Source organism: Protopterus annectens, chromosome 1.part1 (assembly GCF_019279795.1).
Source record: "Protopterus annectens isolate FY-2018-M chromosome 1.part1, PAN1.0, whole genome shotgun sequence".
Classification (NCBI taxonomy): Eukaryota; Metazoa; Chordata; order Ceratodontiformes; family Protopteridae; genus Protopterus; species Protopterus annectens.
This window is the reverse complement of record NC_056726.1, coordinates 1,534,519,362-1,534,663,540: the sequence shown is the minus strand read 5'-3', so window position 1 is coordinate 1,534,663,540 and position 144,179 is coordinate 1,534,519,362.

Genomic DNA, 144,179 nt, shown 5'->3' with positions numbered 1-144,179 from the left:
TACATATTGAGTAATGTTGCTATCTCACAAGGAACACATTGTTGTTACAGTTCCATATTGAGTAATGTTGCTATGTAACAAGGAAGTCGTTGTTGTTACAGTTCCATATTGAGTAATGTTGCTATCTAACAATGAACACATCGTTGTTACAGTTCCATATTGAGTAATGTTGCTATCTAACAAGGAACACATTGTTGTTACCGTTCCATTTTGAGTAATGTTGCTATCTAACAAAGAACATGTTGTTGTTGCAATTCCATTTTGAGTAATGTTGCTATCTAACAAAGAACACGTTGTTGTTACCGTTCCATATTGAGTAATGTTGGTATCTAACAAAAAACACATTGTTGTTACAGTTCCATATTGAGAAATGTTGCTATCTAACAAAGAACACGTTGTTGTTACCGTTCCATATTGAGTAATGTTGTTATCTAACAAAGAACACATTGTTGTTACGGTTCCATATTGAGTCATGTTGCTGTCTAACAAAGAACACGTTGCTGTTACTGTTCCATAATGAGTAATGTTACTATCTAACAAAGAACACGTGGTTGTTACCATTCCATATTGAGTAATGCTGCTATCTAACAAAGAACACATTTTTGTTACCATTCCATATTGAGTAATGTTGCTATCTAACAAAGAACACGTTGTTGTTACCATTCCATATTGAGTAATATGCCTATCTAACAAAGAACACATTGTTGTTACCGTTCCATATTGAGTAATGTGGCTATCTAACAAAGAACACATTGTTGTTACAGTTCCATATTGAGTAATCTGGCTATCTAACAAATGGCATGCTGTTGTTACCATTCCATATTGAGTATTGTTGCTATGTAACAAAGAACATATTGTTTTTACACTTCCATATTGAGTAATGTTGCTATCTAACAATGAATACATTGTTGCTACAGTTCCATATTGAGTAATGTTACTATCTAACAATGAACACGTTGTTGTTACTGTTTCATATTGAGTAATTTTGCTATTTAACAAAGAACACATTGTTGCTACAGTTCCATATTGAGTAATCAGCTATCTATTAAAGAAAAAATTGTTGCTACAGTTCCATATTGAGTAATGTTGCTATCTAACAAAGAACACGTTGTTGCTACAGTTCCATATTGAGTAATGTTGCTAACTAACAAAGAACACGTTGTTGCTTCAGTTCGATATTGAGTAATGTTGCTATCAAACAAAGAACACGTTGTTGCTACAGTTCCATATTGAGAAATGTTGCTATCAAACAAAGAATACATTGTTGCTACAGTTCCATATTGGGCATTGTTGCTGTCTAACAAAGAACACGTTGTTGCTACAGTTCCATATTGAGTAATGTTGCTATCAAACAAAGAACACGTTGTTGCTACAGTTCCATATTGAGTAATGTTGCTATCTAGCAAAGAACACGTTGTTGCTACAGTTCCATATTGAGTAATGTTGCTATCTAACAAAGAACACGTTGTTGCTACAGTTCCATATTGAGTAATGTTGTTATCTAACAAAGAACACATTGTTGCTACTGTTCCCCAGTGAGTAATGTTGCTATCTAACAAAGAACACATTGTTGCTACAGTTCCATATTAAGTAATGTTGCTATCTAACAAAGAACACATTGTTGCAACAGTTCCATACTGAGTAATCTTGCTATCTAACAAAGAAAATGTTGTTGCTTCAGTTCCATATTGAATAATGTTGCTATCTAACAAAGAACACGTTGTTGCTGCAGTTCCATATTGAGCATTGTTCCTATGTAACACAGAACACATTGTTGCTACAGTTCCATATAGAGTGATGTTGCCATTTAATAAAGAACTCATTGCTACAATTCCATATTGAGTAATGTTGCTATCTCACAAGGAACACATTGTTGTCAGTTCCATATTGAGTAATGTTGCTATCTCACAAGGAACATATTGTTACAGTTCCATATTGAGTAATGTTGCTATCTAACAAGGAACACATTGTTGTTACAGTTCCATATTGAGTAATGTTGCTATCTAAGAAGGAAGACGTTGTTGTTACAGTTCCATATTGAGTAATGTTGCTATCTAACAAGGAACACGTTTTTGTTACAGTTCCATATAGAGTAATGTTGCTATCTAACAAGAACACATTGTTGTTACCGTTCCATTTTGAGTAATGTTGCTATCTAACAAAGAACACGTTGTTGTTACCATTCCATATTGAGTAATGTTGGTATCTAACAAAAACGTTGTTGTTACAGTTCCATATTGAGTAATGTTGCTATCTAACAAGGAACATGTTGTTACAGTTCCATATTGAGTAATGTTGCTATCTAACAATGAATACATTGCTGTTACAGTTCAATATTGAGTAATGTTGCTATCTAACAAGGAACACGTTGTTGTTGCAGTTCCATATTGAGTAATGTTGCTAACAAGCAGCACGTTGTTGTTACAGTTCCATATTGAGTAATGTTGCTATCTAACAAAGAACACGTTGTTGTTACAGTTCCATATTGAGAAATGTTGCTATCTAACAAAGAACACGTTGTTGTTACAGTTCCATATTGAGTAATGTTGCTATCTAACAAAGAACACAATGTTGTTACAGTTCCATGTTGAGAAATGTTGCTGTCTAACAAAGAACACACTGTTGTTACAGTTCCATATTGAGTAATGTTGCTATCTAACAAAGAACACGTTGTTGGTACAGTTTCATACTGTGCACTTTGTTGTTACAGTTCCATATTGAGTAATGTCGCTATCTAACAAGGAACACATTGTTGTTACAGTTCCGTATTGAGTAATGTCACTATCTAACAAGGAACTCGTTGTTGTTACAGTTCCATATTGAGTAATGTTGCTATCTCACAAGGAACATATTGTTGTTACAGTTCCATATTGAGTTATTTTGCTATCTAACAAGGAACACATCGTTGTTACAGTTCCATATTGAGTAATGTTGCTATCTAACAAGGAACACATTGTTGTTACCGTTCCATTTTGAGTAATGTTGCTATCTAAAAAAGAACACATTGTTATTACCATTCCATTTTGAGTAATGTTGCTATCTAACAAAGAACACGTTGTTGTTACCATTCCATGTTGAGTAATGTTGGATTTTAACAAAAAACACATTGTTGTTACAGTTCCATATTGAGTAATGTTGCTATCTAACAAAGAACACGTTGTTGTTACAGTACCATACTGAGTAATGTTGCTATCTATCAAAGAACATATTGTTGTTACCGTTCCATATTGAGTAATGTTGCTGTCTAACAAACAATACGTTGTTGTTACAGTCCCAAATTGAGTAATGTTGCTGTCTAACAAAGAACACGTGGTTGTTACCATTCCATATTGAGTAATGCTGCTATCTAACAAAGAACACATTTTTGTTACCATTCCATATTGAGTAATGTTGCTATCTAACAAAGAACACGTTGTTGTTACCGTTCCATATTGAGTAATATGCCTATCTAACAAAGAACACATTGTTGTTACCGTTCCATATTGAGTAATGTAGCTATCTAACAAAGAACACATTGTTGTTACAGTTCCATATTGAGTAATCTGGCTATCTAACAAATGGCATGCTGTTGTTACCATTCCATATTGAGTATTGTTGCTATGTAACAAAGAACACATTGTTTTTACAGTTCCATATTGAGTAATGTTGCTATCTAACAATGAACCCGTTGTTGCTACAGTTCCATATTGAGTAATGTTACCATCTAACAATGAACACGTTGTTGTTACTGTTTCATATTGAGTAGTTTTGCTATTTAACAAAGAACACATTGTTGCTACAGTTCCATATTGAGTAATCTGCTATCTATTAAAGAAAACATTGTTGCTACAGTTTCATTTTGAGTAATGTTGCTATCTAACAAAGAACATGTTGTTGCTACAGTTCCATATTGTGTAATGTTGCTATCTAACAAAAAACACTTTATTGCTTCAGTTCGATATTGAGTAATGTTTCTATCAAACAAAGAATACATTGTTGCTACAGTTTCATATTGGGAATTGTTGCTGTCTAACAAAGAACACGTTGTTGCTACAGTTCCATATTGAGTAATGTTGCTATCTAACAAAGAACACGTTGTTGCTATAGTTCCATTTTGAGCGTTGTTGCTATCTAACAAAGAACACGTTGTTGCTACAGTTCCATATTGAGTAATGTTGCTATCTAGCAAAGAACACATTGTTGCTACAGTTCCATATTGAGCATTGTTGCTATCTAACAAAGAACACATTTTTGCTACAGTTCCATATTGAGTGATGTTGCTATTTAACAAAGAACAACTTGTTGCTACAGTTCCATATTGAGTAATGTTACTATCTATCAATGAACACGTTGTTGTTACCATTCCATATTGAGTAATTTTGCTATCTAACAAAGAACACGTTGTTGCTAGAGTTCCATATTGAGTAATTTTGGTATCAAAAAACATGTTGTTGCTAAAGTTCCATATTGATAAATGTTGCTATCAAACAAAGAATACATTGTTGCTACAGTTCCATATTGGGCATTGTTGCTGTCTAACAAAGAACACGTTGTTGCTACAGTTCCATATTGAGTAATGTTGCTATCTAGCAAAGAACACGTTGTTGCTACAGTTCCATATTGAGTAATGTTGCTATCTAGCAAAGAACACATTGTTGCTACAGTTCCATATTGAGTAATGTTGCTATCTAACAAAGAACACGTTGTTGCTACAATTCCGCATTGAGTAATGTTGCTATCTAACAAAGAACACATTGTTGCTACAGTTATCTAACAAAGAACATGTTGTTGCTACAGTTCCATATTGAGTAATGTTGCTATCTAACAAAGAACACATTGTTGCTACAGTTCCATATTGAGCATTGTTGCTATGTAACACAGAACACGTTGTTGCCATTTAACAAAGAACTCATTGCTACAGTTCCATATTGAGTAATTTTGTATCTCACAAGGAACACATTGTTGTCACAGTTCCATATTGAGTAATGTTGCTATCTCACAAGGAACATATTGTTGTTACAGTTCCATATTGGGTAATGTTGCTATCTAACAAGGAACACATTGTAGTTACAGTTCCATATTGAGTAATGTTGCTATGTAACAAGGAAGATGTTGTTGTTAGAGTTCCATATTGAGTAATGTTGCTATTTAACAAGGAACACATTGTTGTTGCAGTTCCATATTGAGTAATGTTGCTAACAAGCAACACGTTGTTGTTACAGTTCCATACTGAGTAATGTTGCTATCTATCAAGAACACATTGTTGTTACCGTTCCATTTTGAGTAATGTTGCTATCTAACAAAGAACACATTGTTGTTACCGTTCCATTTTGAGTAATGTTGCTATCTAACAAAGAACACATTGTTGTTACCGTTCCATATTCAGTAATGTTGGTATCTGACAAAAACGTTGTTGTTACAGTTCCATATTGAGTAATGTTGCTATCTAACAAGGAACACGTTGTTGTTACAGTTCCATATTGAGTAATGTTGCTATCTATCAATGAACACGTTGCTGTTACAGTTCAATATTAAGTAATGTTGCTATCTAACAAGGAACACATTGTTGTTGCAGTTCCATATTGAGTAATATTGCTAACAAGCAACACGTTGTTGTTACAGTTCCATACTGAGTAATGTTGCTATCTAACAAAGAACATGTTGTTAGAGTTCCATATTGAGAAATGTTGCTATCTAACAAAGAACAAGTTGTTGTTACAGTTCCATGTTGAGAAATGTTGCTGTCTAACAAAAAACATGCTGTTGTTACAGCTCGATATTGAGTAATGTTGCTGTCTGACAAAGAACACGTTGTTGTTACAGTTCCATATTGCGTAACGTCGCTATCTAACAAGGAACACAACAACATAACTCTCAAAATGGAACTATAGCAACAACGTGTTCTTTGTTAGATAGCAACATTACTCAATATGGAACTGTAGCAACAACGTGTTCTTTGTTAGATAGCAACATTACTCAATATGGAACTGTAGCAACAACGTGTTCTTTGTTAGATAGCAACATTACTCAATATGGAACTGTAGCAACAATGTTTTCTTTAACAGGTAGCAACATTACTCAATATGGAACTGTAACAACAACATGTTCATTGATAGATAGCAACATTACTCAATATGGATCTGTAACAACAATGTGTTCCTTGTAAGATAGAACATTACTCAATATGGAAATGTAACAACAACGTGTTCCTTGTTAGATAGCAACATTACTCAATATGGAACTGTAAAAAATATGTGTTCTTTGTTACATAGCAACAATACTCAATATGGAACGGTAACAACAGCATGTCATTTGTTAGATAGCCAGATTACTCAATATGGAACTGTAACAACAACGTGTTCTTTATTAGACAGTCACATTACTCAATATGAAACGATAACAACAACGTGTTCTTTGTTAGATAGGCATATTACTCAATATGGAACGGTAACAACAACATGTTCTTTGTTAGATAGCAACATTACTCAATATGGAATGGTAACAACAACGTGTTCTTTGTTAGATAGCAGCATTACTCAATATGGAATGGGAACAACCACATGTTCTTTGTTAGATAGCAACATTTCTCAATATGGAACAGTAACAACAACGTGTTCTTTGTTAGATAGCAACATTACTCAATATGGAACCGTAACAACAATGTGTTCTTTGTTAGATAGCAACATTACTCAATATGGAACAGTAACAACAGCGTTCTCTTTGTTAGATAGCAACATTTCTCAATATGGAACTGAAACAACAATGTGTTTTTTGTTAGATACCAACATTACTCAATATGGAATGGTAAGAACAACTTGTTCTTTGTTAGATAGCAACATTACTCAAAATGGAACAGTAACAACAACGTGTTCTTTGTTAGTAGCAACATTACTCAAAATGGAACGGTAACAACAATGTGTTCCTTGTTAGATAGCAACATTACTCAATATGGAACTGTAACAACAACGTGTTCCTTGTTAGATAGCAACATTGCTCAATATGGAACTGTAACAACAACTTGTTCCTTGTTAGATAGCAACATTACTCAATATGGAACTGTAACAACAACGTCTTCCTTGTTAGATAGCAACATTACTCAATATGGAACTGTAACAACAATGTGTTCCTTGTTAGATAGCAACATTACTCAATATGGAACTGTAACAACAATATGTTCCTTGTGAGATAGCAACATTACTCAATATGTAACTGTAACAACAATGTGTTCCTTGTGAGATAGCAACATTACTCAACATGGACTGTAACAACAACGTGTTCCTTGTTAGATAGCGACATTACTCAATATGGAACTTTAACAACAACGTGTCCTTTGTTAGATAGCAACATTACTCAATATGAAACTGTAACAACAACGTGTTCCTTGTTAGATAGCGACAATACTCAATATGGAACTGTAACAACAACGTGCTATTTGTTTGATAGCAACATTACTCAATATGGAACTGTAACAACAACATATTCTTTGTTAGATAGCAACATTACTCAATATGAATCTGTAACAACAATGTTTTCCTTGTTAGATAGCAACATTACTCAACATGGAAATGTGACAACAATGTGTTCCTTGTTAGATAGCAGCATTACTCAATATGGAACTGTAACAACAACATGTTCCTTGGTTGATAGCAACATTACTCAATATTGAGATGGAACAACGTGTTCCTTGTTAGATTGCAACATTACTCAATATGGAACTGTAACAACGTGTTCTTTGTTAGATAGCATCATTCCTCAATATGGAACTGTAACAACAATGTGTTCCTTGTTAGATAGCAACATTACTCAGTATGGAACAGTAACAACATGTTCTTTGTTAGATAGCAACTTTCCTCAATATGGATCTGTAACAACAATGTGTACCTTGTTAGATAGCAACATTACTCAGTATGGAACTGTAACAACAAAGTGTTCTTTATTTGATAGCAACATTACTCAATATGGAACTGTAACAACAACGTGTTTTTTGTTAGATAGCAACATTACTCAATATGGAAGTGTAACAACGTGTTCCTTCTTAGATAGCAACATTACTCAATATGGAACTGTAACAACAACATGTTCATTGTTAGATAGCAACATTACTCAAATATGGATCTGTAACAACAATGTGTTCCTTGTAAGATAGCAACATTACTCAATATGGAACTGTAACATCAATGTGTTCTTTGTTAGATGGCAACATTACTCAATATGGAACTGTAACAACAACGTGTTCTTTGTTAGATAGCGACATTACTCAATATGGAACTGTAACATCAATGTGTTCTTTGTGAGCTTGCAACATTTCTCAATATGGAACTGTAACAACAACATGTTCTTTGTTAGATAGAAACATTACTGAATATGGAACTGTAACAGCAACGTGTTCTTTGTTAGATAGCAATATTACTCAATATGGAACTGTAACAATAACGTGGTCTTTGATAGATAGCAACATTACTCAGTATGGAACTGTAAGAACAATGTGTTTTTTGATATATAGAAACATTACTCAATATGGAACTGTAACAACAATGTGTTCTTTGTTAGATAGCAACATTACTCAATATGGAACTGTAACAACAACGTGTTCTTTGTTAGATAGCAACATTACTCAATATGGAACTGTAACAACAATGTGTTCTTTGTTAGACAGCAACATTACTCAATATGGAACTGTAACAACAATGTGTTCTTTGTTAGACAGCAACATTATTCTATATGGAACTGTAAAAACGTGTTTTTTTTTAGACAGCAACATTATTCAATAAGGAACTGTAACAACAACATTTTCTTTTCACACAGATCCTACCCAGACTACCAAACACAGCTGCTTACTGTGTACAGTGCTGATATTTGACCGTGATGGAAAGTTTAAGAAATGATGGTCACCTTGTATCCCCAATACACACATGCATGTATATAAACATGAACCACAACAAAGAATGTTTATACACAGCATCTGCATGCAGATAAGAAATCCAGGTGGATCAGTAAACATTTTAGGGAACATCCCTCAGGAATCTGTAGGCTCTCAGAATGATTTGAAATACCTTTTAATTACTCACCATAACTGGATTTCCTGACATAGACCCTGATTTCAGGATTTCCTGATGCAGACCCTTATTTCCTGACAGGTGGAACCCTATGACACAGTCATAGTACATGTGGAAATAAATAACTCGAGACATGTCTGCCTGTACTATATGAAGACAGACATGATGGAGCTCTTGGAATCTGTCCAATGTAGGTATGAACCTAGCCTTAAGCAGCATTTTACATTTGTGAAGAATTATGCCGCAGTATAAACAAAAGATTATTAGCTTCAACAGCTAACATTGTTTCTGGTGTCATTCAAAGGGGGGGGGTCTAATATATAGCATCCTGGTGGTACACAGTCCTAACTGTTCTGCCAGGAATGGCCTGCACCTATACACCCCAAGGCTTTCATGTATAGACAAATACCTTGTTCCCTTCGTACTGCCTTTTTTGACATTGTCATTTTTCAAAAGCTCCCAACAGAACAAAGCAGAATTCTGATAACATAAAGATATTGTTGCTCAATGCTAGGAGCCTCAACCACAAAATGCACTCCCTACAGACACTATTTACTGTAGAATGCATCAATAGGTGCATTGTCACAGACACCTGTTCCCTAAAGACACTCTTTGCCCTAGAATGCATCTTTAGGTGTATCACAGAGACCTGCTCCCTACAGGCACTCTTTACCCTAGAATGCATCAATAGGTGCATTGTCACAGAGACCTGTTCCCTACAGACACTCTTTACCCTAGAATGCATCAATAGGTGCATTGTCACAGAGACCTGTTCCCTACAGACACTCTTTACCCTAGAATGCATCAATAGGTGCATTGTCACAGAGACCTGTTTCAAGACCATTGACAGCACCCCATCAGTTCAAGGTTTCAATGCTTACTAAGTGATCAGATGCACTGCACAAGGTGAAGGCACACAAAACAGAGGTGACTTTACCTTTGTAAAACAAAATTTCCCCTTCAGACTTGTTACACAGGATAATGACCTGAAATGCTTCTGGTTCCAATGTACCCTTAACAAAATCCTTTATCACATCATAGCTAACTCTAGGACCTCCCATGTCCCCCATTCTTCTAGAGAATCCATCATCTGGGAAACGTATCCATCCCCTAACATGTATGTCCACAGACTTCTGGACTTCATAAGTACAAACCCATTGGACCAGATAGACCACAGCTCAAAAAGGAGTGACAAGGTCCTGGACTTGATTATCACCAATATGAGACAGCTCTGTTCCCTACCAGTTATAACTCCTTCCCTAGTTAAATCTGTTTATAAATCAGCCACATTCATCATAAGAATGAAGCCAGAACCATCCTCAAATAGCTCAGTATTCAGAGGTTATCTATGAAAACTGAGTGATAACCTGTCTAAAGTCAGCATCTCCTTCCTACCCGATTACCCCTTTGTGTATGGTCAGCATCTCCTTCCTACCCAATGACCCCTCTGTATATGCAGAATCCTTAACCACCAAATTCTAAGCACATGAGAATAGCAGCCATGATTCATCTGCTCACCCTACAAAGTAGCTAATTTGCTAAAGTTAAAAATAAGTCCCTGTGGCAGGACCTATAATAAAATAAAGAAGCTCATTGCAAATACAAATAATTGCAACTCTGTTGTTATCAAAAACACTCTTGGTAAACTTAAGAAGGAACTGCAGTTTCTGATCAAATCAACAAAAGCAAGATATGGTACAAAAATAGGTACCCAGCCTAAACAGAACCACAAAGGCTAAGTATATTAGAAACATCAGTCACAATGCTCATTTATTTATTTATTTTTTTATTTATTTAACATTTGCTGACCGGGAAAGTCTGACTAGGTTCCACAGAGCCTGTTTTCAGTGGAGGCCTTGGGAGAAATGCTCCAGATGCATGTCCTTGGAATCTGGGAGGAAACCGGAGTACCCAGAGGAAACCCACGCGAACACAGGGAGAACATGTAAACTCCATACAGGAGGCACCCCAGCCGAGAATCTAACCGGAGAACCTCTATCACTTAACATATCTAATTGTAAATTATATGAAAACATAGCTGATCTATTAGCAGATAAATTTAGCTCTAACTTCACCCCTCCCCCCATACATTCCCAGATTATACATCAGCATAAGCCACGGTGGTACAGCGGTAGCATTGTTGCCTCACAGCAAGAGGTTCTCCTGTTTGATTCTCAGCTGGAGTGCCTTCTGTGTGGAGTCTGCATGTCCTCCCTGCAGTTGAGAGGCCTCCGAAAGACATGCATGAATGGGTGTGCCTTTGCTGAAGGTTGGGTGTCGGGCTGGCAACTCGGCACCATAAAAATCTATTGCCAATCATTAGCAAACCGGAGTTCCGCTGTGGGGACCCCTAACCAGGAAAAGCCAATAAGACAAACAAGCATCCACACTACCCCCACAAATATCCCACGAATGTCCTCAAAGCATTGTCTAAGACCAAGTCCTCTGCTTGTATGGGGCCAAATAACATGCCAAGATATCTGTTGGACATCCTGAATTAGGACTTGTCTAACCCCCTACAGATACTATTCGATATCATCCTCCAAACAAGCTTTGTGTCAGATGAGAAGAGGACAGCAACAGCCACTCCCCTGGACATAAAAGTAGGGCATCAACAAATTCAGGTAATTATAGACTCTTAGAGAATAGGCGATCCATAGATTGCACCCTGACTGGAGAATGAATGTCCTCTAGCGGGGTGTTAACATACAAGTAATCCCCACTAAAAATAAGTCCGATGATTCACAGCAGCATATCAAGCTGCCCGACTGAAAAAAAAAATGAACAGCCGCCATTATTTTGCTCTCGCTAAGCAGCACTTCTTTTGTTTAGAGAGCGTAAAATATATTTAAAAAAAAAGAAAACTATAAAAATAAAAGTGTGTGCATGTGTGTGTGTGTGTGTGTGTGTGTGTGTGTGTGTGTGTGTGTGTGTGTGTGTGTGTGTGTGTGTATGTGTGTTTGTGTGTCTGTATTTATGTCTGTGTGTGTATGAGTTTATGCATGCATGCGAGTGAAACCAAGATCAATTGAGCTATTTTACACTGGCTAAGCAGTGCTTTTGCCATTCAGCGAGTGCAAAAAATAAATATAACAGAAAAAAAGTCTGTATGTTTCTATTTGTCTGTGTGTGCATATGTGTGCTTGCATGCATGAAAGCAAGGTCTGAGTGAGTGAGAGTGTAGAGTGAGAGCATTGAACACTGGCAGCAGCAGAATTGAGGAGGTTTACATACCTCTCACTTCTTACATTATCTGGATAAGGCCTAAAATAAAGAGGGAGCAAAGGCTGAAAACAGGAACATATTCATGTTACAAAAATCATGAAGTTGCTTGAATAATGGGACTTGTGTTAGCATGCATTTTCTGAAGTGCAAGTGCGTGTATGTCTGAGAGAGGGAGAGACAGTGAGACTGATGGACCAGTGACAGGAGCACCTGTCAACCTTTTTGCTCAAGAAATCTGGATAAAGCCTATAATAAATGGGGAACAAAGGCTCAAAAATGGAAACAGATTTTCAGATTTCATTCTTATAAAAATTGCAAAGTAAGTTAAATAACAGGATCTGTGTTAACATGGAATTTCTGAAGGAAATAAATCCTGAAAGTCAAATGCATGTCATTATTTAGTGACTTCAGTCTCCAGTCACTGGTAAGAAACCACACATTTTAGCAGTAAGGGACCAAAAATAAAGCAAATATCTAGATATTTAAAAATGATATATTTTGGATGTAAAATATTTCCTCAAACACCATTTACATATACTACAGCAACTTTGAAACATTAGGTGGAAGAACTATTTACATCAAAAATATATAAAAAAAATAATAAAAAAAATATAAATTAAGTAAAACACAACAATTTGACAGACATCCCATTCTCGAAGTACAATAATACTCTCCAGGGTGTGTGTTATTTTGTAAGTAATGCCCTTCCAGGGGGGCAACCCCTGAGAGGGTGTTATTTACACAATGACACAGATCCTGTCAAGCATCATTGCTTGAGTAGGCTGACTAGAACCATCTGTAAGGCTATGAAAAAGATCATTATAATTTTAAAGATATAGGAAAAGTACAAACTGTTGACCTTAGCCAGTTCAGATTTGAGTTCTTCAAGAAGGTTACTGAAGCAATGGATGAGGGAAAATTGGTACGCACTGTGTATATTGACCTTACAAAGACATTCAATACCATCCTACATTTATTTAATATAACTGAATGTAGGATGGTATTGAATGTCTTTGTAAGGTCAATACCATCCTACATCCTACATTTATTTACTATAACTGAATGTAGGATGGTATTGACCTTACAAAGACATTCAATACCATCCTACATTCAGTTATAGTAAATAAATTCACCCAGCTAAATTTAAATCTGATCTAAGTTGTTTAATAACAAACTAGCTCACTAACAAAACACAAGAAATTAGGGTGTGTAGGAGGCTCTACTTCCTCCAAAAGATCTGTCACTAACAGTGTACTCCAGAGCTTAGTCTGCAGGCCACTCCTTGTTGTCCTTTAATTCTCTGAGGTCAAAGCTAATGTTAAGAGTTTATAGCTGGCCAAGTTTGCAGATGATTGTAAATTTGGTGCCATCATAACTCTCCAGAAGACTACAGGGTCCTCCAAAAGGACCTTCCCCAAACAAATAGCTAGTGTGAAAACCATGACGTAAAATGAAATACCAAAAATGTATAATATTATCCTTTGGCCAGCATGGCTTCCCCTGTAACTATCACACTGTCAACACATCCCTGAAAATTGATACACTAGTTAGGGATCTGGGAGCTTATGCAGACAATGAACTATCCTTTGGTCAACATGTATCCACTATTTTAACAAAGTCCTTCATTGTGCAGCTTATTAGTAAGGTTACTGTGTCCAGGTCTAGGGAAGTGACCATTCCACTGTACTCAGCAATTATTAGACTGATCATTGAGTATAATGTCTATTTCAATATGCACCTGTCCAAATACCTAACACAATTTGAGCAACCACAAGTCTTTCTCACTAAGAAAATCAAGGGGCTAAATCACAAAATATACACTGACTATATGAAAGCCCTGTACCTGTTATTGATATCTTACAGGCTACTGCAGGCAATCTCTGCCCTCATTTAGAGTGCCAGTACTGACCCAGTCCTTTCAGACCTACTACACATCTGCAAGTCCAATAGTGGCAGAAAAAAACACTTGAGATCTCAATCTGTTTTGCAACTTAAATAGAACATGCCGGAAGGATAGATGTGTCTCACAAAGACTGCAGTTTATCTGGACTCATCATCCACTCCATATAAAGTGAAGTAAATCTCTTACTATACGCACGCATAATCTGGACAAGAGGATGGGAAACCACAAGTATACTGCTGTATTAACACCCTTGTTCCTGATTGACAGGGGTAACATAAATGTGCACCTGCGCTTGGTTATTGATGGGCATAATACAAGTTGGGTTAATTGAAATAAACATACCAGATCTCAAAACTTAATTGGGAATGCATGGCTGGGCTTCTGAAGATCCTCAGCATTGTTAGCATAGTAAGTGTGTATGACCCTATGAACCTAAACCACATGAAGCACACCTGCATGTGATTCCATACATTTTTATAAATAACAACTCATTTTGGTTAACGTACCACAATTCATTTTTGGGTTTACATACTATACATCAGAGGTTGGATATTTTTTATTACAAGAAACTGAGTACAGTTTCAATCCCCAGCCTGCTTATTATACAAAACCTCTAGATAAGTTACAAAAGTTATGACGTACTGATCTTTGGGTCTAACATTAAAATTAAAACATACCTTCTGAATATATCCTAAGATAGTACAATCCTAATATACTACTATCCAGCTTTACAGGGTCAATAATAATAACAGCTACTTCTGTTATAATTAGCTTGCTGTCATAGGTAGTTTCATCAAATGCAGCTTCAGTGACAGTGTCTTGAGTCAAATTATTATATGAAAAGTAATCCTCTTGAAAGACGTCTAGTCCAATAAAACAGTATGGAGAACTGGGGGTCTGGGGCCTCGACCTTTCTCTCACTCACATGCACATGCACACACAAGCACACACACACGCGCACACACACACACACACACACACACACACACACACACACACACACACACACACACACACACACACACACACACACACACACACATATGGAAATGGTTACACAGGTATTCACTGTCAGTCTGAGTGCTATTCTTTGAACATGTTTTTATCTGCTTGTATTACTGCGAACATGAGACCATGGTTCATATAACTAATATGTTCTTCCTTGCAGGGTGTCTCCATTCCTTTGTAGTTGGGTCAATACTGGATTTAGTATATTTTAAGCAAAGATCCCTACATAAAGGACACAGGGGAGCTTCGCCCTATAAAATGTATTTTTTTATACTATTACCTGATTTTTATTTTTATGAACAAACACAAATGTATTTAAGGATGCTGATACAGGTTATTACAGAGAAAACAATGAAAATGCTGGGATATTTTTTTCCATGACTGCACTCAATGGATAAAGTATTAAATTCCCATATTTTACTGTAAATAGCCTCAAGGCAATAAGACATAACAGTCTTTGATAAAGTAAGATTTGGTAAATCTCATTTTAGCAAGATGACCCAGCTTTCTCAGTGAGATCTATAATTATTTTTTTTTATTATCATTTATGTTGCTTGGTGTATTTGCACATAAACATTTATTAACATAGCTTCAGTAGCATAACTGATTTTGTTATTGGTTGTCTTAGTTTGTTAAATTAGATAAGTAATAAGAACTGATTCAAAATGAGAAGGTGTTATCATATTTCATAAAAAAAATGTAAAGCTATTTCAGAGCTTGGTTCTGCCTTTGTCCAAGCACTTCAAAAAAATGGTAATATAACTTTTATAAATACACAAGGGCATACAGAAAAAAATGCAGGGATGGTGAGGCAGAAGAAAATGGAGTAGTGGTCAGAAATGGAATCTGACAATGCAATGGTGGTAACGCACGATGCATCGGAGACCATCCAGGTGCAATTAACCATAGGCAAGACTGCTCTGCAATTTGTAGCATGTTACAGGCCACCCTCTCAATCTCAGGAACCTCACATAGCTTTCCTGAAAACACTGGAGGGGATAATTGTATCTCCAAACACCATCATACTAGGTGACTTCAACTACCCAAATATAGACTGGGATCACTACTCAAGCCCCAACACTCTAGCCCAAAGGTTCCTAGAGTTCATAAACTCAAATGCCATGGAACAACTAGTCACCATCCCCACAAGAGGAGAAAACATACTAGATCTCATCATCACGAACATGGGGTCACAATGTTCAACACCGAAAGTATACCCCTCACTGGTGAGATCAGACCATAAACTAATCTCACTGGAAGTCCACATCCCGCCCCCACCTGAGATAAAAAAAGACCACAGTGAAGAACTTCTCAAAAGCCGACTTCACGCTTCTAAAGACTGGTGTGGTCTCTTTTAAGGCCCCCGAGCCTGCGGAAACCATTACTCAAGCCACTGAATCACTTACAAATGCCTTCTACCAGCACCTACAGGACTGCATGGATCAGGCAATCCCAAACAAAACAAAGACTCTTTGTACCAAAGGCAAGCATCCAGTCTGGTGGACCCCAGCCATAAACAAACTCTACAACAAAAGGAGGAAGCTACTACAAGATAGAGCAAAATCCTTAAAAGGGAAAACACCTTTGATCATTATAAGTAAAAAACTAAGAGCTCTCATAAAATCATCCAAGGCAAATTTTGAGAGAAAAGTCACTAAGGACTCAAAAGACAATCATAAGGCCTTTTTTAGCTATGTTAGAAACCTGGGAGGAAACTCCCAGATATGCTCAGAATTAGTTCAAAATGATGTAAAATTTACTGAACCTACAGACATTGCCAACATACTGGCTGACAGGTTCAGTGCAAACTCTCCCCTCCCCAAAAGGTGAGATATCTATACCAGAGGATTGTAACCCCCCAAACATCTCAAACGCTCAGGTGAGAACTGCTCTCTCCAAAGCAAAAAACACAGCATCCATGGGACCAGATGGTGTCCCCGGTTGTGTGCTCCACGAACTCAATGAGGAATTAAACCCACAGTTAGGGCAGCTGTTTAATCTTAGCCTCACCTCAGGATACGTGCCTAAGGAGTGGCGTACGGCAACTGTGGTCCCACTTCACAAAGGCGGTGCCTCCACCGATCCTGGAAATTACCATCCCATCAGCTTGACAAGCCTGATCTGCAAAGCTATGGAGAGGATCATAATGGAACTCATAAATAAAGACATAGGGGACTTGCAGACTTTGGATCTGACCCAGTTTGGCTTTGTCAAAGGCAGATCATGCCTTTTAAACTTGGTTGACTTTTTTGAAACATTCACCAAGGCCATTGATGAGGGAAAGGCAGTCCACACAGCCTACCTCGACCTGGCAAAGGCTTTCGACACAATACCCCACTCAGGTATCATTGAAAACTCATCAGCTTAAATGTAAACCCATACGTCACAAGATGGGTTGCAAACTGGCTAAGTGACAGAACCCACAGGGTCAGAGTTGCTGGCGCCATGTCAGACTCAAAGCCTGTCACAAGTGGTGTCCCACAGGGCTCAGTCCTGGGCCCACTCCTGTTCGGCATCTACTTTTCAGAAGTACAAGCAAACACAGGAGGATTATGGCTGACAAAATTTGCAGATGACTGCAAACTGGGTGCCATAGTTGAGAACACATCTGACACAGATATCCTTCAGAAGGGTCTTATAGAAATGGATAACTGGTGCCAGAGCCATGGCCTAAAATTAAACACCAAAAAATGCATAGTCATATCCTTTGGGAAAAACAAGGTTACCCCTAGCTACCATACAGGCGGCAACCCACTGAGCTCAGAAGAGGTTATCAGGGATCTGGGGACCCAGGTTGACAGTAACCTTTCATTTGACACTCACGTTGCCAAAGTAGTTAGGAAGACCTTCTACATTGCCCACCTGATCATGAAGGGATTCACATCTAGATCAAGGGAAGTCATCGTCCCCCTGTACTCATCACTCATCAGACCAATGATTGAGTACAATGCCCCATTCGGAATGTATCTGACACGACACCTGCAGCAACTGGAAAGGCCCCAAAAATTCCTCACCAAAAGGATAAAGGGTCTCAAAAATATGTCCTATGCTGCCCGACTGAAGGAACTCCAGCTCTATTCAGTCGCTTACCGTCTTCTCAGAGGTGACCTGTGCCTGACATACAAGGCCATGTCCAACCCAGAATTGATGAACATGCTTCACCTCAAAAAATCTAGATCCCTCAGAACTACAAGGGCGGGAGACTTAAACCTTGACACGGTTATTAATAGGACATGCTGGAGGGACAGATTCATCACCCAGAGACTCCCTATGCTGTGGAACAAAATCCCGATACATGTGAGGCAGAGCACCTCACTGGCTTTGTTCAAGAGAATCTTGACCAATGGATGGGAGATTGCAGATATACCCCAGGGATTATCTCAGTGTCACTGCTTGACAGAGGCACAGCAAAATAATGGGCATAGTATCCTCCAAACTAAAGGGGTGGCGAAAGCCACAAAACTCTGGGCTAGGCTTATAAATGCCCTTGGGCAGATAGCCTAGTATGAACCTATGAACCTATAAGATTGGTGAAGGACTACTTAGTTCAGTATTCATAAAGGCTGAGTGGGTTTGGGTTTGGCTTCAATGTTAAAGTATTTGCCTCATAGGCACAAAGTGTAGGGTTTGATTCTGACTTTGATTATCAGCTAGGCTTAAAATGGTCTTTCAGGGAGGTTGGCCTAGTATTTAGCTATGAGAGAGATGATTTCAAAAAATCTGGCTGTGGAAATGCTCTTGATGAAGGGAAATATAGCAATTTTTCACATCAGAAAGGAATATGAAATCAGTCTAAAATGAAAGACAAACAAGGCAAAACAGCCTAGTGTAATTTACCTCTGGATTTTTGCATAACACGAGACATAAAACTGTCAAGTGGCAGGTGAGGTCACATTCACAGGAATCCAAGGAAGACAGAGATGCTGCAATACTTCCCAGTCTAGTGGGAAAAATGGATCGGGAACAACAAGGATTCTTTGTTGGAAGGTCATTCCTGGGATTTATAGAAGTGATCACTGCTCATGATAATTGCCAGTGCAGGTTGGTGAATAGACAAGATGATAATAATTAAAGTTCAAAGAGAGGCATTGCTACAATGAGACATGCTTCATCATCATTTTATTAGCATGTCTCTGAATTGCTCACTAGTGCTGTCAGACCTGAATGCGTGGTTTCTAAGGGTTCTATTATTTCTAGGGGCAATATACACTTTACTTATAACGTTTACAGTATAATTACAGTCATGTAATCATGGAACCTGAGCATATTTTGCTTCTAGAGAAGGCTTTCACATTTGTTCTGTACAAGATGTTTGATTCAGCTGACAACCCTTTGGAACTTTGTTTATTCAATAGGAAATTAAATCCTACTATATACTTTTCCAATTATATCCAAGGCCCCCTGTTTACAAAGGACAGCGTGTTCAACCGGGTTATACATCCTTTAATTCAGATGTTTGAAAGGGCCTGTGATGCTGACCTTTGTAAGTTCGCAGAGATTAAATGTAAAGGTTCTTTTTACAATTTCTGAAAAAGAAAAGTTGGTTGTTATATGAAGTTACCATAGATAAATCTATTAGAATTATTAAGCCTGATAAAGGTGGTGAGGCAGTTTTATTTAATTTCTTGGTTTATTTTAGTATTATGTTGAGTTTCTTACAAGATATTGACTCCAATTTACAAGTGTCTTTAAATGTAATCAACATTGCTTATAGATGGATATATATTCATAGAAGACTGCCTTATGTAAGGTACTATTACATCAGGTTTGTTTAATTTTTTTACCTGTAGCCAATGCTTTGGTTCTGATTATCTTTAGCCTACCAAAGGTGCACAAATATATTATTAATCTACCTTTCAAACCCATTGTTGCAACACAAAATTCAAAAACATATCCATTGGCGGTTAATAGAAAATTAAAATCTGTATTTCAGATCCCCTTACATTTACTTAAAGATTCATGTAATTTTCATAGTAGATTGAAGGAGTATTTTTGGAGTACGGATTTAATTTTTGACAGTTCGTGTTCTGCACTTATTTACATGTATTCCCAGAAAGACGGCATCAATTTTTTTCAGGAAGTGATTATGATTATAAGTTTTCATTTTCTTTCTAATACTGAAATGAAATTAATTATGAACTCCCGGAATTTAGTTTTAGATAACAACTATATTTTTTGAGGGGAAATATTATAAACAAATCAAGGTGTGGCCATGGGTGCTTCTTGTGCCCCTATTTATGCCAACTTGGTCCTTAATGCTTAGGAATTGAAACATGTTTTTCAGTGTCCTTATTTTATAAATTGTAGGTTATGCCTTAGGTACCTGGATGATATATTCATCCGCTGGTCAAGTATGGAAGAAGAACTTAAAGACTTTATTGGATACCTCCACATTTTTGAGGTTTACTTACAATTTTAGTTCTGAACAGATTGAATAGTTAGATATGTCTTTTTTTAAGACTTAGATTGTGTTTGCCTCTAATATTTTTAAGAAACCTACTTTTAGCAACAGTTATTTACATTTTATTAGTCACCATCATTATTCTCAGAAAAAGGATTTGGTGAAAGGCCATTTTGTTAAACTGATCAGGATGGTGTCTACCTAGGAAACTTTTCAAGAAGAAAAAGTGAAATTGGAAACTATGTTTTTAAGTAGCGGCTATCCACCCAGACTAGTGAGGCACATTAGTTCACAGGTTACCTCAGTGTAAAATAATAAATGTATACCATTTCTGGGTTGTGGGATTACCAATGTGGATCCTTTGATGAATAAGTCTGATGTTAATTTTTTTCATAGAGAGCAATAGTGTGTTTGAAAAGGCCTTAGTTGTTCATTATAACTCTGATACAAATAAAGTTAAAGAAATCATTAAGATTAATGAGAGTGTTTTGAAACTGACAGGAGTCAAGCCCGTTTTTGTTAGTAAAATGGCCACTAACTTGAAACAGTATTTTAAGTCTGTCAAATGAATAAATAATTCATCTCAGCCACAATTAAAAGGTACCAAGAAATGTGGCTTTTGTAAACAATGTGGTTTTATTTATGATGAAGCTACTCTCATTTGAAAAAATACAACTGGTAGTAAAGTGACTGTTATGCATGGCAATTGAGAAACCTAAGGTTTGGTTTATTTAGCTGTCTGTTCAGCTTGTCCTGCCTTCTATGTTGGGAAAATGGAGAGAACTTTCAGAAAAAGGATTTATAAACATCTTTACAATATCCATAAGGCCAACACAAATAATGTGTTCCAGAAGCATTCCCTTAGCTGTGCCCTCTTTAAGGACTTTAAATTTAGAATTTTTGAAAAGATTATTCCAGATCTTGGAGGGAGCGCATTGGAAACTATTGTAGAATATAAAGAATTGCTCTGGCAACTTAAATGTCAGGCTACTATTAAGCCAGGGCTCAGTGAGTTTGTGCCAATTGTTCCATTGCTGAAGTTTAGATCAGCTAAATTATATAATGAATTGTTACATATGAACTATTTTTTCAGTATTAAATAATAAAACAAAGAAACTAGTGGTCTTAAAACTTCATTGATGAGCTCAGTCACAATAATTTCCAAAAACCATGAAACCCAGGTAGTGTCTTTGGAATACTACCTGGGTGTCATAATTTTGGAAATTACTGTGACTGAGCAAATCAACAAAGTTTTAAGATAACTAGTGTTGCTGTTTTTTTTTTCCTCAGCAGTCATGGTGGTGAGGTTGGAACTAGACAGATTCCTGTGCTTGTTCATTTTTTTTATTTTTTCAGTATTGCTAACAATTTTATTTACGTGCTTGGTCTGTCATTCATGATGAATTTTATGGTTCCAGGTTTTTATATATATATATATATATATATATATATATATATATATATATATATATATATATATATATATGTGTGTGTGTGTGTGTGTGTGTGTGTGTATTTAAGGATTAAATCACATTATGTTTAGATAGATTAATTAACCAAGGCTGGAAGGTATTTATATGTTTGTTGATATTACTTACTGTATTCTGATGAAGTCCTTATACTTTGAGGAGTGAAGGAAAGTGCTTAATTGTGTGATCTGAGGTTTTTCATGGTTTTGAGTTGTAATCATACCTCTCAACCTCTCAACCTCTTAGAGCAAGAAATCTGGACAAAGCCATAAATAAAAGTGGGACAAAGGCCCAAAAATAGGGGCAATTTTTAAATATTGCTCTTACAAACTTAGAAAGTTGATAGAGTCACAGGTTTTATATTAGCATGAATTTTCTGAATGATATGAAGTCTGTAACTCAAATGTCTGTCTTTATTTTTGATCTTGAATCTTTGACGATTTATAACTAATTTGCCAGAAAAACCACAATTTTATGAAAAATGGACCAAACATATGAGGCTAAAATCTGGACATTCTGCAAAAATCTGTATAGTTGAGAGGTATGGTTGTTGTGTCTTTCAGCTTTTCCCGGTTAGGGGTCGCCACAGCAGAACTCTGGTCCCTTAATGATTGGTAGTTGATTTTTACATGCCGAGTTACCAGCCCTGACACACAACCTTCAACAAAGGTACGCCCATTCATGCATGTCTCCACGCAGAAGATGGTCTAGCTGAGAATCGAACTGGACAGCGTCTGACTGTGAGTGACAACGCTGCTGCAGCACCACCACCATGTATTGAGAGGTATGGTTGTACTGGTGATATTAGTTTTCCATTATGTCATTTGGAAAATAAAGAATAATTTCGATATTTTCCATTCTGGTGGTTGCCTTCTTTTGTGTTACTTGTATAACATGCCTTTCAAGACTGAATAGTGTTTTTCAGTACATTTTGTATGCCTTACATTTGGTTTGTTTGTGTACAGCTAAGTTCCTATGACTCCTTATCTGAATCTATCAGATCATTACCCTCCCTCCCATCCATTAAAAACATTTTGAAAGACTTCCTAGGCAAAATCTGGTTCTGTTCTTGTTTCACACCAAGATAAATTATATCCCTGAATGTGAATCAATATGCATTCATACCATAAACCTCCTTTCTCTTCCTTCTTCACTCACTTCATTACTTGTATTAATTTCTCTCCTCTGGCTTTCTTTTTAAATACACCATGAGCCTTGCTTTTCATAGGATCATAGGAGGTTACTAGGCTAATGGCCCTAAGACCGTTACAAGCCTAGCAAAATTCAACCTGTGTTTCCAAGGGTGTCTGGTTCAAGCAGACACTAAAATAATCAGCTAATTACCCCTGTCCAAGAGGGACACAGGTGGAACCCCCAGAGTGAATTTCTGGTTACCCATCCAATCATCGAAATTGCACTTAAATAGGGCCAATGAGTGGCTTTGTTTAACATGAATAGGAAGCTTGTTCCAAAGGTGGGGCAATATCTGCAAGACAAATCTGTCTCTCCAGCAAATTCTGTTGATGTTACATACCAGGTTAAGGCACTTTGAGTTAGTGACCCGTGTGCCATTTGACTTGCAAATTTGCAGCATTTCCATTAAAGCTGGGTCAGAGATTGCTCTATGTGGAAGGCACAGGTCACCTCTAAGCAATCTGTATGACAGAGTAAAGTGACATTGATTTCAGTCTGTCTGCATAAGACAGATCTTGATGACCCTGCATTTTCTTTGTAAGGAACCTTTGTGGTCTTTCCAATTTCTGCAAGTGTTTGGAAAGGAACATACCAAAGGGAGAGTTGTACTCTATTATTGGCCTGATAATGGAAGAGTACAGGGTGGGGTTATAACTTCTTTTTCTCTGGAAGCAAAGCCCTTACTTATGAGATGAGCAATATAAAATGCCTTTCTTACCACTGAGGAGACATGGTGATTGAAGTTAAGGTTGCCCTCAACCTGTGTTCCCACATCTGTCAACACTGACAGTGTGCTTAGGGTATTGCTATTGATGTGGTAGTTTGCAGGAATATCACACTTGCTGAAGGGGATGATAATGCATTTTCTTGCATTAAGTTTAAGACCATGACTTTGGCACCAGTCATTAGTCTGCATAAGACCTTCTTGTAGGATGTTGACATTACTAGGAGTTTCAATGATCACTCCCAGTTTGCAGTCATCAACAAACTTTGCCAGCCACAGTCCTTTAGTCTTAGTCTCTACTTTAGGGAAGTAGATTCTGAACAGTAGGGATCCCAGAACCAATCTTTGTGGAACACCACTGGTTACGGGTCTGCTAGAGGAGGTAGAATCCCCTATTTTGACCATATGAGTTCTTTCAGTGAGCCAGTTTGCAACCTACCTGACAATACATGGGTTGATATGGTTGATATGGTGGATCACCAACTATTGATCCACTCCCTAAAATCACTCTGTCTAAATCTAAAATCACTTCAATGGTTTGAGTCCTACCTAAGTGAAAGACAACAAGCCGTACTCTGGCATTCTAAACTTTCCACCCTATTACCAAACAACCTGGGTGTTCCACAAGGGTCCATACTAGGTCCTCTGTTATTCTCCATCTTCATCAATGATCTTCACACTGCCATTCCTAAAGTTAACTGCATCCAATACGCAGATGACTCAACACTGATTTGCTCAGCTACATCCCCTACAGAGTTGCAGCTAAGTACCCAAACAACCTTCAACACGATAGAAAACTGGCTATCCAACCACCGCCTGATTCTAAACCCCAAAAAGACAAAAATGCTTATATTCCTACCAACACAAAAGTTCCTCCCCATTAACTTCACAATCAAATCCAAAGATGGCACAATCATCTCTCCTGACCCATCTACTAAACTTCTAGGTGTCACTATTGACAACCACTTAAAGTTTGACCTACATGTTAACCAATTGATCAAAACCATCAATAAAAAACTAGGTCCACTGTACAGATTAAAGAACTTTCTAACTCCCATAGCCAAGGTAGCCATTGCCCGTTCCCATCTTCTCTCTACTCTCCTGTACGCATCCCCTCTTCTTTTAAATAACAATAAGTCCAATCTAAACAAACTTACTACCTGTTACAATCACATTACCAGATTCGCCACTGGGCTCCCTTTTAGAACACATCACTGCATTAATCTAACTCAGCTTGGTTGGCTCGAACTTCCTAGTCTAGTGCGATACAACCAATTGATCATAGTCCACAAAATCATATACACCCCTGAAAACACCCCTTCACTCAAACACCTAGTCACCCTGTATAACAATCCATGACCACTACGTTCTTCCAACAAAGTCCTCATCCAGACTTACAAAACTAATAACCTAGCCGGTGACTCTCTCCTGTCCAACTCCCTAGGTAGAACCTGGAACCTTTTACCCCCTGAGATTACCTCAATTTCTTCCCTGAATCACTTCAAAGCCAAGCTCAAACTACACCTGGGGTCTAAAAGGTACTGCTACTGCACCAAGCCTGGCTAATCCTCACTCTACACAACGTATTTAGTCATAATTCTCTCCTTCTAACTAAAACATTCTCACTCTCATTTACTAACGATGTAAGCGCGTGGTTCCTATTACAATATTATTAATGTCAACTTCTGACTCCATGTTCTAAAATGTATTTTGTCGGTTCTTCAAGCAACCCTATACTTTTGTATATTATTTTTGAATTTTCTGTATGTTTTTGTTGCTTTTTGTTGGAGCTTTTCTCCCTGGGCCTCTGCTGAAAATGGACATATATCCAGTCGGACTATCCCGGTTAACAAATGTAAAATAAAAATAAAATAAATAAATAATACCTAGCTGGGTGAGTTTATCAATGATTGGCCTTGGATAAGTCTAGGTAGGCTGTATGTACAGATTTGTCCTCATCTAGAGATTTGGTGACTGTCTCGAAGAAGTCCACCAAGTTTAACAGGCATGATCTCCCATTGACAAAGCCAAACTGGGTGGGTCTAGCATTTGCAGCATTTGGAGATTTCCTTTAGTTTTGTTAATAAGGTCCATGATGATTCATTCTATGGTCTTGCAGATAAGGCTGGTTAGGCTAATGGGTCTGTAGTTCCTGGGGTTCCATGGATGCACCCCCTTTATGCAAAGAGGTGATGGTAGCTGTTTTCTATTCCTCTGAGATGAAGCTAGTGCTTAGACTGTGATTCAAAAACGTGCTCAATGGTGATGCTAATTCCTGTTTTAACCCATGTAGAACACAGCCTGGGATATTGTCTGGTCCCATAGAGGCTGTATTTTGGAACTTGGAGTAGGCATTTAAGACCTGTTCCTCTGAGATACTAGGTGGCAGATAGGTGTTAGGGATGGTATATGTGGCAGGGACAGGGGAGTGAAGTTTTCACTGAACCTGTCAGCCAGCAGGTTTGCTATATTTACAGGTTCTATAAATGTAGTACCATTAACTGCCATTAACTACGAGTTCAGGGTAAAATTGGGCCACACTTCATATTGCAACTCCTGTTTGTATTATATTAACTTACCTTTAATTTCTTTATAAACTGGTTAAAATTTCTCTAAATATTAAATCATTGTCATAAAACATGTATCTATTTTTAACCAATGTTTTCATATTATGTCTAATTTCATATAATTATTTAAACTGTACACATTTTTTATTATATTTGAAGATTGCAAAAATTATTGTTCTTAAAATATTTTGTAATACTTTCAAGCCTTTCTCCTCAGGCCTCTGCTGAAAATGGGTTCCTACCCAGTCAGACTTTCCCAGTAATCAAATGTCAATAAATATGTCTGTTTGCTTGTCTGTGTGTGTTTGTGTGTGTGGGTGGTGCTGCTCTTAATGCCTGCACAATCCAGTCTTCATGGTCAAACCCAGTAATCATGTTAGGACAGGACAGCATTGTGCTCCACTTGTTGGAGTCACACAGACTTAACAAGTATATTAATGAGCAGAAACATGGCTGACAATCATGTTCCAGCATGTACTGTCCTTGTATGCAGTGTGTCATACACTGCTTGATGAGATTTGCCACTTAAAACTTGTAGATTTGCTGTGTTATGATTTTACTCACTGATTAATTTTTAGACAGCATTTGCTCTGAGTCAGGTTATATGAGTCACTGGTATAGACCAACCTGCAGGAACACTAATGACGTGGTAAAGAAGGCTACAATCTGGTTACGATTTAAAATAATGCTCATTAAATACATAAAACCTCAGTACGACTGATGTTGATATAAGATGTCCTGCAGTCTTACAATTATAAATATATTTCTACACAAAACTGTGAACAATATCAGTGAGCAATGGTTATACTTAATTAAATATGATGATGATTTTCTGATAGTTTTTTTTTATTTTGAAGTTCTTGCTGCTGGTTTTGCCTTGAGGTAGAATTTTTCAGCAGTTTAAACATTATTGTGTAAGAACTGTAACTTGTTATGTACTCATAACAGTATACAGCTAGAATACAATTTATAACTCCACTACCACTCACTGACTGCAAAGATCTATACAAACTGCAATTACATTTATAATACAATTTCCATTTAAAGTCATGACAGTCAGTGAGGACAATTAATGTTTATGTAATCTGTGAATAATGTGACACTTTTGTTTGAAAGGCTTTCTACTTTTTATAGGTGCAATATGTTGCAGATATAGTTGTAGACTATGGGCTACATATGTGACCATATTATACTTAAAACTATTTTAAAATGTACTTTTTTTCATATTTTAAAGAAAATATTCAGTGCTAAATGCAACTTCTGTTTGATTATGTTATACAGAACTGGACAGCTAATGATGTCCTATTTGCCTTGCATTACTGTGAAGAAAGTTAACTTTAGCAAGACTATTATTCAATGTGCTACTTTGAAATTAATGAAAATCATGTTTAATCATTTAAGATAAATTTAAAATAAAACGTATTTGACATTTTGTAAAGTCTTTTATGTATTACTGACTTCCATTTCTTATGTTTTAAGATCTTTCTGAAAATCGCCAAGCTGATGATCCTGGCTTATAAGGGGGAATTTGTTTCCATTTAAAAATATGCAAATACTGCCATCTGCTGACTGTTTACAATACTACTGAAGTATATAAACATTTCTGTGCTCTTGACACTGCTATATATAATGATGGATGAAGTTACCGTGAGTCGGGAAATGAGGTAATCTAGGATCAGTGAGCTGACATGTAAACAGCAGAGTGTGTAGGAAATGTATTTAAAAGATAAATGTGTGTTTCTTTTCACTGCTACCATAAACTATAGTTACTGCTGTGATCATATGAACAACGGTGATCATGTAGGAAGGACATGGAAGATGTGATATGGATTTGAATGACATTTTTTCATAGATCTCAACAATTTGCACTGTAAATACACAACTTGCCTTGTACACTACCATTTGTTATTTACTACTGTTAATGTACGCTAGTCAACACTTTATAGCTACCTAAACATTTACAATTGCTGCCTATTTGTAATGTTGGCATCAAATATGGCCCTTACTACAATGATAATTAATAATATAATAATAATGTAATAATATGATAATATTAATTATTAATATAAAATAATAATATATTAGTATGAGTAACTTACAAAATCTGACCAGGCCCAGTGCTTTGCCATGAAAATTACGTATTAAATGAACAAATAAAGTCCAAATCAAATGTAAAAATCTGACTGCCAATTATGTACATAGATATATATATATATATATATATATATATATATATATATATATATATATATATATATATATATTGTTACAATCCCAATCACTACAATTTTTACACACACACATATATATATATATATATATATATATATATATATATATATATATATATGTACATACATAATTATGTTGCCTTTTTGCCATAATGGTACATTTCTAGTCCCATAAATTTATGTGATTTAACTTCAGGTTATATACTGACATAAAATGAGAGCAATCCATTTAACAGTTCAAACAGCTTGCATTTTGCCATCTATAAAATGTATCAGTCACATGACATTCCATGACCCCTGCATCTCTCTCACATGTCTTGATCCTTATCTCATCCTGTCATCCCTTATGTACTGATCCTCATGCATTCTACCTCCATCTTCTTTATTTTCCATCTATAAAATGTATCAGTCACATGACATTCCATGACCCCTGCATCTCTCTCACATGCCTTGATCCTTATCTCATCCTGTCATCCCTTAGGTACTGATCCTCATGCATTCTACCTCCATCTTCTTTATTTACCATCTATAAAATGCATCGTCACATGACATTCCATGACCCCTGCATCTCTCTCACATGTCTTGATCCTTATCTCATCCTGTCATCCCTTAGGTACTGATCCTCATGCATTCTACCTCCATCTTCTTTATTTACCATCTATAAAATGCATCGTCACATGACATTCCATGACCCCTGCATCTCTCTCACATGTCTTGATCCTTATCTCATCCTGTCATCCCTTAGGTACTGATCCTCATGCATTCTACCTCCATCTTCTTTATTTACCATCTATAAAATGTATCGTCACATGACATTTCATGACCCCTGCATCTCTCTCACATGTCTTGATCCTTATCTCATCCTGTCATCCCTTAGGTACTGATCCTCATGCATTCTACCTCCATCTTCTTTATTTACCATCTATAAAATGCATCGTCACATGACATTCCATGACCCCTGCATCTCTCTCACATGCCTTGATCCTTATCTCATCCTGTCATCCCTTAGGTACTGATCCTCATGCATTCTACCTCCATCTTCTTTATTTACCATCTATAAAATGCATCGTCACATGACATTCCATGACCCCTGCATCTCTCTCACATGCCTTGATCCTTATCTCATCCTGTCATCCCTTAGGTACTGATCCTCATGCATTCTACCTCCATCTTCTTTATTTACCATCTATAAAATGTATCGTCACATGACATTCCATGACCCCTGCATCTCTGTCACATGCCTTGATCCTTATCTCATCCTGTCATCCCTTAGGTACTGATCCTCATGCATTCTACCTCCATCTTCTTTATTTACCATCTATAAAATGTATCAGTCACATGACATTCCATGACCCCTGCATCTCTCTCACATGTCTTGATCCTTATCTCATCCTGTCATCCCTTAGGTACTGATCCTCATGCATTCTACCTCCATCTTCTTTATTTTCCATCTATAAAATGTATCGTCACATGACATTCCATGACCCCTGCATCTCTGTCACATGCCTTGATCCTTATCTCATCCTGTCATCCCTTATGTACTGATCCTCATGCATTCTACCTCAATCTTCTTTATTTTCCATCTATAAAATGTATCAGTCACATGACATTCCATGACCCCTGCATCTCTGTCACATGCCTTGATCCTTATCTCATCCTGTCATCCCTTAGGTACTGATCCTCATGCATTCTACCTCCATCTTCTTTTCGCATCTGCCACAGATCCTCCGTTCTACTTCACTTCTCTCTGCATACCTCTCTCACCGTTTCTCTGTTTTTTCTCCGTGGTATCCCTTCCTGTATATATTCTCACTTTCCTCTTCTCACGTCTTCATACCTCCCTAGACAATGATATGCTGCTATGTCTGTAGCATAATCTGTCTCAGTCGTTATGGCCAAATCTTCTCCAGAAAGATCTTCTAATAAAAGTTCCATTTTTCCAACCATGCCTCAACATTGTAAACTACTTCTTGACCTTAATATTGTAGAATATTCTTGCATCTGTAGACATGTACTTTATATAAGTTAATAGGTGTTTACTACACTAGGTTAAGGACCACAAGGGCCTTTTTAAGCCTAGCCATGCATCCCAAATGTCTGACAAGTTCTGCTACTCTTGCTAAGTCTAAGCAGAGGCTTGAGAAATGAAACATTTGCAAGCAGGAGCCTGGGAGATGAACCATTTACAGGCTGGCTTTGTCCATTAAAGATGTATGTATCAACCTAGGGATGAATTTCCTGTTCCCCTTCCAATAGTCCAAGTTACACTTGAATTGGGTTTGACAGGAACTCTGCTTCACATGGATGGGGAGCCTGTTCCAGAGAAAGGGCAGTATCTGGGATACATACCTGCCTCTTCAGCAGGCCCTATTTGTATCACAGGCAAGGTTTAAGTCTTTAGGGTGGGTAATTCTGGTGTTGTTTGTTTTGTGGATATGCAGAAGGTCTATCAGAGTGGGCACTGACAATTCCTTGTATGGCAGATATAGATCTCCCCTCAACAGTTTGTAGGAGATAGAATACAGGGATAGGAACTTGAGGTGGTCTGCATTGGGCATGTTACTCATGCCCTGTATTATTTTAGTGAGGAACCTCTGTGGACATTCCAGTTGTTGGATATGCCTGGCTAGGTACATAACAAAGGGGGCATTATACTCGGTAGATCTGATGAATGCCAAATACAGTGGAACCATGATTTCCTTGGACCTAGATGTCACATACCTTTGTTCATAAGTTATACAACATTGTATGATTTCCTCACTACTGTAGACATGTGATGATCAAAGGCTAGATTAATGTCTATGTGTATTCCCCAAGTCCCTGATTACTGGGTCAGCTCTTAGGGGTATGTTGTCAATATAATAGTTATCAGGGGTGGATGACTTCCTGAAGAATACAAGTATACATTTCCTTACATTTAGTTTTAGTTCATGGCTCTGACACCAGTTGTTTGCCTGTGTCAGCCTTTTCTGGAGAACATTTGTGTTAGTGGGTGATTCAATGACAGCTCCTAATTTGCAATCATCTGCAAATTTAGTCAGCCATTGGCCATTGACATTGGACTTGACTTCAGAGAAGTAAATGCTAAAAAGGAGAACTCCTGGGACTTATCCCGGAGGGACTCTGTTTCTGACTGTCCTCTTTGTAGAGGTGGACTCAACAATTCTAATTTCCAGGCTCCTGTTTGTGAGTCAGCTGGCCATCCACCTCATGACATAAGGGTTTGTACCTAACCTCTTAAGTTTGTCAACAATACCCAAGTGGAGTATTGTGTCAAATGCATTGGACATGTTAAGGTAGGCAGTGTGAACCATTTTGCCTTCATCTATTGCTTTGGTGACCTTCTCAAAGAAGTCTACCAGGTTGAGTAGACATGATCTGCCCTTGATGAAACCAGATTGGGTTGGATCCATTGTCTTGTGGTTTCCTATGTCATAGCTGATCATTTCCATGATAATTCTTTCCATGGCTTTGCAAATAAGACTAGTGAGACTTATGGGTCTGTAGTTTCCAGGGTCTGTAGATGGCCCACTTTTGTGCAGAGAAATGGCTGTTGCTGTTCTCCATTCATTAAGCATAAAGCCTGTTTGGAGGCTACAGTTAAATAGCAATTCTAGAATGTCTGAGAGGTCATCTTTCAAGCTATTTAAAAGGCATCCTGGGATGTTGTCTGGGCCCATTGATGCAGTGTCCTTGGACTTTAGAGAGAGCATTAAGGACCTGTTCCCTAGTGATAGCAAGAGCAGGAGTTATATTTGATGACATTTCCTGAGGGAAGGTTGAGAGGAAGGGAAGGGTAAAGTTGGAGCTGAATTTGTCAGCCATTAGGTTTGCTATATCTTCTGGCTCTGAATAGATGGCTACACTTGCAATCAGTTCTGCACTCAGTTGTGTATTGCCTTTGAGGTTGCAGACATAGCTAAAGAATGCCTTGTGGTTGTCCTTGGTCTGGGAGGCCAAATTTACATCATATGAATACGACTACTACTTCTGCTCCACCACAATAAAAACGACAATCACCCAGTGGACCAAAGAAAAGGTACATACAAAACTTTTATTTCTCTAGCGCTTTGGTGTGACCACCTTCCAGGAGTAACAAACAATATCATACATTTCTCTAACATTTATACTAAAAAATCTTCAATTAACAATCAATTAAACACTTAATAAAAAACTCATCCACATTTAAAGCAAACATTTCCAATTTAAATCATTATCGAGTCCATTTGGCATAAGTGTTTTATACTTTAAAATATAGATGCTTTCTTTATAACATAACTTATGCTTCAATATATTATCATCATCATAAAACCACTTAACAGTTTCTAAAATTGTTACTTTCAATTTAGTTACATCACCTCCATGGGACATATGAAAATGTGCAGCTATTATTTTATCTTTTTTTTTTTTTTTTTTTTTTTTTGGGTTGCCTTTGAGGTTGCAGACATAGCTAAAGAATGCCTTGTGGTTGTCCTTGGTCTGGGAGGCCAACTTTACATCAAAGTTGGCTTTTGTAGACTTTATTTGTCCCCTGAGTTGTTTGTTTAGTTTGATGAGAGAGCTTTTACCCTGTTGTGTTCAACACCTTCTAATTGTTGCAATGATTTTCTTTCTTCTGTTATGCAGCCTATTGATGTTGTGATCCCATTAGGGCCGCTTGTTTTTTGAGTTAGTTCTGTACTTCTTCCTGGTGGATACAGCTTCCTCTATGCAGCTATTAACATGCATGTATAGTGTTTCTATGAACAGTTCAGGGACTAAAGGTGTAGGTGTCCCAATTTACATTAAAATAAATATAACTCAAGGCTGGACAAATAGGACAATGTGCTTGAGCTTCCCCATATTCAAATCACCATAGTCAGAATCCAATACCACTTCCTTGCAAGCTATAGGGCCCCCTCCATGACCCAGGAAACCCATAACGTGTATTTAATCTTATTGGAAACACTCACCATGCAACCCAATGTCATATTCATGAATTACTTTAATTACCCCACTATTAATGTAATAAAACGTCCGTTCTCGCATATGTTAATGTAATTGTTACAAACCGAACACCCTGATATTGGGCGATTTCAATTACCCTACCATTAACTGGGAAAACTACTCAAGTACAAACTCCCAGGTCCAGCGCTTCCTGGAATATATCAACTCAAATGCCCTGGATCAGCTGGTAAACTCCCCTACAAGAGGTGAAAACATATTGGACCTGGTCATCACCAACATGGGCAACAGGTGTTCCACACCAGAGGTCAACCCATCACTGGTTAGATCAGACCATAAACTAATCACTCTGGATGTCCACACCCCACCACCACCCCCAACTAAGGAAACCACATTAAAAAACTTTTCTAAAGCAAACTTCAACTTACCTAAGACAGAGGTGGTAAGTTTCACAGCCCCCACACTAAAGGATAACGCTGCCCAAGATGCAGAAACCTTTACAAATGCACTCTATGAGCACCTACAAGAATGCAAGGATCATGCCATCCCTAGCAAAACCAAGACTCACTCCCCTAAGAGAAGGAAACCAGTCTGGTGGACCCTTGTCATAAACAAGCTTTACAATAGAAGGAAGAAACTAGTTCAGAAAAAAGAAAATCCCAAGAAGGAAAGACATCCCTGATTAGTATCAGTAAGAAACTAAAGTCCCTCATAAAATCCTCCAAGGCTAACTTTGAAAGAAAAATAGCCAAGGATTTGAAAGATAACCACAAAGCCTTCTTTAGCTATGTCAAGAATCTAAGTGGCAACTCGCAGATATCCTCTGAGCTAGTGCAAAATAGCACAAAATATACTGAACCCACTGATATTGCCAACTTCCTGGCAGATAGATTCAGTGCAAACATCACCCCCCTCTCACCCCCAAAAGGGCCCACAACAATACCGGAAAGTGTAGTGTCCCGGAAATCACAGACACACAGGTGAAAACCGCCCTTTCAAAAGCCAAAAGCACAGCGTCAATGGGGCCAGATGGTGTCCCAGGCTGCATCTTGCACGAACTACAGAACGAACTAACCCCCCGCCTAAACACACTGTTCAACCTCAGCCTCTCTACAGGCTACATGCCCATAGAATGGTGCACAGCAGCGGTTATTCTGCTCCACAAAGGAGGGGCCACAACTGTCCCTGGTAACTATCGCCCCATAAGCCTGACTAGCCTGGTCTGCAAGGCTATGGAGCGCATCATCATGGAACTCATTAACAAAGACATTGGGAACCTCCAAACACTTGACTCAACCCAGTTCGGCTTTGTTAAGGGCAGATCATGCCTACTAAACCTGGTTGACTTCTTCGAGACAGTCACCAAGGCCATAGATGAGGGGAAGGTAGTTCATACAGCCTACCTTGACCTCGCCAAGGCTTTTGACACCACTCCCCACTCGGGAATTATAGAAAATCTCACCAGCCTGAACATAAACCCCTACTTCATGAGATGGGTTGCCAACTGGCTTACAGACAGAACTCACACGGTAAGAATAGCGGGTTCCAGATCTGACTCTAAACCAGTCGCAAGTGATGCCCCACAAGGCTCGGTCCTGGGACCCCAACTGTTCGGCATATACTTCTCAGACATACAGGCAAACACAGGAGGACTATGGCTAAACAAGTTCACTGATGACTGCAAACTGGGAGCCATAATTGACTCTCCGTCCTGACACAGACATTCTCCAAAAGGGCCTTACTGAGACGGACACCTGGTGTTAAAGTCATGGTCTCAAGCTAAATGCCAAAAAATATTTAGTCATCCCATTTGGGAAAAACAAAACACCCATGAATTACCACATAGGTGGCAGCCCCCTTAATACAGAAGAGGTAATAAGAGATCTGGGGACCCAGGTAGATAGTAAACTCTCCTTTGACAATCATATTGCCAAAGTAGTTAGGAGATCCTTCTATGTAGCCCATCTAATTTCTAAAGGGTTTACATCTAGATATAGAGAGGTTATAGTGCCCCTCTACTCGTCACTCATCAGACCCATCATAGAGTACAATGCCCCATTTGGGATGTACCTCACAAGACACTTCCAACAGCTGGAAAGACCACAAAAGTACCTCACCAAGAGGATTACTGGTCTCAAACATATGTCCTATGCAGCCCGACTGGAAAAACTCCAGCTGTACTCAGTGGCATATCGCTTACTCAGAGGTGATCTCTGCTTGACTTACGAAGCCATGTCCAACTCAGAATTGATGGACATGCTCCACCTAAAGAAATCCAAGTCACTGCGAGCCACTCGCTCTAGTGAGCTAAACCTCACCACAACAATAAATAGAACATGCTGGAGGAACAGATTCCTGTCACAGAGACTCCCCATGCTTTGGAACAAAATTCCTAACTACATTTGGCAGAGCCCCTCACTAACACTCTTCAAGAGAAACCTTGACGAGTGGATGGGAAACAGAAAATACACCCCTGGGATCACTTCATTGGCTCTTCTTGACAGAGGCACAGTTAATTAATCAATGGGGCGGCGAAAGCTGACACACTCTGGCTAGGCTTATAAATGCCCGCCTAGTACCTACCTATGAACCTATGAACCTATGAACCTATTAACTGGGAATCATATAGGACACCAAATATACAGGCGCAGAGACTCATGGATTTTGTAAACACAAACTCCCCAGATTATCTATACACCAACCAGGGGTGCAATCAAAGCAGATCTGGTCCTCATTAATATGGTCCTCATTAATTGTGTAGTAGCTGCTCTATGTGTGTGGAAGGCATTATAATATTGTACTTTCTGTGTACTCTCTGCAGTTTTAAACCATGTCTCAGAGATTCCATAGACGTCAGCATCCTCTAGGGGTGATATCTTCTAGGGAGTGGAGTTTTTTTAGAGTCCTTTTTAACTTAGCACATCTTTCTATCTGTAAATATGTTTTGTTTATTTCTTATGTGATCCTATTTCACCTAGGCTGTGTCTGCAAATGATCCTTGAGATCAGTGCACTACCCCAGCAAACAAATATAAATAAATAAATAAATAATCAGTATGCATATATAATAAACTAAAAACTATACAAGAACAATTCTTTCAGTTTATGTAATCTTGTAATCTTCCTTTCTGAAATAATACCCATTCTTTAGGATGAGGCATTAAACTGTGGTTCAGTCTACTTCAGTTGCTGATTGCTCAAGTGGATGTGAAAAATCCTATGGAACATACAGAAAACAGAAGGTGAAGTTCTCCAGTGTCTGGTCAAATTTGGGGTCTACTTCAGTAGACTGAAATCCCACTTACCCAACTGTCAAATGACCAAGACGCTGTTTGCCTTTTCGGCTTTTCCCAGTTAGGGGTTGCCACAGCAGAACTCTGGTCTGCTAATGATTGGAAGTAGGTTTTTATGGTGCCAGGTTGCCAGCCCGATGCCCAACCTTCAGTGAAGGCACACCCATTCACGCATGTCTTTCAGAGGTCACTCGATCACAGGGAGGACATGCAGACTCCACACAGAAGGCACTCCAGCAGAGAATCGAACAGGAGAATCTCTTGCTGTGAGGCAACAATGCTACCACTGTACCACCGCAGCTCTATATCAAATGACTGAGACAAAAAACCTGAAAATCCAGAAGACTGACTGCTCGAAACACCGACAGATCACTACGGGTAATTAATCACTTGGCCAGCATGTTGACTTTTGCCCCTTACCACCTCAGTAGTGTGATCTCGTAGTTGGCATATTTAGTTTGGGGGGGGTGCAGCCCCCCACATAGGTGGGTTTTCTTTGTTTTGGTTTTAGTGTGTTTGCAGAGTTGGGAGAGGGGTTACTTACCTGTAGTGATCTATCGGTGTTCCGAGCAGTCGGTCTTCTGGAGTTTCAGGTTTTTCGTCTCGGTCATTTGAAAGTTGGGTAAGTGGGATTTCAGTCTACTGAAGTAGACTCCAAATTTCACATAGTAGTACAAATACAAAATCACATCTAGCCTAGCCTAGTGGAACTAACCTGATTAACAAATGATAGATAAAATGTACATGTTTCAATACACACATATATATATATATATATGCCAGCAGGTATAGGATAGAGGCAGGGCTTATATTTATTGCCTAGCACTATAGGCCATATTTGCATTTGCTTTACTCAGGAGAAAGAAAATAAATAGCGCAGGCCTGTACTGAGAAATGAATGCAGAATGAGAAATTGAGTGGTACACTGCATTTACACTTTAGTACATGACATTTACACTTTTTTTATCCAGCAATAATTATATTTAGTAAGATGTTAGTCTGCAATGTTTGCATTTTTATTATTATTTTGTCATTTCTTTTAGAATTTTTAATTCTTGTGTGAACTGCAGAAGATGAGGTCCATCAAGCACAGTTCTCCTTCTGTCTCAATGTAACTAGTAGGCTTGAGACCTGCAAAAACATTTAGAAGGAAGTTATTTTTTATGTACATCTCAGTAACTGTATGCTCAGAGGTAAAGCTGGAACTGTCTCTTCTAATACTAATGTCTGTCCCTGAGTTGACAGGAATGTCACTGCTAGACTCAGCTGATTTTGTTCTTTTAAAAGCCTCATCTTATAGTATGATAGCCTGGAAACTTGACAAACTGGAGCCTACATTTGTTAGAGTTTGCTGTTCTTTCCCTCATGCACTTTATAAACAGGTCCCAAGCTTAATGATCTGTGTGAGATTCAGTCCTAGTTCCAAAAACAGATAGAAGTATTTGTAAGCTCTTAACACCTTCTCCTTCATCACAGCCTATAAAAAGGTTATTAAGGAACAAAAATGCATCTTTTTCAAAGAAGCTACAAAAAAGCACTGCATCTGTGCCGTAAACTAAATTCAGAATTTTCTTTTCATTTTATTTACTAGGGATGTGTTTTTAAAAAAGTATAATAGTGACCTACTACCTGAGTTTGTAAGTGAATGGTGTGAATGACCTGAGACGTATCTCCCTGGACTACACGAAAAGAGACATGGAGGAGCTTTCTGATTTTGTAGCCCAGGCAGGTATGACCCTAGCCCTGAGCAGCATCCTGCCATCACCCAGAATGATACCACAGTACAAGGACAAAATTATTAACTTCAACAATTGGCTAAGCTTCTGGTGTCATTCTAAGGGGATCCAGTATCTGTCTGCCTGGGATGACATGATCGACAGACCATGATGCTTTGCCAGAGATGGCCTGCACCTGTCACCCTTGGGCTTTTGGATACTGGCTAAGTCTCTTGCCACCCCTAAAGTGCCTTTTTTTAGGCAATGTTCAAATGCCAAATTCACCACCATAACAGGTACAAGCAAGCAAAACCTGAGGGTAATGCTACTCAATGCTAGAAGTCTAAACCTCAAAATGCATTCACTCGAGGGACTCCTTAAAATGGGGAACATCGACATCTGTTCAGTGACAGAGACCTGGTTCAAGGGTCCAGAGAGCACCCCTGCATTACCAGGCTATAATTCATACCACACCTTTCGGCCACCTAACCTGGACCAAAACACTAAAGGCGGAGGCGTGTCCATATTCATTAAGGATATCCACACCTCCAGTCTGGTTGCGCAGCATAATGCATCTGAGATTATCCAATTGCAACTAACTCTGGGCAAGTCTGCAATCCAAATTGTAACTTTCTACAGATCCCCCACCATGCCCCAGGATTTCCACTCCTCATTTCTTGATACACTGGAAAATATTAGGGTACAACCCAACATCCTAATAATGGGAAATTTCAACGACCCCACCATTAACTGGGAAAACTACTCATGTACCAACTCTTTTGCTCAACGTTTTCTGGAATTCATAAATCCCAACACCTTAGATCAACTTATCCCCACCCCCACCAGGGGCAGCAATATCCTAGACCTGGTCATTACCAAGATGGGTGACCGGTGTTCCACACCAGAGGTCAATTCCTCATTGGTCAGATCTGACCACAAGCTAATCAGCCTAGACATGCGCATCCCTCCCCTACCCCCCATTAGGGAAACAACAGTAAAGAATTTCTCCAAAGCCAACTTCACGCTTCTTAAGACAGAAGTGGCAAACTTCACGACACCCATGCAGATGGGCAATAGAGGTATGACCGCTGAATCCTACACAAATGCACATTATAAGCACTTATACAAGTGCATGGATCGTGCTATCCCTAACAGAACCAAGATGCTATCCTCCAAAAAAAGAAAGCCAATCTGGTGGTCCTCTGCCATAAACAAACTCTACAACAGAAGAAAGAAACTGTTGCAAAAAAAGAGGAAAATCCCATGACTGAAGGATTTCCCTGGTCAGCCTCAGTAAGAAGCTGAGATCCCTCATAAAATCCTCCAAAGCTAGTTATGAAAACAAAATTGCCACTGATTCTAAAGACAACCCCAAAGCATTCTATACTTATGTCAAGAATCTCAATGGCAACACTCAGATCTGCTCTGAGTTACAGCACAATGACACTAAATATACAGAACCAACTGATATTTCCAACATCCTGGCAGATAGGTTCGCTGCTAACTTTATCCCCCTCTCACCCCCTAAAGGGCCCATCTCTATACCGGAAGAATGCAAAGTTCCTGTAATCATGGCTGCACAGGTAAAAACCACACTCTTCAAAGCCAAGAACATAGCATCCATGGGACCTGACAACATCCCAGGATGCATTATACATGAACTGCAGAATGAACTGGCACCCCAACTAAGCACTATGTTCAATCATAGCCTTACCTCAGGCTTTGTGCCCACTGAATGGCATACAGCGATGGTATCCCATTCCACAAAGGGGGAGCCACCATGGACCCCGAGAACTACCGCTCCATTAGCCTAACGAGCCTGGTCTGCAAGGCCATAAAAAGTATCATCATGTAACTTATAAACAAAGACATTGGTAATCTCCAAACTCTGGACCACACCCAGTTCAGGTTTGTAAAAGGCAGATCATGTCTCCTAAACCTGATTGACTATTTGAAACAGTTAACAAAGGTGTAGACAAGGGTAAGGTGGTTCACACAGCCTATCTAGATCTCGCCAAGGCATTTGACACCATCCCCCACTCCGGAATTATAGATAAACTCACTAAACTAGGTATAAATCCCTATATCACAAGATGGGTTGCTGACTGGTTCACTGACAGAACCCACACTGTGAAAGAAGCAGACTCCAAATCAGACTTCAGACCAGTGACAAGTGGAGTACCACAGGGTTCAGTCCTGGGTCCTCTCCTGTTTCATATCTACTTTTCTGAAGTACAGGCTAACACAGAAGGTCTTTGGTTAATGAAGTTCACAGATGACTGCAAACTAGGAGCCATAATTGAAACTCCTAACAATGTGGACATCCTACAAAAGGGGGCCTCACTGAGACAGATGCCTGGTGTCAAAGCCATGGCCTCAAGCTCAATGCCAAAAAGTGCATTGTCATCCCCTTTGGTAAAAACTCTGTACCCATGAGCTACCATATAGGTGGTAGTCTACTTAACACCAAAAGTGTGATAAGAGACCTGCAGACATAGGTGGACAGTAGTCACTCCTTTGACAATCACATCACCAATGTAGTCAGGAAATCCTTCCACGTGGCACACCTCATCACAAAAGGTTTGTCATTCAGAAAAAAAGAGGTCATTGTTCCCCTCTACTCATCACTCATTAGACCCATTATAGAGTACAACACCCCTTTTGGTATGTACCTCACAAGACATCTACAACAACTGGAAAGGCCACAGAAATACCTCACAAAGAGGATTACTGGCCTCAAACAGATGCCCTACGCAGACCGTCTCAAAAAACTCCAGCTTTACTCCGTCGCATATCGCCTACTCAGAGGGGATCTCTGCCTAACATACAAAGCTATGTCAAATCCAGAGCTGTTGGACATGCTCCACTTAAAGAAATCCCAATCCATCTGAGCTACATGCTCTAGGGACCTAAACCTTGTCAGCACAATAAAAAGAACATTATGGGGGGATAGATTCCTGTCCCAGAGACTTGCTATATTCTGGAACAAACTACCTATCTATATCAAGCAAAGCTCCTCATTAGCACTCTTCAAGAAAAATCTTGATGCTTGGATGGGAAATAGGAAATGCACCTTGGGGATCACCTCTGTGGCTCTGCTCGACAGGGGCACAGGAAAATAATTTTCTTGAGTGGCGAAAGCCAGTGTACCTTTTTGGCTAGGCTTATACAGGCCCTAAGGCCAATAGCCTAGTCCCTACCTATGAACATATGAAGCTATGAATACTTTTACGTTTACTCTGTAATGATCTTACCTACTTCTGTTGCTACTTGCTGTTAGCTTACAAAATGTCTCTGACAGTCCATGCTTGGGATTCTAAGACAAGCACTTGTCAGCCAAACAGCACTAAATTTCAAGAATCCCATGATGCACCATGGTCTGTAGCTGCTTAGTTATAAATGAGGGCTAACATAACACTGACAGTGAAACAGAGTACAAAGGAATTTAGTGGTGTCGCATTATGGGGACAAGTGACATTAGGCAGACATGATCACATAACTTGAGTGATCAGTGTCAGAGAAAATAAACCCAAGCTGGCAAGAGAGTATGGTATTCTGGCAGGCAATGAAGCACCTCATCGCTGCCACATGCACAGTAGCAAACAGGTCAGGAAGAGCCAACACAACAAAGAACAAAGTGCCAATCAATGTTTCCTCATACAAATATGGAGGAAAAGGGGAGATAGAAAAATAAGAAAAGGAGGAAACGTCAATAGAAGAAGAAAATGCACATGATTAACTATAAAGACAAACCATGGGAGGGGAGAATGGCACTTTTTTGTGGGAAAGGTTTCCATTTTTTGTCTAAGAAGAAGGCGTCTAGCTGACAAAAGGAATAAAGAATGGTAGTGGAATGCTAGAAGGGAAAGACGATGGTTGCAGGGGCACACAAGCTAACATGAAATGCAGATCTAGTCAAACAATGGCAGTACTGACATGAAATACTGCTTTGCTCCCTTTGTCCCTAATGTATGTTAATTACCATCCCTCTCCCCATTAATTGGCTCATTTTTTTACCCATCATTAGGCAAGAGCTGACCAAGGGGTGCCATCATTCTGACAGCAATCAAAAGTGATTCACAGGTTAATAAGTAAACACCAGTCTGTAGACTGTTATAAACCTAGCCAATAACCAAAAATCAGAATCAAACTCTGTACCTTATATCTGTGACCATAAGACCATAAGACTTTAACCACTATGCCAACCCTCCCACCAAGCCTTTGACAGTCTTTCTTCCCTTATCTCCTACACCCAGTAAAGCTCTGGGTAGGGACATGCAATAGACTAGCCATGAAGGATGTCTCCTTGCTGTTACAAGGGGAGATCATTCCAAGTAGTCCTGGCCCTCTGCTTGAAGCAGGAGGGATAGTTTCACTGGTCTCCACCAGGAGAAACTTCACTACATAATATACCGATAAATGCACCCAACCCTCCACACTCCATGGTGAGATGCAAGATGGACACAGTCCTTTACTCCCCCTACCTATTTGCTCCAGTGCCATGACTTTTTCTTTTGGCTGTCCCCATTACGGGTTGCCAAAGTGGATCATCTGTTTCCATTTTTTCTTGTCCTCTGCATCTTGCAGTGTCACACCAACCACCTGCATGTCCTCTCTCACCACATCCATAAACCTTATCGGTTTACTATTAAAACATCAAACATCAGAACATAAACCTATCAAAAATGTGGTTAACATGTTCAATGTTTGGAATACAATGTAGGGTGAAATATCGACACTAATGCAGGAGAAGTCGAATTCAATTTCTGTAGTCCGATGTCCCCTTTGCAGCAGTACATATGGACCAGATCCGTGCTGTACAGTGCTAACAGTCATCTCAGGCCTTCCTCTTTTTCTCTTAATTGGCAGCTCCATCCTTAGCATCCTTTTCCCAATATACCCAGCATCCCTCCTCAGCACATGTCCAAACCAATGCAATCTCACCTCTCGGGCTTTGTTTCCAAACTGTCTGACCTGAGCTGACCCTCTAATATACTGATTTCTAATCCTGTCCATCCTCATCACACCCAGTGCAAATCTTAACATCTCTCTCCTCCAGCTCTGATGCCTGTATTTTCATCAATGCCACTGTCTCCAACCCATATAACACAGTTGGTCTCACTACCCTCTTGTAGACCTTCCCTTTCACTCTTACCTGTATGCCACAAATCATAGTTCTCAACCTTCCATCTCCAAAATGAGGAACACAAGCCTTCATAATGTGGAACAAATGGGCAAAATGTGGAACAAGTACTAATGGCGTACTAACAACTTCATCTAGGAAGGTCATAGGATGGTTAAAATATGCTGGTTTTACTTATAAAGAAAATCTTTTAATGAATTAATATTATTTATTTCTATTTAACATGGATTTCACTTAAAAAAAATTCCCAACACTGAATGTCTTGATTATAGCAAGCTCAGATGCTCATAAGCCTAGTACTTATTATACAGCAGGAACTTCTCATTGTAACATTTGTTAATGTCTGTTATGTACTTCACAGATAAAGATTCTAGTTGTCTACTGATGTACTATGTTCTTCATCTGTAAATATGTTGTAAGTAATTGCTATGTTAAATTGTTAATCGCTATGTAATCCAATGTAACTACTATCTGTTTATTTTACTGTGGAGCTTTTCTCCCCGGGCCTCCGCTGAAAATGGACCTACATCCAGTCGGACACTCCCGGTCAACAAATTTAAATAAATAAATTAAATAAATAAATAAATAAATGTGTTATAGACCCCTTCAATGTGGAACTTCGTGTAACTTCGAGGAACATGAACTTTTTAAAACCCCAAATGAGGTACATTCCTTGTAATGAGGTACACTTGAGAGGTGTGCCACAAATCACTCCTGACACTCTTCTCCACCCATTTCACCCTGCCTGTACTCTCTTCCTCACCTCTCTTCCACACTCACCATTACTCTGAACTGCTGATACTAAGTATTTAAACTCATCCACCTTCGCCAACTCTACTCCCTACCTCCTCACCATTCCTCTATCCTCCCTCTCATTCACACACACACATTCTGCTGACCTTCGTTCCTCTCCTCTGTAGAGCATATCTCCACCTCTCAAGGGTCTCCTCAACCTGTTCCCTACTCTCACTAGAGATCACAATGTCATCTGCAAACATCATAGTCCATCAGGACTCCTGTCTGATCTCATCTGTCAACCTGTCCATCACCATTGCAAAAAGAATGGACTCAGAGCTGATCCTTGATGTAATTCCACCTCTATCTTGAATGCATCTGTCATTCCTACTGCAGACCTCACCACTGTCACACTACACTCGTACATATCCTGTTTCTCTGCCACTCCCGACTTCCTCATACAATACCACAACGCATCTCTAGGCACCCTGTCATATGCTTTCTGTAAGTCCAAAAAGACACAATGTAACTCCTTCTGACCTTCTGTATACTACTCCATCAACACCCTCAGAGCAAACATTGCATCTCTAGTGCTCTTTCCCAGCATGAACCCATACTGCTGCTCACTAATTACCATCTCCCATCTTAACCTAGCTTCCACTACTCTTTATCATAACTTCATGCTGTGACTGATCATTTTTATCCCTCTGTAGTTACTGCAGCTCTGCACATCACCCTTATTCTTAAAAATTGGTACCAAAACACTTATTCTCTCCTCAGGCATCCTCTCACTTTCCAAGATTTCATTAAACAATCTGGTTAAAAACTCCACTGTCATTTCTCCTAAACACCTCCATGCTTCCACAGGTATGTCATCTGGACCAACAGCCTTTCCATTCTTCATCCTCTTCATTGCTATCCTTACTTCCTCCTTGCTAATCCATTGTCCTTACTTATTCTCTATTCCCACATCATCCAGCCTTCTCTCCCTCTCATTCTCTTCATTCATCAGCCCCTCAAAGTACTCTTTCCATCTGTTCAACACATTCTTCTCACGAGTGAGTATATTTCCCTCATTATTCTTTATCACCTTTACCTGCTGCACATCTTTCCCAGCTCGGTCCCTCTGTCTAGTCAATCGGTATAGATCCTTTTCTCCCTCCTTAGTGTCCAGCCTATTATACAACTCTCCATACACCTTATCCTTAGCCTTCGCCACCTCTCTCTTCACCATACTCCTCATATCTTTATACTCTTGCCTACTTTCTTCATCTCTCTGACAATCTCACTTCTTCTTCACCAACTTCTTTCTCTGTATACTCTCCTGTACTTCCTCATTCCACCACCAGGTCTCCTTGTCCTCCTTCCTCTGTCCAGATCTCACACCAAGCACCTTTCTATCTGTCTTCCTAACCATCTCTGCTGTAGTTACCCAGTTTTTGGTAACTCTTCACTGCCAACCAGAGCCTGTCTTAACTCTTCCCTGAACTCCACCTCACAATCATCCTTTTTCAACTTCCACCATTTGATCCTTGGCACTGCTCTCACTCTCCTCCTCTTGATCACCAGTGTGATCCTATGGACCACCATCCTCTGCTGCCTAACTACGCTTTCCCCTGTCACCACTTTACAGTCTCCAATCTCCTTCAGACTGGCCCTTCTGCATTGGATATAATCCACCTGTGTGCATCTTCATTCACTCTTGTAAATCACCCTATGGTCCTCCCTCTTCTTAAAATACATATGTTCCAGTGCCATGACTGCTAACCAAAATTGCTAAAAGGGTCATGCATAAATGGACTGAGAGAGAGAGAGGACACTTGGTGATCAGAAGATTAGATGACAAACAAAATATGGGAAGTGACACACATGGTAGATTAAAACAGGGATGAGAGAAAGACAGGTTACAAGACAAATGCCATATTAGTCCAGAGGCTCAACCACACAGATGGTGTGCATCTGGTAGCCCAGTGGTCAGAGTTTGCCAGTTGTGTGACCCAGATTAGCCATGTTCATGAGGCAGGCATTCAGCTGCCAGTGCACTTCAGACATTACCATCTTATGCAACCAATGCTGGGTGAACACAGAGGACACATCAGGGCCACTATCAGATCAAAAGTACATTTGGTCTTCAGCTGATGTAGATTGTAGTGCAGTAAGCAGCTGTAACACTGTTACTTATTGCAGACCTGTGGTGCTTCAATTTTCACTGGTGTCATGCACTATTCTGACAGTCTGATATGATCAGGATAGAACAGCCTATGCTGATAGTGCAGTGCATTATGGTAGCGATTCAGAGACAGCTGTGATAAATTCCTTCATTATAATATCTGTCATGTGGTCAGGGCAGAATCAACATGTTAAAAAGTGTGAGACTAGACTAATATAAACAGCTGTGAAAGTATTACATTACTGCAGTAGGACAATGGATTTTGAAAAAGGTGAAGTACGTATAAAATGAGAAGATAAGAAACTTGGTTGGGTAACCTTGCACTGCACTAAACATCCATGGTGGATGGCAGTAACCAAGTCATACAGGAATTGCAGTACATGGGTGTGTGTCTCACTACAATGAAATTACACTGTCATACCAGACTATGGATGGGAAGGCATTCTAGCAGCAATCTGAGCAGAGAACAGGGCATGCCGCACAAAGTACAATGGTCTCAAAAGTTTGGGTGAGGATTAGTAATGCATTTGGGGAGGAGATAAGGGGAAGCACTATTTTACAAGGATTCAATGCACTGATGCAGGAAAGGTTGTCATAACTATATAGCTGCACTTGATATAGGAAAGATGGTAGGGGAGATATCACAACAACACAATACAACAGGGCACAAGAAAGTGGGCACTTTCTGGAGTTGGGACAGCATGCAGTCATGTGGGCATCCATATTAAGCCATAGGCACATACATTGATTGACATGTATAACCCAAAAGTATACATGACTTGTCATGAGCCCATCAAAGAGGCAATGACTAGGAATGTTCACTACCCAAAGGACCAAGGTATTAAGGCAGGTCCACTGAAAATATGATACATGCATCATAACCATATGTAACATGTACAAGCCTTTTCAGGAGCAGGTATAATAGGGTTCGTTATAGGACAGCAATACTGTGGGTGGCCATAGCAGGAATCTACAGAACAAGACACTGAACATTGTCATAGACATGCCCACCACAGCACATTGACCACCGACACAGAATAACCTCATAGAGGTGGATGACTTTTTGGTGTTGCTGTCTGTAGATGACAAGTAGAGCTTTATACCTACTAGTGACCTGCATGTGGGAGCTGGGCTAGTTATGACTGCACAACTGTCTGTCGGAGATGGACCAGGCTGGTATTATTCATCACACTGACTTATAGTACAATGTACTTCATAGGTTCATAGGTTCATAGGTTCATACTAGGCTATCTGCCCTGGGGCAATTATAAGCCTAGCCCGATTCTGTATGGCATACGCCACCCCTTGATTTGAGTATACTGTGCCCTTTTTAAGGTTTAGTTTACTGTGCCTCTGTCTAATAGTGACACGGGAGTAATCCCTGGGACAAACCTACGATCCCCCATCCACTTATCAAGATTCTTCTTGAAGAGATTCAGTGAGGTGCTCTGCCTCACATGAGCTGGAATTCTATTCCAGAGTGAAGGGAGCCTTTGGGTTATGAACCTGTCCCTCCAGCAAGTTCTATTTATTTCTGTGCTGAGGTTCAAGTCCCTCGAGAGTGTGGCTCTAAGGGATTTAGATTTACTGAGGTGGAGCATGTCCATTAATTCTGGATTTGACATAGCTTTGTATGTCAGGCATAGATCGCCTCGAAGTAGGCGGTATGCAACTGAGTAGAGCTGGAGTTTTTTAACCGAGCAGCATATGGCATCTGTTTGAGACCCTTGATCCTCTTGGTGAGATACTTTTGGGGTCTTTCTAATTGCTGCAGGTGTCAGGTAAGGTACATCCCAAAAGGGGCATTGTATTCTATGATGGGCCTGATGAGGGATGAATAAAGGGGCACGATTACCTCTCTTGATCTAGATGTGAAACCCTTCGTGATGAGGTGGGCTATGTAGAAGGTCTTTCAAACCACTTTGGCAATGTGGTTTTCAAAGGAGAGATTGCTATCAACTTGGGTCCCCAGGTCCCTAATAACTTTCTCTGTACTTAATGGGTTTCAGCCTATGTGGTAATTTGTTGGCACATTGTTTTTGCCAAAGGGTATGACTATACATTTTTTGGCATTTAGCTTTAAACCATGGCGCTGGCACCAGTTATCTGTCTCTGTGAGACCTTTTTGAAGGATGTTTGTGTCAGCTGGAGACTTGATTATGGCACCCAGTTTGCAGTCATCTGCAAACTTGGTGAGCCATAGTCCTCCCACGTTTGCCTGTACCTTGGAAAAGTATATACCGAACAAGAGTGGTCCCAGGACAGAACCCTGTGGGATGCCACTTGTGACCGGTTTCGAGTCTGACATGGCTCCAGCAACTCTCACTCTGTGGGTTCTGTCTTTGAGCCAGTTTGCGACCCATCTTGTAACATAGGGGTTTATATTTAAGCTGGATAGCTTATCTATGATGCCCGAGTGGGGTATTGTGTCAAATGCCTTTGCAAGGTCCAGATAGGCTGTGTGGACTACCTTCCCTTCATCTATGGCTTTGGTGACTGTTTCAAAGAAGTCAACCAGGTTCAAAAGGCAGGATCTGCCCTTGACAAAGCCGAACTGGGTAGGATCTAGTGTCTGTAGGTCCCCAATGTCTTTGTTTATGAGCTCCATGATGATCCTCTCCATAGCCTTGCAGACTAAGCTAGTCAGGCTTATGGGGCGATAGTTTCCAGGGTCCGTAGAGGCTCCACCTTTGTGGAGTGGGACCACTGTTGCTGTACGCCATTCTGTGGGCACATATCCTGTAGTGAGGCTGAGACTGTATAGCTGTTTTATTTGAGGGATTAGTTCCTCTTGTAGTTCATGTAGGATGCAACCTGGGACGCCATCTGGTCCCATGGAAGCAGAGGCAGGATTTATTCAGCAAGAGGCTGCTACATATCTGTAATACAGGAACCTATACTCTGTTTCTGCAAGACCCTGAACAACAAAGTCTGTAGGTAATCATGTGGTATCTGCAGATTCTGTCATGCTGGGGGGTGGGGGTTCCATTTATTACAGGGCTACCATAGATATATTGTTTTTATGTTTTCACAGATTCTACTGGTAGAAGGTCCACTACAGTGGGATAACACATGCCTGCACTCAGCAGGTAAAATGCAGATGATGATGCTGGAAGCATGAACATGGCACAGTCTAAGGACACAATGGTATTACCCACAGTACTAATAGTGGAGCTGTCACACACATTTCCCCCAAACAAGGAGCTTGAGCAGGGACAGGAGAGGACCATAGCCTCACCAGAATTTTATTGGAAGTCCTGTAGCTCTAAGTCTCACTCAGGCTTCAAAGGAGTCCCATAACCACATAGAACCTGTGAGCTGCATTGCCTGTGACATGCATGTATACTCCACAGGGAGCATTGTGATGATATGCAGGACAGTCACCATTGTAAATGCTGGGGCCCACTAGAGCAAGTCCAAAAACATGAGACTGAATGGCTGAAAAAACAAACTTGTATATACTAAGGCTGAGATGGCCATGTCTTGGGATATTCCCTTTTCTCTGAGGTGTGGCTATCTTGGAGTTGGTATACATATGTTCAAGAGGTGTAGGGGTCTTGCCCTCCTCATTGGGGGTTGCAAAAAAGAAGTTTAAAGGAGGAGACTGATGTTTAAGATTCACTCTTCTCCTGCAGTTTCAGTCTTTTGTTTGGCTTGCCAGCACTTGGCATTTTGAGTGCTAACATTTCAGTAAGGAGTTGTAAAGCACCCTTGTGAATCCAGGTCTGTCCTTGGCCTCTGTGCAACACTTGGTATTAATTACTGCATGTACAAGTCTATGATCCATGTACAGACAGCTGCATTCCTCACACTATTATAAGAATAATAAGTGTGTTGCATGGCTTGTGGGATGATCTGCAGCACATGCAAGGCTAAAAGAATGATATTTAGTGCTTGCATAATGACATTGAGAACAGGGACAGGGAACAATGTTGTTGCTCAGGTCACTCATGGCTACTGCAGAAGCTATTGTTGCATCTCTGTGGACGATGGATAACTTCTCTGATCTATGACTGCAGGTACTGCTGCCCATGGTTTTGGAAGGGTCCATATGTGAAGTAACTGGTCATAGCTCAGACATACCCAGATAACACAGGCCATTTCTAATTCAATGTCACTATCAGTTCTGAAAACAAAGGCTACCACATCTGGCTATGACCATTTTTACTTTTGCAGATAATGATATTCCTCTGGCTCCAGCCTGGGACATCTTACCAAGCTGCACACAGTTCATTGAACACTTTAGCACTATCAATATCACCTCTAGGCACATGAGGCACAATGTTTACATATGGCCATTGTGCTGGTCATGAGCACTGTCTGATGGCTTTCAACATGGAATGCCCTGTGTGTATATGCATGATTTTGTAGTTCTGCACCATGCATGCCATGGACCCCATAAAGCCAGGAGACCACAAGCCACTGCAGTACACATCACCAATGTTTGTGACATAGAAGCGCCACACCATCTCAGGGGGTGTTATCTCAAACCTCTCACAACCTGATACCAGAATGTGTGGCTATAACATCCACCTCCCATGAACCTGGTCCACATGATAGCTTTGCTGTCTTTTGCCACAGTTTCCCTCCTACATGTGCATATGATATCTGTTCCCCACCCACCCCCTGTCTTAAGTCATTCAAGTAATATCTGATATACAGTATTGCCCTTCATCCTCTCTTTTTCATAGCCTGGATTTGATATGTTGTCTGTGCCATGGCCCATCACTGTTTACCAGATACTGCCTTGTCTGAAGTAGTACGACTATGCATTGCACCTATCTCTGCCTCACATGGGTTGCCACTGCTTCTTATTCCTTTTCTGATTGGCTATGCAGCTCCTTGTCTGCAGGAGGTATGTTCAGTCTTGTGGACGTGGATCTCTGCTGCTGAAGCTTTTTTCATGCTACTGTTTTATATAACATGAATCATGCAACACATTTCTGATTGCAGGTCTTGTAAGAATATTGTTTTGTCTCACTGAATGCATCTAGGCAGCAGAAATATTTCTTAAGTTGATCAAACACCCATTCAACAATGTTCTTTGTATCTGCATGTGCAGTGTGGTATGTCATTTCTGCCATGGTCTGGGAGGTGCAGGTGGGGGTAATTGTCCATGGTTCCAAAGCATATTTAGCATTTCCTGCATACACACACACACACACACACTGGTAATGCCATTATATGTGGCCTGATATATGATTCCATGGTGACTGTATATACAGGGATAGGTACTTGGATACATGTGCATCTTCTAAGTGAATGACATTCTGGAAAGTCAGCCTGCATAAATCATTAGCATAGATAAAATATATGCCAGATATGAGAATAATTTAAAATGCCTGGATGTGACATAAATGTATTACAAATGATACCCTCTGCACTGCAAACCACCAGGGATGGAGTGGAAACCCTTTCTGTTGATGTATCTGACACGTCTTTGACCAGGTTAGGTCTTGACAGCAATGTGTATACGTACAATGACTTCTAGGACTTCAAAAAATATAAATGTTGTAAATGCCCACATAGTGATAGCGGCAGCATAGTGGTAGTGGCCCACATAGTGATAGTGGCAGAATATTGGTAGTTGCCTGCATAGTGGCAGTGGCCCACACAGTGATAGTGGAAGCATAGTGTAGTGGCCCACATAGTGGTAGTGACAGAATATTGGTAGTTGCCTGCATAGTGGTAGTGGTCCACACAGTGATAGTGACCTGCATATTGGTAGTGGCCTGTACAGGAGTCTTTGGGAACCATATATGCTGTGACACAAATACTGAGGAACTATAGGATGTAAGAGCCTGACGCCTGTGAAAATTCCTAGCATGTCCTCTGTAGGCCACTGGAAGGTACCTGTAGGTAGAATGCTTAAAGTTGCAAGTGCTGGTGTGTCCACTGTTATGGGCAGTCCACATATTTTGCTTAATTCCATGTTGGTGACACAGTTTGGCAACCTCACATATGGTATCCATTTCAACATGGAAGCAATCCACTGTCTGCTAGTCACACATCAATGGTATGTCAGGTGCTAGCAGTATTGCCTGTATTGGTGAGGAGGGCCACTCTATCACATATCATGAGACTGGCTTCTAGAGCAACCATTAACGTGTGCTAATCTGCTATTCCTTCTGCTATTGCATACCGTCTAGCTTTCAGTTCCCTGGTAATTCCCACAAATTATAAAAGGTAATCACCATGGCACTGCAATCCTGCTTTATACATTTCAGTCTTTGATACTGTTTTTTGCATATTCATGGTCTGTTATTTGGATCTGGGACCTTATTTTCTATCATTATGAAGTCATTTACATACCCTGAATACCATGCTGTTTTTACCCAAACATGACTGTGCTGCTTGTAACTCTAACTCCTAACACCAGTGTTGCTGTTATTAAATCAGACTACAGCAATATAATAAATATTTCAAGAAGAAAAAATGTTTGCAGTAAGGAACTAAAAGCTTAATACATTCTATCAGTGGTGCCCCCAGTAAACCCAGGTGACCCCTGCAGCTTGTTCATGCTGTTAAGTGAAAGGAAGCACAGATACATGCTCTGATAGATCAAAATCTCATATTTTCATTGCCTTCTAATTCACTTTCATTTATGTATTTTCCTTTCATACGCAGTTTGCTACTAAAATACAGGCAAGCAAGTATGATCTTTAGGGAAGTCTTGAAGGGCATCAGTATGGAACACATTGTCAGCCATCAAGGAAGCAGATTCTAAACACACAAAGGTTTACATGCAAAAGATCATACACTAGTGATGGAAACCAAGGCCTAAGAGCTAATGAAAGTCTCAAGGTGTCTACTAGCTCTGTACTGTAGAAAGATGAAGCCTTCTGACTATGACCCAGATTACCTGAGTTCATTTAGAGGCTCATATGCTGGAATAGCCAAGCAGGTAAGAGTGGTAGTAGTCCATATGAAATAAAGTGGCTCATGCTGGATCGATCATCCATGGGCAGGGAAAGAAATGGTGGCCTTGGCTGGTCTCGGGACTGGGGAGCATACAGATTTTTTACCTCATATGTTTAGTCTCTTCCTCATAAAATTTGTGTTTTTCTGGCAAATCATCAGGGATCAGTGTCACTAAATAATGAACTACATTTGAGTTTAAGACTTTGTATCCCTTAAAAATGCATGATAATGTGAAACCTTTTATTCTAAGAACTTTCTAAGCTTAAAAGAGCAACATTTAAAATTGTCCCTATTTTGGGGCCTTTGTCCCCATTATTTTTGGCTTTGTCCAGAATTCCTGTGCTAACAGGTTGAGAAGTATCCTGGGGAGCAAGGACTTACCATTTGCAAGTGGTGACAGCTGCACTTGTAGATGCATGTCTTGGAGCATGTGCATGCCATGGAAGCATATAGAATATTCCATGGTGATGCAGCCCTGGTAGATGCATGTGTGGGGTCATGCACATGGCAGGGAAGCAGACAGAATAACCCACAGTGATGGCAGCCCTTGTAGGTGCATGTGTGGGATCATGCACATGCCATAGAAACATATAGAATATCCTGTGGTGATGGCAGCCCTGGTAGGTGCATGTGTGGGATCATGTACATGCCAGGGAAGCACACAGAATAACCCAAAGTGATGGCAGCCCTGGTAGGTGCATGTGTGAGATCATGCACATGCCACAGAAGCATATAGAATACCCTGTGGTGATGGAAGCCCTGGTGGGTGCATGTTTGGGATCATGCATATGCCAGGAAAGAACATAGAATATCCCACAATGATGGCAGCCCTTGTAGGTGCATGTGTGGAATCATGCACATGCCAGAGAAGCACATAGAATACCCCATGGTGATGGCAGCCCTGGTAGGTGCATGTGTGGGATCATGCACATGCCAGGAAAGAACATAGAATACCCCACAGTAATGGCAGCCCTGGTCAGTGCATGTGTGACATCATGCACATGCCATAGAAGCATATAGAATACCCCATGGTGATGGCAGACTTGGTAGGTGCATGTGTGGGATCATGCACATGCCAGGAAATAACATAGAATACCCCACAGTAATGGCAGCCCTGGTAGGTGTATGTGTGAGATCATGCACATGCCATAGAAGCATATAGAATACCCCATGATGATGGCAGCCCTGGTAGGTGCATGTGTGGGATCATGTGTATGTCAGGGAAGCACAAAGAACACCCCACAGTGATGGTTGCCCTTGTAGGTGTGGGGGTGCATATGCATGCCAGGGAAGCACATAGAATGCCCTGTACTGATGTTGCTGACTAGTATTAATGTATACAGCTTTATTTATAGTGCATATAAGTGTAATAGTCCTCACACGTGTTGATAATGTGTTCCAGGTAATGTTGGATAACCACTTGAACCTTGGCTTAAGGCTTATGACTGCATTACACAACCTACAGATAGTGGTACAGCTACAGTATAATACCACATGCACAAATGTATATCATCATGGAAACAATGCTTGGAATGTTCAAAGCTGTTTTGGTTGTCTTACTATATCCGAAGGGCAGTGGCTACTAAAGCCTGCAGAATGTTCTTTGCATGTTGCATACTACCAAAATATGTTGGTGAGGAGACAAGCTAGTCAGCCCTATGATAGTGATACATTTATATAGTACATACACATAAGGATACACCAAACACACACACACACACACACACACACACACACACACACACACACACACACACACACACACACACACACACACACACACACACACACACACACACACACACACACACACACACTCAGACATTGCCAGTAAGGCAGGTACATCAGAAAAATCATCTGTTGAAAATGAAGTAAAGCAGCAGCAAACATTAGCCATACAGCTCTCCCAAACAATGATGAGCTCAGTATACAGTAGCACAGGAGAGGTAGTGATATCTAGTCCAGAACTCCAAGCCCTGAGAAGCATACCTTGATATTACAGTGTCAGACAAAACAAACATGATGCATACAGTGTTAATGTCAAGCTATGCTGATCAGTAAACGGCCAGGCTACACTTTGCCTTAAACATTCCTACAGATGCCAGACAGCAGGGAAGATGGAGTGGGTTGCAGTTATCAGTGCATACACAGCTGGTTAGAGACCAAATAACACATGTTTTTTATCAAACCCACTGAGAAGCAGAGGCAGGGGTCTTGACTAGTGTTAATGTATACAGCTGTATTTATAGTGCATATAAATGTAATAATCCTCACACATGTTGGGTGATGAGTACTCTGTTTCAAGGAGAGTTTCTTCCTGAATGGGATGGGAAGGTGCCACTACATGACCACTACCAGGGTCCAGTCCACTGGCTTGTTGCAGCAGGACTTGGGGTTACCTCTAACAAAGATAGTGTGTGACATGGATGGAGTCTGCTGCAGAGTGTCCTGCCAGTGGAGGATGGATGCTGTCACCAACTATGATAAGGACTTGTAGTGTGTCACACATTTCCATTCACAGGTGATTGCTGTCTTCCCTGCAAAGGCTCATCTACACAGCTATGCTGGGTACATAACCTAGTCTGACTTCGAACATCTCTACCAGTGTAGGCAGTGATATGGCACTGGCAATCCAACAGCTGGAGGTAAAGATGAAGGCAGTGTATGCCATAATAGACCATGCAAGACCAATAAGTACTGTGTCCCCAGACTCCATGTACTTACACAGCTGCTGAAAGAATTGAGTTATATCCTTATGAATCCAGTCAGCTTTGTGATGGATTGGGTTACAGCAAGTAGCACCTAGATCATCATCCACAACATCTACTGATTAATCCTGATTGCTAACAAAATGCCAGGCTCCAAATGTGTGCATGATGATATGTGGATCCCCTGCAAAGCAGAGCTATGGTGGGGGTACCTACATGAGATGCAATGCATTTGTATGTCATTACAGCTACAGAGTGGGCTTTACTGCTGCTGGAGCCCAGAGGGGAACTCATTCCGGTGGAGATTAAATGTGCTGAGACTATACAGCCTCAGGTTTATCTGGGAGTGAGGCCACACCTTCACCCTGTACTGTGTTAGTGTTCACCCAGTGTGGAGACAGTGCCACTGAGTTACCTGACTCAGGTATCTGCATCTTGTCATAAACATCGGTCCCTCCACAGATGCCAGCATCATCCTAATGCCCTGTCCCAGCATCTACTGCTGCCACTGTAGCAGTGGTCTACCTTGTAAATCCTACAGCAAAAGACATACTGGGGAGAACATGAGTACCTGTATTGCATCTGTGTCCCTATGGCACTAGGACCTGTACTACATATGTGTCTCTGTGGCACAAGTACCTGTTCAACATCTGTGTCCCTGTGACATGCATGCTAAAGGATTCCATGCAAGACATTCCATATAATCCCCACCTAACCTGACTGCATTCCTGAAATGGCTGGATGCCTGATGTTCTATAACAAAACATAAGAAATGTATGTTAATATCAGCCTCCAGTCTATATATGCAGTGTTGCTGTATAAATATCTGCTGTGCAAGGCACTAACATGGTGCAATGTGTGCGGGGTTGCGCCCATCCTGATGTAAGTGTCAACTTCTCTGGTGATAATACCAGTATTGCTGCCCCTCTTCAAGTATACCAAAAGCTTCTCTGACTCTGTTAAACTTGTAACCCTAGATACCCCCATCCCATGACCAACCTCTCAGCTTCAGTGGAATATACTTTTCCCGTGGTATAGCATAGCATTCTGGTGACATACTTAGAACACTGTTTTAAGATGATATTGTGGCTTTCTGTGATTCTTATATTATGTACCACTGCTGTTGTAACTGATCCCTTAAAGGCTGTTCACCCCCCCTGTCTCCAACAGGCTCTGTCCATACATCCTGCATACCTGTAGCAGAAGACCATTTGCAGTGGGGTGAAATTTGCAGACCTCTGCCATCCACTTCATCTTGCAGACATGCAGAGACCTAGAACAGATGACACTGGGAGATACAGACTGAATACTTTAGGGAGGTAAAATGGTGGCTAGTTGTATCATGATATACATAAAGGAATATCTAGTTACACCATGGTAAACTTAAAGGAACAACTATGGTGGTATGTCAAACTATAGCTGGAGACAGATATAGGAATATAAGCAGCAGGTGTATTTGCCACACACTGGCACATGTGCAGTCCTTGCAAGAGTCATTCTTTTTTGTTAGGACCTACAGGTATGTGGAGTGTAAGTAGTCACAGCTAAATGCCACATTAGGGATACCTAGGGAAGTACTAGTGCTATGGCTGTACTGTAGAAAGGTGGGGGATACAAAAGTGTATGTGCAGGAATGCCAACCCTAACAGATCAGGCCACCATATACATTACCTGAACCATGTCTGCACCATAATGAGTGACAGGTATGTAAAGGAGCAAGTTGTCCATCTGTCATGAGCCATCTGTTTACCAATATAGTCTCTGTAGAGTTAACACATGTAGGTGAGTATATTCATATGTCTAGACTTATACAAAGTGAAGTCCTGTTCAAGGATCACAGGCTTAGAAATGTAGATAAAAACACCTTAACACACACATGGAGTACTGTGTACCTTCTCAGAGCTGCTGATGGGTCCACAAATACTGCGATCTATCCTAATATCTCTGCTCAGATACCTAGTATAGCTTCCTAAATCTGCGTTACCTAGCACACATACTGATGGTGCACACTAAAGGAATGTAAATTTAAACAACTTTGTGCAGCATGTAGACAAATTAGTCTAGGCCACATGAATGTCTATAAATCTCTTAATGACTGTGCCATGCATCAATGACTTAAAGTGCAGCTCTTGCCTTGACGTCTCATGGTTATGAGCTCATGCTGGAGACCTGCATGAGTATGTGTGTCACATTAATTTGCAGATGCATACTGTACTAACCAAGACTCAACAATTGTGTTGTAAGTGGCAGTTAGAGCGTATGATTTTACCCCGTGCAAAGCTGTCAATATTTTCTGGGGATATTTGTATGGGCACATCATTCTCTACTAGTGCTTGGCAGAAAGTACCTACAAGATCATGCTATAGCTCTTATCTATTTAACAGCCAGTTCAGGAAGTAACTACTGAGCCTGTATGATAACCCATTCAAAAAAGTAGATGCTTACTATGATCTTTCTGAGGTGTGAACCTTGACCACTGACATTCCCAAGAAAGGGGCAACAGGTCATGTATCAATAAGATGACCTGCTACACCATAAAAATGATGGTTTTCATGCACAGGATGTAGAAATTAGGCAAACGTCACAAATGGTATTTTAAGCATATAGCACTGTAATTATTGCACATTATCTTGGGATGACTATATGCCCTAATGCTCTAAATCTGTTAAGGTCAACAAGGCAAATATGTGTGGGACAGTGACTGGTGCTTCTATATCAAATGAAGGTGGTACTGATGATTAAATTAATAAACCACAGTTATTTGAGGGATTGCAAGGAGCTGTTATGAACTGGGGGGTTGTGCTGACCCACCTCAGAGTGCCTGCACAATACAGAAGTATCCCCCTGTGTAACAGAGCCATAGCTATGTGTAAATATATTAATACATCTATGAGGTGCACATATTTCCCTGTTGCCTGTCACACAGCTAATAGGACAAAGGTAAGGAACTGTAGATTATATTTGCTATTCTGGCATCTTACTTTACACCTGCTACAGTTCTCTGATATTTGCCTTTTTATTTCAACCGGAGCAGAATTAAATATTTTTTGCTCCACATATCATGGGAGGCAAGAGAGACTGTTGGCTAGGCAGGATTAGTTCTAGTCACAAACATTGATGTGTGTTTTAAATAGTTACTTTATTGTCATCAGCCACACTTGGTGAAGCTATAACCGAGGAACATGATAGTAATGAGGCTGGGAGCATCTCAGTGGAAGAGGTCCTGGCCCCACAATGGCAGCTAACTCATCAGCATTGTCTGAGATGGACCAGCTGCAGCAGGAGCAGCTGGAGAAAGCTGCAGTAGTGAGAGCAATGAACAGATAATTGAACCAGACAGAAAGCCTCTTGGAGTTAAGCTGCAGATTCATTCAGTAACTGAGCCCAAACTTTGGTCTCCCAGGGAGAATGAAGTCCATACTAGCAGCCAGCCTAATATATCATCCCACGGAGGAAATTAGTAATATCTTACTTGGCCAAGCCAAACTATTGTTTGCACCCCACACTATCCACAGCCATCCATGCCCCTTTCCTCTTGTGTTGCTCCCCATACCTTATGTGTCATCCAGTCTTCCATACCATCATTTCCTATCCTCTGTTTGTCTGTATCCATCTCATGTCTCCCGCCTCTTAATGTGTGCATATCCATCCCCATTTGCCTATGCTGTTTATTTGCATATGTCTGGCCCCCGCTGATTGCCTTACCTCTCTTTTCTACCCTTATATTCCTTTCAGTCTTCTCCTTTCCTTTCTCTCTATACAGAAGAAAAATGGGACTCTATCCCCAACAAAAACTGTTGCTCTGCCTTATCTCCATCCTGCCCATCTTATAGGTTCATAGGTTCATAGGTTGGTACTAGGCTATTGGCTCTAGGGCCTATACAAGCCTAGCCTTAACAATTCCCTGGCTATTTCTTCCCACACTATTTACTTCCCTTGACCCCTGTCTAGCAAGGCGACTTACGTGATCCCCGGGGTGAATTTCCTTTCTCCCATCTAATCGTCAAGGTTCCTTTTGAAGAGGGCCAAAGAGGCGCTCTGCTTGACATCTATGGACAGTCTATTCAAGAGTCTGGGGAGTCTCTAGGTCAGGAACCTATCCCTCCAGCATGCTTTGTTTATTGTGATGACAAGGTTTAGATCCCTGGAGCATGTGGCTCTGAGGGATTGGGATTTCATTAAGTGTAGCATGTCCAACAGCTCAGGGTTTGACATGGCCTTGTATGTTAAGCAGAGATCACCTCTGAGTAGACGATATGTGACAAGAGTATAGCTGAAGTTTTTTAAGGCAGTCACCATAGGGCATCTGCTTTAGGCCTGTGATTCTTTTAGTGAGGTATTTCTGCAACCTTTCCAGCTGTTGCAGTTGTCTTGAGAGGTACATACCAAATGGGGCATTGCATTCTATAATGGGTCTAATGAGGGATGAGTACAGTGGGAGAATGACCTCCTTTTTTCTGGATGAAAAGCCATTAGTGATGAGGTGTGCCACATAGAAGGATTTCCTGACAGTTGTGGTGATGTGGTTATCGAAGGTGAGACCACTGTCACCTGTGTCCCTAAGTCTCTTATCACACTTTTCCCAAAGGGGATAACTATAAATTTCTTGGCATTGAGCTTGAGCCCATGGCTCTTGCACCAAGCATCTGTTTCTGTAAGACCCTTTTGTAGAGTATCCACATCATTTAGGGATTCAATAATGGGTCCCAGTTTGCAGTCATCTGTGAACTTTGTTAGCCAGAGTCCCTTGGTGTTGTTCTGTACTTCAGAGAAGTAGATGCCAAACAAGAGCGGCCCCAGGACTGAACCCTGAGGTACTCCACTTGTCACTTGTCTGCAGCTGGATTTGGAGTTGGCTACTTTTACAGTGTGGGTTCTGTCAGTAAGCCAGGTGGCAACCCATCGAGTGACGTAAGGATTAATGCCCAGCTTAGTAAGTCTATCTATGATTCCAGTGTGGGGGATGGTGTCAAATGCCTTGGCGAGGTCCAGATAGGCTGTGAGGACCACCTTACCTTCGCCCACAGCTCTGGAGACCGATTCGAAGAAGTCAATCAGGTTCAGGAGACAAGATCGGCCCTTCACAAACCCAAACTGGGTGGGGTCCAGTGTTTGAAGGTTACCAATGTCTTTGTTTATAAGTTTTATGATAATACATTCCATGGCCTTGCAGATCAGGCTCGTCAGACTGATAGGGCAGTAGTTCCCGGGATCCAAGGTACATCCCTCCTTGTGGAGTGGGATAACTGTAGCTGTGCACCACTCAGTGGCACGAAGCCTGAGGTGAGGCTATGATTAAAAATGACACTTAGTTGAGGTGCCAGTTCATTTTGTAGTTCATGTAATACTTAGCCCGGGATGTCATCTGGTCCCATGGATGCTGTATTCTTTGCTTTGGAGAGTGCGTTTTTTACCTGTGTGGCTGTTATTACCGGAGTTTGGCAATCTTCCAGTATTGAGATGGGCCATTTAGGGGGTGAGAGGGGGTGAAGTTGGCACTTAATTGATCTGCCAGGATATTGGCAATATCATTGGGATCAGTATATATAATGCCATTCTGTTGAAGCTCAGAGCAGATCTGAGCATTGCCATTTAGATTCTTGACATAGTTATAGAATGCCTTGTGGTTGTCTTTGGAATCTTTGGCAATTTTATTTTCATAACTAGCTTTGGAGGATTTTATGAGGGATCTCAGCTTCTTACTGATGCTGGTAAGGGAGTTTTTTGTATCCTGGGATTTTCCTCTTTTCTGCAACAGTTTCTTCCTTTTGTTGTAAAGTTTATTTATGGCAGGGGACCACCAGATTGGCTTCCTTTTTTTGGAGGAGAGCATCTTGGTTCTATTTAGATGGCACGATGCATGCATGAGTGGATGTGTTTGTACAGTGCCTTAGTGTAGGATTCAGCAGTTAAACTTTCAGTTCCCGTCTGCATGGGTGTCATGAAGTTTGTCACTTCTGACTTGAGTAGCATAAAGTCGGCTTTGGAGAAGTTTTTTATGGATGTTTCCTTACTGAGGGGTGGGATGTGGATGTTAAGGGTGATTAGCTTATGGTCAGACCTGACGAACGAAGGGGTGACCATAGGTGTGGAGCATTGATTTCCCATGTTAGTAATGACCAGGTCTAGGATATTGGATCCCTTGGTGGGACTATGATTTAGTTTATCCAGGGCATTGAAATTTATGAATTCCAAGAACCGTTGAGCAAAGGTGTTGGTACATGAGTAGTTTTCCCACTTAATGTCAGGGTAGTTGAAATCACCAGTATTAGGATGTTTGGTTGTATTTTAGTATTTTCCAGTATGTTTAGAAAGGTGTAGTGAGAAGCTTGTGGCATGGTGAGGGATCTGTAGCAAGCTACAGTTTGGATTGCAGTCTTACCTAGTGTTAGTTGCACCTGGAGAATTTCAGATGCATTGTGTTGGGCAACTAGCCTGGTGGTGTGAATATCCTTGATGAATATGTACACTCCTGTTTCGGTCCTGGTTTGGTCACTGAAAAGTGTGGTAAGAGTTGTAGCCTGGTATTGCAGGGGTGCTCTCTGGAGCCTTGAACCAGGTCTCAGTTACTGCACAGATATCGATGTTCTCCATTTTTAGGAGTGCCTCGAGAGAGTGCATTTTGAGGTTTAGACTTCTAGCATTGAGTAGCATTACCTTCAGATTTTGCATGCTTGTACCTGTTACGGTGGTGGTTTTGTTCTTTGAACTTTGCCTAAAAAAGGCACTATAGGGGTGGCAAGAGCCTTAGCCAGTAACCTGAATCCCAGAGGCAACAGGTGCAGACCATCTCTGGCAAAGCATCGTGGTCTGTCAATAATGTCGTCCCAGGCAGACAGATACTGGATCCCCTTTGAATGACACCAGAAGCTTAGCCAATTGCTGAAGTCAATCATTTTGTCGTTATATTGTGGTATAATTCTGGGCAAAGGCAGGATGCTACTCAGGGCTAGGGTCATACCTGCCTGGGCCACATGATCCGAGAGCTCTTCCTTGTCTCTTTTCATGTAGTCCAGGGAGGTATGTCTCAAGTCATTCACTCCAACATGGACAATGACAGAGTCATATTTGTACTTGTTGTGGAGTGACTTGAGTGCATGCGTTATGTGGCGGATCCTGGCACCCGACAGGCAGCTGACTGTAATTTTCTCCTTGTTCAGCCTACTGAGTGGGACATCAGTGTGCCTGTCTATAGAGTCACCTATGACTAAAGTGTTAGGTATGTTGTCTTGCCTTAGGGGCTGTTGTTGGGTGGCACACTGGTGTTGTGAGCTATGTGGCACTTTGGTTGTGATTGGTGTTTGTTTGCATTTTAGCTTTGGAGGTCCTTGTTGCTTGAGCAGATTACAGTTAAGGACCTCCCCATATGTGGATTTAATGTTGCTATGTGTGGGTGTTGGTCATGTGGGTTTAGAAGGGCTATGGATTGCTTGAAGTGTTAACCTTCTCCTCTTGACTGTCTAGCACAATCTTGGGTGGAGAGAGCTTTGCTTCCAGTTTGGCTATGTAAGTGCATCTCTCACAGGTTGTAGTGTTGGGTAGTAGGTGGAGAGGGCTGTCTGTGTACATGAGGAAATTGCTGCATTGCCCCAGTATGCCCAGATTCACCAGGTGGACAGGAGAAATCACCAGAAGTTGACCCTTGGACATGCCTGGTTTGGTGATTTTTTTGTAAAGTACAGGAGCTGTTTTCCCTTGCCTTAGCAAGATACTTTGCAATGATAGGCTGTCTAGTGCCTGCAATTAATTTCTCCTTATTAACAAAGAGAGTTGAGTGCTTATATCAGTTTATGGCTTCCTAGTGCTTTCCAGCAGGTTCTAGAGCAAGTGATAGTCACAGGGATGCTTAAAGGTAAGACTAAAAAATGGTTTACCCTAAACACTGCAGTGTGCAAGATAAGTTAGATGTGAAAGTAGTTAACTTAAGTTTTACCTGTTTAAATAGTTAAGTTTTAGTGGAGAGTCACTATTTTTAAAACAGCAAGATAGATTAAAGAGGGTGGTCACGTTTTTATTCTGGTACTATGGAATACAGTAGGATGGCCAATAAATTGAAATAGTTGAAGGGGAGTGTTTTCACAAAATGATAATATTGTGCTTACTCACACAAGCCAGTGAAAGCAGAGAGGAAATGAGATATATGGTCAAATTAACATAAGAGGCAGGCAACTAGAAAGACAGTGGTATTTAAGAACATGACAGTATTCGGGTGGGTGGCTGGGGGGAAAATTCTGCCTGACTCACAAGAGACAGAACTGTGGTCTCTCTTGAAGTTTTAATATGCAGTTAAAAGCAGAATACAAGTAAAACACAAGGTAAAGAAAACAAATCACAGTATTCAAAACATAAAAAGGCAATAAAGTAATACAAAATACAACAAATAAATATCAGACTAACCTTTATTTCACAGCAAAGTGTAGCAGAGTCTGGTGAGTGTTCTTCAGCTTCTTACCTTCTCATTTTCCTTACTTTCCTATGAATACCCCCTTATTAATCTGATATGTGCCCACATGTTTGGACACCACAGCACTGAAGTTGCAAATACTGTACAGCTGTCTGGGTATATGTACCACTTTGTGCCTACTGTACAGCTGTCTGGGTATATGTACCACATTGTGCCTACCGTACGGCTGTCTGGGTATATGTACCACTTTGTGCCTACTGTACAGCTGTCTGGGTATATGTACCACTTTGTGCCTACTGTACAGCTGTCTGGGTATATGTACCACATTGTGCCTACCGTACGGCTGTCTGGGTATATGTACCACATTGTGCCTACCGTACGGCTGTCTGGGTATATGTACCACTTTGTGCCTACTGTACAGCTGTCTGGGTATATGTACCACTTTGTGCCTACTGTACAGCTGTCTGGGTATATGTACCACATTGTGCCTACCGTACGGCTGTCTGGGTATATGTACCACTTTGTGCCTACTGTACAGCTGTCTGGGTATATGTACCACATTGTGCCTACTGTACAGCTGTCTGGGTATATGTACCACATTGTGCCTACCGTACGGCTGTCTGGGTATATGTACCACTTTGTGCCTACTGTACAGCTGTCTGGGTATATGTACCACATTGTGCCTACCGTACGGCTGTCTGGGTATATGTGCCACGTTGTGCCTACCGTACGGCTGTCTGGGTATATGTACCACATTGTGCCTACCGTACGGCTGTCTAGGTATATGTACCACTTTGTGCCTACCGTACGGCTGTCTAGGTATATGTACCACTTTGTGCCATTCTAGCATATGCAGCATAACTTCTAGATGTACTGTTTTATCTGAAGTTAGGGCAGTCTTGGGGCTCATGTTTTCAGTTATCATGAGGTTCTCATGAATTAGCAAGTGGCTGTTTTATGGATTCCATTGTCTGCTTCTCTGTACACAATTCACTACACAGATAGAGCCACCTGGGAATGCCCCCCCCCCCACACACACATGTCCACTTGCATATTTGCTGTGCTGCTCACTTATATACTCTGGGACACATCTACCCGCATGGAAGTGCTACCTTTCTTACTTTAGAGATGTAGATACTAGCTATGACAGCATGGAAGTGTGCAATTCTTGTGAAGAAGTGCAGCCAATCTCTATCAAGTCCAGCCATAGATGTTTCTAGGTATTGTTTCTGTTAGGCAGCATAAATGGGCACGACATTGGATTACAATGCAAATAGGAAAATTAGCTGCAGGTGGTAAGCACGGATAAGGACTGTGAGTACAGACTCAATCAAAGATGGAGTATGTGCCAGATGCTAGAGATGGCCTGGTAAGTTGTATGACTAGCTGTGAGAAGACATACTCAACTAGGAGAAGAAATGGGTTATATTCCCTACATGAAATGAAGTCACCAATAGAAAAGTTTTTTTGTTTGTTTTTTTTTTTTTTTGTAGGTTTTTATTGCAAGCCTTGATAATGCAATTTACTGAAGACTGAGAAGCTGAAGGCCGTAGGTAGAGTTTTATAGTGACAGAGCGATCTGACATCCACAGTGTAGCGCTTCATTAGGCAAGTTCAGTGGTTATTTGGCAATTATCACAGCTTATCAAATATTAATATGTAAAATATAAATGAACTACTGGAGAAATGTTGCTTACTACTGTAATATATGACATTCTACAAATGTGCAGCCTTGGTAGCGTATATGTATAATGTGTTAGAAATATTGATAAGGTAACACTGTTTATCATAACAATATTACTGGTTGATCCATATATATCATGTGATTTGTCAGTGTTATTAGCTGCACGTAGTGAAATATTAATTTGCTCAGTTTTGTAAACGTCTCTTACTGAATACATTGTACTGCTTTAGACAAGTCGCTATGAATATGACAGTTAGATTCAGCTGTACTGTAATGCAGAATCTATATCTTGGGGAATGACTGCGGAGTTACTGAATTTCTTCCATGACTTGTGCTGTTAATACATATATATGTTAATGCAAATGTTTATTAGAACTAATCATCATCATCAGTCTCCTTTGTCAATTTTCTTCAAGGAGTCAGGTGTCATGTCACCTGATGCCACCCGTCTTGATTCAGTGCCACTGTCCTACCTCCCTGTTCCTTCTCTCATGTAATCCAATGTCTCCTTGCTGGATATCTTCATTTCCTCTTGATTTCTTCCTGTCTTTCTCAAATCATCTGCTTTTCTGCACATGAGTCTGAACCACCACAATCTGTCCTCTTTGACGTTGCCTGCAATTGGAAGTACTTTGGCTTCTGTTCTAATGTCCTCATTTCTCATCTATCCCACGGTGTGTATCCTACCATCTATCTCTGGCACTTCAGCTCCATCACCTCTAGCTTCTTCAACATCTCTGCTTTCACTGCCCAGGGTTCTGTACCATACAGTAGTACTGGTCGCACCACTGTTTGGTACACCATACTTTTCAGCTTCATTGGCATTTTTGTCACACACTATCCTGAGCATTCTGTGCCAGTTGGTTGCAATACCTCTAATTTTAACCTTGACCTCATCATTCAAACACCCCTTCTCCTCAACTACCCCTTCCAGATATATGAAGCTGTTAACCTGTTCCACTATTTTCCCTTCTATCTCAGTTTGCAGTTTTTCTCATTTCCCCCATCTGCTGCAGGGTCATTTGTCTTGCCTGTACTCAGTTTTATCCCATCTTTCAGTTTTTCATTCCATTCCTCTATTTGCCGAGGTTACTATTCAGAGGCTGCTTGTAATATCACACTATCTGTATAAAGCAGCTTTGCTGATCTGTTCCCCCAACCTTACCCAGAGCATCAGCAAGGAGATGTTATAAGCTCATTAGATAACACTCTGATAACTTACTCTAACACCTTACATATATAGCTCACTTTTTTCACTTACACAACATTGCAATTTACCTATTTGTTTTATATTGTAATTGTCCCTTTACGTTTGAAAACTGTATTTTAATCAACTGGATTTATTCCACTTAAAATTTCATTCATAAATCGGCATACAATTTCACTATCTTAAAAGGATTTTAAATTTGCATGGCTGTTATTGCATGTTCTACTGTACTGGTCCCAGGGGTTCCATTTGTTTTCCACATCTTTCTGTGGATAACATCAGTTCTTATTCCTTTATATCTATCATTACTGCTATGGCATTATCTAATATGGAGCTATTTTTATCTTCCATAGGTTCTAGGTAAAGTACTAGGCATTTGTGAGCCATTTTAAGCCTAGACAATTTCTTTTCCAAAGGTAAGAATCAAATCCTGTACCTTATGTCTGTGAGGTAAACACATTAACCTTTATACCACACATAACTTTTTCTTAGGTGCCAACAATATTCCCAGCAATCCTTCTGGGTCTCTTAATATTTTTGTTCTGACCACATATTGCCTAGGTTTCTGTGCCAGCAGTCTTTTGGATTGCTATAAAAAATAAATGACCTTACAGAAAACCCATATATCCAGGTATATCATCTATATGCCCAGCAGCCTGCCATGACCACTGGCTGCATTTACCAGCTGTGGAAACTGTCACAACTGTTCATACCCTTCCTGGCAGAACTCCTCTTGTCCACGAAGATGAGGCTACGCCTCAGAGGATCTGTGAGAGGCTTCCATTTTCTAATTCAGAAACTTTTCCTGTCTTTAGTCTTGTTTCCCACTTAACATTATCCACTTTACAAGATACACAAGTCTCGGGAAACTCCTAATGCTGTGAATTGCAGGAGGGTTATTTACTATGATGCAGTTGGCTTCTGCATTTTTATTTTATTGATATTAGTTATGTAATATTTCCAATATTCTAATCATTCAGTTCACAGCTAATGATAATATGGAATTTATAGCAACACAGTTAATAAGCAATAATACTGTACAGTTTGTTACATCTTTAGTGTTGCATTACAATGAGTGTCAAACAGTCTGCTCTTACACAGTTTACTTGGAATATATTAACCAAAACATACTGTAGTGAAATGGAGAGCAAAACTGTATTCTGAAATACTCCAAAATGTTTCACAGGTTGTCCCTGAATGAGCCTGCAGATAGCCATCCAACATAAATATCAGCTGGTTTCTGACTATTTTTATACAGTCAACCCATACATGGTTAAAGAGATTAATCTGGATTAAAAGTTTCTGAATCATTCGGTTAGGGTTACCTTTGTAGGTAGTTGTTTATATTGCTTACTATATATTAGAATAATGTCCTTGATGTGTTGTTATTTTTAAATCGCACAGCTCTCACCCCCTCCATTTTCTATACTGGCAGTATATGCAGGCAACCTTTGCATCACTGTGCATTTATTTACAACCTGTGCACCAAATTTCAAAGACATATATCTGGAGCGTTTCTCCCCGGGCCTCCGCTGAAAATTGGCTTCATTCCAAGTCAGACTTTCCAGGTAAACAAATGTTGAATAAAATGTTAAATAAATAAATGTTAAATAAATAAATACATTCTTATATGTACTTGTGCTGTGCTATAGAGAATCATATGCAGTGGCGCTTTTTCTGTGTCAGCACAAATCCACAAATCACTTTGCTGCTCATCATAGTTCTAATTTGTCAGTGATGCTGTAACTTCCTATTGCATTTATGTCTTAGAGGACCATGTCTGACTTTTTAGTGTGAAAGCCTTATGGTATACAGCAGTGCACATTTCTGAATCTCACCCAATGTGATCTTGAAAATGGAAACAAGTCTGATAAATGGAAAATCTCGGAAATAATATACTACAGGAGAGTTGCTATTGTATGTCTTGCTCTTCTCTTTGTCAGAACTGAGATTTTTTTCCCTCCATATAATTCACAACTGCTTTTGAATTATCTTAAAATACCTCTGTCCAAATTTCTATAAATGATCCGTAACATATAACACTCAGTGGTACAGTGCTGCTTGCTTTTAAATAATATATGTTAAACCAGTATTACACTATATGGCCTTTTTTGTGTGCATACCTTTACACTCCTAGCACACTATTTTCTTTTTTTGGCATTTCCCAGTTAGGGGTCGCCACAGCAGATCACCTGTCTGCTCATAATTGGTAGTGGAGTTTTACAGTGTCGAGTTGCCAGCCCGGCGCCCGACCTTCCACAGAAGGCACACACACGCACACACTCGCACCTGGGGCCAATTGAGTGTCCAATCCACCTACTGCATGTCTTTGGGATGTGGTAGGAAACCGGAGCACCTGGAGGAAACCCACACGACCACAGAGAGGACATGCAGACTCCGCACAAAAGGAACCCTAGCTGAGAATCAAACCGGAGAACCTCTTGCTGTGAGGCAGCAACGCTAATCACTGCACCACTATTTTAATAACAGCATTCAGAGTAAATATGAATTCTCGAAAGAGTACAATTTGTGTATGTGAGTCACATGCTCCCCCTTTCCAGCATCATTGTTAGATGTTAAAAAGGGCATGTTTGGAGTGCAGCCAAGGTAATTGACTGAAAGATCCAGTTGTAAACTTCACTGCAGCATCAGTACTTTTCTGACAGGATTTTTATAATAAAATGTTTCAGCAATACATAAAACTTCACTGGAGATAATAACACAAAAAGCTCTGAATCATCATCTTCTTTCAGCTGTTCCCGTTAGGGGTCAACACAGCAGATCATCTGTTTCCATTTCTTCCTGTCCTCTGCATCTTTTTCTGCAACACCAACCACCTGCATGTCCTCTCTCACCACATCCATAAACCTTAACTTAGGCCTTCCTCTTTTCCCTTTACCTCGTAACTTCATCCTTAACATCTTTTTCCCAATATACTTAGCATCCCTCCTCAGCACATGTCCAAACCAACATAATCTTGCCTCTCTAGCTTTGTCTCCAAACCTTCCAATCTGGGCTGACCCTCTAATATACTTATTCCTGATCCTGTCCACCCTTGTCACACCCAGTGCAAATCTTAACATCTTTAACTCTGTCACATCTAGCTCTAACTCCAGCCTTTTTGTCAATGTCACTGTCTACAAACCATATAACATAGCTGGTCTTATTACCCTCTTGTAGACCTTTCCTTTCACTCTTACTGGTACTCGTCTGTCACAAATCACTCCTGACACTCTTCTCCACTCACTCCATTCTGCCTGTACTCTCCTCAGTTGGGAGTATGTTTCCCTCATTATCCTTTATCACCTTTACCTGCTGCACATCTTTCCTAGCTCGGTCCCTATGTGTAGCCAATTGGTACAGGTCCTTTTCTCCCTCCTTAGTGTCCAACCTTTCATACAACTCTTCATATGCCTTATCCTTAGCCTTTGCCACCTCTCTCTTTGCTATGCACCTCATCTCCTTATACACCTTTCTACTTTCTTCATCTCTCTGACAATCCCACTTCTTCTTTGCCAATCTCTTTCTCTGTATATTCTCATGTACTTCCTCATTCCATCACCATGTCTCCTTGTCTTCCTTCCTCTTTCCAGATGTCATACCAAGCATCTTTCTAGCCATCTCCCTTATTAGCTCTGCTGTAGTTACCCAGCTATTTGGTAACTCTTCACTGCCACCCAGTGCCTGTCTTAACTCATACATGAACTCCACCTCACAATTACCCTTTTTCAATTTCCATCATTTGATCCTTGGTGCTGCCCTCACACTCCTCCTCTTCTTCTTGATCACTAACGTCATCCTACAAACCACCATCTTATGCTGCCTAACTACACTTTCCCCGGTCACCACTTTACAGTCTCCAATCTCTTTCAAACTGGCACATCCACATAAGATATAATCCACCTGTGTGCATCTTCCTCCCCTCTTGTATGTCACCCTATGCTCCTCCATCTTGTTAAAATACGTATTCACCACAGCCATGTCCATCCTTTTCACAAAATCCACTACCATATGTCCTTCTGCATTCCTTTGTTTAACACCATACCTACCCATCATGTTTTCATCCCCTCTGTTCCCTTCACTAACATGCCCATTGAAATCTGATCCAATTACCACTCTCTCACCCTTGGGTACAGTCATCACCACTTCATCCAACTCACTCCAAAATTTTTCTTTCTCATCCATCGTACACCCAGCTTGTGGAGCATATGCACTAACAACATTCATCATTACACCATCAATTTCCAGCTTCATAAACATCACTCTGTCCGACACTCTTTTCACCTCCAAAACACTCTTAGCATACTGTTCCTTCAGGATAACTCCTAAGCCATTTCTCCTCCCATCCACACCATGATAAAACAATTTGAACCCACCTCCGATACACCTAGCCTTACTCCCCTTCCATCTGGTCTCTTTCACACACAATATATCAACCTTCATTCTGTCCATCATATCAGCTAGCTCTCTCCCTATACCAGTCATACTGCCAACATTCAAAGTTCCGACCCACACTACCACAGTCCTAGCCTTTCTCTTCCTGCCTTCGGCCATGCCTTCCGCCTCTTCTTCTCCTTCGGCCAACAGTAGCCCAATCTCCGCCAGCACCCTGTTGGCTAACAGTACTGTTGGCGGTCATTGTTAACCTGGGCCTCGACCGATGCTGTGTGTAAATATTTATTGCAGTCTGCATGAAATAATTTGTTAAAGTTTTACACTGAATGCCCTTCCTGATGCAACCCTCCCCATTTATCCAGGCTTGGGACCGGCAGAAAGAAATGCACTGGCTTGTACATCCCCAGTGGGCTCTGAATAAAAAATAAAAAAAAACCTTAAACCTAATTTCCTTAAAATTTCTGTCAAAAAAGCAAATAATTGCTTAAAAACGTTCAGCGATGAGCCACCTTAAAACCAAATTACAAGAATAATAACTAAAAACATACAAGCTCTTTTATCTAATATTCAAGATATTTTTTCAAAGATGGATAGATTGATTCTTAAGATAGATTCCATAAAAAAGACTGCTTCTGCTCCTCCTTCCCCCTTTCCACTTTACAAAAAATATATATACATATATATATATATATATATATATATATATATATATATATATATTTTTTCTAAGCTTGTTTCCTGCCTTTCCTGTAAGTCATCTAGTCCAGATACAGATTTGCTGTATCCAGGACAGTTTGTAAGCTTCTGAGCTCCCAAGCCTATCTGTGTTGGATGGAAGCCTTCTAGCTTAATTTTGTTTCTTAGAACTAGCCGTTTTTTTTAGTTTCAGCACTCAAATCTGTTTCTTTGAGCTCAGCACTTGTTCAGAACTCATTGTAAGCACTAAATAAGCTAAAAATTACTACAACACTCAACTTTCCTCACTTGTCTAGAGGAAAACAATCTTTAGTACTTAATAAATAAGCACCTATCCAGGCATGTCTAAGGGTCAGCTCACGGTGTTTTCTCCTGTCTACCTGATGAATCTGGGCATCTTGGGGCAATGCAGCAATTGCCTCATGTACACAGACAACCCTCTCCTCCTACCACCCAACACTACAACCTGAGGGATGCACTTATATAGCCAAACTGGCAGCAAAGCTCTCTTCGCCCAAGACTGGAGTAGACAGTCAAGAGGAGAAGGTAAACACTTGCACCACATCACACTCATCACATAGTCCCTCAAAACCTACACCACGAAAACACACACATAGAAAGACAAAACACATACCTACATTCGCGGAGGCTCTCAAAAAAAATCTACCCAAGCAACAGGGACCTCCAAAGCAGAAACGCAAGCAACCTCCACGCCCCCAACACAACCCAAATGACACATAGCCCACAAACTCAGTGTGCCACTCAATGACAGCCCATAAGGAAAACAACATACCCAACACTCTAGTCATAGGTGACTCTGTAGTCAGGCACACTGATGTTCCACTCACCAGGCTAAACAAGGAGAAAGTTACTGTCAGCTGTCTGTCAGGTGCCAGGATCTGCCACATAACGCATGCATTCAGGTCATCAGTCCACAACAAGTACAAATATGACTCTGCCATTGTCCATGTTGGTGTGAATGACCTGAGACATACCTCCCTGGACTACATGAAAAGAGACACGGAGGAGCTATCTGATCTTGTAGCTTAGGCAGGTATGACCGTAGCCCTGAGTAGCATCCTGCTATCACCCAGAATTATACCACAGTCATCATTTTCTTTCTGCTGTTCCCACTAGGGGTCACCACAGCAGATCACCTGTTTCCATTTCTTCCTGTCCTCTGCATCTTGCTCTGTCACACCAACCACCTGCATGTCCTCTCTCACCACATCCATAAACCTTATCTTAGGCCTTTCTCTTTTCCTGTTACCTGGTAGCTTCATCCTTAGCATCTTTTTCCCAATATACTCAGCATCCCTCCCCAGCACATGTCCAAACCAATGTAATCGTGCCTCTGTGGCTTTGTCTCCAAACCTTCCAACCTGGGCTGACCCTCTAATATACTTATTCCTAATCCTGTCCACCCTTGTCACACCCAGTGCAAATCTTAACATCTTTAATTCTGCCACATCCAGCTCAAACTCCTACCTTTTTGTCAATGCCAGTGTCTCCAACCCATATAACATAGCTGGTCTCACTACCCTCTTGTAGACCTTCCCTTTCACTCTTACAGGTACTCATCTGTCACAAATCACTCCTGACACTCTTCTCCACCCACTCCATCCTGCCTGTACTCTCTTCTTCACCTCTCTTCCACACTCACCGTTACTCTGAACTATTGACCCCAAGTATTTAAACTCATCCACCTTCGCCACCTCTACTCCTTGCATCCTCACCATTCCTCTATCCTCCCTCTCATTCACACACATATATTCTGTCTTAGTCCTGCTGACCTTCATTCCTCTTCTCTCTAGAGCAAATCTCTATTTCTCCAGGGTCTCCTCCACCTGTTTCCTACTCCCACTACAGATCACAATGTCATCTGCAAACATCAAAGTCCATGGGGACTCCTGTCTGATCTCGTCTGTCAACCTGTCCATCACCATTGCAAATAAGAAAGGGCTCAGAGCTGATCCTTGATGTAATCCCACCTCCACCTTAAACGCATCCATCAATCCCACTGCAGACCTCACCACTGTCACACTACCCTCGTACATATCCTGTAACACTTGTACATACTTCTCTGACACTCCCGACTTCCTCATACAATACCACAACTCTTCTCTAGGCACCCTGTCATATGCTTTCTCTAAGGCTACAAAAACACAATGCAACTCCTTCTGACCTTCTCTGTACTTCTCCATCAACACTCTCAGTGCAAACATCGCATCTGTAGTGCTCTTTCCCAGCATGAAACCATACTGCTGATCACTAATCATCACGTCCCTTCTTAACCTAGCTTGCACTACTCTTTCCCATAACTTCATGCTGTGACTGATCAGTTTAATCCCTCTGTAGTTACTACAGCTCTGCACATCACCCTTATTCTTAAAAATCTGTTCTAAAACACTTTTTCTCCATTCCTCAGGCATCCTCTCCATTTCCAAGATTTCATTAAACAATCTGATTAAAAACTTCACGGCCATTTCACCTAAACACCTCTATGCTTCCACAGGTATGTCATCTGGACCAATAGCCTTTCCATTCTTCATCCTCTTCATAGCTATCCTTACTTCCTCCTTGCTAATCCATTGCACTTCATGATTCACTATCCCCACATCATCCGACCTTCTCTCCCTCTCATTCTCTTCATTCATCATCCCCTCAAAGTACTCTTTCCATCTGCTCAACACACTCTCCTCAGTTGGGAGTATGTTTCCCTCATTATCCTTTATCACCTTTACCTGCTGCACATCTTTCCTAGCTCGGTCCCTCTGTGTAGCTAATCGGTACAGGTTCTTTTCTCCCTCCTTAGTGTCCAACCTTTCATACAACTCTTCATATGCCTTATCCTTAGCCTTTGCCACCTCTCCCTTTGCTATGCACCTCATCTCCTTATACACCTTTCTACTTTCTTCATCTCTCTGACAATCCCACTTCTTCTTTGCCAATCTCTTTCTCTGTATAATCTCCTGTACTTCCTCATTCCATCACCATTTCTCCTTGTTGTCCTTCCTCTTTCCAGATGTCATACCAAGCATCTTTCTAGCCATCTCACTTATTAGCTCTGCTGTAGTTACCCACCTATTTGGTAACTCTTCACTGCCACCCAGTGCCTGTCTTAACTCATCCATGAACTCCACCTCACAATTACCCTTTTTCAATTTCTATCATTTGATCCTTGGTGCTGCCCTCACACTCCTCCTCTTCTTCTTGATCACTAACGTCATCCTACAAACCACCATCCTATGCTGCATAACTACACTTTCCCCGGTCACCACTTTACAGTCTCCAATCTTTTTCAAACTGGCACTTCCACATAAGATATAATCCACCTGTGTGCATCTTCCTCCCCTCTTGTATGTCACCCTATGCTCCTCCATCTTGTTAAAATATGTATTCACCACAGCCATGTCCATCCTTTTCACAAAATCCACTACCATTTGTCCTTCTGCATTCCTTTGTTTAACACCATACCTACCCATCATGTCTTCATCCCCTCTGTTCCCTTCACTAACATGCCCATTGAAATCTGATCCAATTACCACTCTCTCACCCTTGGGTACAGTCATCACCACTTCATCCAACTCACTCCAAAATTTTTCTTTCTCATCCATCGTACACCCAGCTTGTGGAGCATATGCACTAACAACATTCATCATTACACCATCAATTTCCAGCTTCATAAACATCACTCTGTCCGACACTTTTTTCACCTCCAAAACACTCTTAGCATACTGTTCCTTCAGGATAACTCCTAAGCCATTTCTCCTCCCATCCACACCATGATAAAACAATTTGAACCCACCTCCGATACACCTAGCATTACTCCCCTTCCATCTGGTCTCTTTCACACACAATATATCAACCTTCATTCTGTCCATCATATCGGCTAGCTATCTCCCTATACCAGTCATACTGCCAACATTCAAAGTTCCGACCCACACTACCACAGCCTAGCCTTTCTCTTCTTGCCTTCGGCCATGCCTTCCGCCTCTTCTCCTCCTTCGGCCAACAGTAGCCCAATCTCCGCCAGCACCCTGTTGGCTAACAGTACTGGTGGCAGTCATTGTTAACCTGGGCCTCGACCGATCCTGTGTGTAAATATTTATTGCAGTCTGCATGAAATAATTTGTTGAAGTTTTACACTGAATGCCCTTCCTGATGCAACCCTCCCCATTTATCCAGGCTTGGGACCGGCAGAAAGAAATGCACTGGCTTGTACATCCCCAGTGGGCTCTGAATAAAAAATAAAAAAAAACTTAAACCTAATTTCCTTAAAATTGCTGTCAAAAAAGCAAATAATTGCTTAAAAATGTTCAGCGATGAGCCACCTTAAAACCAATTTACAAGAATAATAACTAAAAACATACACACTCTTTTATCTAATATTCAAGATATTTTTTCAAAGATGGATAGATTGATTCTTAAGATAGATTCCATAAAAAAGACTGCTTCTGCTCCTCCTTCCCCCTTTCCACTTTACAAAAAAAATATATACATATATATATATATATATATATTTTCTAAGCTTGTTTCCTGCCTTTCCTGTAAGTCATCTAGTCCAGATACAGATGTGCTGTCTCCAGGACAGTTTGTAAGATTCTGAGCTCCCAAGCCTATCTGTGTTGGATGGAAGCCTTCTAGCTTAATTTTGTTTCTTAGAACTAGACAGTTTTTTAGTTTCAGCACTCAAATCTGTTTCTTTGAGCTCAGCACTTGTTCAGAACTCATTGTAAGCACTAAATAAGCTAAAAATTACTACAACGCTCAACTTTCCTCACTTGTCTAGAGGAAAACAGTTTTTAGTACTTAATAAATAAGCACCTATCCAGGCTTGTCTAAGGGTCAGCTCACAGTGTTTTCTCCTGTCTACCTGATGAATCTGGGCATCTTGGGGCAATGCAGCAATTGCCTCATGTACACATACAACCCTCTCCTCCTACCACCCAACACTACAACCTGAGAGAGATGCACTTATATAGCCAAAATGGAAGCAAAGCTCTCTTCGCCCAAGACTGGACTACACAGTCAAGAGGAGAAGGTAAACACTTGCACCACATCACAATCATCACATAGTCCCTCAAAACCTACACCACCAAAACACACACATAGAAAGACAAAACACACACCTACATTCGCGGAGGCTCTCAAAAAAATCTACCCAAGCAACAGGGACCTCCAAAGCAGAAACGCAAGCAATCTCCACACCCCCAACACAACCCAAATGACACATAGCCCACAAACTCAGTGTGCCACTCAACGACAGCTAATAAGGCAAAAGAACATACCCAACACTTTAGTCATAGGTGACTCTGTAGTCAGGCACACTGATGTTCCACTCACCAGGCTAAACAAGGAGAAAGTTACTGTCAGCTGTCTGTCAGGTGCCAGGATCTGCCACATAATGCATGCATTCAGGTCACTCCACAGCAAGTACAAATATGACTCTGTCATTGTCCATGTTGGTGTGAATGACCTGAGACATACCTCCCTGGACTACATGAAAAGAGACATGGAAGAGCTGTCCGATCTTGTAGCTTAGGCAGGTATGACCGTAGCCCTGAGTAGCATCCTGCCATCACCCAGAATGATACCACAGTCATCATCTTCTTTCAGCTGTTCCCGCTAGGGGTCGCCACAGCAGATCACCTGTTTCCATTTCTTCCTGTCCTCTGCATCTTGCTCTGTCACACCAACCACCTGCATGTCCTCTCTCACCACATCCACAAACCTTATCTTAGGCCTTCCTCTTTTCCTGTTACCTGGTAGCTTCATCCTTAGCATCTTTTTCCCAATATACTCAGCATCCCTCCTCAGTACATGTCCAAACCAATGTAATTGTGCCTCTCTGGCTTTGTCTCCAAACCTTCCAACCTGGGCTGACCCTCTCCTGTCCACCCTCGTCACACCCAGTGCAAATCTTAACATCTTTAATTCTGCCACATCCAGCTCAAACTCCTGCCTTTTTGTCAATGCCACTGTCTCCAACCCATATAACATAGCTGGTCTCACTACCCTCTTGTAGGCCTTCCCTTTCACTCTTACTTGTACTAGTGTCACAAATCTCTCCTGACACTTCTCCACCCACTCATCCTGCCTGTACTCTCTTCTTCACCTCTCTTCCACACTCACCGTTACTTTGAACTATTGACCCCAAGTATTTAAACTCATCCACCTTCACCACCTCTACTCCTTGCATCCTCACCATTCCTCTATCCTCCCTCTCATTCACACACATATATTCTGTCTTAGTCCTGCTGACCTTCATTCCTCTTCTCTCTAGAGCATATCTCCATCTCTCCAGGGTCTCCTCCACCTGTTCCCTACTCTCACTACAGATCACAATGTCATCTACAAACATTATAGTCCACGGGGAGTCTTGTCTGATCTCGTCTGTCAACCTGTCAATCACCATTGCAAATAAGAAAGGGCTCAGAGCTGATACTTGATGTAACCCCACCTCCACCTTAAACGCATCCGTCACTCCCACCGCAGACATCACCGCTGTCACACTACCCTCGTAGATATCCTGTACCACTCTTACATACTTTTCTGACACTCCTGACTTCCTCATATAATACCAAAACTCCTCTCTAGGCACCCTGTCATATGCTTTCTCTAAGTCTACAAAAACACAATGCAACTCCTTCTGACATTCTCTGTACTTCTCCATCAACACTCTCAGAGCAAAGATCGCATCTGTAGTGCTCTTTCCTGGCATGAAACCATACTGCTGGTCACTAATCATCACGTCCCTTCTTAACCTTGCTTGCACTACTCTTTCCCATAACTTCATGCTGTGACTGATCAATTTAATCCCTCTGTAGTTACTACAGCTCTGCACATCACCCTTATTCTTAAAAATAAGTACCAAAACACTTTTTCTCCATTCCTCAGGCATCCTCTCACTTTCCAAGATTTCAATAAACAATCTGGTTAGAAACTCCACTGCCATTTTACCTAAACACCTCCATGCTTCCACAGGTATGTCATCTGGGCCAACAGCCTTTCCATTCTTCATTCTCTTCATAGCTATCCTTACTTCCTCCTTGCTAATCCATTGTACTTCATGATTCACTATCCCTACATCATCCAACCTTCTCTCCCTCTCATTCTCTTCATTCATCAACCCCTCAAAGTACACTTCCATCTGCTCAACACACTCTCCTCACTTGTGAGTATGTTTCCCCCATTATCCTTTATCACCTTTACCTGCACATCTTTCCTAGCTCGGTCCCTCTGTCTAGCCAATTGGTAGAGGTCCATTTCTCTCTCCTTAGTGTCCAACCTTTCATACAACTCTTCATATGCCTTATCCTTAGCCTTCACCACCTCTCTCTTTGCCATGCACCTCATCTCCTTATACTCCTGTCTACTTTCTTCATCTCTCTGACAATCCCACTTCTTCTTTGCCAACCTCTTTCTCTGTATACTCTCCTGTACTTCCTCATTCCACCACCATGTCTCCTTGTCATCCTTCCTCTGTCCAGATGTGATACCAAGCACCTTTCTAGCCGTCTCCCTTACTAGCTCTGCTGTAGTTACCCAGCTATTTGGTAACTCTTCACTGCCACACAGTGCCTGCCTTAACTCATCCCTGAACTCCACCTCACAATTACCCTTTTCCAATTTCCAACACTTGATCCTTGGTGCTGCCCTCACACTCCTCCTTCTCTTCTTGATAACCAACTTCATCCTACAAACCACTATCCTATGCTGCCTAACTACACTTTCTCCGGTCACCTCCTACATAAGATATAATCCACCTGTGTGCATCTTCCTCCACTCTTGTATGTCACCCTATGCTCCTCCCTCTTGTTAAAATATGTATTCACCACAGCCATGTCCATCCTTTTCGCAAAATCCACTACCATCTGATTTTCTGCATTCCTTTGTTTAACACCATACCTACCCATCACTTCCTCATCCCCTCTGTTCCCTTCACCAACATGCCCATTGAAATCTGCTCCAATCACCACTCTCTCACCCTTGGGTACAGTCATCATCACTTCATCCAATTCACTCCAAACTTTTTCTTTCTCATCCATTGCACACCCGACTTGTGGAGCATATGCACTAACAACATTCATCATTACACCATCAATTTCCAGCTTCATAAACATCACTCTATCCGACACTCTTTTCACCTCCAAAACACTCTCAGCATACTGTTCCTTCAGAATAACTCCTACACCATTTCTCCTCCCATCCACACCATGATAAATCAATTTGAACCCACCTCCGATACACCTAGCCTTACTCCCCTTCCATCTGGTCTCTTGCACACACAATATACCAACCTTCCTTCTGTCCATCATATCAGCTAGCTCTCTCCCTATACCAGTCATACTACCAACATTCAAAGTTCTGACCCTCGCTACCACATTCCTAGCCTTTCTCCTCTCTTCCTGCCTTCGGCCATGTCTTCCACCTCTTCTCCTTCTTCGGCCAACAGTAGCCCAATTTCTGTCAGTACCCTGTAGGCTAACAGTACTGGTGGTGGTTGTTGTTAACCTGGGCCTCGACCGAGCCGGTATAAACATTTTTCTTGGTGACTGCATGAAATGTTCTGGCAAAGTTTTACGCCGGATGCCCTTCCTGACACAACCCTCCCCATTTATCTGGGCTTGGGACCGGCACAAAGAAATGCACTGGCTTGTGCATCCCCAGTGACATGATCAACAAACCACGATGCTTTGCCAGAGATGGCCTGCACCTGTCGCCCTTGGGATTCTGGATACTGGCTAAGGTGCTTGCCACCCCTATAGTGCTTTTTTTAGGCCAGATTCAAATGACAAATTCACCATCATAACAGGTACAAGCAAGCAAAATCTGAGGGTAATGCTACTTAATGCTAGAAGCCTAAACCTCAAAATGCACTCACTCGAGGCACTCCTTAGAATGGAGAACATTGACATCTGTGCAGTGACAGAGACTTGGTTCAAGGCTCCAGGGAGCACCCCTGCATTACCAGGCTATAATTCATACCACACCTTTCAGCCACCTAACCTGGACCGAAGCACTAAAGCTGGAGGCGTGTCCATATTCCTTAAGGATATCCACATCTCCAGGCTAGTTGCTCAGCATAATGCATCCAACATTATCCAAGTGCAACTAACTCTGGGCAAGAACACAATCCAAATTGTAGCTTGCTACATATCCCCCACCATGCCCCAGGATTCCCACTCCTCTTTTTTTGATACACTGGAAAATATTAGGGTACAACCTAACATCCTAATAATGGGCAATTTCAACTACCCCTCCATTAACTGGGAAAACTACTCATGTACCAACTCTTGTGCTCAACGTTTTCTGGAATTCATAAATTCCAATGCCTTGGATCAACTTATCCACACCCCCACCAGAGGCAGCAATATCCTAGACCTGGTCATTACCAACATGGGCAACCGGTGTTCCACACCAGAAGTCAATTCCTTGTTGGTCAGATCCAACCACAACCAAATCATCCAAGACATCCACATCCCACCCCCATCCCCCATTAAGGAAACCACCGTAAAATATTTCTCCAAAGCCAACTTCGTGCTTCTTAAGACAGAAGTGGCAAACTTCACAACACCCATGCTGACAGACAATAGAGGTGTGACTGCTGAAACCTATACAATTGCACTTTATAAGCACTTACACGAGTGCATGGATCATGCTATCCCTAACAGAACCAAGATGCTAGCCTCCAAAAAAAGGAAGCCAATCTGGTGGTCCCCTGCTATAAACAAACTCTACACCATAAGAAAGAAACTGTCGCAAAAAAGAGTAAAATCCCATGATTGAAGGAACTCCGTGGTCAGCCTCAGTAAGAAGCTGAGATTCTTCAAAAAATCCTCCAAAGCTAGTTACGAAAACAAAATCACCACTGATTCTAAAGCAACCACAAAGCATTCTATAGCTATGTCAAGAATCTCAATGGCAACACTCAGATCTGCTCTGAGTTACAGCACAATGGCACTGAGTATACAGAACCAACTGATATTGCCAACATCCTGGCAGATAGGTTCAGTGCTAACTTTACCCCTCTCTCATCTCTATACCAGAAGAATGCAAAGTTCCTGTAATCACAGGTGCACAGATAAATAACACACTCTCCAAAGTCAAGAACACAGCATCCATGGGACCTGACAACATCCCAGGCTGCGTTCTACATGAACTACAGAATGAACTGGCACCCCATCTAAGTACCATGTTCAATCATAGCCTCAGCTCAGGCTTTGTGCCCACCAAATGGTGCACAGCAATGGTTATCCCACTCCACAAAGGGGTAGCCACCATGGACCCCGGGAACTACCACCCTATTAGCCTGATGAGCCTGATCTGCAAGGCTATGGAATGTATCATCATGGAACATATAAACAGTGACATTGGTAATCTCCAGACTCTGGACGCTACCCACTTCGGGTTTGTAAAAGGCAAATCATATCTCCTAAACCTGATAGACTTCTTTGAAGCAGTCACCAAAGCCATAGATGAAGGTAAGGTGGTTCACACAGCCTATCTAGATCTTGCCAAGGCTTTCAACACCATCCCCCACTCTGGAATTATAGAAAACTCACTAAACTAGGTATAAATCCCTATGTCACAAGATGGGTTGCCAGCTGGCTCACTGACAGAACCCACATTGTGAAAGTCGCAGACTCTAAATCCAACTTCAGACCAGTGACAAGTGGAGTAGCACAGGGTTCAGTCCTAGGTCCTCTCCTGTTTGGTATCTACTTCTCTGAAGTACAGGCTAACACAGAAGGTCTTTGGCTAACAAAGTTGGCAGATGACTGCAAACTAGGAGCCATAATCAAAACTCCTTACACTGTGGACATGCTACAAAAGGGCCTCACTGAGACAGATGCCTGGTGTCAAAGCCATGGCCTCAAGCTCAATGCCAAAAAGTGCATTGTCATCCCTTTTGGTAAAAACTCTGTACCCATGAACTACCACAAAGGTGGTACTCTACTTAACACCGAAAGTGTAATAAGAGACCTTGGGACATAGGTGGATAGCAGTCTCTCCTTTGATAATCACATCACCACAGTAGTCAAGAAATCCTTCTACATGGCACACCTCATCACAAAAGGTTTCTCATCCAGGAAAAAAGAGGTCATTGTTCCCCTCTACTCATCACTCATTAGATCCATTATAGAGTACAATGCCCTTTTGGCATGTACCTCACAAGACATCGACAACAACTGGAAAGGCTGCAGAAATACCTCACAAAGAGGATTACCGGCCTCAAACAGATGCCCACGTTTACTCTGTCGCATATCACCTAATCAGAGGCAATCTCTGCCTAGCATACAAAGCTATGGCAACCCCAGAGCTGTTGGACATGCTCCACGTAAATAAATCCCAATCCCTCTGAGCTACACGCTCTAGGGACCTAAACCTTGTCACCACAATAAACAGAACATAAACAGAACATGCTGGAAGGATAGATTCCTGTCCCAGAGACTTCCCATACTCTGGAACAAACTACCTGTGTATATCAAACAAAGCACCTCATTAGCACTCTTCAAGAAAAATCTTGATGCTTGATGAGAGATAGGAAATTTACCCCGGGGATCACTTCTGTGTCTCTGCTTGACAGGGGCACATGAAAATCATTTTCTTGGTGGCAAAAGCTAGGGTACCATTTGGCTAGGCTTATATAGGCCCTAGGGCCAATAGCCTAGTACCTACCTATGAACCTATGAACCTATATATATATATATATATATATATATATATATATATATATATATATATATATATATATATATATATATATATATGTGTGTGTGTGTGTGTGTGTGTGTGTGTGTGTGTGTGTGTGTGTATATATATATATCATTGGTGACTTGGTAAAGCAGCAAAGTGCTCAAATACATAATATAGAAGTTTTGAATGATTTAAACGGAAAAATGACAGAATATGAAACTAAAATTATTTTTTACTTAAACATAACTGATTAACCAAGACAGAGGATGACAGGGATAATACAGTGAGAAGCAAGTGGTTTGGTTTTCTGAGAAAGTGGATGGCATGAAAAACAGTGTGAGAAGGAATGCAAGAATATATGAAATTTCTGAAAAGTAAGAAGGAAATGTGATTAGTTTCCTGTCAACCTGGATACCAAAGTTTTAAACCTCCAAGAAACATTATCTTTAGGGATAGAAAGATTTCTCATTGAGCTTTATCAGTTTCTTCATAAAAAGAGAATACTCCTCAAAGAGCCATTCTTGCAAGAGTAACATACAGTTTGGACAAGGAAGTAGTCCTAAGAGCGGCTTGGACAAATCTACCGCCAAAATCCAAAGAAAACACAGTCAGGTTTGACCACGACTATTCCTCCAAATTGCTAGTGAAAGGAAAGCTTGTCTACCTTGCTAAAGGAACTGAAAAGGGATGTCTTTCAAACTCATAATTTCATGCAAGAATTAAAATATTCCTTCCTGATGGAAAAAAAAATACTTTTGATAGCTTAGAAGAAGCTGTAGTGTTTATTCAAGCCAACAAACTATTGGAAGGAGTGCTGCCTTTGAAAAGAGACAAGGTGAAACGAACTATCGGAAGTTAAATCCAGAAACAAAGATATTGAAAGAAAGGTGAACTAAAATTGTAGTTGCTAGAAATTTGTTGGTATATCTACATCTATATTTATATTGATATATATCTATAGTTATATCCATATCTATATTTATATCTATATCTATATCTATATCTATCTATAGATGGATATAGATGGCTATAGAAAGAGGTAGTGCCTGTGTATGCTTTAAGGAGCTGTTATTTTTCTTTAAAATGAGAGAGAGAGAAGGGGGCAATACTAACACCACTTAATGCCAAAATATGGGTTCTTTATTTCGTACATTAAAAATAAGGATAGTTCTCTCTCCTCTTTGAAAGAATTGAATGTAATACCTACCTTTTGTAATTAATAATACACATTTTCAAATAATAACATAATAGTTGTCTGTGTTTTGATCTTTACAGATATTTAAGCAGAACCTGTTTATGCCTTTGCCCTATTAGCAGACAGCAAATTGCTGTGCTTCATTTAAATGATTATTTAGTTTACATTTCTTATAAACATCTTAATTAAATTATAATTAAAACAGTGACACAAGTGCACGTTCATTTTATATAAAAGAAAATATGCTATAGTAACATTTCAGTGTAGAATACATATACTTCCCCTTGCCATAATTAGCATTCACTCCATTTCACAAATTGTTCAGTTCCTTACTTCCCTTAAGCTTCATTACTCCCTTGAATATTATTGTATATGTGTTGTCCTCACAGATTCCATTTGCTTCTATGTCATTTCTTGTTTCCTTTTTCTAAGGATCCCACTTACACTCTTTTATTTTATTTACAATATTCAGTACTTCAATTTTACAGTTGGTTTACATTTTACCCGGGATTCATGAAAGGTAAAACTCCGTGCAGGAACAGTGTAGCAGCTCTTGCACGGAGTTCGGCCACCGAGCGATTCAGCAAACAGCTGACCCGATGTGCATGAGCCTGTCTACACTGTTCCTGCACTGAAGACCATGTGGCATGCTAATCACCTCATTTGCTGTAAAAAAAACATGCAAATTAGGTGAATTAGAGATTCAGGAAGCTGCCAGGTTTTCGTGCAGGAACAGTGTCAGTGCAGAAATGTGTTCAGTTACTAAGTGAACACATTTCTGCAAAAAAGAAAATGGAAGCATGACAGCACTAATAAAAGCTTGTATTCACATCTGTAGGCATGCCAATGGACAAATATATGACCATTGGCATGAATAAATGTTTAATTTTTTTATGAAATAGCTTTTATTTTGTGGCCGATCTCAGCCATTTAAGCATAGCGCAGTAGCACGCAAACACGACAGTGCTGAAAATAAAAACAAAATGTGAAAATCCAAGTTTAAAGAAAACCTGCATTTTGCCATTATAGTTTATGGCATGCAGAATCAAAACAATACCAGAGGCATTGGATGTCAAGGGGAAAGGCTTTGTGTCAGTGCAGTATCTATGGGCTAAGGCAGTGGGGTATGCAAATGAGGGTAAATTTACTGAATAACAAAATATTCTAAGTCCAAAACCTGTACCTAACCATGTAGGTGCTAGAACAGGATTGTGTAGGCAGGAGCAGCAACTAACACGAAAAGGGGGTGTGTTATGCTTGGTGGAGGCACACTGGAGCACTGTTGGTCAGATTTGTGCTTAGCTAAGCAAGGGGCTTTGTCTGAGGCTGTAATGTCTTACACCATGAAATAAAAAGTGTGTTCGCATCCAAGAAGATACATTTCTGCTAAAACATGTTTAACTTAGCTAAATGGGTTTGCGCGGCATGCACTGGGACTTAAACAAAAAAATAAATAAACAGGAAATGGCAGCACTGCATATATGTAAGCAAGGGGGTGTGTCCGAGGCTGTATAGCCTTGTTTACCTTGCCTAAATAGGTGTGCGCACCATGCACCGGGATTTGAACCACAAAAATAAAATAATAAAATACAGGAAATGGCAAGTGGAACAAGAAAATAAAGGGAAATAGCAGAATAGAGGCACTCAAATGCAAGTAATAGAGGTTCCATTGGAAATCTCAAACATTCAAAAGTTCAAGCCTCATATGGTCAACATCATATGAGCGAAATTTTGAAAGCTCGCAAGTTTCAATGGAGATCGCTGTAGGGAATATTTCCCTTTGCTTCAATGTAGTGCAATATCAGAGTTGGTATATTTAAGTAGCAGGGGTCTGGGGGTTGCAGGGGGGCTTGCCCTCCTGCCTGGAGCGTTCCGGTAAGTTTTTTTTTTTTTTTTTTTTTTTTTTTTTTTATTATTTGTTCAGAGTTTTAAAACTTCACTCATATGGTGTGGATAATATGAGAGTCACAGTTCTAAACCTTCGAGCATATAATATAGACACAGTAATAGAGCTGGCAGGTGGAATGTATCATACTCAGCCAATCACACAGGCAGCATCTGCAGCACACCACTATAAACTATGCAAACACCTATCAGTCTGTTTTTTCCCACAAATTCTACACCACCGGTGTACACAGATGGGGAAATTTTACCTGACAAAACTAACAAAATGATAGGGGCTCCTGTTGCTCTTATACATCAGTATGTGCAAGAGGCTGAGGGTAGTGAAGAGGACAATGCTGACAACCACCCCAGACTTACGAGGAGGAGGAGAAGAGTGTTCAGGCCCAGGGTAATCTACCACGTGCTACATGATCTGGAGATAGTAGAGTGCTACAGGGTGGACAGGGACATGCAGCAGCAAATTGTGGAGCTGTGCAGGCCTTGCCTCACATCAAGAACAAACAGAGGAGACTCCATCCCAGTGGAAAGCAAGGTATGTGTAGCTCTAAGAATACTAGCTACAGGTACTTTCCAGAGACCAACTGGGGATATCATGGAGGTCACACAGGCATCTGCATCCAGGATACTCCACCAGTTCCTGAATGCCATGTGACCACATGCCGAGGAGCACATTTAATTCCCCACCACCTGTGAGGAGAGGACCTGCAATATGCATCTCTTCCACCATGTAGCAGACTACGTGGAGGTACTGGGTGCCATAGACTGCACACACATCGACATCAAAGCACCATCTGGTGACTGGGGTAGGGTCTACATAAACCGCAAGGGGTTCCACTCCATCAACTGGCAGGTTGTGTGCGATGCCCAGGGCATTATCATGAATGTGTGTGCTGGCTGCCCTGGAAGCTATCACAACTCCCACATCTGGCGTTCCTCACATCTGTATTAGTGGTTTGCCAGGAGGGACATCCCATATGGCCATTTAGTGGGGGATGCTGACTACACACTGGAGCCGTGGATGATGACACCCATCAGAAATGCACACATACCCACACAAGAATGCCATAATGAGTCACACACACAAACCAGGATTATTATAGAGCATGTGTTTGGGATGCTCAAGTCACGGTTCCACTGCCTTGACATATCCAGTGGAGCCTTGCAGCACTCTCCAGCCACATTTGCACACATGGTCATAGTATGTGCCATGCTACACAATATGATCCTGTGGAAACAGCCGCAGCAGGAGCAAAATGGGGAAGGGCCACACAGCCCCCCACCATTGCCAAGGCCTCCACAGGCACAGAGGTACTCACAGGAGGAACATCCTGAGCCTGCCCATGTAGGCAGATGGAGGCATGCCCAGTATGCCCTGGCATTGGCAGAGAGGCAATGCATAGCACATGCACTGACACTATAGAACCCCAGGGACTGATCTCTCTCACTGTCTGACTCGCACACACAGTAAAATGAATGCCAAACATCAGACCACCGATACCTGACCATGTATAGGGAGTGTACTGCATGCAGCTGACACAGTCAGCCCTCACCACCCTCTCAACAGCTGCAGGCACAAGGTAAGCCAGTCTCTGTAACAAATTAAAATAATGGGGTGGAATATTCTGATAGCATATCTATGGTATTGATCAAGCATGTAAGGGAATGGGGTGGCCAACTGGGATAGCACCAGACAACTGACAGCTCTGTGGGACAGCAGGATGTGTATCCCCAGTACTGCCCTACTCATACCATGCAGTACTACCCTAGTTGACAAATACCACTGCAGTATATGTGGTGAGCCATATAACGGGGGGTCATACATCACATGCATGGATGTCAAAGTGGGGGTTCCACACCTACCACTAACCCCACACACCAAATCAGCTGTAGACAGCCATACAGAAATGCCTGACAAAGGCCCCCACATGGCGACATCCATGAAATCCCCACCCACAGACTTTTACACAGTGATATTACAGCAGGTGTAGCAGTGGCAGTATGGCCTTGAAAGGTAAGAAGTCTGAAACTATAAATGTCTATGCCAGAACAATCTGACATGTGGTTGATACTATTATGCCTGTAGTCTGAAAGATAGAGCACACCACTATACTACATGGTACCAAAATGTTAAGCAAATATTAGCACAGTCTGTGCAGATGTGTATTGTGTACAGTCATGCCCCCCCATAGTCTCATAGAAATGCAGTAACATGTTCTTAGACTTAAGCAGCATCTAGCTGTCACTAAGAGTGATGGTGCGATAGTAACAGAAAGCAATTGTCAGTAACACCCACAGTCAACGTACTGGTGCCATCCCGGGGGTGTCTCCTGCCAGCAGCCTGGGAACATATGATCATCAGAATGAACTGCCCTGCTACATATAGCCTGCATATGTCACACCTGGCCTATACGTCTCTAGTAAATGCCTATGCTTCACCCACAGTGCCCTGTTAGGGAGTGGCATGGGGTCCATAACACCAACATAACACAGTCCACAAAATGCAAAGAAAAGACATGCTGACAACTGCTAGGAGCAAACCTTCCAGCCTCAGGGAGCCAGAAATCGAGACAAAGCTATGAATAATGGTGTGATAAAGGTCCACAGAGAAGGACACCTGTGAAATTCTGATCTAATAATGTTATAAAGTTGATGGAATGATTTGTAGTAGCATGGAATGTCTGATGGATATGAAGTCTGAAACTGCAATGTCAACTGTCAGTAATATCTGACTTCAACACTGAGTGACTTGCAAAACACTTTTGCTGGAAAACCAGATTTGTTTGGGTAACCAGCAAGATATATGAGTCATGGATGTGGACATTCTGTGATACTCTGTACAGTCGACAGGCAGGGCTAGGAGTTTAAACATAGGAATGCACTCACTGCAGGCAGGCCTAACCCTGGAAGATGGTGACATGTCTGCACCCACAGAACCCTAGACCACAGCCATGGAGAGTAACACTCTCCTCCCTGATCACTCATCTTATGCAACATCCTGACTCCAACATCTGGCCATCCAAGCAAAATGAGGTGGACCATACATATATGTGTGACAAACATGCACCTCCAGGCTGGTCAAACAGTGTGACACACACAATGCCCTCCAATAGCAGTCAACCATTGAGGAGAGCCCAATGCAAAGAACTGGTAGCTATAGGCAAACATATCTGCCCAGGATACACACACCCATATTCTATCCCCTACAACTGTATATGGAGTCTGCCTGTCACCCTGATCCTGTCTGACTTAAATTACTTAACTGTGGACTGGAAATCAGACCACAACCAGACCAGAACATAAATGCACAGAGATTCCACCATTGTAATATATCACCAAGGTGCAGGGCCATTTCCACAGCACCAGCAGTCAATTGCTTGTAGGCACACCCCTCAACAGGCTGGATAGTGCAAGAATGCATAGCATTTGGCCCATAAACACTGTATGTGCATCATTCATCCTATATTCCTCTGGTAAATCACTGTGATCATCTGAGGAAGTATGTCACCAGGTACTGAAACAGTACATGACAGTGTCAAATGGCATATATGACAGATGTCTGCTAAAACCAGCCCTGTAACCCTTGCAACCCATACATTACTGAGATAAATTGTCACAATCATTGTATGGCCCATTTTCCCCACATTTCGATAGGCTATCTCCAGGTATCCTGCACCAACAGGTTGAGAGGTATGGCCGTAACAGAAAACAAATGGGACTGGAGTACAACAATTCCTGGAATGGAGATCCACATGTACTATAGAAAGACACACTGAGCATGTTCATACACTTACAGAAATGTCATCAGGATCTAGGAATGAACAGGCCTTCCCCACCCAGTGCACTTTCCATTGCCCCACCTTAGCAGTCCTGAAGATGTCTGCCACCATAGAAGTCAGATTTGTTAGACCCAGCCCCATAAGCTCTGTGATGCATGCGATAACTGTATAACATGATAATACAAATAACTAGTGAGGTAGAAGTCCTAATCTCAGTCCTGGCAAATGTAAAAGTGTGTGTGTGTGTGTGTGTGTGTGTGTGTGTGTGTGTGTGTGTGTGTGTGTGTGTGTGTGTGTGTGTGTGTGTGTGCGTGTGTGTGTGTGTGTGTGTGTGTGTGTGTGTGTGTGTGTGTGTGTGTGTGTGTGTGTGTGTGTGTTCACAGCTAAAAGCTTTTGGGTCCATTCAAACCCAGTACACCTCCCCTTTTCCCACTTTAGCAGTCCTGCAGATATCTGTCATCTTAGAAGTGCCTTCTGTCAAACCTCACCCCTATAAACTCTGTGGCACAGGCAATAACTGCATAACATGGTAGTACAAATAACTAGTTAGGTAGGAGTTCTAATCTCAGTCCTGGCAAATGTAAAAGTGTGTGTGTGTGTGTGTGTGTGTGTGTGTGTGTGTGTGTGTGTGTGTGTGTGTGTGTGTGTGTACACAACTAAAAGCTTTTGGGTCCATTCAAACCCAGTACACCTCCCCTTTCCCTACTTTAGCAGTCCTGCAGATATCAGCCATCTTAGAAGTGCCTTCCGTCAGGTTTTAACCACATAAGCTCTGTGGCACATGTGAGAATCGTATGATATGATAGTACAAATAATTAGTTAGGTAGGCATTCTAATCTCAGTCCTGGCAAATGTAGAAGTGTGTGTGACAGTTGTGTGTGCAAGGAGTTGTGTGTTTGTTTATGGGTGATACAGTTTTATGCCATTCCCACCCATGACACTTCACAGTGCCTCACCTTATCAGTCCAGATGATGTCAGTACCTTATCAGCAACCTTAGCCAGCTGTCAGCCCTATAAGCTCAGTAGGGCATGTGATAAATGCTTAACACTATAATCCAAATGACTAATCTGGCAGAAGTTCTACTCTTATATCCAGCAAATGTGTGTGTGGGTATGTATGTTTGTAAGTAGAAGTATTTTGAAATGCTTCCCACCCACTGGCCTGCTTTATCAGTCCTGCTGACGTCATTCCCCATATCAGCACCTTTGGTCAACTCTTAACCCAGTAAGCTCTGTAGTATGTGTGATAACTGTGTAACACTCTGGTACAAGTCATTAGCTAGGTAAAGGTTATACTCTCACATCTGGCAAGTGTCTGTAAGACAAAGTATTTTGATAGGTTAAATACCCACTGTACTACTTTATCAGTCCCGCTGATGTCATTCCCTTATAGATTCACAAGTTTGTAGTAGGTAATGGCCCAGGGGCCTTAACAAGCCTAGCACATAGAAGGGCCCTCCCATTGTGCCACCCAATGTTACAAGGACTTCCTGACCACAGTGGCAATGTGGTGCTTGAAGGACAAGTTGCTGTCAACCTGTGTCCCCAGATCTCTTATAATGCCTACAGCATTCATTGGGCTCTCATTGATGTGGAACTTACTGGGAACTGAATGTTTTACCAAAGGGGATGCTGATGCATTTTGAGGTGTTAAGCTTCTGGCCATGGTTTCCATATGACCCATTGGTCTCAGTGAGGCCTTTCTGTAGGATGTCTCCATCACTTGTGGAGTTCATGATAGCTCTCAGCTTGCAGTCCTCTGTGGACATGGTCAGCCAGAGTTCCTCTGTGTTGGGCTGGACCCCTGAGATGTAAATGCTGGACAGGACACTATCCAGTACTGATTACTGTGGGACCCCACTTGTAGCTGCTTGCCAGTCTGATTTGGAGTTTGCCACTGTCACACTGTGTGTTCTGTGAGCCACTAGTTTGTTGGATTTACCAATAATCCCTGACTGAGGAATGGTATCACTCAAAGACGTCAACCAGGTTGAGCAGGCATGCTCTCCCATTCACAAAGCCAAACTGTGTGAGGTCCAGAGTTAGGAGATCACCCATATCATGGTCAATCAGGCCCCTGGTGATGCACCCATACCCGTACATAGTAGACTTGTCAGGCTAAGGGCTCAATAATCCCCAGAGTCTGTAGATGCTGCCCCTTTATGGAGAGGGATGACTGTAGCAGTGTGCCATTTTGGAAGGACAAAGTCTGAGGTGAGGTTGTGACTGACCAGAGCACACAGATGTGGTGCCAGGTCTCCTTGTATGTCATGTAAAACACAGTCACTGATATGTTGGGGTCCCATGGAAGCTGTATCCTTGTCTGTGGACAATGCAGGTCTAACCTGGCCTGCAGTAATGCTGGGTGCCTGGCATTCATCTGCCATTGTGGTTGTCCCCTTGGGGGGGGGGGAGGTAAAGCTGGCATTGACTGTGTTAGCAAGACTGTGGCCAGTATCTGCTGTGACAGGATAGGAATCAGCATTGTGCAGTAACTCACAGCACTTGTGGTTATTGCTGTGAAGGTTGTTGATATAACTATCAAAGGCTTTTGTGATTGATGTCAGTGTCTGCTGCAAATCTGCCTTCATAGGTGCTTGTAGGTGATTCCATGAGGGATCCAAAGTTGTGTTTGAGGCTAATAAGGGGGATCACCAGTCTTGGGACACCACCATTCTCTGCAGCAGTGTCCTCCTTCTGATGTACACTTTAGTAATGCCAGAGGACCATCACAATGGCTTCCAGTGTTTGGATGACAGTGCCTGTGTTCTGTTGGCTATGGATAGTACCATGCATCCATGTACATGTTTGTGCAGTGCATATGTGTATGATGCAACAGTCATGCAGATATTTCCATTGGCAAGGGTGCAGTGAAGTCATCCACCCCTGTTTTTATGACAGAAATGTCAGCATTGGAGAGGTTTTGCAAGGTGGTTACCTTTGTGGGGGGTGTGGGTGTGATGTTGAGCTCCATGTTGATTACATCATGTTTGGATCTGACCAGGTAGGGATTGACAACTGTGGTTGAGCAACAATCCCATATGTAAGTAATCAATACAGGTCAAGGTTGTTGCATCCTCTACTGCAGGTCAGTATGAGCTGGTCCACGCCATTGGAACTGATGAATTCTGCAAAGCGTTGGGCCAGTGTACTGGTGTTTGAGTACCTTCCCCAAGTGTTGGAAGGGTAGTTGAAGTCTCCTACAATGTCAGTCTTGGGTTGAACCTTCATCGATACCAGGGTGTTGAGTAATGTGCATTGACAGTCTAGGGACATAGCTGGGGACTGATAGCAGGCTATGGTGTGGACTGCACTATTCCCCAAATTCAGTTTTATGGGAAGTACCTCCGATGCATTATGTTGGGATAGTAGTCTGGAGCTGTGCATATCCATTATGGATATGGCGACAACACCACCTGTGGAGGTGTGGTCCATGTTTTGGCACCAACAGCTGTGGAATTCATCATAGCCTGTTAGTGTAGGGTTGCTGTCTGCTGCTGTGAACCACCTCTCCATTAAAGCACAACTGTCAATGTCCTCTAATCTGAGGAGTGCTATGAGTGACTGCATCTTGACAGTTAGATGTCTACTGCCGAGCAGCATGACCCTCAGATTGCATACATGTCTAGCTGTTACGGTGGTAATTTGATTGGGAACACTGCCTAATAAGGCACTATAGGGGTGGCAAGACACTTATCCTATACCTGGAAACTCAGGCCTGACAGATTTAGGACATCTCTGGCAAGGTATTGAGGTCTGTCAATCATGTTATCCCAAGTAGAGAGACACTGGATCCCCTAAGAATGACATACAACATGTAAGCCAATGTTGCAGTCAATTAGTTGTTGATAGTACTGCAGTATCAATCTGGGAGATGGCAGTATACTGTCCATGGCTACTGTCACACCTGCCTGGACTACTTAATTAGAGGGTTCAACCATGTCTCTTATCATGTAGCCCACTGAGGTGTGTGTCTCAGGTCATTTACACCTACATGGATGATGACAGAGTGATACTTGTAGGTGTTGTGGAGTGGCCTGACTGGGTGTGTCATGTGTTGAATGCTGGCATGTGATAGACAGTTGGCTGTTACCTCCTCCATAATCAACATAGTGAGTGAGACATCTGTGTTCTGCAGTACTGAGTCACCCATGATCACTGTATTGTGCAAGGTGGTCAGCCTTAGGAGCTTAGGTTGAGGGGCACACTGTGTAGGTGACATATGTGTCCTTTGACATTTGCTATGTCATGGTGTCTGAGTGTGTGTCTGTCTTGCTGGTCTGTGCTGTTTGTGTAAATGTCCATTGAGTGCCTCTGTGAAGGTGGGTATGTGGCTTTTCAGTGTATGTTAGAGCTGTCATAGTAGGTGTTGTGATGGGCCAGTTGGTGTGTTGCAGGTGTTGATCTCATCCTCTTGACCAGCTAGTCCAGTCTTTGCTGGAGAGTGCATATTTCCATATTTGGTGATATAGGTGTAACTCTTACTGGTCTGAGTGTTTAAAGCTTGGAGGAGAGGGGTGTCTGTGTACATGAGGCAGTTGCAACAGTCCTCAAATTGGACAAGTGCACCAGATTAATGGGTGAAAGCACAGAAAACTGCACTTCAGTCTGTATCTTCCAGTCTTTATTGACAATCTGTATCTTCCAGTCTTTATTGACCATCAGTGCCACTGTTCTAAGTGAATTTGGTGATTTTGCTGTGGTTGCACTTTGTTTCTTTTGCAATTCAATCATGCCCGGAGGGGTGGTCATAAGTAATAAGTACTGGGGCTAATTCCATGATGAACAAGTACTGCTGATGGCTCCCAGGTGTGATACATTTATCGATACAATAACCTGTTGAAGTGCAAAGCTATAATGATATTTGAAGTGCAATACAGAAAGAACTAGCAAGATGTATGGTAGAAACTGAAGGCAGACTTCCTGCCACCTGTAATACTTTACCTCAGCTGTGCAGTTATCAGCACCTTTGGCCAGCTGTAAGTCCAGTAATCTCTCTAGCGCATGCAGTAACTGCATAACACTATAGTAGACATAACTAGATAGGCAGCAGTTCTCATCCTAGTACTGGCAAGTGTGTGTGTGTGTGTGTGTGTGTGTGTGTGTGTGTGTGTGTGTGTGTGTGTGTGTGTGTGTGTGTGTGTGTGTGTGTGTGTCATATCTTATGTGGCCGATACCATTTTGATGTCTTTACCATACATGGCAAGTGACCACCTCCTGATGCCATTACTTTATATAGTGTGGTAATGGCATCTGCCTCACATGCAGCATGTGAAACCATTGTACACGGCATACCAGTCCTCTGTACAGATGCGTCTGGAACATCCAGATGTTTGGAACCTATTAGTGTTCTGTCTGCCTTAACAATGCCAATGTATGTGATATAGTTGCCAAGTAGGCTACAGTGAGTTTACTGACACATATGACAGCATCAGGTATCATACCTGACTGAAACAGCATACTGATACAATACCTTCTACCCTCATACTTGTCTAAGCTTGTAGGTGCAATACATGAGTCCCGATGCTTGGTTTTACAAGTGAATTGTTCAAATCATGGGTCACATTAAAGGTTGTGAAAGGTGTGGACTGACATATTGTGGTCTCAGTCAGTATATTTCTGGAACAAATGGCATCTTAACAGGTGTGTATACATGTTATATCCACTGTATAGCAGTAATATTTCACCTATGTCCCTCCCATAGTCTGTTTGTCCAACACATTTTGCTGGTGTCTCTCCAGACATCTTGCACTGACAGGCTGAGACGTATGCTACAGGAATGTTAGAGTCTCTTCAGATAGGCCCCTGTGGTGACCACTGTGATGCAATGCAATTAATCCCACCACAAGTTAACTTCCATATAAAGCAATATGGCTATTAGTCATAGTTGTGTGCATGGTAACTTGCATGCCCTCCTATACCTCTCAACTGCCCCTGCTTTTCAGGGATGTCCATGATTTTGACTCAAATTTTAGCTTTGGCCCTCTTAATCCTTCTTAACACTGGTGCCTTTTGAACAAAAGGTGGTGAATTATACTTAATAAATAATGACAATAATTAAGAGCTGATTACTTATCTTACTTCAGGAAATGTATATTAATTCACATTCTTTAATTGTGTTAATGTCTCAAGTTAATAGAACTAATATTTTAAAAGTGTCCCTGATTGTCCCCGACTTTTTCTGGATTTGTCCCTGATTCTGTTGAGATTTGTCCCTGATTGGTTGAGAGCTATGTGCCCTCCACATGCCTGTGGTATTGCCAAAGCACAAATGAACAATTCCATACCCACCAGCTTCAGGCTGCTGTCCCATATGCAGGCCAGAGTGACCTATGTAGTTGTGGTAGAGAAGAATTGTCAGCAGACTCACATGTGCCCTTGGAAAAGGATGGCTACAGCATGTTTGCACATTTACAGTACAACAGCAAATACTACACAATTTGCTGTCCTTCACCATAGATTTACACTTCTGTATATTAGAAATCCCCAGCCACAACTGCAATCAGACCTGGCACATGCATGTTGATACTGTACAGATATAAGTATGTCTCATACAGTAGTCTATTAATCCCTACTGGGACCTTACCTGCACGGTCCTTTTCCATTGGGTGGGTGCCACCCGCCTTCAGCAAGTGGGTCTTTGTACCCTTTTGTTGTACTGGGATGGGTGGCCCAAGCTTGACAAGGAGCTCCGCATTTGGTGTTAGTGGGGCTGCATGGCTGGGCTCCCACCTGTGGTTGTGGGGTCCCTAACTATGGCAGCAGCCCCTTTGCCAGGCATGGCATATGAGTTTGGTGGCATGATGCTACACCTGCTCATTTGTACATGTGTGCAGGCCCACCTAATGTACCCTGTGGACAGGGTCATCCCATAGAGTGGTCCTCTCTCTTAGATGTTGCTGGCTTTGGCCCAACAGTACTGTGTGGTTCTGTATTATGGCTTCCATTATCAGGTTGCATTCCACTGATGAAAAGGTCTCCCACTGCTGATGTGACATTGCACCTGATAAACACTAGCAGAGAAACACATTACAGGACCCCATACATTTGGAAACAGTATGTCCAGTACCTGAACATGTATCTTGAATACCAGTAGCCAGCACTCACAACCATACCAGTAGCCACCACTCACAACCACACCGCACCCCTGTAATCTAGCAGCACAGTATCAGCTTGCATTGCACTCCTGGTCTTGATGAGTCACATTGCTCGCAGTGAGGGCAAGTTGTTTGCATAATCCATCATTTCTCATTCAGGTCTGTGTAAATGGATGGCATTAGCCATCTTCCATGTGGATGATGTGTGGATGGTGCTGTGACTTGGTGTGACTACAGTGTGTAATGCAGTTGGAACACATGCCTGAGTTCATGTAGGATGCAGACAGGGATGATATGATGCCCCATGGACATTTGCATTTGTTGCCTTTCAGTACACAATATGTACCTGCTCACTGGGGATGAGGGGAGGGGTGTGGGTGCAGTACATATCCACCTAAGTGATGCTGAGCCAGGGGGATTTTGCCCTAACCCTATCTACATCAGGTTACCTGTAGCTATGTTGTGTGTGTATGTGATCTGATCGGCCACCATTAGAGGTTGGTTGTTATGTTGCGTCGAGATTACAGACATATGGGATGATGGCCTTGTGATTGTCCCTGGTGTATATCTCCAATTTGTAGTCATAGTTGGCCTCACAGTAATCCACTTGTGACCCTGTATGCCTGTTGAGACAATGACTGGCTTGATGCCAGGTTGGTTCCTGCCCCTACGTTGCCCTGTAAAGCCACTATAGGGACACAGTCTGTGGTCTGTGTAATGCTGCTGTCCAGGAAAGGGGATTTATTCTACGTTGGTGGAGGCAGGCATGACAAGTAAGATATTGCTGAGTCCATACAGCCATGTATGTGTTCAATCAGTTGTTTGTAGTGGGCATGGCCACAAAGTCATAACACAGTTGGACACCTCTCCAATTTAGTCATAATAATCATGATTACTGTACTAACCATGGCTGTGTCAGGGCAATGCAACAACCAGTAGCTGTAGAAATGTCACTGTTTTGGTTGCACAGTAACTAAGATTACACACATGTACAACATATACAGCTGTTTTAACTGACATTTTGCATCCCATGTTTGTTTTTATGAGCTGGACACATATACCTACTCATACTGACGTGTTTAGCTAATACCTCACATACATGTATGTCAGTATGGCACACAAAATTCACACTCTTGCTGCGCAGTCATCCCTCTCAACCTGTTACAGTAGGACATCTGTAGGATACCATGCATACATGGGTACAATGGGACAAAATCAGTGACATTGTCTCAATAGTGCTGTAACATACCTGAGTCATTCAATAACACAGTAACCTTTGCACTGACAGGCATTCCCTGGAGGATGTCCAACAGTCATATGGCAGGAAGAGAGGGGGAAAGGCTAGGAGGGTGATATTGAGGGTAAGAATTGTCAATGTTGGCAGTATGAGTGGTATAGGAACCAGGCTAGCTGATATGATGGCCAGGGAATGGTTGATATATTATGTGTGTGCAGGAGACCACATGGAAGGGGATCATGGCTGGGTGTATGGTAGGCAGGTCACAATTGTGCTATCAAGGTGTGGATTGGAGGTGGAAGGGGGTAGGGCTTCTGCTGAAAGAATAGTATGCCAATAGTGTTTTCAGAGGATGACATAAGTGTCTAAGGTTTCTGAAGCTGTAAGCTGATGGTATAATGATAACTGTTGTTAGTGCATATGCTATGCAAGTTGGTTTTGTGATGCATGAGAAAGAAAAATGTGAAGTCAGTTGTATGACGTGGTGATGACTGTACCCAAGGGTGACAGACTGGTCATTGCAGCAGATGTCAATGGGCATGTTGGTGAAGGGGACAGAGGGGATGGGGAATTGATGGGTATGTATGATGTTAAAAGGAGTGGAGATGGTGAGATGGTAGGGGATTTTGCAAAAAGGATGGACATGGCTGTGGTGAATATGCACTATAACCTGAGGGAGGAGCATAGGGTGACATACAAGAGTGGAGTAAGATGCATACGGGTGGAATATATCCAGTGTAGGAGGGCCAATTTGATGGAGACTGGAGACTGTAATGTGGTGACAGGGGAAAGTGTATTTAGGCAGCAGAAAATGGTGGTATGTGAGATGATGTTGGTGACCAAGATGAGGAGGAGTGTGGGAGTAGCACCAAGGATCAAATGGTGTGAACTGGAAAATTGTGCTTGTGAGGTGCAGTTCAGGGAGGAATTGAGACAGGCACTGGGTGGCAGTGACAATCTAACAGATATCTGGTTAAGTACAGCAGAGATGGTAAGGGAGACAGCTAGATGGGTGCTTGGGGTGATGTGGATGGAGGAAGCAATACAAGGACACTTGCTGGTGGACTGAAGATGTACAAGACAGTATACAGAGACAGAGGTTGAGGAAGAAGGAAGGAGATATAGAGATGAGGAAAGTAGGCAGGAGTATGAGTGGATGATGTACATGGCAAAGAGAGAGGTGGTAAAGGCTGAGGATGGGCATATGAAAAGTTCAGTGACAGGTTGGACACTAAGGAGGGATGAAAGGAATTGTACTGATTGGCTGGACAGATGGACTGAGCTAGGAAAGATGTGCAGCAGATAAGGGTGATAAAGGATGATAAGGTATATGTACTCACAAGTGAGGAGAGTGTGTCGAGCACATGGACAGTGATAAAGGATGATGAGGTATATGTACTCACAAGTGAGGAGAGTGTGTTGAGCACATGGACAATGATAAAGGATGATGAGGTATGTGTACTCACAAGTGAGGAGAGTGTGTTGAGCACATAGACAGTGATAAAGGATGATGAGGTATATGTACTCACAAGTGAGGAGAGTGTGTTGAGCACATGGACAGTGATAAAGGATGATGAGGTATATGTACTCACAAGCAAGGAGAGTGTGTTGAGCACATGGACAGTGATAAAGGATGATGAGGTATATGTACTCACAAGTGAGGAGAGTGTGTTGAGCACATGGACAGTGATAAAGGATGATGAGGTATAGCCATGATAACTACAGAGGGATAACATTGACCAGTCACGGCATGAAGTTATGGGTAAGAGTAGTGGAAGCTAGGTTAAGCAGGGAGGTGAGGAGTACTGGTCAGCAGTATGGTGTCATGTGTGGAAAGGGCACTACCAATGTGATGTTTGCTCTGAGACTGTTACTGGAATAGAGGGAAGATCAGGAGTTGCTCTGTGTCTCTCTGGACATACAGAAAGCATGTGACAGGGTGCCTAGACAGGAGTTGTGGTATTGTATGATGAAGTAATGAGTGGAAGAGATATATGTAAGGGTGGTACAGCATATGTACAAGGGTGGTGTGACAGCATTGAGGTCTGCATTGGGATTGATGGATGTGTTTAAGGTGGAGGTGGGATGACATCAGGGATCCGGTGTGAGTCATTTCTGTCCTGCAATGGTGATGGACAGATTGACAGACAAGATCATACGGGAGTCCTCGTTGACTATGGTGTTTGCAGATGACATTGTGATCTGTATTAAGAGTAGGGAACAGCTTCTGGAGACCCTAGAGAGGTGGACACATGCTCTAGAGAGGAGGGAATGAAGGTCAGCAGCACTGTGTGTGACTGAGAGGGAAGATGGAGGAATGTTGATGATACATGGAGTATAGTTGGCAAAGGTGGATGTGTTCAAATGATTGGGATCAACATTTCAGAGTAATGAGGACTATGGAGGACAGGTGAAGAAGAGAGTACAGGCAGAATGGAGAGGGTGGAGAAGAGTGTCAGGAATGATATGTGACAGACAAGTACCAGTAAATGTGCTATGTAAAATTTACAAGATGGTAGTGAGACCACCTATGTTATATGGGTTGGAGACAGTGGAACTGACAAAAAGACAGGAGTCAGAGCTGCACATGGCAGGGTTACAGATGTTATGATTTGCACTGGGTGTGACACTGGTGCACAAGTTTAGCAATGTGTATATGACAGGCTCAGGCCATGCTGGACGGATATGAGACAAAGTTGGAGAGGCAGCATTACATCAGTTTGGACATGTGTTGAGGAGGGGTGCTGAGTATATTGGGAAAAGGATGGTAAGAACGTAGCTGCCAGGTAAGAGGAAGAGAGGAAGGCCTCAGATAAGGTTTCTGGATGTGGTGAGAGAGGGCATGCAGGTGTTTGGTGTGAGAGAGCAAGATTCAGAGGACAGGCAAACATGGCAACAGATGATCCACTGTGGCAATCCTGAATGGGAAAAGCCAAAGGGCAATGAAGGGGGATGTTGCAATGTCAGATTTGGCAATGATTTGACAGACATACACACATGGTCAGTGTGCAGAACACTGGACAGTTGAATTGTATGAGCTCAGTATATAACATGCAGTTCAACACACATATATGCAGCAGTACTTTACTCTGCACATGCTCTGTATAGTTGTCTTATATTTACAAGACAAAATGTGTATTATAGTTATATGCACAGGTAACATATGGATATGTACAACATCCCAGTAGCTGGCCTAGTCACTACAGACACACATGATTTAGCCATCAGTGTTGTTCAGCAGTACATCAGTACAGCAAGTCTTGCTGTGATATATGCTTTCAAACCCCTATTTTCCATTATTACAGACCACCTACTGCATTTAATTACATGCTTACTTGTTTCACATACCTTTTCTTTTTCTGGATATGCCACAGATATATAATTTCTTAATTTTTTTCTCACACTACTTCAGCTTTGCACAGATGGACTGTCTATGGCAGAGGTGGTTTGAATAGATGGCAGCTTGTCTTTTGTAGGTAATGCTCATGACCATGTGATGGCCTGAGCACCAGTTGGTATTCCCCAGTTGCTGATTGCATGCAGAGCAGCTGTGTAGTTATTCAAATAGCCAATGTCATGGCAACACACTCCTATAACTGAGTACTCCATCTGGGTGTTGACCCTTTCCCTTACCTGTGAAGAAGGGATCCTGGAGGTGTGTGAGCTAATACCTCTTAGAACAAGACCTGTGGAGACAAGACAACTAAATGGTGGAAAAGATTTAAGACTTAGGGGCAGAATGTGAGTATTGCTGTTATATGTTTTGAATACTGCTTGTTTAACAGGGTTTGTCTGAACATGCTGCTTCTGCATGTGTTTCAGTCTGACAAAGTTCTATGCCTGCATAGCTCTCAACTGTAGGGCTATCCACATAATGGCAAGAGGTTTGCCTGTTATGTTTGTTCTGTTCCACAGACAGGTGTTGTCCTTGGCAAATCAGTAGCATATTCTGGTGATTGCAATCAGTAAATGCTAACATCCATTTGTTTTTCAGACATTATATTCCTCAGGAAAGATATGTTACAACCAACCCTGTAACACCAGCAATTTTCTCAGTGTATAACAGCAATATTTCAAGTATGGCCATGTTTTTGGGCCTCTGTCCCAAATGATGTCAGGCTTTGTACAGATGCCATACAATAGGGGGTTGACAGTTAGGGTCTACCATTATTTTGTTCTGTCATTCCTGCTGAGGGGAAAAGGTAGACAACATGTGGGACTCTGTACATTCAAGAGGTTGGTGTATAGACAATGCTCTTAGATGCCCTTGTAACATATTTTATGTGGTGGAGAGTAACAAGTGTTTTACAACTAGGCTGTTAGAGAATGTGAGACATATTACTGATGAAAAAGAATACAGTTCTATAGCTGTACATTTTAATAATTCTCAGCATGGAGGCAGTAGTCATGAAAGAACATTTGTTATGTACAGAATCAGTTAAATTCTTAAATGTGATACATTATTTCCTAGGTGGTTAAATGAGTAGAGTAATTGAAGGATGTGTATATAAATGTAATTAAGTGTAGTGGGTTACAAGGTACTGCTTTGGAAAATGTCTGTTTCTCAATTTGATCAGTCATCAAAGAACAATTGTTATGTACATAATAAATGTATGTTTTTAAATGTGATACTTTACCCCCAAGGAGGTTGAATGAGGAGTGCAATTGCAGGCTGTGGATTTAAATTTCTTGTAATGTGTTGCTCCTTGAAGGCTTTGGGAAAGACATCATAGTGAAATGAATTTGTTTGAATTATTGGCTGTTTGTATTTTTGTTTACTATATTCACTCATTGTAGTTGTTTTGCTTAGAGGTTATGGTATATATCTGGCCATTGTGTATGGCCTATCATGATTTTGTAGCAGTGTACTGTTCACGTGTTATTTGGACTGGGGGGCAGATGTGAGTGTCATGGGTCCTTTTGTATCCAACTGTACATGCTGCCCCAGTTATAGATGGTCTATCAACAGCTTTTGTTCGTATGGGCATTTAGAGACATATATATATATATATATATATATATATATATATATATATATGTATATATAGATATATATATATATATATATATATATATATATATATATATACATATATATATATATATATATATGTGTGTGTGTGTGTGTGTGTGTGTGTGTGTGTGTGGGGGTCTACTATGGTTGATTGAAAGCTCACATGACTGAAAATGAAATTACTAGGACCACTTCACTGAAAACTCACTTCACTGAAAACTCATTTATTTGAAACTTATTTTGTTGAAAGTTATAAATGGCCTTTTCTCCACTTTAGTGCGATCCTGGAGTTAGTATATAAAGTAAGGGGGGAGCATAGCCCCCCCACACATATTATAAACATTTTAAACTATAAACAGTGATACTTACAAGAGCAATGAATAACTGTTTCCAAAAGAGAATATATAACTAAGATATGTGGGGGGCTGTGTCCCCCATACCCCCTTACTTTATATACTAACTCCAGGATCACCCTACAGTGGGGAAAAGGCCATTTATAGCTTTCAACTAAATGAGTTTCAGTAAAGTGAGTTTTCAGTGAAATGAGCTTTCAGTGAAGTGGTCCTAGTAATTTAATTTTCAATCAAGTGAGTTTTCAATCAACCACAGTAGACCCATATAGATATATATATATATATATATATATATATATATATATATATATATATATATATATATATATATATATATATATATATATATATATATATATATATATATATATATATATATATATATATATATATATATATATATATATATATATATATATATATATATATATATATATATATATATATATATATATATATATATATACGTCAGTATTTCTTGGTAATATATCTATATATTGTTATACATATATATGTATCTCCACACACATCTATCTATCCTTCTATATATGTAAATATTTTTTATGTATATATTTGTAGAAAATCATTTCTCATTGCATAGTATGTCTTTCCTATTGTAAACTGACTGTACTGCATGATATGTTGTAAAAAACATCCTAACATCTTGCAGCTAAGATGGCCTAGTGGTACATTGCTGTGACTATGGTATATAGCATCCCAGGCTCAAGACTATGGCTGATTATGTTATTGCTGGCTAGAAGAAGGGCTACTGGATACAAAGTGATTAAGGCACTTTTCAGCAGTTGTAAGCAGGTTTGCGTGGTTTGTGCGGAGCTAAGCAATGCTTACGTCCGTTTGGCTTCGCTTAAGTCCACTTACATCTGCTTAAACCTGCGCTGATTTTAAATAAAGAAAAGAAAAAAAGGGAGACAAGAAAGTGGTGAAATGGGGGCAAGCAGGGGGTAAAACAAGATGAGAGGCAGCTAGGGATGTGCAGGATGGGTGTAGGAAAGGACCATAACTCTGCATTTCTTCAAAAGCAACAGCTGATATGACTGTGGGTAATTTGGAATTTAGAACCTCACGCTTCACAGGGAGGGGTGTGGGCAACATAAAATGATGATAATTAGTGGGGTAGATTGAGTAAGGGGACTGTGTCTCTGGGTGAAATGCAGAGCTATGTATGGGACGTATTTTTTTTCAGGACAGATGCTCTTTTTTTTTAAAGGTGAGAGTGGGATGTTGGAGAAGGAGTGTAGGTAAGTGTGCGTAGGAACATTTGGTAGGAGAGGTTGCATTTGCAGAGAGACAAGACTCACAAGACAGCAGACAGGAGTGGTGTGTGACATGTGGGGGAGACACCTTGGACGGGGAGGGTGGTTGGGAATCAGATGCCCATGAGCCCCCTTGATGGAAGTTGTGGGACTGATGTCCCCACCTAATGGCAGTCACCACTACTCCTTCACAGCCCCAAAGGTGGTTGTGCTGGGGACAGAGCTGGAGGGGCCAGCTGCCCCTCAAGCTGCATCAGTCTGCCCTCCACCTGGCACAGTCATTCATCCAGCTCACTGGAGTACAGTGTGCACCATGCCATGGACATCTTGCCAGGTGACAAGATCTTCACCACACCCACATGCAGGGGGAGGACAAGCCCCATCCCCTGCAGTGGTTCCACCCAAGGGTGGTGCAGTACCAGCAGATGAGGGAGGTCTGGATTGGGTCTCAGACGTGCTGGGAAACAGTGCCTTGGCCTGGTGGGGTGGGAGAGGCAGATCCGCTGGGATTGGCCTTGCTGAACATGCTATGGAGTCAGAATTAACAAGGTGTATTGGTTAGTCATGAACAAAACATTTAAACATTAGTAACACAGCATGCATAGGTGTTCCACTTGACTCAGAACAATGGAATTTTAACAGTGGCATGGCAAACAGAACACATGCAGAAATGGAATGGCAGTCAAGATTGCAACAACATGCCAGTTATATTTATGGCAACAGGGCAACAACAATGGTAATTCAACAAAGTATGTTAGTATGCGCACAGTTTCAAATATAATAATCAAAATGGAACAAATATCCAAACAGTATGTTTTAGTAACAACATACCCATATTACATTCTGTATGGTTAATGGAGCAGATGAGTGGTAGGGGAAGAGAACATAATTCCATTAACAACTCCATTCAGTGATACTTCTCAATACACTACTGTTCAATACTCTATAGTTCTGCCCTCTCTTAACCTCTACCTAGGCCATCCAGCTACTACAGCACATAGACACCTGTACATATGTGCACCTGGAGTACTATGGAGCAAGGTATGAAAACTCTACATACATAAGTAGAGGGGATTCATACCTGTTATACTTACTGGTACAAGTAACAATGTGTTCCCTGTCCTGCTGTTGTGTAAGTGTGCTTTTGGCATACTTATACTGTGATGTTATCTGGGTGCAGCTTTCTTGGCAATAGGGGAAACTATCCATGACACCGTGACACCTGAGAGGCTTGTATTGGCCAGACTGCATAGTGTAGATGGCTAGCCTGCTTCTATTTGTAGGACTGTTGCTGCTCAACAGAACATTTGTACACATTTCGTGCACAGACCCATCATACTGCTTCTGCAAATATTTCTTTACCTGTGGGGAAAATATCTGCACACAATAGATTAGTGTTTCTACCAATATTCAAGTTTACAGCTGTAGAACTAGAAAGACATGTTAGTAGCAGTCCCTGGATTCGAACCATGGTGTGTGTGTGTGCAAAAGGAAACTACAGACCTAGTGCTTATCACTGGGGAAGTCTTGTTTATCACTTGGGTTATTTCTGTCTAGTACATGCTTTTCTACACACTCTGTTTTTTTATCATATGTCTTTTTATTTTTCTATAATGCCTACAACAAACATCAGAGCAAGAAACTGTTGATGTTACTGTTTACACAGCATGAGCAGATTATAAAAACTAGACATTTGGACATTTTAGTAAAACAGACTTCAATTTAGAATCAAGTCAACACACTCTACTTTTGCAGTCTGCACCGTGTCTCACACTTTCCTGTATATTCAGGACTACATACTGCTGATATGCAAAGGTTAGCACAAGGCAATGCTGGCAGGAACACAATACAAGGCATTACTGAAGAAAATATTTACTTTTGCATTTTGTCAGTTATTTCAGATCCAAATTCTGAACTATACAGATGAACAGTGTTACATCACTTCACCTCAGTTACTGCATGCTGCAGCAACTACACAATTGTACTTTTCAGATACAAGACAAATGAAAGACAATAGTTTGTGGTATGGTAGTCAGCTTTATTATTTTTGACATAACAACACTTTCTGTAACTGATCTGCACAGGATGACTGCTTCTCATTTGTAATTATTACAGTAGCACTGACACAGCAGTTTCTTAGCAGGTTCTTTCAGACTGCCGAATAGACATCCTACTCTTCCTCTCCTCAATTGTACCTTGTTTGCTACAAAACTGTATTACACAGCAGCTGGCACTACTGAGGTCTAACATTGGCAGCCTGACACATGCATTTATTCAGTACAGTTAAAGCACAATTATATATACAGACAGTAATACCTTTACTATTTCAGATTTATTACAGTGGATATTACAAATATTTCTGTACTCACCAAACTCTCGGTGCAGTCCGGACCAGGCACTGTGCATGGGCATCAATGTTCGCAGGCCTCTCATCGGCAGCTGTATGGGGAAAGAACACACATTAAGCACACCTATATGGTAACATATACAATTTTTAAATAATTATTTACAAATACGCAGACTGTATAGTTACAAACTTCTGGGACATCCTCCACTCATGCCTCTTGGATCCACTGGGCGAAGAGCTCACCCCTCCGATGCTTTAGGTCATCATAGTGATGACGCACCTGATCACCAGTTCGGGGTATGCTAGTGGCAATGATAAGATCGCGTGCCAGATGGTCCCAGGCCTTCACTTTGTACTGGGAGACCTTGTACTGGGCCTGCAGCAGTCTAGCTTCATGGTCTTTGATAAGGAGTCCAACCATGACCCTGGACTCCTGGATGCCCCAGCATTACGCCCAGAAGTGAACAACCTTTCCTACACCTGCCATTATTGCTGTCCTGATCAGACTCGAAGATATATGGTTGTATTCCTGCCTGTGTAGTTTAAACAAGGCTATTTTCCTGCACTCTTCCGTGATTGGCCAATTTTCAAATATGCTAAGCTATGCTTAGCTCCATGCAAATATGCTTAGCAAGCCTTAAACCAGCTAAGAAAAGTTTAAAATTGCTAATGATTGCTTATATTTTCATGCTTAAGCAATCCTTTACTTGCTACAGCAGAGCTGCGGCAGGCTTAACTGGCAGCAAACAATTATTTAAAAAAAATAGAAAAAGTTTTTTACATTTCCCCAGCCCTACACTACACTGCGTGAGGCATATGACTTACAAATATCATTCCAATTCTTAGAAGTTAATTTACAACTGCTTCCACACATAAGATATATTAACCAGAGCTGGGATTTGAACTGTGCATGGCTTGCGTGCTAAACCAGTTCTTTAACCACTATGCTACATTAGCAATAAGGATTTTACCGTCAGAATTCTATTTCACTCTCAAACAGCATTTAAGCTGGGCTGAGCAAAGAGCCACTGGGCGCAAACCTGCTGCACTGTGCTTAAACTTTTTTTGATTGTAAAAAAATATATAAAGAAATATTAAATTACTACATATATTTATCAGCAGGTTGCAGCCATGTAGGGCAGGGATCTGGCCATTGCAGGGACAGTCATGTACTGTGCGGGCTACTTCTTGGGGATTGCGTTTTGTTTTGTTTTTTCTTATTTCAGTGTCCACGGACACTGACATGCTAGTTTTCCTTTTAAGTGTCCACGGACACTGAAATAATGCATAATATTAAAGCCAGGCTCTAATATTGTGCTACTTCCTTATTTGAAAGTGCCATACGGCACTTTCTGAGTGCAGGGGGCATGTTTAAGTGTCTGTGCAGGACTAATACATGCCCCCTGCACTCATACACAGATCGTGTAGGTGTAGGAACGCAGCCACGCGCCCTCATTAATATGTATGGTGCGCTGCTGCTGTATTCCTACAGGGAACAGTCCGTGCAAGAATAGACTATCCTTGCATGGACTGCTCATGAATCCCATGGTTTGATTTCCATTTTCTAGTAATTGCTTTTTTGTGTGCCAGTAGCATTAAATTAGGCTATGCTATATCTTATCTGGGCAATTCAAAGCCCATGTCCCATCTCAAATGAACCATTTCCTTAATTACAATGATTTGCTCCTCCAACATTTTTGACAAAAGGAACTGTAGAGAATTTTTTAAAATCTGCCAACATGTTACATTTTGAGAGCATATATTCTAAATCACCCCTCTCTTTCCAATCACACCTCCAGCATTTGCTACCTACCTAATGAAAATATAATTTATGTCCCCTTGGGGTATAAAAATGTCTATGCAAATATTTTCAAGCAACCTATATAGGAAATACACCCCAGGGATCACTTCTGTGTCTCTACTGGTCAGTGGCACAGGAAAATAACTTTCTTGGGTGGCGTAAGCTATGGAACCTTGCTGGCTAGGCTTATGTAGGCCCTTGGGCCGATAGCCTAGTACCTACCTATGAACCTATGAACCTATGAATCTAAAACCTTTTAGACTTGGTCGCATACTTGAGAGCCAGTGGATGCAGACCTATACAGATATCTTCTTGCTCTTCGTTTCTATATTGCCTTTTTATTCTTTCTTCCCAGTTTGTCTAAACTCCTCAGATTGGTTCTTATAATTATCAAGGAATATTTCCCTGCTGTATTGATTATCCCCCTTTAACAGGACTCAGCTAAAAACTCAACCAGAGCCAGTCTTTCACTTAGTGCACTCTTACCCCTTTCTCTTTGTCTGTACTTTATTAGTTGCCAGAAGGGAATGCAGTCTGTAACACGGAGTACACATTTCTGCTTGACCTTATCCTACTGTATTACCTTTCACCTTCATATTTTCTCCCCCTACATTGGTTCCTTTGTTAATCTTCTCTAATAAATACAAACACACAATTGTCTATTTTTTATGCATCTACTTGCCATCATCCCAACTTGAAGAATCTCCTTTCTTCTCATTCCTGTTTGGAGCAATTCTTACAATGCTTACTGCTAGTTTATTAAAATAATAGTTTGTATAGTTGTTGTTATTCCCCTAGAAGATCTGCTTAAAAACTTCTACTCTCTCTCTCTCTCTCTCTCTCTCTCTCTCTGTCTCTCTCTCTGTCTCTCTCTCTCTCTCTCTCTCTCTGTCTCTCTCTCTCTCTCTCTCTCTCTCTCTCTCTCTCTCTCCCTCTTCCTGTCTTTCTTCTTATTTCATGAACCACACTCCACCCCTTTTCATTATCACTTTGTTCTGCTTTGATTTATAATTGGCTGCTTGAGTTATGTACATGAGCCTTAACTGTGTAGCTCTAAAAGTATCCCTTCAGATTTACTAGTCCAAAACTACCTTCTTCTATGGGGAGAAAAAGTATCTCTCTTAACTCTCGTCTACATAAAAAAATCTCTTCACATCTTTATTATTGTCCACAGTGCCTCTTCTAGTTGACAAAAATACACCTGACCTGTAAATAAAACTAAAGGGCGTAGAAAAAATTCACTGATTGTATCTTACTAACCATATTCATAATAAAGAGCTTTCAGCCTCTCAGTTATTGCATTATCTTTTGCTTAGTCCTCTCCCATACATCCTTAGCTCTCATTATAGAATCCTTTTTGCTTTCAGCCTCTCAATTATTGCATTATCTTTTGCTTAGTCCTCTCCCATATATCCTTAGCTCTCATTATAGAATCCTTTTTAATCCCTAAACCTAAATACTGTATCTTTTCATGGCCCCATAGATATGGTATTGCTGAACCAGATCTTCTTTGTATATATAAATTACTGCTATAGGCTTTCCCTGTGATTCAATAAAGCTTACACGGAGTGTAAAAATAGTGCAGCCGCTCCTGTATGAAATATGGCCACCGAGCAATCCAGCAAACAAGCCTGGGGATGTGCATGAGCTTGGCAGCACTATTTTTGCATGGACACCACTGAATAATACTAATTACCTCATTTACTGGTGAAAACCATGCAAATGAGGTAAATTAGCAATTCAGGAATCAGGCAGGCATCCCTGCAGGAATAGTGTTAACTGCAGAAATGCATTCAGCTACTAGCCAAATACATTTCTGCAAAAATAAAATGGAGGAATGACAGCTCAAATAAAAGCATATATTATAATCTTTAGGCATGCCAATGGCCAAATATATGGCCATTGGCATGGAAAAGTGTTCCAATTTTATAAAAATAAAAGTTTTTCTTTGGCTGATCTTGGCCATTTAAGCATAAGGCAGCGGCGTGCAAACGGGATTGTGACAAAAATATTTTTAAAAAGTTGAAAAGGCAATTTTAAGTGAAATCTGCATTTTGCCATTATAGTCTATAGTATGCAGAATCAAAACAATAACAGGGAACAGTGGTTGCTAAGGGGAAAGGCTCTGATGTAGTGCAGTAACTAGGGATTAAGGCAGTGGGGTATGCTAATGAGGGAAATTTACTGAATCACAAAAAGTTTCTGAGTGCCGAACTGCACCTAACTGTGTAGATACTATAAGGCAGTGGTGTAAGCAAGAGGAGCAGCAGACATGAAAAGGGGATGTGTCATGTTTGGTGTAAACATATTGGAGCTCCATGGCTTCCAGGTAAGCTTAGATGAGCACAGCTAAGCAAGGGGGAGTGTCTGAAGCTGTATTGACTTATTCCATGAAATGAAGAGCATGTTTGTGTCCAGGAAGGGCCATTTCTCAGTGTTTACATTAGCTAAGTGGGTTTGCGCAGTGCACACTGGGTCTAAAACCAAAAAAAAACCCAGAAATAGCATGAATGTTTACATTTGAGCACCGGGTTTGCGTGATGTGCCTCGGGGCTTAAAAGGAGCAGAACTGGGAAGGGGGAAAAGAAAAAAAAAAAGAAAAATAGCAGAATTAAAGCAATCAAGTACAAATACCATAGCTGGCAGGTAGAATGCATCATAGCCAGCCAATTATACAGGAAGCATCTGCAGCACAACAGTATAAGCTATGGAAACACCTTACAGTCTGTTTTTTCCCACAAAGTCTGCACCATGTGTGTACAAATGTGATGGAATTTTAACATAAAAAATGTTAGGGGCTATCATTGCTTTGATCCATCAGTATGTGCTAGAGGCTGAGAGAGGTGAGGAGGATAATGCTGACAACTGCCACAAACCAAGGAGGAGGAAAATAGTGTTCATACCCAGGGTAACTTACCAGGGGCTACATGATCTGGATAGCAGAGCACTACAGGGTGGACAAAGACGTACTGCAGCAAATTATCGAGCAGTGCTGGCCTCAACTCAGGCCCAGAACCAACAGAGGGGAACTGGTCCCAGTGGATACCAAGGTATGTGTAGCCTTAAGAATACTAGCTGCAGGCACTTTCCAAAGACCTACTGCAGACATCATGGGGGTCTCACAGGCATCCATATCCAGGGTACTCCACCAGTTCCTGGATGCTATCCTACCACATGCCGGTGAGCACATTTACTTCCCCAACATCCATGAGGAGAGGACCAGCAATATGCGTCTCTTCCACCGTGTAGCAGAATACCCAGAGGTACTGGGTGTCATAGACTGCATGCACATCTACATCAAAGCACCACCTGGTGAACGGGGTAGGGTCTACATAAACCGCAAGGGCTTCCCCTCCATCAACTGCTAGGTCATGTGCTATGTACAGGGCATTATCATGAATGTGTGTGCTGGCAGCCCTGGAAGCTATCATAACTCCCACATCTGGCATTCATCACAGCTGTACTAGGCATTTGCCAGTGGGGACCATCTGATGGGGGGATGCTGGCTAAGAACTGTAGCTGTGGATGATGACATCCATCAGAAATGCACACACACCCACTCAATAATGCCATAATGAAGCACATACACAATCCAGGATCATTATAGAGAGTGTGTTTGGGATGCTCAAGTCACAGTTCTGCTGCCTTTAATATCTGGTGGAACCTTGCAGTACTCTCCAGCCACATGTGCACACATGTTCATAGTATATGCCATGCTACACAGTATGGTCCTGCGGAAACTGCTGCAGCAGGAACAGCATGGGGAAGGGCCACACAGCCCCCCCACCATTTCCAAGGTCCCCGCAGGCACAGATGGACTCGCAGGTGAAGGCATCTGAACCTGCTCCTGTAGGCAGATGGAGGCATGTCCAGTATGCCCAAGCCTTGGCAAAGAGGCAAGCATAGCACACATACTGACACTGTAGGGTCCCAGGGACTGACACCTCTCTCTGACTTGCAAACACTGTAAAATGGATGACACACACATCACATTACCTGTAACTTACCATGTATAGGCAGTGTACTGTGTGCATTTAACATAGGCGGCTCTCAAGCACTGTCCTCACAACTGCCACAGGCACAAGGTAAGTTCTTAACAATAAATGAATGGATTATTATGTTTTGGTAGCATATCTATGGTAATGCTACAGGCATGCAAGGGAATGGGGTGGCCTACTGGGATAGCAGCAGACAACTGACAGCTATGTGGGACACCAGGAAATGTCTACACAATACTGGCTTCCCCACACTATGCAGTATCATTTAAGGTGACAAATCCCACTGTAGTGTATGTGGGGGGCCAACTAAGGAGGGTCATAGGTCACATGCACAGATGTCACTGTGGGGATCCCATACTCACTCCAAGACTCACACAGCAAGTCAGCCATAGAAAACCATAAATAAATGTCTGGCAAAGGCCCACACATGGCAACAATGATGGAATACCCCCTACAGACTTACACAGTGATATCACAGCAGGCCTTGCAGTTGCAGTAAGACACTTGGAATGATAAGAAGTCTGAAACTCAATTGTATGGCATTACAATCTAACCTGTGGTCTCTAGTGATATGCCTCAATTCTCCAAGACAGGGCACAATGCTATGCTAAATGGAACCAAAATGTAAAGTCAATATCAGCACAGTCTATGCAAATGTCTACTGTTGACAAGTGTGTCTCCCACACCCATATTCACATAGAAATGTAGTAACATGTAAGTTTGTAGGGTAATACCAGCAGAGCACACATCCACAGGGTTGTCCCAATCAACATGATAACTTGTTGCATGTCCACAATATGCAGGGGTCAATGATCTATGCATGTGTGGGGAATACTTGTCAGGATGTGGCCAGCAACTTCTCATGGCTGTTGTGTCCTACTGGCCTAGGTACAGTATTGTGGTAGACAAGGCCATGTTCCACGAAATGCAGTGCCAACTATTTTGCATGTCAGCTACACATACAGTGGGACTTGTACACAATGTCCAGATGTCAATATCCATTACTGCCAGGAAACTGGACAGGTCATGTACAGGGGGCTACACATATGAACAGTACACAGGTTGGAGTAACCTACATAGTCCCTACCATACCTTACAACTGTACAGACCTTTTGCAGAATGTACACAGGTTTGTATCATATCTGTGGTGCCTTTATTCTGAAATATGGGTTGTCTGACAAATCACTGGCAAACCAGGAAGTCTAAAGTTAGAAAATATTGATGGATTGTAGCATCTCAGACTTCATACATCATAGAAAACTGCATGCTGATGCAAAGTCTATTATTGTATCACCCTTCCAGGTTTGTAAGGCCAACAGTTACAATGGTCTGTATATTTAGGCCTTTGTCACCCAATGACTCATGGCTTTGTCCAGATATCTAGCTCACATATGTAGAAAGGCATGGAATCTAGTAACACAGCAGTGTGTTCTGTCACTTACATTTGTCACCCCGGTGGGGTCCACTGCCTGGCAGCCTGAGAACATATGAGTGACAGAATGCACTGCCTCTCCACAGATGGCCTGCAGAAGTCTCACATGGCCTACAGACTTCTGGCAAATACCCATGCCTCACCCATAGTGCCTTTGTAGGGAATGGCATGGGGGGCATACTACCAACATAACACAGACAACAAAATACAAATGTAAGACCATGCTGATAAATCCTAGTAGCATACCTTTCAACCATGTAGAGGAAGAAATCTGGATGAAGCCATACATAATGGTGGGATAAAGGCACAACTATAGGGACACATTTGAAATATTGCTATCATAATGTTAGACAGTTGATAGAATAACAGAGGGGGTGTGTAGTAGCATGGCTGTCATGAAGGGTGTGAAGTCTGAAACTGTAATGTTCTGTCAGTATTCCCTGACTGCACCCCTGACTGATTTCCAACAAATGTGCTAGAAAACCACAATGTTAAGGGAAACAAACCAGATATATGAGGCATGCACCTGGATAATCTGTGAAAATCTGTACAGTTGACAGGTATGGCCACACCAGGACATGATCTGTCAGGTAAGAAGAATACTGCACAACCAGGAAATCCCCAGCCAGCATATCACCAAGGTGCTGGACCTTTTACACAGCTTCATCAGTCAATCGGCTGTAGCCACACCTCCCAACTGTCTGGATTGTGCAAGAATGTCTAGCCTTTACCTCATAATATAGGTCCGTGCATCATCCATCTTGTATTTCTCTGGGAAATAACTGTGATGATCCGATTATATCTGTCAGTAGGTAATGATACAATATAGTACAGTGTCAAGCATTACATATGCCAGAAAATGTCTGCTAAAACACACCCTGTCACTCAAGCAACTCATACATTGATAGCAGCAATAGTTAGAGTACCCCCTATGTTTGGCCTATTGTTTCCCCATACTGGCAGCCTATCTCCAGATATCTTGCACAAACAGGTTGCAAGGTATGGCTATAGCACACAACACACTGGACAAGAGTACAACTATCCCTGGAATTGAGTAGCTTACCTACTATAGAAGGTCATAATGAGTATGCTCCTACACCTAGACAAGTGAAGCCCATGTCTGAAACCACATCGGACTATATATTTCTGTATTGTCAAATATTTTTGCATACACACAGCTATGTAAACCTGTCTTCACACACACACACACACACACACACACACACACACACACACACACACACACACACACACACACACATCAGACAGGATCACCCACAGCCAGCTATAGGTGGCACATATGTGATATATCTGTATCTGTTGTGTGTGATACACACACATATATATGGGCAACATATTACAATATGTAAAGCATGCATGCACATAGACATGGGGAAGTGAGGAACAGACAGTGATAGTGAGACACACAGGGAGACACACACAGACAGTGAGTCATACACAGGGATACCCTGGATGGTATAGAGTGATGTCCTGCTGCAGACAGTTGCATACCAGTTGTAAATGCTGGCATGTGCCAGCATGAAGATGTTATTCATTGTCTGATGGTACTGAGGTGGGGGTTGGAATATCACATCACCTATGTGTGTGCGTGCGCACGTGTGTGTGCGTGTGTGTGTGTGTGTGTGTATGTATCTGTAGGTCTAAGCATTATTATGCTTTACCCACCCAGTACACTTCCCATTGCCCTACTTGACATCTGCCAGTGTCATTCATCTTAGAAGTACCTTTGGACTGGCTTCAGTCCTGTAAGTGCCATAGTGTGTGTGATAACTGTGTAACATCAGCATACAAATAACTAGAAAGATAGAGGTTCTAATCACAGTCCCAGCATATGTAACAGTGGTTTTGTGTGTGTGTGTGTGTGTGTGTGTGTGTGTGTGTGTGTGTGTGTGTGTGTGTGTGTGTGTGTGTGTGTGTGTGTGTGTGTGTGTGTGTGTGTGTGTGTGTGTGTGTGTGTGTGTGCGCGTATGTGTGTAGGAATAGGTGTTTTAGTCCATTCCCACCCAGTGCACCTCCCATTGCCCTACTTCACAAGATCTGCTGATGGCATTCACTGTAGAAGTACTGTTGGACTATACTCCACTCTCTAAGCTCTGTGGTGTGTGTGATAACTGCATAACACTATAGTAAAAAATAACTATTTAGGTAGGAGTTCTAATCTCAGTCATAGCAAATATTAAAGGGTGTGTGCACCTGTAGGTTAAAGGTTTTGATCCCATTCACACTCAGTACACTTCCCATTGTCTGACTTTAGCAGTCCTGCTGATATCAGTAACTTTAGAAGTACCTTTGGGCAGCCCTCAGCCTTACAAACTCTGTGGCACATGTGGTAATTGTGTAACTCTATAGTACAAATAACTAGTCAGGTAGGTGGTCTAATCTCAGTCCTGGCAATGTAAAAGTTGTGTGCTTGTGTGTGTTTGTAGGTTAAAGACTTTGAGGCTGTTCATGCCCAGTACACTTCCTATTACCCTACTTTAGCAGTCCTGCTGATGTCAGTCACCTTAGGGCAGGCCTCAACCCTATAAGCTCTGTAGCATGTACAATAACTGTATAACACTATAGCACAAATAACAAGTTAGGTAGGGGTTTTCATTTTAGTCTTGGCAAAAGTAAAAGTTGTGTGTTTGTAGATTAAAAATTTTGAGCCTGTTCACACCCAGTACATTTCCCATTGTCCTACTTTAGCAGTCCTGCTGATGTCAGTCACTTTAGAAGTACCTTTGGGCAGCTCTCAACCTTATAAACTCTGTGGCGAGTGTGATAATTGTGTAACACTGTAATACAAATAACTACTTAGGTAGGGGGTCTAATCTCAGTCCTGGCAAATGTAAAAGTTGTGTTTTTGTAGGTTAAAGATTTTGAGCCTGTTCACACTCAGTACCACCAATTCCCCTACTTTAGCAGTCCTGCTGATGTCAATCACCTTAGAAGTACCTTGGGACAGCCTTCATCCTATAAGCTCCATGGTGCATGCTATAAATGCATTACACTGTAGTAGCAGTAACAAGATAGGTAGGGGTTCTTATCTCAGTCCTGGCAAATGTGCGTGTGTGAAAACAGTATGTTGTGTGGGTGGCTGTGGGTGTGTTTGTGTGAGGACCATATCTATTAGAGGGTGAGTTTTGCAATTTTTTGCTGTTGCCCATGCAGTACATGTCCCAATGTCCACATTAAAAGGCCACTGTTGTCATCTATTATAGAGGTAGCTGCAGACACTGCAGCCATCTAAGCTCTGTACCATGTGTAATAATTATGGAAAAGAATGGAATAAATAACAAGATATGCAGACCCTCTAATCCTTGGTTACCCTTCCCCACTCAGGAGTCATGGACAAACACACTTAGCTAGGCATCAACCCCTATATCACTAGGTGGCTTGCAAACTGGCTCACAGGTGGAACCCATGGTGTGAAAGCAGCAGACTCCATGTCAGACTGCTGCCAGTCACGAGTTGAGTCCCACAGGGTTTGGTCCTGGGTCCCCTCACATTTGGGATCTATACCTCTGAAGTCCAGCCCAACATGAAGGGACTCTGGCTGACAATTTTTGCAGTTGACTGCAAGGTGGATGCTATTACCTCCCCACATGATGTTGACATCCTGCACAAAGGCCTCACTGAGATCTATGACTGGTGTCAGAACCCTGGACTTTAGCTCAATGCCAGAAAATGTGCCGCCATCCTTTCTGGGAACAAGATGGTTCCCATGAATTACTACACTGATGGTAGTCCACTGAACACTGAAGTTGTTATAAGAGAACTGGGAACACAGGTTGACAGTGAGATCTCTGTTGACCACCACAGTGCCACTGTGTTCAGAAAGTCCTATGTGTCACATCTCCTGACTAAGGGTGTTGCATCCAGGAAGTAAGAGGTCGTTGTCTACCTTTACTCTCCCCTCATTAGGCCAATCAATGAATACAATGGCTCATTTGGCATGTACCCCACTGGACACATTCAACAACTGCAGAGGCAGCAAAAGTACCTCACAAGGAGCATCTTTGGCCTTAATCACGTGCCCTATATGCACAGATTCCAATAACTCCAACTATTCTCTGTCTCATATTGGCTACATAGAGGCGATCTCTGCCTGACTTACACAGACATGTCTGACCCAGCTCTGTCAGGAAGGCTACATCTGAAGAAACAAATCTGTCCACACCACTTGCCCCAGAGACCTCAACCCCATTTCCACAATCAACAGAACATACTGAAAGGACAGGTTCACAACCCAGAGACTGCCGACGCTATGGAATAGACTTCACATACATGTCAAGCAGAGCACCTCACTGGCCCTCTTCAAGAGAAATCTGGATGAGTTGATGAGGAATATAAATCCTACCCCAAGGATCACTCCAGTGGCTATACTGTGTCTATATTACAAGATCGGCTGCTTAGGTGATTAAACACCTAAACATTGAACATGTAATATCGAACACCAAAACATCGAATGATGCAGGAAAACATGTCGGTCAGCTATGGAAAAAAAAACTTTACACCCAAACTTAGTAGGGGGCTTCACCCCCACACCCCCTGAAGTGGGGGGTCTGTGCCCCCCACCCCCCCTAACTAAATATACCAACTCCAGAATCACTCTACAGTAGACAAAACTGTAAAATCTGGCAAATGGCCAAGGGAAATCTTTCTCTGTGTTAAATCATCCATTCACTGTTTTTTGCTTTTGATATTACATGTTTGATGTTTAGGTGTTCGATCGCCTAAGCATTCAGTCTTGCAATATAGACCCGCTATACTCATTAGACAAACTGGGGACTATCACCAGGTGGCACGATGTCAGGGTATTCCCATGGGCTAGACTTGTAAAGGCTCCCAGGCCATTTGCCTAGTACACACCTATGAGGCTATGGATCTCAGTACTGGCAAACGTATGTGTGTGTATTATTGTGTATAAAAGTGTTTGTGAGTGTGTAAACAAGTGGTGGAAGTAGTTTGTGGCCCTTCTCACCCAGTACACCTACCATTGCCATACCTTACAAGGACTGGTGATGTTGTTCACCTTAGAAGAATTGTGGGACACTCTTCACACTATAAGCTCTTGACATGTGCTATAAATGAAAAACACTGTATTAGCAATAACTAGATAGGTAGGGGTTCAAATCTCAGTCCTGGTAAATGTGTATGTGAGAACTGTATCCTGTGTATGTGTCTGAGTGAGAACTATATCCATTGTGGGGGTGGGTTTTACATTGTTAGGCCATGGCACTCCCAGTACACATCCCAAGGTCCACTTTACAAGGCCTGCTGTTTTCATCAACCATTGAGGTACCTCAACAGATACCTCAACCATTGAGGTATCTGTTGACACTCTTCAGCCCAATAAGCTCCGTGCAGCATACAGGAACTATGTAACAGTATGGACTGTTTAACAAGATAAACAGGGGTGTTAATCTCAGTCCTGAAATATGCGTGTATGAGTGTATTTGTGTGTGTAAGTGTGTATAACTGTATGTTTAAGTATTTTGGGTCCATTTTCACCGAGTAACTCACTCATTGCCATACTTTAAAGGGCCTGGTGATGCTGTTCACCTTGGAATTACCTTGGGACTCTCTTCACCCTGTGACCTTTGTGGCTCATGCTATACATGCAACACTGTACAGTATAACACTGTACTAGTAGTAGTAACTAGATGGGTAGGAGTTCTAATCTCAGTCCTGGTGAATGTGTGTGTAAATACAATATCCTTTGTGTTTGAGTGACAACTATATCCATTGGGTAGCCATGGGTTACAATTTTAGGCCATGGTACTCCCAGTACATGTCCCAAGGTCCACTTCACAAAGGCTGCTGTTCACATCCACCATAGAGGTATTTGTGGATACTCTTCAGCCCTATAAGCCCCTTGCTGTAAGCAACAGTTTTGTAACAGTATGGAATGAATAACATGATAGGTAGGGCTGCTAATGTCAGTACTGGAAACTGTGTGTGCATTGGTGTGTACAACAGTGTTTTTGAGTGTGTAGAGTCATAGGTGACAGTCTAATGAGTCCTCCACACCCAATACACAACCCATTGCTTTACCTCATAAGGGCACATGATGTTATTCACTTTACAGGTACCTGGGAACAGTCAACACACTATTAGTTCTGCCCCACCTGCAATAACCGCATAACACTGTAGTACCACTAGCTAGATGGGTAGGGACTCCAAACACAACACTGGCAACTGTGATCCTGTGTGTGTGTGTGTGTGTGTGTGTGTGTGGAAACAGTATTCTCTGAGTGTTTGGACAACACAATATCTTCTGGGGGTGTGGGTTTTACCAATCTGAGGTATGTACCACCCACTACACTTACCCTTGTCCACTTCACAAGGCCTGCTAACGTCAACCACCCTGGACTTACCTGTACACACCCCTCAGCCCTATAAGCTCTGTGGCACGTGCAATAACTGTTACACAAACCTGGTAAATGTGTACATATACAGCTGTACCTCGGCTCTGACATGATCAATGTGTTACCACTCTATCTTACCCCACTTTGCCAATTTCTGCAGGGCCACCTCCTGCTGATGCACAGACACTTAGAACAAAAACAGAATACATCATGTGAGACTACATTCAGTCAGCATTACTAACAGCAATAATGCATTGTGGTTGAAAAGGCCCCCCCCACAATGGAAGTCCTGAAGGGAGCAGCTGGGATTACAATTGCAAGCTGACAGCACCTTAGACAGCATTACATAACTAAACTGTACTTAATTCACCCTGTGCATCAGAACCATATTAGCATGTCCCTGCATTGGTAGTATGGATGACAGGGATGTGGCACAGATATCATCATATGCACAGGGTGTTGTGTGGGTTTGCCAGAGGCCTAGGCTGGGCCATACAGTTGACATCACGCATGTGCGTTTGAAGGGGTGCTCTATGAATGGGCCATGCAGAGGTGGTGTGTGTGTGTGTGTGTGTGTGTCTATGTGTGTGTGTGTGTGTGTGTGTGTGTGTGTGTGTGTGTGTGTGTGTGTGTGTGTGTGCAATTGTGTGTGTGTGTGTGTGTGTGTGTGTGTGTGTGTGTGTGTGTGTGTGGAGGTGACCTGGCTGTGATGGTTATGTGTGTGTGTGAGTGTGTGTATGTATGCAAACAATCACGCCATGTAGCTGCCCTACACAGAAGTATAAAAAAAACTGAGTGAAAACAAAACAGGATACGTTCCAAACCAACGGGTTACTCAATGGTACAAAGTCAATGAATCCGATATCCAAAATACGTAGGACCCTTCATCCAAGTCCGTAGGATATTGCCAAGATCTAAGACCTTTGGGAACGACACTAGCCCGTTTACATTCACCAAAGTAGGCCACTTCTAATTGTATTTTCCTTAACTTCATTAAGTTCTGGTCAAATACATTGAATTTAAAGGGAAGATCAGACACCCCACCAGTGCCTTGATCCGATGCAGAACACTCCCCATTATCTAAAAAAGAGAAGGAATGACTAAGCCATTGGTTTAAATTAGGCATACCTTGCGGATTTGATACAGGTGTAATGACACTACCTGACTGTGTAGTTGCCATCCCCTGACTCTGGACTCCTGAAAACAAAGTTTTGTCAGAAAAAATAAACATCTGTAGATGCAGGTACATTCCTTACAATAGGAATCTCACCTCCTGGTGTGATATGGCCAGATGCAACCCTAGAACCAAAGGAAGGGCCGCCTACAACATGCCCTTCTACGCTGGCTCCATTAAGTCTCGATGCCTGTTGAGAACCCAAAATGTCATTGAGATGGCTTGAAAGGGTATTAACCTTCTGGGTCAGGACTTTGCCCTTACAGCATGTAAGGACGTTTTAAATTCAACATTATTTTTCAACATATTTCAGTTGCCAGATGCAGTCAATGCTGAATACTGTTTCTCATAAAATTAAATATAAAATTATTGTATTCTGCATTTGCTGGTGTAGTGTTATGTATTTTTGTAGAACACAGAGATCATGTGATCTCCTTTTTTAACTTTTGTATTTAAGGCAGTTGTTTGTGAGTGACACTGTTTTCCATTTTCTGAAGAAGTTGGCGTAATACCAACAAAAAGCCTGTGTGTTGGGTTTAAATACAATTTATGTGTTTATATGTTTTGGAAATTAAACCTACGCATTTTGGATATCGGATTCAGTGACTTTGTACCATTGAGTAACCCATTGGTTTGGAGCGTATCCTGTTTCGTTTTTACTACACAGAGGTATGTTGGACAGCTGTGGACTGTACATGGCAAGGTGTACAGTTCACCATCTCTGTCCAAAGACACGGGATGTGGTCCTGCCAGGGGTCTCACTGGCACCACCAAGTCCAAGGCCAGATGCAGTACTGCTTCCCAATGGTGACTGCTGTCTGTCGGATCCATGTTCCTGACAGGACTGGCCAGGGCCATGTGCCCATGGCCTGCTCTGTTGTGTTGTGGACAGCACCCCTCTTCAGTAGTGCTGGTGGTACTGCCATATGGGAGTGTGAAGGTGCACTGCCCCGTAGACTCTCATCTGATGTTGGTGCTAACCTACGTCCTCGTGGTAGACGCCCATCTCCCACCACACACTGTAGCACAGACATGTCACTGGCGAGGATTACCAAGGTCTCACCCCACTGTCTATTCATGACCTCATTATTTTTACGTATGGCCTCAACAAGGTCATGTATGTTGCCACGTAAGCCTGGAAGAGTTGCATCTAAGACCCTGAGTATTTGTCTGGTGTTGCATTCACTACATGGCTGTGCATCCATTACAGCCCAAAACATGTGTCTCGTGACACCTGCTGTGGCACTTGCGACAGTGGCTAGATGGGCAGCATGTGCATCCCTGTCCCTCCACCTCTGTGGGACCTCACCTGCACTCTGGCTAGGGCTAGTGGCTATACTCACACTTGCCATAGTCACCACACTAGCCTGTTGCATGCCACCACCTGCTAACTGTCCATTATCTGTGGCTGCTGGGGATGGGGTATGTGTGGGCATTGTGACTGTGTGTGGGACATTGTGGATGACTGTTAGAAGCCAACCAATGGCACAGATTTAGCCCCTGAAAGCCCCACTTGTGCCCCCACTATGACCACCATCATTGTCAGAGTCTGCAGAGATACTGAAATCAGATTCTGAACGGAAGGTACCACGACCACCATGTTCACCTGTGAGGGGAAGACAACATATGTAAATTAATACTTGCACTACAAGGTTTGCTGGTACACACACACACATGTGCACACACACACACACACACACACACACACACACACACACACACACACACACACACACACACACACACACACACACACACACACACACACACACACACACACACACACACACACACACACACACACACACACACACACACACACACAGGAGAGGTGGCACAGAGGCATTATACAGACCTCACAATAGCCAACTGGTGACATGCATGACACAGTCAGACCACAACATTCACACTCTGGACAGGCCCTCAACATCATGCAGTGCAGCCCTTTTCACTTAATGTTACTACTAATATACACCTCTCAGATATGTGAGTAGTGTTAGTAAGTGATGGGTCTTCACCTAGCACTCATGGCAGCCATGTACACATTATTGCTGTTCACCTGTATAGCACAATGCCAACTCCTACAGAACATAACCTCTCAACTGTACAGAGTTTTGCTGAATGTCTAGATGTGTGGCTCATGTATTTGGTCCGTTCCTCATAAATCCTGTGCTTGTCTGAAACATTACTGGAATGATCTGAGGACTGGCATCACTAATTAATGACATGGTTTGAGTTTTGCACTTCAACACCTGCAGTACATGTATGTTAAAACAAAACCGGTTACACTAACAACCTGCTAAACTTACAGTGGATATAATAAGTGCACACACACCTGTTAACATGTCCTGTTTTTCTGATGCATAACATGAGACCACAGAAATCATGTCATAACATTTCCCACCTTTAATGTGACTTATACCCTGTGCTATCCAATTGAAAAACAAAAACATCCATTGGTTAGGGGTAACATATAGAAGGTGAAATATGTACAATAGGCTGGTTGCATGAGTGTGCACACCCTTAAATTAATACTTTGTTAAAGCACCTTTTGATTTAATAACAGTAGGCAGTCCTCTTGGGAAGGTGTCTATCAGCATGGCATATCTCGACTTAGCAATATTTGCACACTTCCCTTTGCAGAAGCCCTCCACCTCTGTCAGATTGTGAGGACATCTTTTGTGCACAGCCCTCTTCAGGGCACCCCACAGATTTTCTATTGGATGTAGGTGTGGACAGTGGCTGGGCCATTCCAAAACATCAATTGTCTTCTGGTGAAGCTATTTCTTGTGATGGCGATGCTTGGTTTGAATCATTGTCTTGTGGAAAGGTGTAATTCCTCTTCATCTACAGTTTTCTAGCAGACACTTGAAGATTTTAGGCCAAAAGGGACTGGTATTTGGAACTGTTCATAATCCCCTCCACCTTGGCTAAAGGCACAGTTCCAGCTTATGAACAGCAAACCCAAAGCAGGACACTGCCATCACCATGCTTCACCACGGGGATGGTGTTCTTTTGGTGATGCACAGTGTTGTTATTGTGCCAAACAAACCTTTTGGAATTGTGGCCAAAAAGTGCAACCTTTGTCTCATTACACCATAACACATTTTCCCATGTGCTTTTGGGAGAACTGATGTATTGTTCTTGAGAATTTCACAAGACATGGATGTTGTTCTGTATGAGAAAAGGCTTTCATCTTCCAACACTACCCCATAGGCCAGACGTGGAGAATATGGGAGATTGTTGTCACATGTAGTACACAACTAGTACTTGCCAGAGATTCCTGCAACTTCTTTAGTGTTGCTGTAGGTCTCCTGGCAGCCTCTCTGGCCAGTTTGGGTCTTGTCTCTTCAACACATTTGGAGGGATGTCCTCTTCTATGCAATGTCACTGTTGCCCCATATTTCTACCACCTTTTGATGACTGTCTGCACTATGTTCCATGGCATATGCAATGCTGTGGAAATGTTTTTGTGTCTTTCTCTGGGCTGATACCTTTCACAAATGAGATCCCTTTGCTGCTTCTTAAGCTCTATGTGAACTATGGCTGTTGCTGTAGCAGGCAACTGAGTAAATGTCAGGTAAATCCTGGTAGGACAGCTGACCGTTATTTTCTGTTAATCAAGGAGTCTCTGTAATTGATGGCAGGTGTGTACCCAAGACGGTGTAATGCTGTTATTATATTGAAATCAGCTTCAACACAGTATTAACTTCAGCCAGTGCACACTTATGCATCTAGCTTATTGTAAATTTTCATTTGTCATAATTGTTCCCCTAACAAATTTGTTTATTTTACAATTGAATTGTACAGGTTATAGGTCACATGAAAGGTTGGAAGAGTTTGGAAATGTTTTATTGTGATCTCATTTTTGTACATCACAAATACCTGAAATGTTAACAGGTGTGTGTACATAATTTATATACACCATATAACATTAATTTATAAAATATGTCCCTAGTTTTGGGCCTTTGTCCCCCATTTTGTCAGTCTTTGTCCAGATTTCTTGCAATGACAGGTTGTGAGGTATGCTACAGAAATGTTACATCTCCTGCAAATAGGCCCATGTGATGACCACTGTGATGAAATGCAGTTAACCCCACCACAAGTGAACATACAGATATCACAATATGGTTGAGAGTAACAGTTGTGTGCATGGTAAAATGCATGACTTTAACATGTCTGGGTTACTGGTAAACCACAACAGGACAGTCCCATACTCACTTGCTTCAGGCTGCTATCCCATATCCAGACCAGAGGTACCTATGTAGTTGTGGGGGAGAGGTATTGTCAGCAGACTCACATTTGGCATTGGTACTAGATGAATCCTACTTTCCTGCACATGTTTAGTACAAGCTCTGATATTACACAATTAGCTGCCCTTCACCATAGATGTGCGCTTGTGTGCATTACTAAACCCCACCCACAAATGCAGTTTGACCTCACATATGTATCTAGATACTCTACAGAAGCCAGTATGACTGCTACATGATTCAATTGATGTACATTGTGGCCTTACCTGGGCACTCCTTGTCTGTTGCCTGAGTGCCACCCACCTCCATGACTTGTGTTTCTTGTGTTGGCTGGTATGTGGGGGCTACTGCAAGGTTGGCAAGGAGCTCCTCTGTTGGCATAAATGAGGCCTGGGTTGCAGGACCCCCACCTGTAGCCTTACGGTCCCTGGCCATGGCAGCAACCCTTTGCCGGGCATGACATATCAGGTCAGTCGCACAATGCCTGACCTGATTGTATGTGTGGACATGGTGGCCAATGTTGTTCACCCTGTGGACCAGCTCATCCCACAGGGCAGTCCACTCCTGCAGATTCTGTGGCCTACAGCCAAACATCACCCCATGGTGCTGGATGATTAGGTAAATGATAGCCTCATTTTTAGCTGCAGAGTACTGTGGCTGACAGACACGTGGCATGTCACCTGGAAGACATAAACAGGGAAACACATTACAGGACCTCATATGTTGGTCAAAATTCTTTACAGAACCTATACATCAACATTTCTTATCATTAGCCACCATGTACGACCACATCATACCCCTGTCATCTATCGCACAGTATGAGCTTGCATTCCACTTCTGGTCCTGATGTGTCATGTCCCCTCCAATGAGAGCCAGTAAATTTCATAATCCAACATTCATCTTTCACCTTTGTGTAGAGGGGTGACAGTGGCCATCTTCCTTGCAGAGGAGATGGCAGTGTTGCTCAGGCTTTGATTGAGTACAGTAAGTAATGGATCTGGGAACATATGCCTGAGTTCATTTAGGATAGAGACAGGGATGTTATCAGGTCCCATGGAGACTTATTTTGTTGACTTTGAGTAGGCATTATGTACCTACTTCCTGATGATGAGGGGAGGGTGTGGGTGCTGCACATATCCACCTATACTCATGGTGAGACAAGGGGCTGGTGTTTTCCCTTAACCTGTCTGCAGTGGGATGGCTATGACTATGCTGTGTGTGTATGTGATGTGTTTGACCACCAGTACAGGGTGAGTTGGGTTGTTGCCTCTGAGATGGAAGACATATTTGAAGACAACCTTGTGATTGGCCTTGGTGGATGTGTCCAATTTGTACTCATAGTTAGCCTTACAGTGATACACCTGTGACCTTATATGCTTATTCAGACAAAAGTTGACCTGCTTCCAAATTAGTGCCTGCTCCTAATTGTCCTTGTACAGCCAATATAGTGACCTATTATGCGGTTTGTGTATTGCTGCTGTCCACCAAAAGGGATTACTACACCTTGGTGAAGGCAGGTTTTACAAGTCAGGTACTGCTGAGTCCATACAGCTATGTAGGTGCTTATATAGCTGTTTGTAGTAGTCATGGACTCATGGTCATAACACAGTTGGACACCTCTCCAATTTCAACTGGATAATCATGCTTATTCTGGTATCCATGTGTTTGTGTCAGGGCATTGCAACAACCAGTAGCTGTGTAAATATATGTCTGTTGGATGTACTGAAACTAAGATTGCACATGTGTACAACATGTATAGCTTATTTACCTGAAATTTTGCATCTCATGTCTGTTGTTTTGAGGCTTCCAGCTATACCTACTCATACATACATGTGCACAGGTAATACCTGATATACATTTCTGTTCTATGTCAGTATGGCACACTGTATTTCTACTCTTCCTGCTCAGTCATGCCTCTCAACCTGTTACAGCAGGACATCTGGAGGACAGCACACATACATGTGGGCAATGGGCCACAGTTATTGACACTTTGATAATATTGCTGTAACACAATTAAGTCAGTTGATAGCACAGTAGGCTTTGCATACACAGAAATACCCTGGAGGATGTCTGACACGCATATGTATGCTATTATGTTCTAATGTCAGTCTTCACAGATTTGCCAATGATTTGCGGGACATAACCTCACTCTTATGAGTAAATTACTAAAATATGAGGCTCACATATGGTCAGTATGCATAACACTGGACAGTTGAATGGTATGACCTAAGTATATCACATGCAGTTCAACACACACATCTGTGACAGTAGTTTACTATGCACGTACCCTGGATAGGTCTCTCAGATTTATGAGACAAGCATGTTTATCATAGCTGTATTCAGAAGTCACATATGGATATCTACGACATCCCAGTTGCTGGCCTAGCAATGTCACAGTCAGTATTGTCCAACACACACTCCTGTAGTAGTCATATGTGAGCCATCCTTTCCTGGGGTGACTCAGGACCATGAGCTGTGATTTATGTCATTGGAGACAGACCCAGGTGCTATGGCCATAGGTACCGATCAGCAATATATCAGTACAGCAAGTTTTGTTGAGACATATTTGTTAAACTTTCTATTTCCCATTATTACATATCCCCTACTGTATTCCATTACATGCTTACTTGTCTGACATGCTTTTTTTTTTCAAGTATAGTTTACGAGTCTTTTATTTTATTCAGGGTCTGTGTGTGTGTCTCTCTGTCTCTCTTTCTCACTCTGTCTCTCAGATGTAAGGTATACATCGGTTTTGCATAGGCAGCAGCTTGCCTTTTGGAGGTCATGCTCATGAGCAGCTGATGGCCTGTGCACCATTTAGTGTCCCCTACTTGCTAATTGTATGCAGAACAGCTGTGTTGTTATTCCTATACCCAATGACATGGCAACACACTCCTATAATTGAGTACTTCATGTGGGTGTTGCCCCTTTTCCTTGCCTGTGAGGAGAACTTCATGGAGGTATGTGAACAACAGCATCACAGAGGGTAGTTCGAAATGCCAACACATTACAACTTAAACTGTGGTGACAGCTCAATGAAATTGGGAAGAAAGTTCCAGATTTAGGGACAAAATGTTAGTATTGCTGTTATACATCTGAATTCATGCTAGTTTAACAGGGTTTGTGTGGAAATGGATATTGTGCATGGGTCTCAGTTTGACAGTATTATGTGGTTGACATAACTCTTAACTGTAGAGCTATCCGCAGAATGGCCAGAGGTTGGACTCTTATGTTTGGTCTATTCCTCCAACAGTTGTTGTCCTTGACAAATCAGTGGTATACCCTGGGTACTACAGTCACTAAATGCTAACTTCCATTTGTGTTTCTGACTTCATATCCCTCAGCTAAGATATGTTACAACAAACCCTGTAACATCAGCAACTTTCTCAGTTTATAACAGCAATATTTCAATTATGCCCCTGTGTTTGGGCCTCTGTCCCCCAATTATGTCAGGCTTTGTCCAGATGTCATGCAGTAAGAGGTTGATAGGTATGGTATATCATTAGTTAGTGCCTTCCTCCCTGATATCATCCCAGTAATGTAGCAGAATACCAGATATGTTAAGAGGAAGGAGCCATATATATGAGGACAGAGCCTGGACATTCTGTGGGAATCTATACAGTTGGAGGTCTGTGGATGTGTAGCACTTATTAACAGACTGTCAAGATTGTGTAGTAGTGTAGTGTGTACATGTTTGTTGTGCTGTGTAGGGATGGGGATACATTTAAGTGTCATGGCTCTTTTCTGTCTGACTGTGCATGCTACTCCAGTTTCTGGTGGTCTATCAGCTGTATATGATTGTAGTGGCAGACTGAGACAGGTTTCATACCACCGCAGGAGTCAGACTACACTATGGCTTGGGCCAGTATATGTAGGGGTACTGTGTGAGTGTCAAACATGATATTTATGTTCACACGGTCATTATACTCTGCTGTTCATTTGGCTTGCCAGTATGTCACTGTGACTGTGTGGAAATTGGTTGTGCGAATGCAGGCTCACACCGGTGACTGATCTCCACTACTGTTACACTCCTGTAGTGGCTGGTATATTCACAAATGCATGTGTAATTTCCCATAGCTGACTTGGGGAAGTGTTGTGTCATTCTGACTGTAGTTTGGACGGTACTTGGTGACATGCTAAGCAACTCAGTGTACTTTCCCTATGGTCATGTTATGTTCAGATATTCATAGGATGTCCAGTTGTCTGGCTCATATCTTTGTTCTGGTCCCCATAACTGTTGTGTATGTTTGACAAATCAGTGGGATGGTGGGCGGATTTCAGGCACTAACTACTGAGAAGCAATTGAGTCTTGGAGTTGTGCTATTTCAGTCAATATATGTTAGAAGAGACGGTGTTACTGTAGCAACTGTTTCATATTACCTAATCAGGTATTTCAGATTTGTCCTTATTGTCATGGCTTTCTTCCCCAACTTTGTCAGACTTGATACAGATTTGCTGCACTAAGGGGTTCCGAGCATACCTCTCAACTGGCCAGATTGTTGGAGAACATCCAGGTTTATTGCAAATATTTTGTCTCTGTTTTATGATTTATTCAAATTTTTCTGGTAAATCACTGAGATGATCTAAGGATGTCTGTCAGTAAATAATGACATAATTTCAGTTCCAGACCACATATCCTTCAGAACATGTATGCTGAAACAAACCCTGTTATTTGAGCAACTTTCTACATTTCTAAGAGAAATATTTGAAAAAAATGTCTCTAGTTGTGGCACATTGTCCCCCCCATGCTACAGCCTTGGCCCAGACTTCTTACACTAACAGGTTGAGAGGTATGGCACTAAGCTATGAGTGCACTACATGTTATGACCATATGTATGTGTATCTATATATATATATATATATATATATATGTATATATATATATATATATATATATATATATATATATATATATATATATATGTGTGTGTGTGTGTGTGTGTGTGTGTGTGTATATATATATATATATATATATATATATATATATATATATATATATATAAATATATGAACATGTGTATGTATATATAGATATATATATATATATATATATATATATATATATATATATATATATATATATATATATATATATATATATATATATATATTTTTGTAATATAGTTTTCATTTATATATATATATATATATATATATATATATATATATATATATATTTATATATATTTATATATATATTTCTGTATAATATATATAAAAATCTGAGTGATTCCACTGAGCTTTTTCGCTACTGTTGAATGACTCTACTGGATGATATGTTTAAAAAAAGCATTACAGATTTTGACAGTTCAAATGGTGAAGTGGTACATTATTCTGACTGTAGTGTACAGAGTCCTGGGTTTGAGACTTGGTAGCACTGTTTCTTTTGTTGTTAGGCACAACATTGGCTGATGGAGACGGAGTGGTTAAAGCAGTTTTAAGCAGTTTTAAGCAGGTATGTGCGATGCTAAGCGATGCCAACATACGGTTAACTGTAGAGATGCTTAATCCATTTTGGCAACACTTAGCATCATGCAAACACTTACTCCTGCTTACTGCCACTTACACCCACGCTAATTCCTTTAAAAGAAAAGAACAAGAGGTTATAGGAAAGTGGTGAGAAAGGGGCATGCAGATATATCCCTATTGTCATGACCCCCCCACTTTGTCAGGCTTGATACAGATTTGTTGCACTAAGGGGTTCTGAGCATACCTCTCAACTGGCCAGATTGTTGAAGAACATCCAGGTTTATTGCTCATATTTGGTCTCTGGTCTATGAATTATTCAAATTTCTCTGTAAATCACTGAGATGATCTAAGTATGTCTGTCAGTAAATGATGACATAATTTCAGTTCTAGACCTCATATCCTTCAGACATGTATGCTGAAACAAACCCTGTTACTCGAGCAACTTTCTACATTTCTAAGAGCAATATTTGAAATATGTCCCTAGTTGTGGCCCATTGCCCCCATATTCTACAGCCTTGCACTAACAGGTTGAGAGGTATGGTTCAGAGATATGTGTGCACTACATGTTATGAGCATATGTATATATATGTATATATATATATATATATATATATATATATATATATATATATATATAGTTTACTATTACAATGCCAATGTAGCATTGCACGGCTGTAAACTATTCGAACTACAGATGTTTGAATAGTTCATATGTGTGCAAGCTACATAACTGAACGCTGCATATGCAAATATACTGTGCATTCGCAAATATGAATGTTCAGTTATGTACAGGGATTGCAGTACAGTGTGGTAAGGGAAATACATCCCTTTTCTCACTGTACTGTGATCTCGGAGTTGGAATATATAGTTAGGGGTGCCCCCCACAGGGGGGTGCAGGGGGCTTGCCCTCCCTGTATATACGGGATGTTAGGTGTACTAGTTAGGGAGTTAGGGCAAGGGTGGAATTGCTGTTAAGTGCTGTAAAATGTCGTGTTTGACATTTTCAGCATTAACAGCTGATTTTCGACATTAGGTAATGTGTACTTTATTTATGTAAATATATATATATATATATATATATATATATATATATATATATATATATATATATATATATATATATATATATATATATATATATATATATGTATATGTATAGGTTTACTATTAAAAAAAACAGTACTTAGTGAATTAGTTCACTAAGTACTTTTTTTTTAACTTCGATATTTTAATAATAAACCCATACATATATATATAAAATACATATATAAAATATATATATATATATATATATATATATATATATATATATATATATATATATATATATATGTCTATATATATATATATATATATATATATATATATATATATATATATATATATATATATGTTTACTATCATAAACTCGAAAGTCAAAATAAAACGTGTCTTAATGTTCGAATTTAAACATCGGAAATGAACATTTCCGTATGTCCCTAATGTCGAAAACAGCTGTGTATTGTCGAAAATGTCGCTCGCGACATTTCCGACAATACACAGCACCACCTGTCCCATACCTCCCTACCTTACTAGCCTAAACTCACAGTTATGCAGGGGCAAGCCCCCTGCAACCTGAGGGGACTGTGCCCCACACCCCCAACTTAATATTCCAACTCCTAATCGCACTACAGTGAGGAAAGGGATGTATTTCTAACCGCTGTACCACGATCCTCACATGAGCGTTATAATTGTGAATGCACAGTCCATTCGCAATGATAACGTGCTCACCTTTCCGAACTATGAAGTATTGAACATCTGCTGTTTGAATACTTCATAGCCGTGCTATTGCACGTCAGCATTGTGATAGTAAACCATATATATATATATATATATATATATATATATATATATATATATATATTTTTTTGTAATATCGTTTTCATATATATGTATCTCCATACATATATATCTGTATATGTATATATAATAACCTGAGTGATTCCACTGAGCTTTTCCCTACTGTTGAATGACTGTACTGCATGATATGTTTGAAAAAGCATTAAAAGTTTCTACAGCTCAAATCGTGTAGCGGTCAGTTGCTCTAACTGTAGTGTACAGGGTCCTGGGTTTGAGACTTGGCAGCACTGATTCTTTTGTTGCTAAGCAAAACATTGGCTGATGGGGATAGAGTGGTTAAAGCAGTTTTAAGCAGGTTTGTGTGATGCTAAATGATGCCAACATATGGTTAACCGTAGAGATGCTTAATCCGTTTTGGCTACACTTAACATTGCGCAAACTCACTTACTCCCACTTACTGATGCTTACACCCATGCTAATTTCTTTAAAAGAAAAGAAAAAGGGGTTATAGGAAAGTGGTGAGAAAGGGGCATGCAGAGGGAAAAACAATATGACAGGTAGCTAGGGATGTGCAGGACAGGTGTAGGGAAGGTCCATAGCTGTCCATTTCTTAGACAGCAACAGCTGTGCATTTGTATGGAATTTGGAGTTAAATTTGGACACTCAAATCACTGAGAGAGTAGGTGAGAACAACAGAAATGTATTTTCAATCCAATTGGACTGGATCACATGTGTCCAGTGGACACCTGTGCAAAATCGACTGCTATGTATGGGGCAATAATATTTTAGGGGTCAGATCCTTTTTTTTCTAAGTTAAGGTGAGAGTGTGATGTTGGGGAAGGATTGTTGGTGCATCTGAGGAGGTAGGTTTGGTAGGTAGACAGACAAGGCACACAGTACAACAAACAGGGGCAGTGTATGACACACGTGGGAGATAAACACGTTGGACGGGGAGGGTGTTCAGGAATCAGAGGCCCATGATCCCTCACATAGATACGGTGGGACTGACATGCTCACCTGTGGCCAGTCACAGCTGCACCTTCACAGCCCCAATGGGGCTATTGTCCTGTAACTCACATACATATATCTCATACAGTAGAGGCCCCCAGACCAATCATTGGGGTACACCGTTGTGAATGAATGTACTATTAGAGGTGGGTTCTACTACTTTGACTGAGTGGCTACTTTCATTGAGCCAGTTAGCTGCCCATCTTGTAACCTACAAGTTTGGTGCCTAGGTGTGTAGGCTTATGCATCCTGTTCACCTGGGGATTAGTGTGAGAGAATTGGGCTAGGTGAAGGTAGGCATTGTTCACTATCCTCCCCTCGTCCCTGTGTTTGTTGACCACTGCAGAGAGGTCACTCAGTTTTCACAGGCCGGATCTCCCTTTGACAATAGCATGGTGTGCGGGCTCAGCCATTTTGATGTTACCATGTCCCTGTTCATAATGTCCTCGATATCGCCTCCCATGCACTTGCAGAGCAGGTTACTTAGTCTGATGTGCATCATATTGGCTGGATTGGTGGAATGCTCCACCTTTGTGCATAGTGATGACAGTGGCTGTCCTCTGTGCAGGAGTAATGACACCAGTGCACAGGCTGTAGTTGACTACAGTGAGGAATGGATCTGACAGCCCATGCCCATCATGGTATCATGACTATGGAGAATTCTGTGTGTTGTCTTTGAGAGACCATTATGGACCTGCTTAGTGATGATGAGGGGAGGGGGGCAGGTGCTGTAAATGCACATGTGTACCACTGTGGGGATGGCGTGGTGGTTTTACACTTCATTTGTCTGCAGCCGGTTGCCTATATCTATGCAGTATGTGCAGGTGGTATGATTGACCACCACTACAGAGCAGATTTATGTGTTGCCACTGGAATTGCAGACACATGTGTGGAAGGCCTAGTGATTTGTCTTGGTAGGTGTGTCCGATTTGCACTCAAAGACAGCCTTAGAGTACATCACCTGTGCCATTATTTTCTTGCACAGACCAAGGTGACATTGCTTCCAATGAGGCATCTGTTCTTTCTTGGCTTATCCAGCAATTATTTCCACCTATTATGGTATTTGTGTATTGCTGTCATCCACCACAGGCATTTACCCTACCTTGAGGGAGATAATGCTGTCCTGTCAGGTATTGCTGAGTCCATACAGCTATGTGGGTGCCCAGATAGTATTGTGGTGGGGGCCTGGACACTGCTGCTAGTTCCAACAAATGGGACATTGGCTGTACAGCTACTTCTACCTACCCTGAGGGGATTTATAGTCATTTGTTTACAATTCATTCTGTTTGACACTATAAAGGAGGGGAGCAGGGGAGATGGTGACCTGAACAGTGATGGCTATGTGGTCAGATATCACCAAGGAGGATGGCACTGTATGAGTGCTGCAGTGGCTACTCATGTTGGTTAGGACCAGGTACATGAGATTCCCACCTGCTGTAGGAGTGTTGACCGGCTGATCCACTGCATTGCTATTGACAAAGCCGATGAATCTATGTGCATTCATGTTTTGGTGGCATAGGTCAGGCACACTACAGTTGGGTAGTTAAAGTCACCCAGAAGCAGGTTAGACTATTGAATCCTGACATATTCCAGCAGGGCCTAATAGGTGTGGTGGGTGTCCATCGTCATGTCTGGAGACCTGTAGCTAGCTATGACTTGAGTAGTTGTTTTGTCAACTGTTAACTGCACTTGGGATGTTACCCATGTGATGTACTATTTGTCCAGCCTGGAGGAGTGTATGTTTATGCTAGTGTTCAGCACTCCACCTCCTGTGGCTTTGCAGGCCTCCATTTGGGGTCTACAAGTATGATGGGATTAGTGACCTGGCAAGGTTGGTCTGCTCTCACAGCTAGAAAGCAGGTGTCAGTGACTGCACAAATGTCAGCATCCTAAAGCACAAGGTATGCTTGCATTGACATGGGTGTCATGGTAAGACACCTTGCTCCTGTTAGAGCAAGACATTTGCACAAAAGAGCACATCAGTGGTGGGCAAAGGCCAGTAAACAGTGTCACTTCATGAATATAGCTGAAACACACTTAGTTGCCAGAAATGACTAGGTGACATTCACAGGTGTACTCTGCAGAATATGACATGTGACAATGAAATGTATGCTAATTTATTATGACTTCAGTCTTTAATGGGTTGCCAGTAATGTGCCAGACAATACTCAACTGTCTGAAGCACTGACTGCAAATATGAGGTAGACATGTGGTCAGACTGCAATCTCTGGACAGCTGTCAGGTATGGGCTTAGTATATCACATGCAGTTCAACACATACATCTGCACCTGTCATGTAGTATGCACATAGCCTATGTACATCCTTTACATTTGTAAGACAAGTATATGTATCAGAGTAGCATTCACAGGTGACATATGAGTAATTACAACATCCCAGGAAGGTGGCCTACCAGTGACACACTCAGTATTGGACAACAGAGATCCCAGTAGTAGCCATACATGAGCTGACCTTTGCTGGGGTGACTCTGGGGCCAGAGATGTGATCCATGTCAATGCAGGCAGGGCAAGCAGTAATGGCCATAGGTGCTGAACAGCAGCATGTAAGTCCAGCAGGTCTTGTTGCGGCCTAGAGTTTAATGACCCATTTGACATCATTGCATCCCCCCTTCTACATTCCATTGCATGCTTTACATGATTGACATACCTGTTAATGTGCTCAGAAGTTCCATCACAACAATACAAATGGTTAGGTTTGTGTAGTCACAGTCTGTCTTTGTGTAGATGGGTTGAGACCCGTGTTGCATAGGCAGCAGGTTGCCTTTTGTAGGTACTGCTCATGAGCAGGTGATGGCCTTTGTGGCAATCAATGTCTCCCACTTGCTACTTTCATCCAAAGCAGCTGTGTTGTCTTTCCATTTGCCGATGCCATAGCAATGCAGTGCTATAATTATTGTCCCTTTTCCTTCACTGTGTGGAGGACATTATGGAGGTTTGGGCAGTACAGCTTCACAGACAGAAGGTGGGAATACCTCTCAGGAGAGGACATGCGGGGACAGCCCTGCAACATGGGGAACAAAGCTCCAGAACTGGGTACAGATTGTAAGTCAGTAGTGTTGTTATACACATAGACGGTTGCTAATTTAACAGGGTTCATCTGGACATGCATTTTTTGTGTGAATTGACGTCTGACAGTGATACGTCTCTGACATACCTCTAAACTGTCCTGATGTCTACACACTGCCCAGGGGTTCTCCTGTTATGTTTGGTCTGTTCCTCAGACATCTGTTTTTGTGGAAGCAGTGGGATACTGTAAGGATTGTGGACAGAGTAACTGTTGACATCCATTGGTGTTTCAGACTTCATATCCTTCAAGGATGTTATGTTACAACAAAGCCTGTGATACTGTCAGTTATTTCAGTTTGCAAAACCATTATTTGAAATATGTCCCTCTTTACGGCCCCCCTGTTTCCCAAGTATGTCATGTTTTGTCCAGACGTCTTGCAGTAAGAGGGTCAGGGCTATGTGATATCATTATTTATTTACTACACTCAAGGTCTCATCCCATTGACTTAGCAGACTCCTGGAAGGAGTATGTGGCAGTGGCAATGAACATGGTCTCACTACCTGGACATTCTGTGCAAATCTGTACATATGAGAGTTATGTATGTCTGGCCATTGTGAAGCAACTGCCAAGATTATGTAGCGGTGTTGTGTGTAGATGTTTGTTTGGCTGGGTAGGAAAAGTAGCAGATGTGAGTGTCACAGATCCTTTTTCTATCTGACTGTGCATACTGCAATGGCTGCTGGTGGTCTATCAGGTGTGTATGTTTGTTGGGGCAGACTGAGAAAGGTCCTGTAACACCACAGGATTCCAAAGTACACTATGATTTGGGCCAGTATCTGTCAGTGTATTGTGTGACTGGGAATAAGCATATGTTCGTTCAAACAGTTGTTCTACTCTAAAGCTCATTTGGGGTACTGGAATGTTGCTGTGACTGCGGTGCAAATGTTTGTGGGTGGGGGCATTTAGGCACCACTATCTGCTTTTCCCTATGGTTCCATCCCTGTAGTGCATGATATATTTGGATATACATGGGTAACTGGACAAAGCTGATTTGGGTTAGTGTCATGTTGGTCTTATTGTGGTTTAGAAGGTGCTGGGTGACATGGCTGGCAGCTGTCATGGGTTTTTCCACATGACTGTGGTCATATCTCTTCTCTGTCCAGATGTTTAGACGCTGTCCTGATGTGTGGCTCATATGTTTTGTCTGTTGGCCACAAAAGCTGCGGGTTTCTGAAAAATCACTGGGATGATGTCAGCATTAACATCAGTAAATTTTGACATTCATTTGTGTTTCAGACCTGGAATCTTTCTGGCATTGCATGTAAAAGCACACCATGCCACTCTAGCAGACTTGTATGCATATGACAGCCATATATCAAATATGTCCCTTTTTTTGCCTTTTATCCCCCCCCCCCACACTTGTCAGGCTTTTTGCAGATACATTGCAGTAAGAGGTTGGTTATCTGTCTATATATCTCTGTATGACAAAAAAAAATATATATATATATATATAGATAGATATAGATATAGATATAGATATATATATCTACATGGATCCACAATCACCAAACTCACTTTAATGAAAGTGCTTTCACCAAAAAAGCACTTTTGTTAAAGTGTTTTAAAAAAAAAATACTTTTACGTTTTTGCAGGGGGGCAAGCCCCTCTGCACCCCCTACTTAAATATTCTAACTCCGAGGTCACACTACAGTGGGGAAAAGGGAATTATCCCTTATCCCCACTGTAGTGTGATCTCCGCAACTGGCATACTTACATGAAAATGCCTTTCGGTGAAAAGCACTTTCGCGCAAGTATGCCCAGCTGAATCTGTTTCGGTTATGTTGCTGTTCAGTGATCCGTACAGATCCCATCTACACACACACACACACACACACACACACACACAGATATATATATATATAGATTTGTATGTATATATACATATATATGTCTATAACAGTACTACAGATATATAAGTCCCCCTTATGTTGAATGACTGTTGTGCAAGATATGTTTGTAAAAACATTAGAAACTCCTACAGCTCACATGGTGTAGAGGTATGTTGCTGTGATTGTTGTGCTTAGAGTCCTGGGTTTCAAACTAGGAAATTATTATTTTTCTTTGTTAATATTAAATGACCAGAATGAATGATATGTTTGTAAAATCATTTCAGATTCCCACAGCTCAGACGGTGCAGTGGTACTTTGCTGTACTTTTAGTGCACAGCACCCCAGATTTGAGACTTGGCAGGGCTGATTATTTTGTTGCTGGGCAGAACAAGGGCTGATGGAGACAGAGTGATTAAGGCACTTTTAAGCAGTTGTAAGTGGGTTTGTCCGGTTTTGCATGGTGCTAAGCATTGCTAAGAGACAGTTAAATACACCCTCTTAGCTTCACTTACTACCGCTTACTCCCGCTTACACCTGCGCTAATTTTATTTAAAGAAAAGGAAAAGGGGGATAGGAAAGTGGTGAAATGGGGGCAAGCAGAGGGTAAAACATTATGAAAAGCAGCTAGGTATGTGTAGGACAGGTGTAGAAAAAGACCATAGCTCTACATTTCTTCGGCAGTAACAGCTGTGCATTACATGCATAGAATTTGGAATTTACAGTTTAACACCCCACAGGGAGGGGTGTTGGCAACAGACATTTACAGACTAATCAGTAGGTTAATTGATTAGTTTCACTGTACATAGGACTGAAATGTAAAGCTATGTATGGGGCAATATTTTTTTTGCTGGACAGATGCCCTTTTTTTTTAAGATGAGAGTGGGATGTTGGAGAAGTGCTGTAGGTATGTTTGGGGAAGTAGGTTGGGTGGGATAGGTTGCATTTGCAGACAGACAAGACAGCAGACAGGGGCAGTATATGACACATGAGGGGGTAAATACCTTTGACAGGGAGGGTGGCTGGAAATCCAAAGCCCATGACCCCCCCAAATGGATACATTGGGACTGAGGTCTCCACCCATGGGCAGTCACCACTGCTCCTTCATGACCATGAAGGTGGCTGTGCTGGGGACTGGACAGGAAGGGTGGTCTGCCCCTAGAGGTGTGCCAGGCAGCCCTCTATCTGGTGCAGCTGTCCACCTAACTCTGTACAGATAGTGTTGCACACCAAACTCTGGATCTGACTGCGGGTGACAGGCTCCAGTCCGAGCCCACTTCCGGGGGGACATAACCTGTCCCCCGAGGCAGTTCCACTAGAAGGTGGTGCAGGACCAGTGGATGAGGAAGGCCCGGGTTGGGTCCCAGGCATGCCAGGACTCAATGCCATGGCCAAGATGTGGTGGGACAGGCAGAGTGATCTGCCTTCCTAAATGTGCGATGGTGTTAAAGTTTTAAAGGATATGTTGATTAGTCATGAACAGCACATTTCCAGATTAGTTATAACAGCATGCATGGGTGTTCCAGTTAACCCCATAACACTGATTTGAAACAGTTGCATAGCAAAATGAACACATGCATAAATGAAACAACAGTATGCATCGTAATAGCATGTGACTAACATTGATGGCAACAGGCCAGCAACAATAGTATTTGAGCAAGGTACGTCAGCATGCAAACAATCAGATATATGAACAATAATATAATACAAGTCCCAACATTAGGTTTGGAGTAAAACATACCCATAGTATATGAATTTTAGTACTGATCCAGATGAGGGGTGGGGGGGAGACAAAAAGTCCATTAACAACTGTTTATGCTTCTATTTTCCAGAATAGTATTGCTCAATACTCTATGGGTCTGCCCTCACTTTACATCTGCCCATGGCCCATAGCTTCTGCAGCACAAACATACCCATCAAACTGTCAGCCTGGAATGGTATGGGGCAAACTGTGTTAACTCTGGGTACATGACTAGAGGGGACTCGTATATGTCAGGGTTACATATCTGGCACAGGAGGGTTATCCTAAAGTGCTGTTATGTGAGTGTGCTACTGATGTATTTCAACTGGTTTCCTATCTGTGTCCTGGGTTATTGTCAGCAGTGACCACTAGTTGTGACAGCGTGACACTTGAGTGACATGTATCGGGAAGAGTGCATGTTGTATGTACCTATCCTGCTGTCATTTGCAGGCATGTGGTGGGACAGTTGAACAGTTGTACACAGTTTATAAGTATAGCCTTCATACAGCTACTACCAACATTTCCATACCTGTACAACCGATGAAGAAAATATCTGTTAACACTACCTGACTGTTTTTACATTTATTCCTGATTCCTTGTGTGTAGATATGCACACATCTTAGTAGTGGATTTGAACTATGTCTGTGTATGAAAAATTAACAACTAAGCTATTTCTCATCACACTGAGCTACTGGTGAACTGCTGCTTCTACTTTCACTGGTTTCTGTGCAATAGTCTCTTGGTTAGATAGTCTGAACTTGTAATCCTCTGATGCATGCATGATAGTTATTGTACTGTTCATTCATCCTTTGGATTACTACAATCTGGAAAGCAAAGGGTAAACACAAGGCAATGCTGGATGGAACACAATTTAAACATTTACATACTACTATTCAGGATTCAAAGCTTAGTGCAGTATATATTTTACATTTCAGTTATATCTTGTTTTACAGTTCCACCATCTACTGCTTTCTTATAGCAGGTTCATAGAAGAAGCTCAGTTAATGTATGCTGTCATAGCCACATTTGCTGTGAAATATCTGTATACATTCTAAACGTCTACAACAACATACCAGAATAAACACAACAGTTTGTTTTAGGTAGTTTTATTGCATATTAATATTAGTCTGTCAAACATTTTTATTTATTAAGTACACACAGTTACAGTATACCTACTAGAGTAAGCAATGTACTCCTTCTTAGCTATTTGAACAATATACTGCAAAATAGATTTGTACTCACCAGCCTGTCGGCCCAGCCTCAGCAGTCTGTCACAATACACTTCTCTATTCATAGCCCTTTCTGCTGCAGCTGTAGAGGAGAGAAACAAACATTATGAATACCTGTCTATCACATTCTGAGGCTAGTATTTGCTACAACCAACTTGATAGTGATGCTTACTCATTACTGGAACATTCTGTGCCCATGCATCTTTGATCCACTTGGCCAAGAGCACCCCCTTCCTCTGCTTTAGGTCAGTATAGTGGTACCATACCTACTAAGCAGTCCG